Genomic DNA, 139,071 nt, shown 5'->3' with positions numbered 1-139,071 from the left:
CAAAAGCATGTAAACAGGGTTAAGAAAATGATTCATGATTCCTCATTATTACCATTTTATTTATATAATTGTTACCATTTTAGTAGCATGGTACATGTTATGATGATCTAACATTGATCACTAACACCTATAGCGAATTCTCATTGTCATCTAAATAAATGAGCATAAATATTAATAACTAAGAACTAATAGCTAACTCTTATTGTCAATCAAACATGTTTTAAATGAGTATAAATATTAATCTACATTTCTTTGTTTGTAGCATATATCTACCTATTAATTACTTAAAGTCGATTGTACGTTTTTTGTTTGTAATTAATGTATGTTATTCCGTATATTTTAACATGCAGCTGCATACACAACATATGTTTTTATGTGGTACCTTGACTACTCAAATGTGATGACTGATTTATAATTATTGCGAGAATGTTCTATAAGGATACTTAAAAAGCTTGTTTTCGCGCACTTGGACCTACGGTTATGCCAACTAAACACATGAGATTAAGAAATCATTTTTTCAATGACGCAAAAGAAATATAAGATATTGCATGAGTGAGAATTTTCTTTCTGAGATCTGTGACCAATCTTTGGTTCCAGTCAAGATCTTTAGTCTATGACAATATTTCCAAAATTCTGAATCTCAAACCATTTTTTTTCACAGAAACTTATCCTTTTTGGATAAAACAACAAAGCTTAAACTTGGAAAGTACAATGCAAGCCTAATAGCAGCTGGCTACATAAGATCAATGATTAAGTAAGCATCTCCTTTATCCAACAATAAACAAAACTTTTTTTCATTTTTGTTTGTTTTATCAGTTCCTTTATGGATAATAATGGTGTAAGAACCAACAAGGGTAATGCCTTAACGAGCTCAAAGGCATAAAGTAAACTAGCAAGTTATAGCCAACATGCAAATATAGTTTAAATGGAATTGTAACAGTTAGTATGTTCATATAATCAAACTGTTCAAGTCATATAAACTATTTCATCACAAAGCTACAGACAGTAGGAAGTGAATAGACTAAGAGAACATAACTTTTCTTACACGCTATTTGAACGAAAAGGAAAGGATCACATAACAAAAATCTCAAGCCAAGAAGACAATAGAACTGCATTCGTTCGACAAGGTTAGAATCAACAATCAGAATCATGTTTCATTTGTGCAGAAAAGATCAGGCAGTCCGTAAATTAAACTAACCTAGAAAAAGAAATCACCACCTCCGATCAATCGAATCGTGCGCCAAAAAAGAATCACACAATATTGATATCACCAAGTAACTATTACGGTTCGCACGATTGCTGCTCCAAAACCCTAAAAATAATATGCCCAAATCAAGAACGCAACTAAAAACCAAAGCACCAAATCACCGATTTCAAGCGTTGAGATGCGACGAGAGAACAACCCCCCGAAACCGATCACGCAAAAGAATCCACACAAAAGGAAAGAATTAGGAGAGGGGAAGGAATCAAGAGCCGATCTCTCACAAGAAGAAAAGATGGGTCGCAGGTGGTACCTTTGGGCGCGCTGAAGCGATGCTTTCTCTCGCGGAATTGTGGACCTAAAACAAGGAAAAGCGAGTTACAGTACTCCACGATCACATCTTATGTTATTAGGTGACGGGTCTAGAAGAGTTCGTGGTAAGGGTATGGGTTCAAAGATGGAAGAAAAGGGAAGACACGGAGGGGTCGCGTTAGATGAGACTCGAGGAAGAAGTTATTCCATCACTGTGTGTTATGATGCACATCGGAAGTTCTAATCTCGATCATGAAGTCATCGTCGTAAAACATAATTAACTATAAGTATAAGTTATTAGAGAGATCGATTGACAGTCATTGCTGGTATTATGGCCATAATCATCAAAAACGAATCGAACATCAACCCGATTGAGTCTCAATCATCAAATTTTTGGTTGAATTGAAAAGTTAATTGATCAAATCATATGTTTAATATTTTAAAATTAAAAATATGGTGAATTTTTGAAAAAAGATTTTTACTTTTTAAAATTTTTCATAGAGTTTCTTTGGCTTGAAAATTTTCGAAACAACACGTGAGTACGTGAAAAGATTATTTTGCTTCTATCGTCACCTCCACATTTACTAACCTTATCGATCCAATTGTTACATATTTTGCTCGTGACCCTTGCACAAGGTGATGATAGCGAAAGCATATGATCCCCTCCTCCTTCCTCTCACATGGTCGACAACGAGGGCATGTGGTTGCCTCCTTCTCCCTCATGATTCACGACATGAGAAGGACTTGCGGGTGACGATAAAGGCCCCACCCTAACCAACAGCAAGGGCACATGATCGCCTTCTCTTTTTTCTTACTCGTAATCGATGGTACATCCTCTTCCTTCTTCTCTTGTGATTGACAACTAGTAGAGGGGATAGATTTGTAGGTGACGATAACAAAAATTACGACGAGCTATTTAGGACGAAGGGGATGATCGACGAGGACGATAGTGATTGATATGGGTAAAATGATTTTTTTTTAAATATGCTTGAAATAGATATTGATATACTAATAAAAAACTATATATATTAATTTTATGATAGAGATTAGTCTATAATAATAAGAAAATAACTTGAATGGATCGGCATTGTAATTGAACCCAAAAACTTTTGAATGAAAATAACTAAATTACCATATGAGTTACATATATTTTAATAATTTTTATTAGAGAATCAAATTTTTGTTATGACATATTATTGTTGTCAATTAATTCTTGTGCTATTTAATTAAAATAACTAAATTACCATCAATTTCATCTTTCTTGTGATGTTTAATCAATTTGAAGCATCGAAATTTCTTTTTTAGTTGCAAAAACCATATTTCAATTTGGTTCAACTTGCCTAACTTATCTTGCTTTAGACATTTTTGTGATTAGTGTATTATTACACTATTAATATCTCAAGTTCAAGTTTATCGTATGAGTGTTTTGTATTATGATTTACTTTTTTTTAATTATTTTAAAAAAATTCTATAGTGGATTTAAAATCGAGGAAAATAATTTCTAAGTCAATCAAGATTTGCATTATAGTATAGAAGTATATACTGTATAATCTCATGTCATATTATAATATACAAAATAATAATAAGGATGAAGTAACCATTAAACTAGCAATCAAAGTAGTGTTAGAACTCCTTTTTGTCAAAAAGAGATGGACGAGAGACTTAATTCGATTCAAAACTCTTCAAGACTTAATCAAATAACTTTCTGGCTTAGAGCCCATTAAATAACATAGCCAACTAATTATATATATATATATATATATATAGAATATTATAATCTACTCAATATCAATAAGAAGAAATAGGTTACAGAAAATAAACATCAAGAATTATTTTATTTGGTCGTTAAAATGCTAGAAATAATGGAAATGAAGGATACCTCGTCCCGAGTAGCAACTGACTAATAACTCCATTTTGATTCTTCAATCATGGACCAAAATGCTTAAGCGGCGGGAGTTAACGTAGTACACTCAGGCCCATATAAGCCAATCATATATATTATCCACTTTCGATGTGGAATTAATGAGATGTTATAATATCCCCAATGTAAGGATCAAAATGCTTAAGCGGAAGTTAACATAGTACACTCATCAAGCTCATATAACTTAATTATATATATTATCCATTTTCGATGTTGGATTAATAGGATGTTACATACCTACTGTAGAAAAGACTCGTAGTACCGATGGCTAGTAATGAATCAAATAGCGAGTAAGCTATATGTTTAGTAATATTGAATTGGATCAGCAAAAAACTAAGCATAACTTCAAAGTTCGCACTTAATTATGATCTTGTAGCTGTCGGTAACTCGATTCTTCGTCATGACTGCTCCCAATCTTCACTTACAGGAGGAAGCTAAGACTCGAGATCGGGAATTTGGATTCAAATGGCTTGTGATAAGAGACGAAAGAAGGATAGAGAGGAAACGAGAAAGAAAGGGATAGAAAATGCAAGCAAGGACGATTCGATGGCTGGCACGTGTACGGCAATGGCAGGGGGCTACAAGTTGACGACAGAGAGGGCGCCAGTTAGAGTAATGATCCAACAGGGGGAGAATAAATGGTCAAGTACAGAGATGGAGGGCTTTGATTTGCTAATTATCAATACTTATATGAGCGCATGATTCGAAACCCAAAAGAATCCATCTCACTCATCTAGGAAGCAACGGCATGCATGCATCGATCAGGTTTATGTGAACGCCAGTTGAAGATACAGCTCTTTGAGAGGATGGATAACTAAATCTCATCAAATGATTTGCATGGAGGAGTGATGTTATAGATTTCTATACTAGATTGTACCTCTTATAGATCTCGATTCATTCCTATCAAGGACCCCGACAGCAGGCACTGGCGATGGAGTTATTGGTGTCTATTTATGGTGGGATGTGCCGCATCGTAAGAGACGTGGGAAGAAAGGAAAGAATAGAGATGGTGAAGAAGAGGGAGAACGAGGGGAAGAAGAAGAAGAGTGTCATGGCGTGGAAGAGAGGCGCATGGAGTGCTGAGGAGGACCGGAAGCTAGTGGAGTACGTGACTGCCCATGGTGACAAGAAGTGGAGAACCCTAGCGGCCAAAGCTGGTCTGTTCCCGTCACCTTTTCTTCTCACTCCAAGATCACAGCATGCAATGCATGAGCCCGTACCAACTTTACCTCAGGAAAAAGATGGTTTTCTCGAGCATTCAATTTACCGCTGCCGCTGTTGTGGCTTTGAATGGTTCTAAGTTTTTGTGCCCAGGAACACATGACTTCCAGAAAAGAAAGTTCTCTAGCTACAACAAAATCTAATCCTGTCCTCATTCTCCATATCACAGACACCCATCACTTCTCCTCCTTTCCACTCTTTTACTGTTACTTCTTCAACGTAGAAGATCAGGAAACTTGCTCTTGATCTGCTACTGATAAAAACAATGCTACTCATGGGTGTTCTTGTTTCGATTTCGCTGGGAAGAAAAGATCAGAAATCAGATATGCTGTGGCTGTTAAGAGCTTCACCGAGAGAGCTATGTGAAGCTCGAATCATTGTGAACAAAAGAATTTTACAGATTTTATTTTGAAGGCAAAAGACAACTATCACTGCATGCATGACTTATTTCTTTTCTTCGTTATTAGAGGTCAAACTTTTTGGTCGACTAATATTAATTAAACTTATTGTTTTCATGATTACATGTGAATTCTAAACATGAGCATTTAATCAATTTTGGTGACACTAATAAAAAGTGAGTTTAGATATTGGATGACATGTGTTATGATATATTTTCTGATCTGGTTATTAGGGTTAGATAGGTGCGGAAAGAGTTGTAGACTAAGATGGCTGAACTATCTAAGGCCAGGAATCAAGAGAGGCAACATGTCTGAAGAGGAAGAGGACCTCATAATTAGATTGCACAACCTACTCGGCAACAGGTAATATCACTGCATCCACTCCTATTACACGTCTTTCCTATGCTTCATCACTAGATTACTTGCTCCACTGCTATGGCATTATACCCCAAAGACATATTGTTGTTTATTCCTTTTATGTGTTCTGACTTTTCTTTGAGGAAAACGAAAAAGAAGCAGCATTCATATTTATAAATCATTCATGCTAAGTCACTCGACATTCTTGTCCCTTCTCAGGTTGCTAAACACAGTGATAACTTTGATACATAAACAGTGTGGGAGTGTGTGCTTACGTAAAGAATTAGAAATGACAAAGCATAGTAGGAAATGGATTGGAAATCCTAGTAAATGAAATTTTGTCTCCATCTTACTAAAAGCTCCAAAATATATGGATTAAACAGTGAATGTAGTGTTGAGGCTCATAATAGGTAAACTGGAGAGATGAAATGGAAGACAGAAAAATTATCATTGCGACGTCTAAGAAGTTAATTGGGTGCCGCATCTTCCGTGAAACAGCATGACACAATATGGCAGCAGCCATTACTGCATGAGCAAATGAGACCTCCAAGTCTTTTGATGACCTATGGAGGATGTATGTATGATAGTAAGCTGGTGTTTCACTGTTGTACGCAGATGGGCGCTAATTGCTGGGAGACTACCAGGCCGAACAGATAACGAGATAAAGAACCACTGGAATACCCACTTGAGCAAGAGATCCCTCACCATTCAGGATCTTAATGCCAAGATGAACCAGAAACTGGAGAGCTCTTCCGGCGTCGCCAGCCCATCACCGGCGCTTGCATCTGATGCGCTCCCAGTGCTGCACTTGACGGCTGATGGATCGGAGCTCAACGTCGGGCAGCCATTTGACTTCACGTTAAACTGGAATGCGACTGTAAATGAGTTTGAAGCCGAAGGCTATGGCTTTGCTGATCACGAGGAGCTCTTCCGAGGTGGGTCTTCGGTGGATGCACACCGCCACCACCTGCCGCTGGAGTTGGATGAATTGAGTGAGTTCATCGACTGTGAGGAGTACTACTTTGTCAGCTAGAGATGCTATGTCAGCATTCACCTTCTACCGGACTCCACCCAGTAATATTTCATAACCTAATTAGTGTTGTTGAGTCAATCATAACGTTGCAAAATGAGCTGCAATAATTAATGTCTTTGAACATGGTTGATTATTTAGGCTAGTATGATGATCACTATTAAATACATGAATTGGTGGCAATGTTTGATCAAATAAGAGATTCATATTTTCATGATGACCATATTCAATCGATGTATATCTTCCCAATGCTCCTCATGGACATAAAAATTTCTCTCCATTTTCGGCTAAACCTTACTGCTTTATAATTAACTTCTCTGCATAGATACTAAAAGCAAACTACTATAATCTCAGCAGCAATTAATCTACAAAAAATAAATATCTACAAAGAGATTTTTTGTACTTATTATGTATTTACATAAGACTACATTTAATTACCATAAGACAATGTACTTAGGTATTTATTTCACCCATGTGCTCACGAGATATAGAGTGCGGGCGACGTCGACCAGCGTCAGGTTGGCAGAGATGAGGTCGAGGCTGCTGACGTCGGCGATGTCGCTCATCGCGTCCTGCTCCATCGACTGCACGCAGAGGTCGTAGTAGTCGGCGGGGGCAGCGGCCTTGCAGGCGGCGTGGAGGATGGGGGACTCTTGATGGAGGAGGGCGACGAGAAGGGGAAGGAGGGGCTCATCGTACCTCTGACGTCGGTGGGTTTGTCCGCTCCCCCAAGCATTTGGCATCAAGAGGCTCCGTATTGGGCCTTATTTTTGGTTCGGGGCGGATCCTTTGACCTTTCCCTTTGCTTAATTATATGTCCTTTCTTATTTGAATGAGCATAATTGGAATAATACACCGTATTTACTGTTATATTATTATGTTGGGATTGGCATCCATTTTCCGATTTATAGAGTCTGATTGCAAATATGTATGTACATGTTGAAGTTGTTTCTTTATAGTACTGTGAGAACCTTCAGAAATGGCTTCAGTTTCGGTTTGCATGGCCTCTTTTATGCTGCGTGATACAACACCAAATCCGATAGATACTGAGCCATTACATTAAACAGTGGAATCAATCCTATTGTTTCCCTCAAACATAGAATTTAGTGAAACCCCTCCCTTTGAAGACCCGAGTATCGATTCATCATACCGCCACTGTGTCGATTCGATGAGATTTGAGGCAATAGAAGCCTCCATATAATACAAAGTTCTCTTAGCAAGAGAGTGGACTGCAGCACACTACTAAGCTGTCTGCCGATATGAATCCGACCCAACGTATTAACCTCTCTGGTTAACAACGATGTATCTTTACGGAGACTTGTCAAAACCTGAGGAGTTGGATGAGTTGTATCAGTTCAAGAGATTGAAAATTGATGGAAGGCTTGCAGAGCTTCCAAGCATCAACAATAGGAAAAATCCCAAGTGAAACAAGTCAAGGCCGTCAAATTAGCCATTAGGAACCGCACGTATCGTCACTTCGAAGCTTTCACGGCCTCCAACATCCATAGGCTTTTTGCTGTGAGCCTGCCATGGTTCTCAAGCAACTCCATCTCTTTGTAGCTTTCACTCTCACGATGATGCTCCTTCTTTACCTTTCCCTTTTTCTTGCACACCAAAGCCACCCTAGCAATCAAAGTGGTGGTCTCGTGCACATCAAAGCTAAGCTACCTCACGATCCAAATGGTGATGGCCACCCATAAAGGGAATCCATAGTAGTTGTCAAAGGAGATGTACTTACGAGGCGAAAGATAATTTGGACTTCGTGACTCACCAAAGTCACCATTTAAATCCATTTCGCAAGCTGGTGGGATCGTTTTCATGTGCTTGGCCTTCTCATTGCTTGATTCTTCCACCTCTTCCAACCACAATTTCTTTGATTGAGGTAGACTTGTTGAAACGAAGGCACCGATATCCTTGAAGGAGGAGGTCTCTATTCTTCACCACTTAATCTAGAATAATAATCAATAGGGTGTAATTTAACACTTAAACAAGTGGAGAAGCATCAATATTTTTTGTGAAAATTCTAAAAGGGAAAAGCCATGGGACACCATATTAATTTCACTAATAAATGAGACTAAGGGTATAAGAAAATCCATCTAGCTTCTTTAGTAGTGGACATAATGCTTTGCTTCTATGAATTCATTCTTAATCTGGTGATAACAATCAACAACAAGTATATGTTGACACTCCACAATAATATAAATCCATCTTGCTTAAAGTCCTTTTCTTTCCTTTTTTTGGTGGAGGTTCATTTCTTTATAAATATGCCTATTCTTTTTATAATTTTGGTTGCTTGTTTCATCTAAAAATATAAAAGGAGCCTCCTAATGTTCAAATTATTTGAAGTCTAGCACATGGATATTAAATTAAGAATATTTAATTTTTTATTTATAGGATTTACTATAGTCTTCTTATACCTCTGTCTTTTTCTCGTATTAATAATAGTAATAGTTTTATGTCTCGTATTAATAATAGTAATAATTGATTTTTTTTAATATTTTTCCTAATAACTCTAGACAATCATCTCAATATTCTCATTTCAATGATACAAAATTTATATATATTATTTCTTAATTATCTAATGATGAGATCCATAGAAAATTATAAGTCTAACAACATTCCTATAGAATGGTTTTTTTTAATGTGAATGGTATCTATTGATCATGCAAAACTCATGAAATACCTATCCATTTTAATACTTAAAATTTTACTATATGAGTAATATCTCTATCAATTTCTTCACCTTATTACATAACTAATTTAAGATACCTAGAATTTTTATATTCACCTTAACTATATTATTAGGTCTACTCCTAATATTATTCAAATTACATCTCATATTATATTCTACTTCATTTAAAACCTGTAATAATCAAGTTTGATTATACACCTGTAATAATCAAGTTTGATTAGTCTACTCCTAATGATCAAGTTTGATTATACACCTGTAATAATCAAGTTTGATTATATATTTTTCAGAAAAGATAAACATAGAAGTTTATCTTTTCTGAAAAATATATATTATACTCCTTCACAATAGAAAATCTTTTTAATCTCATTTTCTTCCATTTTGAGCTAAACCAAGAATATTGATTTACCGTTTTTCAATTTTGAATCTTTCAAGCACCTATTCGATATGTTTTATGCCCCAATCACATTTGATTTTCACGCTAAAAAATGTTCTTTTGTCGATTCAAAATCTATCATGTCAAACAAGGCATTCAATTCTTTCATCAACTTGTCAAGTCTACTTGCATCTCACAAGCTCGAAGCATATCATCAACATAGAAAAATAGAATCATAATAAGAACGGATTAAACTTCTCATACTATCGTCAAGCGACTTGCTTTGAATCATAAAAATGTCTTTCCGTGTTTGCATGCCATGAGCTATTTTTACATTTGATGATAATAAAAAACTTTGAGGTCGCTTCATGCAAATCTCCTCCTAAAAATCAGTACCAGGCAAAATTATTTTTTTTTTCTCTTTTTGTTCAATTTAGATTGCAAATGTACAGAAAGAAAGATTACGATAATTGAAGGAACTAAAGAGACATCAAAGGTACCTTCTTTTTGCTCTTCAAACTTCAAAGCCTATAGTTGTGCTTTGTGCTCAGCTTAATTTGCACTATCATTTTCTGGCATAAATACTTGAATTCTTGAGGGTTTTTTTTTTCTCTCGTATCAAAACTTATAAATATATTGAGCCTATTTCTAATAGTTTAAGCTTTTGGGATTATTGATCATACAGTCAAAATTTGTCTCATTGAATCAGTGTAGAACATGATGTATTTGTCTCTCTTTTATGTTGTTTAATTAAGAATATTTACATAGTTAGTAGTCGTTCTTCGTCTGGGCTGAGACCATACACTTGAGTTTAATTTACATGTCAAACCTGAACTGGTATAATCTTCTTAAGATGTTGGAATTATTAATTACCCAATCAAAATCTTTATCAGCTTTTCAGGAGAAGGATCTTGTTGGCCTCCAATATCATATTCATCTTGTTCCACATCCCCTTCCACCATGAAACCACCTAAAAAGGAATTGGTCTAAGATCACTAAGATCACATACACTTGTAGTAGATTCCTCCACCCTTTTGAAAAATCCTAATTGGTTTGGCCTTCAAAGAGATACCATCTCACCTTTTGACCAGCTCTATTTCTTCTTTTTCCAAAGCAACAAAAAAAAAGAAGAAGAAAACTTTGCTAACTAGAACTAAGACAGATCCACAAGATCGTTGGTATCCAAGCAAACCAGAAAAATCAAGTTCAGAAGGTCATGCTCCAATCTAAAAATGAAAAGATTTGATGGCACAAGATAAAAAGGCCGACCAATTGTCAACAACATTCCCTTCCTTAAATTCATGAGAAAATTTATTTAGGTAAAAGTATCGACTTCTACATCCCAAGAAGTACATGATCTTGACTTATCATCAAGCTTAATTCTCTAAATTTTTGGCACAAGAACAAAACTTTACACAAAAGAACTCAAGTGCATGTAAGAGGCTTATTTTTCAGTCCTCCACTTCTATAGATAGTGACCTATGAGTTAAATTGTCTCTATATATCAGTCTTCTTGCCATATTCACAAAGCCAAATCTTTAGTTTTTATGTAAGTAGTAAAATACATGTGTGGGAATGCTTGACCTGAAGCACTGCCATCAATCATCCAATCTAAGTCTTCATCTGAAGTGGATGCAGGAGAGGTCAAATCACAAGTTGGATAAGATCATCAGATCCCCACTGAAAGAAACCATGATGCTATGCTGTTCTTATGCTCCTTTAAAACAACACAGTTGAGCCGAGGCTGAGGAAAGTGGTGATTCCAACACAAATAGCATCATCGAATGACCTCTTTTTGTTGCCAAATCTTCCTGAATCTGCTACAGTAGATGACACTGTTAGAAGCAATTATGTGGAATTTATGTACTGGCATTTCAATGTTTCCTTGTCATACCCCATATCAGATCTGCAACACCACTTTCACGGTACCAACTTGTGTGGCTTTGGATGAAAAGCATGTAAAATGAAAGCACCAAATTAGGTACATCAACAGTCCTCAGTGCTCCAGCATTGCATCAAGTAAAAGACAACAAGATAAGTCTTACCATCTCGAAGATTACTCATCTAGCACTTGTTTCAAGCTAGATCAACAGAAGCAACAGCCAAAGTTCTCCCACCAACGTTTCTTATCTGCCAGTTTCCGCATTTAAGATTTCTGCTCCTCCAACTTTAAATTGCAGTTCCTCTAGATTTGTATTATGGATCAAAAAGTGGAGGAAAGAAATGAACTCACGAATTGTCTCTTCCTTTTGCATGGTTAAACTAGCTTATCTTTGTTCCCAAGCTAACTCGATGTTTTGTCCACGTGATTAGATGCCAATCCAAGCACACTCATGAGGAACATCAAGCGTATATTGCTGTTACACTTTGCTTACTTTCAAATTCACAACCAATAAGAGTCTTCGTCACACTCTTTGGTTTTGGTATCAACAACATGTCAGAAAGAAAAGGAGAGTGCTCGGTTTTTTGTTGGGACAAATTAGAGAGAGACTTGGGACGTAGTGGGAGGTTTTTCTATGTAGCACAAAGAAGATACATGTGGGCAGGCATGTTGTGTGATGACGTGGGAAGAGATCAAGTTCACAACCATCCCAATACATACAACCAGGAAGTCTTCGAACTTGACGAGATTCAGATCAAGAAAGAAAGTAAAGGGAAAAAGACAAGAAGTGAGAGTTCCTCATTGTCTAAATCACACCAAGTAGAAGGATGTGGAAAGAGCAACGCCTTTAAATTGTTGACGGTGATTTGGTCTTGAAGATAAGCATTGGCCACATAGTGCATTACACAAGGAACAAAAACCTTAATGAGGTTGGAAGCATCGGTCATGGCATGGCTTTAGGTGTTTGTAAACATTAACAACGTTAGTGTTCATGAGAGTGATGAAAACCTAAATAGGTATTGTCTCGAAGTAAGTCATACTTGCACTAATCCATGCCCGAGCAAATCTCAGCAAGGGCTCCTCGAGCACTAATGTATGTCACCTGGAACTTTGGAAATAGAGTTCATGGATGTTTCAAATACTAATAAAGTCCAAGATATACACACACACACATATATATATATAGGTAAATGTTCAATAGCATACAGGAAATAATTGGGTAGAATACAAGATGGCTGAAGTTAAACCTTCTAATTTAAGCAGCACAAACTCACTCAATCAAGACCAGTGCTTCTACTTCATGCATTCTTCAAAACCTTAAACTTCTGCCACATGGAAACAACATGCCATGTATATATAAAAGAAGAGAGCTGCATGGAATGAGTAGCAGCTTTATGGAGTTTTGCTGGTCTTCTAATTCTACTCTTCTTTTCTCTTTTAATTGCCACCTTCAAACAGGTTATGATTAAACAGCTAAGGCCTTTACGCATGCAGTCATGTCAATTCTCTCTTTACATGCTAGAAATTTCGAAATCTTGTCTAATTAGTGTGTTTTGCAAGGCAAATTAAGTTAAGGCTTATCAGTAGCTATGTATATAATCAAATCTAATCTTTGGGAAGCCTTTTCCTACCCCTAACAGTATCTCTTGGGAGTTGAAAGTAATTCCTTTATCTTCCCTTTGTCGACAAGCTTTAGATGCGTCCACTCTTCAGTACAAGTACTCGAAAAGTACGTTGTTCATGCATTGGCTTCGGCATTGTCAAGGACTATGTCGATATCCCCACATATTATAATGAAATCTGTATAGTACTGAATTGCTCTATAGATGATTCCAGTGCTGCATTGCTAGCTTAGTCGATTAACATGCACTGATACACTTGTGGGCTTAGATATTTCTTTTCTTCTTATTCTCCATTCCCTCCTCATTTATTTTTTCTTGTTTTAAATTTGTTTGCTTCTCCTATTCCATTTTCTTTATTTTTTCTTTGCTCTTGTTGATCTCCTCCTCCTTTCCTTCTACTATTCCTTCTCTTCTTTTGTTGATGGTTACAGCCAAAAGAGCATGGAGCCCCATATCCACAATAGCACAGGAAAGCAGTAAGAACCTACCGATGGGGAAGATGGTAGAGATGTATTTTTTATATTAATAGTGCTCAAATAACCCTTTTATCATTTCAACATAATTTATATATATATAAATATTTTTCATCATTAAAGAACTATGTTTTTCAAGAATGAATGGTAAAAATAGAATTCAATCTCAAAATCTTAATCAGAATCCTCAAATTATCGACAACTCCTGATGAATGATTATACTACACTATCACTAGATCAATATTATCGCAGATCTTGATTTTGTTTTTGAATGTGATTAATCTTTTAATAGGATTAGATAAATCCCAAGCATCGGATCATGCTTTTCCTTATCAGAGATATGTATGTTTTGCACTCGAATCTAAGATTCCGGGTTCTTAGCTGTGGTTCAACCAGCTTAGACAAATGAAGCATGTCCCTTTTCTAGATCAGATTGCCACACAAGCAATCAAAATGAGTTCTTGCAACACATTGAAAGATATTTCACATTTTTAAAAGGTTGAATGACCCTAACAAATATCTTAAGTGGAGAGAGAGAGAGAGAGAGAGAGAGAAAGAGAGGGGTGTTATGGGTTTCTATTCATTGCCTGGCCTCACAACCACATGAACCCTTCACTCCCAACCCACCACTCGCAAAGAAGAAGCCACATGTGATGGGGAGGTTAAACCTCCCCACAGAGCACTTCAAATGTGGGAAAGAAACAAAGCTTCTTGTTGTGATTCCAACGCATCAGACCATACATGAGGAAGCCAAGAGGGGAAGGATTAGATGCTCCCCCTATCGCTCATGCATGGGTCTCACTTTCAGAGGTAATGGTGGCAAAGAGGGTTAGGTGAAGAACAGGAGAAGGTGTCAGTGAGGAATGGGGATGTGTGCAAGATGGTGGGTGAGGAGATCATGATAGCATTAAGAAGGGGGAGGGAGATGACATCCCCAGCTTGAAGCAGCGTGGTGGCAAAGAAAAGGATTCCTGACAACCAACTCCCCTTGGTTGTCTGTACTACTAAGAAGAGATGAAAGACTTTGGGTGCCTCTTAATAATGTTTGGCTTTATGATGGGAGTGCAAGCTTGGAGAAATCTTGTGTGGCATATCATTGACACCACTCAACACAACTTTTTCTACCTTGCTCAGTTCTCTCTCATCTTCTTTTATCGTGAGAAGCATGCTTGAATGCATAACAATATCAACAAAGCTTTGTCAAGGAATAGTGGGTTCCTTCTTTTTACACAAAGAAGGTTTCTGCTATGAAGTGCAGCAATGTCACATGATACTGGTGGCTAAGGTGGGCAGAGCTTTCAGACAATGCAATGGGGTACTGCAGTGGAGGTGAGATGGTGGTGGAGGAAGGAAACGTATTAAAAGCTATCCTCTTCTTTCTTCTTCATGTCCAAAGCCTGTGAGTGGTTGAATCAGGCAGTGGTGCATGTGAGTGCTTTGATTCAAGAGGTGACAGTTGCAACATCAAGAAAGAAAATGGCACTGTAGGAATCCTTTTCCCTCCCCCTCCCTAAACCTTTTTCTTCCAACCATGAACTATGACCATCGGCAGCCATTCCAATAATGTTGAAGAAGTAGCTCCTATTTGAATAGTTAAGCTCCAAACCTTACAATGGTGTTTCTTAAGCTTGATGATCTCTAAGAAAACTTTGGATGGGAGAATGCTCTCACCTTAATTTAGCATCAAATTTATGCTGACTAATCCTGATTATTTCTTTGACCAAGATGACATAATAATAGGCAAGAATGAAGATACCAATTTTGATAAAAGATGACAACAATGGTCACATACAAGTATTATTAGTTCTCCACAAAACATATGTTCCTTCCATCAAAATGCACAGCCATTCAACTAGTCATGATGAGGTTGGCATATGTTTTTATTCTCCAAGGCCCACCATGTTTACCTTTCTCTCAACTACAAGTCTTGGCCAACCCCTTGACATAATGGTGGTGAGATGGGAAATGGTTGCAATGGGGACTCATATTTGAGGTGTGAAATGTGATCACTACTGCCACCAACACATGTTGTTGGGAAGATAAGCCGACAAAGAACAAACCCCACACATTACCTCTATGTCATACCTCTCTGTATTCTTAGCAAGCTTGTCTTTGGCTTTAAGTGGCCATGGAAGCTCCTGCTTTGACTCAATTACCACCATCTAATATATAATTATCAATGAAGAAAGAGGTGGTAATCTTTCAGAGTTTGGTCCCTTTTTTTTCTCGAGTTGATAAGATACATGTTTCCATTTGTAATTTGACCTATTTGTAAAGCTAGTGTTTTGAATCGACATTTTTAATAGTGAGGGAACCGTTTCAATCTCTTATTAGATTTGCATCACCATCATATAATAAATCCAATGAGAGATACCATATCATAAAAAGAAAACAGATGTTTATGTTCATTATACTATTTTGAAGACTTATAAGGTTTGAATAAATAAAGTATAAAAAAAGGAAAAATATTAACTACTTAACACAAAATGATTACAAAGATATAGAACAGCATCGGTCTCAATAAACTATTAAAAACTAATAGAGGACACTAATGATCTCATTCAATTCCTTTTCCCCTTTTACCGAAGGTTTCTTTCATCATTATTATTACTATTGTTGTCACTCCTATATCAAATAGAATGGGAGTTCATAATTATGTGCCTCAAGGGGTACAAGGATCAAAATCTCTCACTTTTTTTTTTTAATATATATTATGACTTATTCTTAATCTTTTGTACCATTAATATGTGTATTCATTTATTGTAATGCATGTGAATTACTTGACCAATAAGTATATTAGGTGGCCATGTACCCTTTTAATTATTGAGAAATATCCAATCACACAAACAAATGCTTGCCATTAAAGACACCCTTAAATCAATATTGGAATACTTCAAAATTTTACTAGTAATCAGCACAACTCAAACATTACCTTCCACTGCAGTATTCTCTTCGCCTGTGTAAATGGAATTCAAAGGTTTTCCATCCATTAATCTCTCTCTCTCTATCTCTCTCTCTCTCTCTCTCTCTCTCTCTCTCTCTCTCTCTCTCTCTCTCTCTCTCTCTCTATATATATATATATATATATATATATATATATATATGAGGAAGATATTCAAAATATAAATTATAACATTTATTTTGTTTGCAGTTTAAGCTTTTAGACATAGTGACATTGAACAAAATCTTGAGATACATATGAATACCATCATAGAATCATATCACTACAAAAAAAAAAAGGTGATTAAATCAAGTTTCGTAATATATTCCTTTGTTTTGAAAGATTAATAAGTCACCAAGGACGACCTCTTCCATCAAACAACAAAAGTAAGATACAAGCAAAGGAGAATTTATTAGAAATTCTTCTTCCATGTAGCTATCAAATCTCCATGAAGCTAAAATTTGAATTCCATGCCCTTTCTTTTCTTATATGCTAAATTATTGAGTTCACAAAAGGAAGCCAAATTGCTGTGTGTGTAGTTTTGGTAGTGACATGTACCAAAAGGGACCGCTCCTCAATGGAGGGATTAGATGCTTAATGGTGAGTAAGAATCTCCATCCTTTGGCCTTCTCTTTCTAGTATCTTTTTCTCCCTTCTCATGCCAATTGTCTATCTTTTCATAATTTAATTCAAAATGATATATTACTCTCTTTTTTTATATATCCTAACATGTCTCCATGTTTATTTCTTGTTTTAGATAAATTTACATCCATTTTACTAGTATTTGATTTTTATATGAATTATACATATGCCTTAATACTTGAAAGATTTGCAATAACAAAGAAAATTGATATGTTAAAAGATATGTTATATTATTATGCACTCATCTTAAACCGTATTACACTAATATATTTCACTAACTATGGACCATCAAACAATTATCAAAAATTTATAAATCGCCCAAGTCATATGGACATATGGATCAAAATCGATTCGAGTTGTTTTACATTTAATGATTGTCTTAATTTTTAAGAGTATTTTATAAATTTCCAAGAAGGGGGTTTATCTAATAAAATCTTAAAATTTGAGATTTTTCCTTATAAATCATCCCAAATATATGTAGCTCAGCATCATCATGTAATTTTGTAAGTTAAATTTTAGAAAAGATTGAATGGTAATATTTAAAGCAAGGTTTGCTTATACAAGGAATTGGCAGAATAAAAAGTGGAAACATATTGCTGGTTTTCTAGATTTTTGGCTGTCAAATTTGACATAGTTTTGCCATTATAAATTCAACCAATGCTTTTATTGACTATGATGAACCATTTCATAAATAAAGTCAAGCATGAGATGTTCCTTCTTCCTTTCTAAAAAAGGGGCAAATGTTCAACAGATGATAGTTTCTGGAGAAAACATTGAATTCAAATAAAGGACCAATTATTAGTATAATTTTGTCTACATAAAATTTTCAGTGGAGACTGTATCTGATATCCCCCCTTCAGCATATACTTTTTATGTGGATGTGAAGCACTGCAGAGTTTTCTTTTCTTGAAATCAATTGCAAATACATAATCTTTTACACACCTTCCTAAACAATAGCAATCCATTTATGCTATAATTTGACTTCTCATAAGGTTTGAACAGGCATTTAATGTCAATGATTTGAAATTCTAAGAAGATCATAAGTAAATCAGGCACCTACTTTTCTTCTATTTATTCTCCAATTGAAACAAAGCATCCTATTTATGAAACTACTTTACTTTACCTACAGCTAATTAAATAGATTTTTTTTTTTATAAAAAGCATCAAATGACTTTTTTCTTCAGAAAACTTTTTTTCTGATTTTTTTTCCGAATTATAGTCATTTCAGACAAATGGAAAAAATATGCATTATTTTCATATGTTTATATGTATATATTCTGATATCTGCCTTAAAAAAAGTATAAATGGGAAAATAATTCTAATATGAGATTTGTATCAAAGCTACATATCTAACCTAATAAAGTATAAATGAGAAAATAATTCTTAGACAATATTTATTCTAGATCCATTTTACCAAAAATGAGAGTTCCAAATCTCACAATAATTCTTTTTTGAAACCTGAAGTGTCAACATTGAATTATGTTTCTGCTACTTATTTTTTGAAAAAAAAAATCCAAAATAAGGGCACCATAAAAATAAATCTGCAAAACATACCATAATTCACAAAGCTTGAGAAATCCTTTCCATTCAATGTAGGAATAGGATAATAATACTACTTGTCTCATCTTTGTCAATTTGGCTATCTGGTAACCATGTCAGTGGTAGAAAAAAAGGACGGGGGGGAAGTATCTGGCAAACCAACCCAGGTTAGGTTGCAGAGGTGAATCCCACCACCAATTTTTATGTTCCAAGATAAGGAAGGAGGAGGACAAGCTAAAGCTGTTGATTTTGTTTGAACCAAGCTTCAAAGCCAAGGAAAAAGATAGAGAGAAAAAGAGAGAGAGAGAACAGATGCAAAAGAAAAGGAAGGTCAGTCACAAAATAAGCAGCACCAAATGATAAAAGACTCCAAGAGGAGGAAGAGAAGGAGGAGGAGGAGGAGGAATCCCCTCCTCCCTTTTCTTTTCCAGTGTCCGAACAATTGACAACCAACAACCACCAAAAGCTATCAACTCAATTCAAGAAAAGAAAAAGGAAGGAAGAGAAATAAAATAAAAAAGAATGGAAGGGATTAGTCACAAATGAATCCAATTAAGGAGAGTGGATTAGTGTTAATTATGGTTAGCAACTCCTCGTTCCAGAGAAGCCCAGCACATCCAGCTCTATTATCTTTCCCCCTCCTCCTCTCCCTCTGTCTATAATATACATGTGTGCGTGAGAAGTGCTTGCGAGAGGGAGAGAGGGGGAGGGGGTGGGGGAGGGGGGGAGCATAAGAAGGCCGTTCTGTCTTTGAGGCACCTCCTGTTTGATGCGGAGAAGCGTTGGAAATGAGATAGGAGAAGTTTTCCTTGGTTCTTGTCGCTGATTCTTCTTTCTCCTCGTTCTACCGAATGGCACTTCAAGCCCAATACCCATCCAACTTTGTGCTCAGGTGCCTTTCCGTTCTCCTCGGATGAATTCTTCGCCCAAGTCCTAATCTTTATGGAATTATGCGGTCGATTGTTACGGATTTGGTGTAAAGTTCTGATTTTTAGGGGGTGATTGATGGCTTGTGGAATTGATGCAGAAGGGAGCAGGAGAGGAAAGAGATGGAGTCTGCTCCGCAGGTCGCGACTGGCTTCCTCGGCCAGTCGGCGGTGCTCGTGACCGACGGAGGTGAGATAAAGGTTCCTCCTTTTTGTCTTTGTTGGATTCGTCGATTTCGATCTGTTCCTTCGATGTCTGAGATGGAGATGGGCTCGTTGGTTGGCAGCGAATGGTAATGCGCAGAAGAGAAGTAGGGAGGCTGCCGGCATTCCATTGGCGCCGCCGCCTCAGCAGCAGAATCACCCTGTTAGCCTCATCTCGCTGCAAGCACAACCCTGCTCTCCAGCACTTGTAAATCTTGCTCCTCAGCACCAAATACACCAGCCTTCCCTGCTTACCACCTGTCTTGGTCTCGCCTCTGAGGACAAGCAACACCACCGGAGCCCGAAGCAATTCAATCTCTTCTCTTCCTCCCCTTCCTCTTCTTCTTCCTGTTCTTCTCTCTTCTCCAGAGAACTCGCCGCACAAATCAACCATCAGAATAACGAAATCGAGCAGTTCCTCCTCGCCAAGGTACCCATTTTTCTTTCTTTCCGCTCTTCCTTTTTCTCCTCCTGAGACACAGGAAAAATTGCCCCTTTATTTACATTTGTAGGGAGAACAACTGCGGCGGGAGTTGGCGGAGCGACGGCAGAGGCACTACCGTGCTCTGCTGAGCGCAGCGGAGAAGTCGGCCGCGCGGCGGTTACGGGAGAAGGAGGCAGAGGTGGAGCGTGAGGCCAGGAGGCGCGCCGAGCTCGAGGATCGCCTCGGCCGCCTGCGCACCGAATCTATGGCGTGGCAGGCCAAGGCCATGGCGGACCAGGCGACCGCCGCAGCCCTGCACGCCCAGCTGCAGCAGGCGGTCGCGGCGCGTCCTCCCCCAGCGGCAGGTGGCGAGTGCGGAGACCCACCGACGGCGGAGGACGCCGAGTCAGCTTACGTGGACCCGAATCGAGTCGAGCACGAGGTGGCATGCCGGACGTGCCGATGGCGCCGAGCGTCAGTGGTGCTCCTTCCCTGCCGCCACCTCTGCCTCTGCGACGCCTGCGAAGCGGCCGCCGAGCTGTGCCCGGTCTGCGCCTGTGCCAGAGCCGGAAGCGTCGGAGTCTTCCTTTCCTGAGATCCCCCAATCTCCACACCTCACCCCCACGATCAACTCCATCATCAGCCGTCCAAATTACAAGACCTTCAAAAAAAAAATCCAAAAAAATAAAAAAAAACCTGAAAGAAGATTAAAAAGAAAGGGGTGACTTTTTGGCTGCGCTCTCATATATTTCCTTACACTTCAATTTTCTTTTATTATTGCGTTTGGGGTCAATCCATATAACATAAATTCTTTTGTTTGGATTACGTGGATAAGCTTAAATTTTGTACAAAGTTGTACCTATTAATTTGCATGAAATGGTTATTCGCGATCGCGTGACTGCGAGCAGGTGTTCCGCGGGTGTCTGGTGTACCTGCAGCACACTGTATGCTTGCTTTAAATAGCTTAGATGTCATCCCTCTTATTTAATCGCGCCACCTCAACACGTGATTTGGTGAGCAGTGATCACATGGCTGTCCACCTCAATAGCGGTATGTAGTGTGTGCCAGATAGTAAGTCTGATGCATATAATTCTGGCCGTCAGTGACATGTAGATGTTTGTGGAGCATGATGATTAGAAATCTAGCTTATATCCTAAGTATTTGACATAATAATTTTGATATAGACGAGATAGATATTAGAGAGAAATGAAGGGAAGAAATTAAATTGAAATTAAGCGGTTCGATCATAAAGAAAAATATGAACCGGCCCAACCAGCTTGCTTTAGTTTTGGTGGTCAGACTGAACCGGATTTAGTTATGAACCAAGGGAATCATATGCATACAGTACTGCAATTGAACCCGGATAAGTTCCGAATCAAACCGGACCGCTACTCTCCGTTTCCTTTTTATGTTTATGAGTGTGAATTTATATATGTATCATATATGAAGGTTAATTAATTACCAGCATTGTCTATCACGTTTTGGTGCTTTTTTCATGTATGTATGTCTGTCTATAGTAGATAAATCATCATGATATTTTTTTTATTTTGGGTGTCTTTAATTTTTTTTTGTAGTTTTGTGATAATCAAATTCTTTCAGCATCTATATTTATGGACAATTAGCAGACTAATGAGACATAATAATAATAATAATTATTATTATTATTATTATCAGCTTTGTTTTTTCCTTTTTCATTTATGAATTGATTCTGGTTTTCGATGTGGCATATTAGTCGGCAATTAAATTAATTAAAATAAAAAAAATAGAATTTGAAGGTTTTGATATTGAAGAAGGAAATTAAGATTTTAATAAATTGTTTATATTGATGATTTTTTATGTCACATGGATAGTATGCAGATTTTGTCAAATTAGTAAAAAAAAAAAAGTTAACTAATCATAAATGATGGAAGGATTTGATTGCTATAGAACTCTAATCGTGGAAGGATCAATTTAGCAATAAATTGTTTGGGGATCAACTTAAAAGAGATTGTAAATGTTGATAGGAATTCTCTGTATGCTTTGAGATGAATCGTTGGACTCTGTATACTATTAGATTCTTCTCTCTCTCTCTCTCTCTCTCTCTCTCAATCCTTTGTTAGAGATGATAGAAAAATATTCCTCTCATATGCATATTTTAGGCCCAAAGTTGATCATAAATTTACTATAATTCATAGTAACAAATAATAACATAGTGTCTTCCACAAAACTATTGTTAGCTACATTGAATCCCAAATGTCTTAAGGATCACATGAGATATCCCAAATATTGGTAAGATAAAACTTGTGATCCTTAAGACACAAGTTTTATCTTACCAATATTTGGCATATCTCATGCCAGATAGCGAGGAAGGGAACCGTGCAGAAACCCGAAGAATTCAGGGCGTTGCCGCCGGCGCTGCCGTGCTGCTGCATTATTAGTCGGCAGATTGATGGCTGGCAGCCGGTTTATATTCCTTATTCTGGCACCAAAAGGCTGCATCATTATGTGCATGGAAACGTCACCTTTCACCTAATTTATAGGTTGATGTCTGTGTCGGGATTGCTCATATGCTCTACATATAAACCCCACTCAAAATGCTGTGTGCCGACGCATATTTAATGTTACTTATCACACTTTTATATCTAATTCTCAGCATTTCTATAACTAATACCAAAGAAAAAGTTCTTTGAACAAAGTAATCTAGTAGTAACGTATTGGACAAAGGTTGGAGGCATTAGAACCGTACGAACATGAGAACAAACTCAAAGTTTGATCCCCCAACCTTTCACGGTTGCAATCTTCTTCTACCAGCGACATTTGCACTCTCCCCTAATTTGATGAGGTGAAGCATTCGTCTTCTGGCAGATTTTACTGGCTGGTTTGCGGCTTCTGAGGGTGTTTGAGAATGCTCTTCCACGTACTCCTTTTCTCCATCCGAGTCCTCGTGTTGCATTGCTTGTTTTAAGCGCTCCACCACCTCGCTCATCTTTGGACGTTCTCTGGCATGCCTGGATAGGCAGGCATCGGCTAGCATGGCGATCTGCCGAGCAGCTCTTAGAGAATACTTGTTTTCAAGTCGGGAGTCCATTATCATGCTGAATCTCTTGCTCTCTGCAGGAAATTGCTTCACCCAATCCAAGAGTTGCTGTTCATTTTTCGGTCGATTCCGCTCTAAAGAATGCCTGCCGGTCAGGATCTCATACAGAACAACACCGAAGCTCCAAACGTCGCTCTTGGCTGTGAGATGGCCAGTCTCTACGTAATCTGGAGCTGCATAACCATATGTCCCCATTACCTGGTACCACAGAAAACAAAAACCTATCATTTGACATAATGACAAGTGACTAGATGCCGAAATTACAGTAGCTAATGATAAGAAGCTAAATGCAATTTGCATATATAAAACAGCAAAACTGAAAGAGCTAAATCACAGTTTTGAGTATAAACGATGGAACAGCAGCTAATTAATGATGGAGTGTTGGGTATGTTCTCTGCGATCTTTTCAGCTCCTTCCTTGGACATCAAGATGATTTAGGCAATGTCATCTTTACCATCCATGAATTCCTACACTACTCCACTGTCATCTTATCGTAAATTATTTTGTATCTCATCGACCAACAACTTGAACTATAAGTTCACAGAGCTTAATAAATTAGAGTGGACAAAATAAGTATGACTTCATGGAAAAGTGAAGTTCAAGGCTAGCAACCATCCTGAAAAATTACACGATTATGGAAACAAAACTTGCTTTATTATACAGTTTAAAGCCGGCATACCGCTGTTGTTACATGAGTGTGACCTGCTAATGGTCCCTCCCTTGCAAATCCGAAGTCTGACAGTTTTGATTTAAACTCTGCATCCAGTAGCACATTAGATGCTTTGAAGTCACGATAAATCACCTGTACAATTAAGGAAAGTTGCGATTAAACATCTGAACAACTTATGCCAAACCACCCGTTAATCTAAGTTTTGTTCCTGAACTTAGAATATTAGTAATTGCTGAAGAAACCAATAATGAAGAAGTTCATATTGAATAAGTGGAAACAACATGAGTAAAAAAAACAGGTATTTAGTATGTAGAATAATACCTGAACTTCTGAACCCTCATGCAGGTATGCCAATCCTTCTGCAGCACCCAAGGCAATCTGTAATCTTTTGTTCCAGGGCAGCACAGGATAAGCTCTGTTAAATAAATGTAACTCTAGAGTCTTATTTGGCATATATTCATAGACCAACAGTCTCTGAGCACCTCTTTCACCATTCGCAGCACAATAACCGATGAGTTTAACAAGATTTGAGTGTTCCAGTACTCCAAGAAACTGAACTTCTGCCAACCATTGTTTATGCCCCTAAAAAGTAGAGGAACACCCAGAAAGAATGAGTGGTGCACATAAGTAAAGCAAGTGGAGTAATTCATACCAATTAAACTAATAGATGCAACTTCAGCACTAGATTTATAATTGGACTTTAGACTCTGATGACAATCTAGTGATTGACCTGGCTGACTCTGCAATTTTTACCACCATTAATTGGACCCTTTGTTAGACTGTTTGGGTTTCCTTTTTAAAAGGTGTTTGGTCATCTTCAACTATAAACTTAGTTAAATTAAGTATCTCCAAGATAGATACTAGATTTTTCCTCTTGCCGGTTCTCTCATTCTAAGACTATAAGAGCTCAAAGTCTCAAAAATAAAATTAAAAATATAACATAAATTCAAGTAGTTGAAACATATCATCATTCTTTTACTAACATCAAAGAAGGCAATGACATCATGGAGCCAATAATTACTTTCAAAATATAAGCCTGTCAACAACAACAACAAAGCCATAAGTCCCAACTATTTGGGATCAGTTACATGGATCTTTTGTCTTCGCTATTGATACGTGTAAAAAGTTATATGTTAAATTTAAAATACTTAAATCCTTATTTATAATACTTTAAGTTTCACAGTTTTGTCAACCATATGAAGGAAGTGATCCTGAATCCCTCGAGTGCCATCATCCTGAGTCGTGATCAATTCTTTCACTAATGTATCAGCCAGTGATTTATTAATAGATTTAAATTTATCTTTTATAGCCCTTAAATATTCTTGTGCACTAGTTACAAGCGATAATGAAGTCTTTATATTATCTGCAATTATCATTCTTATGAACATTAAGTTGAGTACATTAGATTTTTCCTAAGTATTTATTTCATTAATTTGTTCTATAGTGCTTTCATCAATCAATTCTGTATGTCTTTCAACAAATTATATTAAGTTAAGATCTACTACACCCAATGTAAAATGCATATGCTTTAATTATTCTGAATAATTTGAACTAGATAATATAAAGATACTAAAAGCATAAGAGTATATAGAAAAAATTATTACTATAAAATATAAAATAACATTTAATGTTTTGAGTTTCGAAAATATAATGAACTATTGATGTCATTCATATTTTACCTTTGAGTGAAATATTGATATATTCAGTATTCACTGAAAATGATTTATGAACTAATATCATCCCTGTGGAATATACAACCCTAAACTACTATAAAGATATCCAAAATAATATCATAAAGTCTCATCGCATAATTATTCAAAGTAAATTCTCCTTTGAGATTATTTAAATTTCTTAATTATGTATGTAATTATGAATATTATTAGAACTAAGTCCCTATTCATCTCCTAAGAAATCTTATTATAATTCAACTTCCTTTCTGATGACTGATAATCGTAATCAGAATCTAATCAGATCTGTGATATATCTTACACATATGATATATCTTACTCGGTCAAATTAGACCATATAATCTAACATATTGGACAGCCTAGGAGTTGACTTATAACCACGTTGCAAGTGACCAATCAAACGGGGTTTGTGTGACAGTATGGATACATTAAAAGCATCATATAGAATGACTTGTTTGCTTATAATTCAACAAGTTAAAAGTTACCTGCAAGCCGTTCCGATTAAGCGTCTTGATCGCCACTGTGATGTTATCTCCCGTCCCATCCAGAGGCTTGATGGATCCTTTGTACACACTTCCAAACCCACCCTCCCCAATCTTCAGCATCCTGCTGAAGTCATTGGTTGCATTTCTCAGCTCCTTGAACTGGAAAACTCGCAAGTTGCCGGCCCTCTCCTCGTACAAGTCAGGAATGCTTCGATACGAGGCGACTGAGCCCGAGGATTCACTCCTCTGCTTTGAGACCGACTCCTCGGATCCGTTTGACGACGGTGGGCAGACCGTCGCCGAGCTGGCTTTGGGCTCCGATCTCTGCTGCCGTCTGAACCAGTGTTTCTCCATGAAGTAAGATAGGCACCCCATTCTTCCGAACAGTTGGTGTGCTTCAAGTTGCAACAACTCTTAACAATGCTTGTATCATCTACGAGCAATGGAAGATTACAATCTGATTTTAACAAACTAAGTTTGGAAAATAAACAGAGGAGAAAAAAGAAGGAAAAATAAGCAAAGGAAAAGGAAAAAAAAAGTTGGAGCGTTTAGCAACGGAAAGAAGAAGAACAGATTGAAAACCGAGCAAAATTGCATCTTTTAGGAGAAGCGGAGAAGATAAGATTGAACGAAGAAATACCAGAAGAAAGTGGATGAAATAAGACCAAAGAAAACAACTTCTGCAAAAGAAAGAGCCGTAATCCAAGTGACGGAACAGGAAAGAGGACAACCTAGGATACATGGGCAGCGATGGATACAATCGCGAAAGGGACAAGCAAACACAAGCGAAGGAAGAGAAAGGACTGGCGCAGTAGTAAGGGCATCGACAGGAGTGGGAGACTTGAAAACCTCGAAGGTAAACCAAAATGTTCTCTCGCCTGCTCCGATTTGGTCTCCGCCTCGACCACACGCCCGTATGAGACCCTTCTGTCAAAAGCATCACTTTCTTCGCTGCATATACAAAAGTTGAAACCATGTCAAATCCCACTCCTTTGGTCTCTACGAAGACTTCAGTGGCCATCAAAGACCTCCAAAGGAGAGACCTTTCCCGTGACTACCGATCTACCCAAGCATTCAATAAAGGCGGGCTTCTTCGCCTCATTCTCCCATCCCTTTCATCCCCTTTGGTTGAACGGAAAATGGAACGTAACGAAATCTCAAAGATGACTTCTTTCAAGGACGATCGATAAAAATAACAGTTGTTCTGTACAAGTTTGATTCTTGGCGTTAAGGTAAAGGTGAGTTAGGTAGGAAGCCAAGAGAAAGGTGATGGGCTCACCGTGTGACTGCCTCTATATATCGTCCGTAGAGAATGACACAAAGGTCCTCGGGGTTGTCTTCTCGATGCTTTGGAAGTTGACTCTACTTTTTTGAATGCAAAAGTCCAGGAGGAGGACGACACAACCTCCCATCGATAGAGCAAGCAGGGCAGGACGGAGAGGAAAAGAATCTACGACACGGGCGACACCACTAGATAATTGGACGGGATGAGGAAGAGTCGTCCTACACGAGTTGACCTGACCGGCCTTCAATGTTGTCAGAGTTGCATGGATCGTCGCAAAAGCAGACAATGATACCCGGAGGGCGTTGCCACTACAAGATCGAACGAAAGTTGCCATGAGATCCGTGATTGTACAGTGCCATTTGTATCGACGTAGCACCAGCCCAGGCAAGGCACTGCTGTGCTGGGCCACCGAAGCCGCCATTGTTGATGTCCAAGGCTCGGAGATGGCGTGCTTAATCCTCATAACCAGTGTGTCCGTGTGGCTTATATGTTAATAATACTCTTACTCTGCAACTTATTATCATGTTTGTTTAATTATTTTGAAGAAAAGATATATTCATTAAAATCATGCAAACATCCCCGGGGAGATTCTCTGTATCGCTGCTATCTTCATATATCTTGGTATCCAATCGTGTGGCAGAAATGTTGATAAATATTTTTGGTTGATTTATCAACCAAAAAATTTATATAAATGTTCTACTAAAATGATATAACACATAACTGTGTTTAACGTAATAATTGAATGATGCTTCCCTTCAAAAAAAGAAGAGGTGCGAGCTTAGGCCCAATGACTCGTCAGAGATGATGATGATAGAAAAATATTCCTTTCTCATATATATACATAAGCACACATCTTAGGCTCATAGCTTTTTTACCTATGGATTATAATATTCCATAATAACAAAAATAGTATAGTGTCTTCCACAATTCTATTCCTTGTATTATTAACTACGTTGAACCCCCCCAAAGTCTTAAGGATCAGATGTGACATGTCAAATCATGGTAAGATGAAAGCTGGCATGAACTAAAGGTATCTTCTCTTAAGCGTCGGATGTTGTTCTTGTCACTTAAGTCCAACTCATGGAGATCCATGTCTAACCACCTATGATGGAGATCGAGTCCCTGCCATAACTTCGTTGCTGCGTCGGTCATGTTGCACAACCCTCTCTCATCCAAGTGCCGTTCGACAAGCCTCACATATACGAACCCTTCATTCACTCCAAGCAGGAGCGATTCGAGCTCACCATCACGCGCGGAACGAAGAGTGACTGCTAATGCAGTGAGTGTCACCAAAGGCATCACCCAGTTGTAAGAAGGTTTCGCAAGAGTCAAGGGGTGGGCGTGGTTGTCGTCGTCGTAGATATGCACTGCTTGATGTCCAGAAGCCGTGACTTCAAGTTTCCTACCATCGTCAAAATCCAAAACTGCTTGAATTCCACCGTGGAAAGCCGAGAGGTTCAACAACTCAATTAGATGGTTAGGTGGATTACTCTCGCCCTTCGCGACCCATCCCACCCCGCGCTTGAGTCCGCTCTGCTTCATCATATCCACCAGATGCTTTTCGCCTTCCAAATGCAGCACAAAGTCTCTATCCATGAGAGCCGGTGTCGTCTCAGTGGAGTCATTGGTGTGGATACTATTTCCCGAAGCCAGTGAAATCTCGATCGAGTCATTGGTATGGATATTATTTCCCAAAGCCGGTGAAGTCTCGATCAGACCATCGGGACGAATACTCGGATTTTCCCAAGTGGACGTGGCCATAGTCAAGCCATCTGTCCGGTTACTCGGATGTCCCAAAGCCGGCGTAGCCTCAGTGGAGTCACTGACACAGATGCCCGGATGTCCCAAATCCGACGTAGTCTCGTTCGAGTCATCGGTATGATTACTCGGATCTCCCAAAGCAGGCCTACTCCCGACCGAGTCATCGATATCGATACCTGCAGTCACGGGCGACTCATCAGGACGGTTACTCGAAGGCGACGGAGTGTTGGTCGAGCCATTGGTACGGATAACACTCGACGGCCGCGTAGTGTTCTCGGCGGTGACACTGGTACGGATACACGGATGTCCGGAGGCCGGCATAGTCCCGGTCGAGTCCCTCGGTGGCCGCCTCGTGCAAAGTTGGCAGATTCCCGCGTAAGCCAGCACCGGCACCAGCTGTACCACCTTGCAAGCCAGCACTACCACGGTCTGAGCTATGATCAGTGAGTTCAGGCCGGCATTCTTGAGACCGTTTATTATCTTCCTTGTTTGGCGTGACCCGATGTGGAATCGGATCATCAACGAGGGATTTGCTTTCCACTCCGTTAGGCTTTCAGTCCAGTACTTCTCTACTTTGAGCTCATCCATGCAGCTCCGACTTCTCGAGTGGGGAACTTGGAAGCGGGCGGCGTTCCACAATCTCCCAGCCGGGGCGATCGTGCCCACGACCACGGCCACCGTTTGGACGCAGAAGACGACCGTGGTGGACCACTTGTAGTCCGATGTCCCTTTGCCGCAGAAGCTCACGCTGCCAATGAAGGACCTGACCGTGGCCTCTACCAGGATGATGCAGTTAAGGAGGCCCAAGACCCCCGAGGCCGTGCTGGTCGCGAAGCGGCCGAGCGCGTACTGTGGGCTGGAAGTGTGCGCCATCAACCAGAAGCGCGTCACCCACTCGCTCAGCGTGTTGAAGTCGAAACAGTTGCCATCGTCGGGAACTTGGTTGATGTCGAGCTTGTCAGTGAACTGGTTCTCGAGCAGCCGCTTGGTGGTTTGCACGGCGACGGCGGAGGAGCAGAGAATAAGGAGTAGGGCGAGGATGAGAGCGAGGACTATCCAGTGCTCGGGCAGGGAGATCTGGATGGCGACGTTGGAGACGAAAGCGACTAAGAAGATGACAAGGGCGCCGAGGTTAGACACAAATAATAAAAGATAAAAGAACAAATATTGAATAAAGCTTTATTGAATAGTTGAAGATGGGTCGCTGGTCGAAGATACTCACTGCTCTGATACTATGATAGAAATAATAGAAGATAAGAACAAATATTGAATGAAGCTTTATTGAATAGTTGAAGATGCTTCAATTATTCAATACATTAAGAGGAAGGATTTCCCTAACAGAATAAAGGCAGAATAGATAAATTTCCTCGTATAATTTGAGGAACAGGTTGGCAGCGGCAGTTGCGAAAAGGGCGGAGCCGCTGGCGATGGAGAGGAGGGTGATGGTGGTGACACTGAGGGAGAAAAGCGAGGAAGGGAACCAGAGTCTGCGACGGCAGACGGCGGAGATAGCATCGTAGGCCATGGTCAGGGCGCAGGTGCTAGAGGCGGCGACTGCAAAGAGCCCGACCCACGAGAGCGGCCACTGAAGGCCGACACATTCAGGGATAGGTCGTCGCCGCCGACGCAAGCATGCTGCTGCATTGTCGGTGAGAGGGTCGATGGATGGATGGATGGCGTAATCGATAAGCTCGTTTTATATGCTGTGAAGGTATGGAATCTGTCCCTTTATGTAGTTTATAGGAGGATAACGTGGGAGAGGATTTTTTGTGGAGCGGGACCGATATATATTATTCACATGCTGTTCATGTGACGGTCTATACGTTATGGATTCATACAAACACCATGCAAGACGTTGCAAGCCAACACATATATAACATCCATTGTTTTACGCTATGACTGTAGAATCAATCAAGATAATCCAAATGCTCCTTCCTTTTAAGTAGGAAAAGTAATGTGTTTTATATGATTACCAGAACAAGACGGTGCATAATTGTTTAATAACCAAAATAAGTCTTTGTTGTCTAAAATTGTTTTGCATTAGAAACAATACAAATTCTTCAATGTCGTCATATATAAAAACCCTAACAATGGCAAGAATTTTCAGATCTGAGCTTAATTGTGTATAAAAGGCTCTCTCTCTCTCCCTCTCTCTCTCCCGATGACCATCAATCTCTTCCATATAGTACACCGATCCAAGCATTGAACAAAGGCCAGCTTTTCTCACCTCATTCTTCCATCTCTTTCATCCCCTTTGAATGAATGGAAGATGACTGTTTTCCGGCACGATCGTTCAAAATAATAGCATTCTTTTGCTGTACAAGTTTGAATCATGGAATGCAAGCGTTAATTAAGGTAAAGGAAGGTGAGTTCAGTGGGTACTCTTTTTCTCGATAGAAGATAAGATTTTTTTAAAAAATCTTTTTATTCTCTTGAGAAAAATCCTATATTGTATTGAGTAAAATTATTTCTCCTAATCTGTATAAATAGAAGAGGATAATGTACTTTTTTAATAAAACTTTTTAAGTAATTATTCTTATTTTCTATTTTTTTATCAATTCTATCTTCACACCAAAAGTCGAACGTTGTCCGTGCATTGGAAGATGATTCTACATTTCCGCCTGCAAGAATCCAGGAGAACGACGACGACAGAAGACTTCCATGGGTGGGTGGGGTGGGGTGGGGTGGGGAGGACAGATCGGAAAAGAATCTATGACGAGGACGACACTACTGGACAATTGGATGGGATCAGAAAGAGGCATCCTGCCTGGGTTGACTTGACCGGAGTCAACATTTGGCACTCTTCATTGTCAGAGGGGTAGATCGTGTGACGTGCCCCCTCAAAAAGACGCGCTTACTCCTCTGTAGCTTATTTTGACTCTTCTTGCATGCAACTTGTTGTTCGGGGATTCCATCGTGCACGTAATATTCTTTTTCTCAATATTATGGTCTTTGTCGGCACAAGTTCGTAGATTAATTTTTGTTTTTATCTTTTACTGATGCAAGACCTCAGTATTATTTTTCTTTTTCCGTAAAACATTCATACTTCCAACGATTGCTTGGTGTTTTTATCTTTTTCCCACCTCAATATTATTATTATTATTTTGCCATAAAGCATCCATACTTTTTTTAATAACAAATATATCTTAAATTACTCTCTCATCCTTTTTCTTTTCCTCATTCCCTCACTTTGAAAAAATGTTTTTTTTTTCTTTTCTCGAGAGGTCTCCCCAACCACCCCCTCCAAGGAGAGAGAGAAATGGTAAGAAAAAGATAAACAAACGGAAGAGAGAGAGAGAGAGAGAGAGAGAGAGAGAGAGAGAGAGAGCATGAGAAAAATAAAAAAAAAGTAATTAATAAATAACAAAATAAATTTCCTTCTCTCTCTCTCTCTCTCTCTCTCTCTCTCTCTCTCTCTCTCTCTATATATATATATATATATATATATATATATATATATATATATATATATATATATATATATATATATATATACACACGTTAAGTGAGCTCATAATAATTTGAAGACTTGGTTTCAACATCTGCTATTTCATACGACGGACGAGTAGCCACCGTTTCACACATAAAGCTTGTGCTCACGAAAACTCCACACAGGACCACGAAGATAGATCTGATGACACCGTTCTGAGCATAAATACTCATCATATGAAACAAAAAAAAAAAAGGATGAAAAAGAAAAGCAAACCTGCTGATTCCCATCACTTATCCTCCCTCAGGTGACAAGAAGCAGCTCAAAGTAGTAGAATGTAGGATGTCGGGAAAAAAGGGGGAAAAGAAAAAAATAACATGCTGCAAGAATGCTGGAGACTCTCTTGGATGCCCATTTCTTTCTCCATCGTAAACATGCTAACTAGTAACTTTCGGTCATCCTCGTTCACAAGTTGGCTACCCTGCTACCACGAAAGAAAAAGCATCTTAGACGATCGCGATTGGAATATCACCGTTGTTACTAGGAATCTGCTTCTGAACAGCTTTCACTGCAGCAACTCTAGCTGCATTAGCTGCTTTATTTGCTGCTGATACCGATTTGTTCACCCTGTCATCAACCTTTGGTGCATCATAAGCTGTCTCAGCTGCTCTTCGTGCTTCCTGAAGATAAAAAGTGAACTATCATGTTGATCCACATCAAACATCTATCCATAGGATATTACTACTGACAAACACAAAAATTTTGCATCATTTTTAATTGGTGCATCGAATGGAAAAAAGAAAACCATTACCTGAACTGCGTTTAGTACTTTAGAATGGTTAACGGAAATTGGTGATCCAGGATTGGTGCTCTGGGTGCTCAAAGTTTCTAGCAGACCATTTTGCCAGTGACCTGACTGTGTCTCCCCATTTCTGAATGTGTACATTCCCAAACCTTGCCTCTTTCCCTCATGCCATGATCCCTCATATCGATGCCCATTTGCAAAACGATACACCCCAAATCCATGCATCTTGTCTGCAAAGTACTCACCAGCATAGGTGTCTCCATTCCTTCGTACATGGAAGAAAATTCATAATTTGTGAAGACTGTAGCATGCCAAAGATATAACAATAATTCTGATGCACCTTATAAACAATGTCTCATTGCATTTTGCTTACAAATATCATAAAGCACATTCAATGATCAAATCATTGGAAGTTGTTCAATTTAAATTAGTGGCTCTTTTAAGCTTATGGCAACTGAGCAAACTGGTTCAAGCATTGCGAGGGTAGAGAACATCTTACATTCAATGGTGAAAATTATATCAGCTTAATCCATCTAAAACAGTTAGATGTCCAACAAGCGCGAACAAAATACCAAAAGCTGCATGTGGCCATTATTTCAACTGCTTCGACCTAGCCGCATGGATCCTTTTTCACTATTAAGTGCCATTATTTCAACCCTGGATTATATCCTTAAAAGCCCAATCCTAGGGCCAACCATGACTAGTATCCAATATATCTTTCACTAATGTTTTATGCTTGCTTGCAAAATCTCTATCCGATAACACAAGAAAACTCGATTTCTGCCTGATCTCTTCTAAGCAGTCGGCCTCTTGTGCTTGGAAGACATATTTGCATGAAAACCTACTACTTGCTCAAGAGCACACATTCTGTCTTTAGGATACCTAGTAGACATGCCTATATTATGATAAAGACAGATTTCAAAAGAAGCTTACAATCAGGTTTGCTGAACTGCTATTAAATTTGTTTTGTGAAATTTGATTTTTCATATGATCTCAGTGGATCATATATGGCCTAAGTTGGGTGCAATTATATCAGCACTATTGCATCAGAACCCATTATAATTCCAAAATTACATGTGCTTGGGTTAGACAAGTACTAGGATGAGCAATCTCTCTCCTCGCATAGGTAAACTTGTGTATATTAACTCTTTCCAGACCATGCATCAGCAGGAGCCTTGTGCATCGTCAGGATCCTCATGCTTGTCGTGCTAATGGTAGGCTTTCTACCTAATCTAAGGAAGAAGAAGGTTTAAGATAAGGAAATCATGCATTTGCTAATTTATATATCAATCTCTATTTGATGCTTTTAAGCTTAAAGAAAAAAGAAAGCACCACAGCACCTTTTATTTGCTGATGATTGATAACAATTAAAGCTAACAAACACATCTTGTTGAAATGTCATGAAATTTTGGTGTTTATGGCTCTTTAACTAGCCACCTATTAATTACTCTAAGTTTGTTTTACATATTTCTCATGTAATTTACCATGTTCATGCAAGCATGTTTATGGTGAGTGGTGACACTCCAAGAAAAAAAGAGACCAAATTCCCTTTCTTGCAATAAATTATCAACCAGTTATTTGTTAAGGATCAGCATCCCTTGTTAATAAATTCACTATAGGTTGCAAGGTTGGCAACAGGATATCTAATCCGAACAGGGTAGGTTACCCTTATTAATTTGATCGTCATGTCCATTTCTAACCATTCTGCAATGTCCGAGACTCTAATGAAACCTTGGACCAAATCACCAAACAGAGCACATTTCTTTGTTTCAGTTCTAAGGATGATCAAGGTCCCCATAAAGCTACAAGTAGTAAGAAGGAAAATGGCTTGGATATTCAAGACTTGAACTTTGTCATCACTTACATTTTACATATATATATATACCTTTCTAATGACGGATGCTCTCCTTACGCTTACCACTACCAGGTATAGGTTGCTCCATCTGTGGGACCCTTATTCTAGTGTCTACTTTTGTTTTACACAACCCTCCGGGTTTTCAATATACATATGGAGTATAAACAAATTTCCAATAACATGGACTTCAACAATGATGCTTCGGAGGCAGCTCATCTATCGTTCAAGTAACAATTCAAAAAAAGATTTATTTCTTGAATTATTTTATATTAATACTGTGCTCCTTATTTAAATTATTTTTTCGAGGTTGGACCTTGGTACGATGGTAGAGATTTGCTCTTTTGCGACCTGTGAGACTAGAGTTCTAGTTATGGAAGCAGTTGTATATTTAGACCTGGGAGATTAATATATATTGTTGATCTCCTCCTGTTCAGGATCTTGCTTTACTCACATCCTACATACTTATACTGTAAGCCAATTTATCATACAATCTTTGATTGTCTCTGTATATCTACTAAAAGCTCTTCTCTAAAACACCAGATTATATCTTTAAGAACCCCACCATATGCTACTTTAAAACAATACATATTATGTGCAAGGTCTTTCTACTTTTCCTTCCTTTTTAATTGTCTTAATAAACAAATATCTTGTCTGGTTGATATTCCTGGCACAGAGGGTGAATAAATTATAATCATCCCATAAGAGTTTCATAGCATAAGTTCAAAACCTCCAATGATCAAACATCTTCTTAGTTTTGAATTTTGTATTAAATAAACTAGATAGCCAAATCACTTCTTGATCTCCCAAGTACTTAACATAACCTAAAAGAGACTATCAAATCCTATAATTTTGTCAATCTTTATCCTTATATTTCTTGTACATTATTTTATTTGCACAAACATATACAGTATACTACAATCTTCAATTAACTCAAAAGTTTTCAAGAAACTCGTATATTTGCACATATGTTTAGTAACACCCAAATGAATCAACCAAGAAATATCATCCTCAACCATATTTAGTTCGGAAATCATGAAAAATATCTCGTGTTATTCCTGCTCCCTCTTTAGGAGACAAAATTCAGCCTTGTGGTTTCCTAGTCTCCATAGTGGAGACATACATCTTTCTTATTCTTGTTTTTTATGGGCATTTGCGGGTTGATGGAATTCAAGTTCGCTGCTTTGAAGAATTGCCAAGCAAATCTTCCTCCGCCACATTAACTTTGATAAATTGTGTAATTTGCTTGTCTTGATCCTACATATGGAATTCCTCTGCAAAAGAACTCCAGATCAAGGAATTTAATTCCACCCAATTTTGTATGCTGGTATTTACCATTTAATAATTATTGAGTTGAGTAAAAGAAAATTTTGCCTGGTTGCATCTTCCACCATGTATCTTATCTCCAATCTCCAATGACCCCTTTACAGGAAGTACATTTTGGTGGGTATCAAAGGAAAACATCCAACATTTCATTCAAAATACGACCTCTGCATGTGTAGTCATCATTATCTCAGTTCTGTCTTACAAGAGTGTGGGTCCCTATTTCATCCTCATTCTCTTCAGGTTGTAGTGTAAAAAGCAGAAAGAACTTAGAGCACTTGACGAAGAAGTTGCAACTTTCTTTTGCCACACGTGAGAATTGCCTCCATCATCTCACTCCAATTTGACAAAGTCTAACACCAGCTTTGTTTGTGGCGTCAAGATCAATGTTGCAGAAAAAAGTAAAGCCTTAAGACTGTAAATCCAAAATTTGAAACTCATGCTTTCAACATTGCAATCACTTTCCTAAGGTTCTATTCGTCCAACCAAGCAAAGGGGGATATCCAAATAAACCTTCAGAACACAATAAGATCAATTATTTACTGCATTTTGCGCTAGCTAGATGAATCCACTGCACACACAGAGATGCCGATACTACTATCAAACTTGTATCTTAATTTCTGAAACAAATAGTACATAAGGGTGGTTTTGTGACAAAATAGTAAAAGATTGTTCTTTGTGTATAAGATTATATAATAAAACCACATGGCTATATTAATCCACCAACAACAGTCACTCCATTATTAAACTATTTCCACTCCAAAGGAAAGCCTGGAGTTATAAAATAAGCAGGTTATGTGACAAATATGGTCAAGAAATAGGCAGGTTCATGATATTACTTCGACATCAGCAAAAACATTCACTTGATTGCTGGCAACGTTCAAAACCAAATTGACCAACAAGACAATAACATATTACAAAATGACATCATAATCAATTCATGCAGAACCAACAATGATAATAATAACATGAGCAATCAAAGTGCAATAATCAATTGCCAAATGTAACGATTGGCAATCACATAATAACATGAGCAACAAAATAAGATCCACACAAACACACAGAATAAGAAACCCTACTGACTCATAGAAGAAATGATAATAACAACCAAAAAGAGACATAGCAACGTGCAAATAAGTTAATGTTCCAAAAATGTTCCGAACCAGTATATTCAGAAACACCTACTTGGTCTTATGAAGTCAGTATTATTACTGAATAATCCTAGATACAACAAAATTAATAATAATAACACCAAAATTAATCATAATCCTAGAAACACCTAGCATCTAGTAACACCAAAATTAATAATAATACATAATTCATCCCATCTCCATCAGGAATGCTTTTCTCAGTAATAGCAGGAAACATTGATGATAAAGAAAAAGGAATTATAGAAAGAGAATCTGCCTCTGTTACCTGAAATGGTAATGGCCAAACCCATGCTTGACTCCCCATTTAAATTCGCCTACATATCGGCTCCCATCTTCGCAGGTGTGCATTCCACGCCCATGGCTCTGCCCATTGGACCACTCCCCAGCAAAGACATCACCCGTGTAGAACCGATACACCCCAACCCCATGGCGAAGTCCATGCCTATACTGGCCACGGTAGCGGCTGCCCCGAGCCCAGGTTTCCACACCATACCCATCGTACTTATCGTCAACCCAGTCGCCCTCATACCTCCCGCTCATGTAATAGTGGTACACCCCGCTCCCGGCGCACTTGCCCTTGTGGAACTCGCCCTCGTAGACATCCCCATTGCTATAAGCCTGGACGGCATACCCTGAGGTGGGGCCGCGGTTGGCCCCGGGCTTGCCAGCGGAGGAGTCGCCGATGGACCAGAGGACGGGGGGAGGGCGTGGGTGGTGGTGGCGGGGGAGGAGGAGGGCGGAGGAACGGGAGAGGAGGAGGCGAAGGGAGGGGAGGGGGAAGGCGTGGTCGTGGAGTGAGAAGAGGAGGAGCAGGAGGACGGAGGAGAAGGCGAGAGCGGAGAAGAAGTCAAGGAGGAAGGAGCGGCCGCGGGTGATGTCAGAGGAGGAGAAGGAAGAGGAGGAGGCGGAGGAGGAGGAAAAGAGGAGGTAGAGGGAGGGGAAGGAGAGGAGGAGAAAAAGGCGGAGGCGGAGGTGGAAGCGGCGAAGGATCTGGCAGAGAGCGGAACCGGTGGAGGCGGCAGAGAAGCGTGAGCGCCGGGGCCCGACGGTGGCGGATGCGAATGAGGTGGCAGCGGTTGCGACGGTGGGGGAAGGGGAGGGGGACGGGGTCAAGGAGGGGCGTTTGTGGGGGGTGGAGAGGGCAAGGTGGTGGAGGAGGTGGGCATTAGGGCTGGGGTTATCGTCGGAAGGGGGGATTTGGAGGAGCCGGGGAGGGTGGAAGAGGGGGAGAAGAGGAGGGGAAGAAGCGACGGGGATGGAATCGGAGAGAGCAAACAAGCTGCTTTCCTCTCCGTCGTCCTTCTTCTTGTGATGCAGCATTTACCAATGACACCGACAAGGCTGCGGCCGCTCCTGCTGCTACTGCTCTTTCTTCTTCATCATCACAGGCGACTGCCACTCTTTAATCTCTCTCTCTCTCTCCCTCTCCCTCTCCCTCTATACTTCCTTTGTCTTCTCAGCGAGCAAAATCCACAACTATTTCCTTATGCTTCTCTTTCCCTCAATTGATATATAATAATCCCTTTGCTGCTTCCCTCGTTCTTATTATAAGTAGGCTCTCCTTCTCTGTAGGAGGGAGGAAGAGAGGGAATGGTGAGACTTGAGAGGCGGTTGCTTGATTTCTGTTGGTGTGAGAAGGGTGGGGGTGGGGAAGAGAGAGAGAGAGAGAGAGAGAGAGAGAGAGATGGGTGGAGAGTTTTATTTTTAGGGATGGGGGGTTGGGAATAAAAAATTGGGCCATTTTTTTTTCCTTTTAATAAAAAAATTATTATTTTTTCCTTCTTTCAATTATATTCTTCTCATTTTTATATTTCCTAAAAAGAGCTCAAGAAAATCAAAATAAAGTTGTATTTTTTTTACTATTATAATTAATTTTAAAAAATAAAAAAGATATATATTAATTTAACAATTTAATACAACATTCAATAATAATATTTCTCACCTTATAAATATAAAAATTATATATCCATCAAAAATTAGAAAGAAAAAAAAAACTACTTTTATTAAGAATCTGAACCAATATTTCTGCATTTGTTTCCATTACAATATCCTTGAAAAATAAAAATAAAAAATAAAAAAATAGTCCTATTTCTAGAAAATCTTAAGAATCTCTCTTGAAACTGATCTCTATCAACATTAAATAGTCAATGTGAGTTGTTCCATCTATTGTACCTTTCAGATGGAAAAGGACAAGCACACATTTGCCTTTCTATATTATATCTTGTGAGATAACATCAAGTTTAGACATTTGGGAGGTTCTACAAGTTAGATTGGTCATGCTGTTAAATCAAAGCTGTGTCCCTTTGATTGATTTCTGGACTTTCAAAGCATCTAAGGATTGATTAGATAGTGATGGATGGCTTCACTACTTCATGCCTTGTATGTGTGCTTTTCCATAACATCTCTTTTATGAATCTAATCATAGTTTAGATAGGAAGCATCTTTCACTTTGATTAGAGAATATAATTTAGATTAATTCGATTATAATATTTTATATAGGTTCATGATATTTTTGTGTGGACATCGGAAACATTATAGCCTAAATCGTAACTATTATAAAAGTCAAAATTTTCTTACATGTTTTTGTTTCAAATCAATAAGAATACCTATTTGAGACTCATCTTCGATGATAAATTAATTTATATTGTATTTTTAGTTTTTGTTCATTAGTTATGATTTTTTTATAGGTGGTAAAAATACTATATCTGATTTAAAAAATATTATAATCGAAATTAATTTTTTTTTTCATGTTCTTATTCTCAAACCATTAAAAACACGTATTTAGAAGCGCAAATTATTTTTTATTATATGTTGAGTGTTTTTTTCTTGGGTATAATGTTTAATTTAGATAGATAGGAAGCATTTTTCACCTTAAATAAATAAATAAATCTAATTGATCCATCCTTGTTGGTCAGTATATATTAAATTTATGATATATATATATATATATATATATATATATATATATATATATATATATATATATATATATATATATGATATTTGAGTACATGTTGGATTTTATTTTTCTCCATGTTTTACTTGGGGTTTGATATTTATTTAAATAGGTGTTGTATCCAAATAATGATCCATAAGATGTTCTAATTAATTTTGTGACTTCATTTAGGATCTTGACCCTAATCAAAACAAATAAATAGAATTATATGTGTAAATATGATAATAGCAATCCTAACCATGCAAAGATCATATTTGAAACATGCTAATATGCACATCAAAGGAAGGAAAAATAAATAGCTATTACGATATAAAATACAACAAATATTAAAAGATTGTAGCCTTGAGGATGTTTTAACTGAATTAAGGATTTAATTTGTAATGCTAAAACCCTCCCCTACATGTCTAACACTCTTGAAAATGCAAATAATAGGTTGTCATAAAATCCACACCTACTCGAGTTGAAGGTTCATCAAACAACACATCAGTAGTTGTCGGAGAAGATGCATCCTTGCATCATCAACATCCATAGAATGAAACGTAAACGTGAGGGAACATTCAATTATCAACGATCAATCAATGCACAAATAGTTCATAATAGTAGTGCAACTATTAATGTGGCCAACAAGTGATTGACAACCACTCTACCGGAAGTGGGGAAGGATGTGGCCAACAAGTCAGTGATCTTCTAAGATGCTTAAAGTGTAATTTACTAATATAATCGTCAATCCTTCGTAAGTTAGTTTAGATCATTTTTCACTCTTTATTTAAGATTAAATCAAGGTATAATTTAAAATCAAATCTTAAAATATCACACATGATGTCGCGCTAAATAATGATTCCATATACATGTTTTCTAAATAAGTGTTTTATTTTACTCGAGTCCCCTAACCAATCTAATAATAGATTGATTCTAGTATAATTTTATGGTTAATTATATATTATCTTATATAATTAGTAATATTTAGTATATTGATCTTTATATTTCTAAAAATTATATTGGGATCCTTGTACTAAGGTGAAACATTTAATCTTATTTTTCCTCACAGTATCGATTCTATTGATGGAAATACAACAAGGTTTATCACTGTTTACTCTATTTTATTTCGATTTACTACTGAGTACATGTAGTATTTTCATTAGTAGAGTGGACGGTGCGAGGAGAAACGAGATTAAATGTTTCATTTTTATATGTATAGGAATCTCAATGTAACTTTTAAAAGTATAAGAATCGAGATACTAAAAATAACTAATTATAAAAGTAATATATAATTATCTCATAATTTTATCATAATTTAATATGATAAGATAATTATATTATCAAATTATTAAGTATGAAGTATGAATAATTACTCTAATATATTTAATCATAAATTAATTATAATAAAGCCATAAAGATATTATAATTTTTAATATAAACTTATCACCCGATTATGCCTCACATTCATTATATTATTATTATTATTTTGCTCTATATTGATCTCTAAAGAGCATATATCAAACAATCAAATGAGAGAATGTATCTAATAAAAGACATCAATGATGACTTCGGTTGGAGTTGGAGGTGGGATGAAGAGAAGATAGAAATATCGAATCAAAAAGGGAGGATTCATGTTGCCACATTACCATCACTACTTGCTCCAATCCTAAACCTTTGGAAAGTCCAATCCTACAAATTTCGACTGGCCACAAACTTGCACATATAAAGCCTGTGACTCGCATAATTAGACTACTAAAACATTGGGACCCAAAAATTAATGAACATGTAGACAAGAAATTTAGGGAATCTTGTGCCAAAACAGTCCCCTCCTGTCCACAAAGGTTACTCCCTATATATCGTATGTTTCAATTTTGTTATATTTAGTTACTCCCTATTGAGTTCTCTAATTATGATTGATTGTGTCTTCCTTCCAACATTTAGCATTCCAATGTAATTTCAAACACATGCAAGAAAGGCACAAAGTGATTTCAGTACGAGACATCAATGTGTATCTCTTGGGAATCATCATCATATATATCAATACCAATTTATACTTTCAAAAGTTACATTTAGATCTTTATATTTATGAAAGTAAAATATTTAATCTCTTTTTTTTTCGTATCGTTTGAGAAAATACTATAGTATTACGGACTTAGTTAGAATTACCTAAATCGTTACGAGGTGCTTTTACGATATATGCATCCACAAAGGATCAATTTAGTTGCAACCTCGTGCAGCTCTCGAATTGACCTGAAAAATAATAAGTTGATTACTTTAAAAATGAGCGACGAACAAGTCCCCACATCCCACTGAGAGGAAAGCTTTACAAATAATTCAATAAGCACCTTGAGTGCAAGAGATAAAAGAGATAAATGAGGAAACAATGATTTTAGAAGGTTAAACGAATAGTTGTAAGTCCACAAATAACTGGTTACTGAGTGTCAGGCGCGAAGGCAAGTTCTCATCAAGTTAATGTACGAACTTGTAAAAAGTGTTCAACGCTTGATACTATCACGAAACCCCATCCTCCCTAGTGCCACCCGAGGGGTTTCGAGATGTTGAGATGACCGACGTTTTATGTGTAATTGTAGTTTGTAGAAAATATATTGTGGTACGCGAAAACGAAACTATTTTGGGATAGTTTTACCTAGCATAGCGAGCGGTCAACAGTAGAACTGCAACCTATTTGAGCTTACATTTTTATAAGTAAAAACACATAAAACTAAGGGAAAAAAATGCTACCAAACGTATGTACAAATATGCAAAAGCGACAAATGGTTCGTTGACAGAAACTATTGCATGTGCGCGACGACCGTTTATGATAGCAAGGTTTACCATTAAGCATATGCTGATTCTACCTCACTTCGGTTTACTACTAAGCACGTGTAGTATTTCCGTGAAATCAACGAGATGAGGAGAAATAAGATTAAATATTTTAATTTCGAATAGAGATCCCAATGTACTTTTTTTTTAAAGTAGAGGGAATATTAAAAATAGTTAATTATATAGGGTAATATATAATTAATCTTATAAAATTATTTGTAAATAAAAAATATATGAAATAAAATTACTTATAAATAGAAAAACATACAAAATTCAATATATAGCATATATGCACTAAATGTTAACATCCTCCATTTATGTACATGTCATTAATATATATATATATATATATAAATAATTTCTCAGCTTAGAATTTTGAAATCAAATTCCATGGAGGATAAAAAATTTGAAGTATGAAAAAAATTATATCAAGAGAAAAAACAAAAAAATAAAAGCTGATGATTTCATAAATACCTTATATATTTTAATTTTTTATTAAGGATGGCGTAGGAAAAACTCGAGTGTTTATGATGGTTCTTTTTAGTATATATATATATATATATATATATATATATAAGAAAAATTCTTCGGAGCTTATGTTAAAAAATATTTTATGAACTTAATGTAGTTTATAATTTATTCTCTCATGATAAAAAAAAAATTAATTTTTTTTCATTAATATAGATAAGTAATGACAGATTAGATTTATTTTGTATCAATTATTTTTAAATATTTATTTTTCTAAGTTTAGACAACCCACATTATCAATGCTCCTACTACAACATTTCACTCGAGTAAAAAACATCATAGCATCATCAGTCTTGTTCTTCATTAGAGTTGCTTCCAATGTCATTGCCATTTAATTTTTTTGGTGTTCAGCAACTTATTTGGTCAGTGCTTGAGTTAGATCATCTCATTAAGGTGGCTTTGGGCTCCAAAATTTGGAATGATTATACAATCATGGATCCTAAAAGGCATTATTGGAATCAATATGAAGGTTGTCCATTTTATAGGTCAAAACTATACATTTTATAGCTTAATGTGTTGACTCAAGGAGTTCAACATCAGGTCAACGTCATCATGGGTTTGGTTGCCTACGAGTTATTATGTACGTTTGGTCGTATGCAGGTCGTATGAGATCGGACTCTCGCATGTTGCATTCATATCACCCATATGAAATGTCACATCGTGCATTCACTCTCTTTAAATCAATATTTCAGCCATTCGTCACCAGTTTTCTCACAAATCTCGATCAAGTTTAAGGTTTTAGAACAGAAATATATAATAATAATAATAATAATAATAATCATGTAAATTTATTGTTAATTTTATTTATTGATTAACAATACAAATATTTGTGAGACAATGAATGACATAATATTTTGATTGATTGAAGTATTAACTCCTTCCCCTATGTCTTTTATCATGATAAAAAATATGTTTAATGTATGAGATTCTCGTTAAAGTAAAATCCGATTTCATACTAAATTTCTAAAGGATATTTTTTTTATATAGAAAATAGTAAAATAGTAACATTTTGGGTATTTTCAGATAGTGCTCGTAATTTAAAAGAATTCCAAAATACTCTTAAAAAAATTTCACTAAATTTTTTTCACTCTTTTTTTACATGTTCATTACGATTCCATATTTTAGGCTCATAGTTGATTTGATTAAGGCTAAAATTTCATTTGAATCATTTATAATATTTTCGAGTAGATTTTATTATGGTGGTTAAAATACTATAATAAGTTATTTTTTAATTTCTATTTGAGTGATGTTATTATTAAACTATTATAAATATTTATTTGAATCATATATAAAATGATTTTTAATATATTTTTATTTGACTTATATTTAAGTAAGTTTTAAGTGTTTTTTTTATTGTGATAGTCAAAACACTATAATCAATTTTAAGAGATTATTTGAGTTTTTTAATTAAATTAATTTTTAAAAATCAAAATAGATGTATTTTTTATAAAAAAATAAAAATAAAAAATGATTATTTTCTAGAGAGAGAGCATTTTTTTTTATCCTCCTTGTAATTTGCTCAATAATCATTGATCATAAATTTACACATGGTTTTCCATGATTGATCCTCTTTGTGGTGACCAACTCCACAAAATTAGGCAAACTACTCCCCCCAACCCCCACTCTCTCTCTCTCTCTACTTTCTTTACATATCTTTCCGGTCCCACCACTCAGTGCTCGCATGCTCACACTCTGCACTACTCCATAAAATACTCAAAACATAATCTTATAAACTTGAGTGTTTCTTATGTCATCCTTAATAAAATTGAAACATATAAAGTATTTTAAAATGATTAATCTTTAATTTTTAGATTTTTTTCTTGTTATAATTTTATTTCATACTAAATTTTTAGTGGATGATTTCCTTAGAAAATATCCATAATTTCGATATTTTCTAACCATTAGCACCTGTTTTGATTTTTTTTTTGGATAGTGCTCCTAATTTAAAAAATATCTAAAAAATTTCAATTAAATTTTTGCTTATTTTTTACTCATTTTAAACTGTTATAATATTTTATGTAACTAATTTATAGTATTTTTATCTAAGTACTAAAAAAAGTATAAATGTATCTTTTTTTTTATATTATCATTTCTTCTATATTAAGGTTCGTATTTGTATCGTTTTGGATCATTTAAAGTATTTTCGAGTAAGTTTTATAATGTTTTAGTATGGTGATCAAAATATTATAACAAGTTAAAATTTTAATTCTATTTGGGTATATTATTCTTAAACTATTATAAATACCTATTCGAATCATAATATGATATATCAAATAATTTTTAGCATATTTTTATTTGACTTATTTATAAAAAAATTAAGTTGATTTTATAATATTTAATTGTGGTAGGCAAAACTTATAAAATTTTTCGAGGGATAATTTTATTTTTTAATTAAGGATATTATTTAAAAATTCAAAAAAATATAATTCAAAAAAAATATAAAATATGATTATTTTATAAAGAGAACGTTTTTTTTTATTATCTTCCATTAAATTTGCCCAACAATCATCATAAATTTACACATGGTTTCTCGTGATTGATTGATCCTCTTTTGTGGTGAAACAAAGTACACGAAATTAGGCAAACTGCTCCCCCCACCGCCCGGTTTCTCACCCTGTCTCTACTTTCTTTATGTATCTTTCCGGTCCCACCACGGAGTGCTCGCTGCTCACACTCTGCACTCTGCAACTCTGCACTTGCTTCATAAAAGGCACCGCCGCTTCCCACTCCACATCGGGCGATGCTGCTGCTGCCTGCCTCTCAGTACTTAGAGAAGAACAGGCGGCACATCTGGTCGGCTCAGGTCCCCCCCATGGATCTGGCAACCAGTGGAGCAGCCTCTGCGCGCGAGTCATCCAAGGCCGTCGTCGTCGGCCGCAGGACGGGTATCACGGCCTGCTCTCTGCTTCTGCTCTCGCTGCTCATCTACGCCTGCCCGGGGCCACCCGAGCTGTTCTCGTCGACGGCGTTCCCCGTTCTCCAACACCCATTCGATGCGGTACGCTTGCTTAGAGTGATCTCCTTTGCTCCTGCACTCATCTCCTTTGGCTTGTAGTATGTAATGCTGTAGGATTGTGGGAAGCAATACATGAAATTAGCTCAAGAATCCACATGACGGCGAACGATTGAGGAAGGATGAGTCCCTTGATGTCGGCAGCCAAACGAGAGCGCAGTAAAAGTACAGACTTGTGCGAGCAATGTAGATTGACAGGCCCATTTGGTTCTCTTCTTTTCCTTCCCCCAAATTTACCTCTATCGCAAAGAACATTGTTGATGTCATCTTTACAGCCATGGATTGTCCCACCCCCCCCCCCCCCCCAACCTAGTTAGGCATTTGTTGCAACTCTTTCTGTAGGGTGACTCTAAAGTGATAGAAGACAGGGCAGAGCTGGAATTGCACTCTGATGGTGGGGGGGGGGCGAGGTACTTGAGGTGTTGGAACATGAGGTGGGGCTTGTTACAAAAAGAACAGGGAACAGGAGGTGGGTAGGTTGGTAGGTTGGTGGCAAGAGGTGACTTAAGTGATTGTTTTGGGGGAAAGATGGTTCAGTGTTTCTCTACTTTAACTAGCTTCCACTTAGGAGGGAACAGTTGCCATTCTCTTTGGCATTAGTTAGAGCTCTTCAATTAGCTTTATCAAGTGTCTGAGTTGGTCAATTCAACAGTCTTAGTATAAGACACCAATCTAATCCAAATGCTTAATTAAACAAATAAATTATGGACATTTTATACGTCATATATCCTCTTACCATCTTATGTCTCATAAAAGAGAATGATGAATTTTGAGCTTTGATATGCCATTTTGACGAATCCAAACTTTAACTTAACCCATCTAACAAGTTACACATATAGGGTTGTGCTTTGTAAATTGAGAAAACTGGAATATCAAATCACATCAAGAACCCTTGTTTTTCAATTTTCCACTTGTATTTGGGAACAGGTTTGACGTAGAAGGTTGAGAACCATTCCCAATTGATGCCTGATAAAAGATTCTCAGAAAGAAAGGAATAGTTTGTCAGCAAAGTTCCACTTGTAAATTGAGAAAACTGGAATATCGAATCACATCAAGAACCCTTGTTTGTCAATTTTCCACTTGTATTTGGGAACAGGTTTGACTTAGAAGGTTGAGAACCATTCCTAATTGAGGCCTGATAAAAGATTCTCAGAAAGAAAGGGATAGTTTGTCAGCAAAGTTCATCTCACAAGACATAACTTTTATTGGTTTTTCAAAATTCTTACATAATAGTCAATTAATGCATTTGTGCTCGTTTTTCTACATCATAAAATTTTTGTATGGTGGTGTCAAAATACAAAGGTTTGAAATGTTGATTTACCTATGCTAGTGATTGGATTATTGGCATAAAAATTGACACTGCCTGCGGCCTGTTAATAATATCATCGAACTGATTTTAATTGCATTCTGTAAAAACTTCTGTATGACTTAATGACTTAACCACACTGCTAATTGCTGGGTTAAATTTCTTACTTAAAATCTATCACTGTAATTTTCCTTTGTTAGTGATCCACTTCGAACAAAGAATTCAGTGGTGCTATTGACAATTCCAAGGTCTTAAAAAGACTTATCTGATTGCACCATTTATATATAATTTTTGTGATGCATTTCTTTTATGTAAAATTGTATTCTCTTGATTCTCTTAACCATCAAATCTGTACAACACTCACAAATTCACTATCATCACTCTATCTACTGTGCAGATCATGATGTAGAAGCTTACTCTAAAGCAATTTCTTTTGCAGTGTTAATTAGTTTTTATTTCACATAGTCCGCTATATGAGACGGATATTCTACAATATAGTGATTTTATAGCCTCTAAGAATGATGTAATTGCTGTTTATATACTGCATAAGTATCAGTAGTGCTTGTGATTGATAATCGTTCTCTCAATCTGAACCTTTTTAAAGTTCATGCATGCTATGAAACAAAGACACCCTTTCTAGTTTAACGTTTAAAATTTAGTGTAGAAAGAAATTTTCAAATTTTAGCCATTGACAAATTTATATCAGAGGCATGTACATGTTTAATTATGGTGCTTCAATACTCGTTGATGTTTCTTTTTTCAGATCTGCAATCTAAAAATCTGTCATGATTTCGATTTAGGATCCAAATGCCGTAGTGAGATAACCAACTTGGTTTTCTGGTTCTCACATACTAGCTTGACAAATTCATACACATACGAACAGGACCAAAAAAAAAAAGGAATACCTTCATTATTTCATTGGAGATCATGCATTTATGCAATGTTGTGTGTGGACAGAGAAAAAGTGTCGAACGAGATGAATTGGGCATCGCCTTGGAGGGAACTTCGATGAAGAATAAGACACTAATAATTGCCATTTTAAATAAAGCATACATTGGTGAAAATGGCATGTTGGATCTCTTCCTGCTGAGCTTGCACCAAGGGGAAAACACTGAGTTCTTGATCAGTTACCTCCTCCTCGTAGCAGTTGATGAACTGGCCTTCAATCGATGTAAAGCATTACAACTTCACTGCTATCATCTTGATTCTGAGGGTGTTAGTTTCTCCAAGGAGGCCTTTTACATGTCTGGTAACTTTATCAAGATGATGTGGAGAAGAACTCAATTCCTTAGAGAAGTCCTGAGGCGTGGATATAGCTTCATCTTCACGGTAAGACTAGTGGTATTGCAATATATAACTTGTGGTGCCTAAAAGCCAATTGTACTCATACATAATTTAAATGACTGTTGATATGATTTATTTAGATTTCATTCAACATGCCTATGTTGAGCACAAACTAGTAAAGTAGCCACTAAAATTTTCTTCCTGTCATGATAGAAATTAGCATCTCTCATATGAAATTTTGATAATACAAGAAACAAAGACTTTTTAAGTATTACTAGACATGACAGAGAAAATGTCTTCTATCATTTATAACTTCTTTCTTTGTTTGTTTTAGCAATTTCAATAGATACTAGCTAGTAATTATGTTTTAGTTAAAAGTAATTTCAATAGATACTAACAAAGAGATCTAAGTACATAGGTAGCATGAACACTGCAAGAAATAGAAGAAGCACAGATTAGGACAACTCCCATTAAAGCATCTTTGAAGAACTCTGCAGAAGCATAAGACTGACATTTCTGATCCCTTCTTACATTTTTCAATAGGATTATGACTCTTTTGAACTTATTATTCATCTGGTAATTTTAGTCCTTTGTTCAGATCTTCATGCTAGTCCAGGAAAGAAGGACAAAGTGATAATTTATCATATAATGCTGCTTAATTTTGTTATTACCTATGTCTCAGTCATAGTGGACTTCACTTTTCAAACGAAACTGAGTAAAGATTGAACAAGAGTTGGGAAACCTATTTGTTAATTTAATGTACATGCTCTTACCATAAAGAAGAAGATTTCAGCTGAGCCCCTGTATTATGGAAACAAGTGTTAATAATAATGTGTAATTATATAACTTTTCTTGCTTGTTATCATTATCAGGACATGGATATACTCTGGCTAAGGAACCCATTAACAAGATTGAATGGTGGAGAGGACCTGCAGATAAGTTGTGACAATTACAACGGTCAGCCATTCGACGCTACCTCCAACTTAATCAACACTGGATTTTATTTTATTTCATCCAACAGCAGGACTATAGCTTTGTTCAATCGGTGGTATGGTGCGATGAACAGTTCATCAGGCATGAAAGATCAGGATGTATTGCTTAAGATGAACTTTGATGGTGTCTTTGAACAACTGGACATGAAAGTGAGGTACTTAGACACCGATTACTTCAGCGGGTTCTGCCAGAAAAGCAAGGACTTCAGAAAAGTGATCACCGTTCACGCAAACTGTTGCATCGGCTCAAATGCGAAGCTCATCGACCTAAGAGCCTTCTTGGAAGCCTGGAAGATTCACAATGGCACATCAAATGCTTCTTGGCCTAAACACAAGTCATGTTTGCTAGCAAAGAACAGAAAGCTGATCCTTGTATGATGATTACATGCATGAAAGATTGATAATTAGTTGTGAGAAATCTTGAGCACATTTGTCTTGTTAATTTTGTTCCTGGTGATCCTTGTTATTGCCAAATTAGCTTTTCCTGTCCAAGTGCACAGCTTGAGGAGCAGCAGTACACAGAACTACTACAAGCTTATCATGAAATCAAATCTGTGATGCTAATTTTTGAAGAAGAATCAAGTATATATTCATATTAATCCTAATATCTAGTATTGTTCCCATATTGTTCCCAAATCTTTATAATAACAGATTATAGAGGATTTAACCCAAATAATGAAGAGGCCCAAACCTTTCGCATACTCGAGAGCTTCCAAAATTGCTTTGTGTTATGCATGCAATGCGATGTAAATATTTTTGTAAATGTCAATTATCTTAGTTAGTAATGATTTTGATAGTTTATCATAAGGCCTTTAAGTTCAAATCATGTCTTCACCACTTACCCTTTGTAAAAAAAAAAAAATAAATAAATATTTTTAAAGAATAAAAATAGGATAGGATTCGATTAAGATTGCATGAACTTTGAAATCAACTCATAAATAGTCCAAACTCTATTTACTTAACTAATTTGGATATAATTTACCGAGTATGTAAACACTCACTCTGAATCCAAAATTCATGCTTTAGAGTAAGAATCATTTTATCCTGTTTTAGTCAATAGATCTATGTGAATTTCCACGTTATTTTAAACTCAATAAAGGTGATTTAATTGAACGATAAGGTTTGGGTTTGGTTTATAAGACCAATTGGACCCAAATTGAAGTCCAAATGAACCCGCTATTCTCATTGCTTCCATGGAATGACTAAAATACCCTGGTCACGAGAACCGCTCAATAATTTATTGGGCCAATATCTACTCTTTTTATGACGAAAATACCTTTCATCATTCTACGTATTGGCGACCACGAGAGCCACTCAAATCGAGGACAATGTGGTAAAACTACAAGCTTGGTTTGATTTACCGGACTAGTCGGAGCCAAATCCAATACCAACCCGATCCGGAATCCATCATATTCCCGGTATGACTAAAATACTCTTACCTTGTCAGCCGGACTGCAGTCAGAACAGCGGTTCAGCAAGGATAATTTAGTCACAAAAATTGTGTTGTTCGGGTGAACTCCTTATCGTTTGGGCTCCCGAGGGAACCTTGAGTCCCTATAAATTAACAGGAGTCTAGGGTTTGTCTGTCACCGGCGACGTCTTTCGCTAGGGTTTGCGCCCAAGATTGATCGGTTGCTCATCTATTCAGGGATTTTGATCGCGCCATAAGGTATGGGATGCGTGTTCGATTGCTCTTTGATCTTGACGTTAGATTTTGATGGTTGTTCAGGGCTTGATTTCTGGTTGGATTTTCTGATCCCCAGATGCCTCCTCGATCGGCGAAGAAGGCGTCGGGTGGGTCGGCGGGGCTGAGGAAGACGGCGTCCAGGACGGCCAAGGGGACGCCCAAGGCCCAGATCCAGCCCGAGGTGGCGGAAGAGCCCCCTAAGGTGGAAGTGGTCACGGCTCCTGTCGACGACGTGAAGAAGGAAATCAAGGTCGAGGGGGTCGTCGTGGAGAAGGCTGTTGCCGGGAAGCCTGTCGTGTTAGATTCTGGTGAGAAAGGCCTCGAACATGCGGATATTAAATTGATCACATCCCCTTTTTTTGTTGCATGTTCATCATGATCTGGAGTTTAGGTTTGTTTTGGTTATCGTGTCTTATCTACTGCTTAATTTTATACCGAAGACATGTGTTCTATCTCTCATCTCGATTGTTGTCATGGATTTTTAATTTTAGCATAAAAATTGCTTAGTTTTGTTATGTTTGCTTTATTCTAATTTAGTTACTTTGCAATGCTGTGCTTACTTGTACTTGACGCTCTGTAATAACTGACCAATGAATCTTCTGATAGGATGATGACTTCTTTTATGCATGTTAATTTGAACCGTGTCCAAATGTTTAATTGATCTTTAGGCAGTTCTAAGTAATTAGATGGATACCCTTCAGCTATCTCTTTTCCCTATGCAACTTCTTTTTTGGTCAATTGCGCTTTGACCTTCTACACTTAAAATATCGGCATCATTTGTTTTGTTCTTTTCAATCTTGAGTTTTTGTCATTCTAGCTCTTTAGACTTTCACTCTATTATTGTATAGTCACATATCTGTGTTTCTTTGATGGTGGTTGCGTGCACCCTTTCTTCTACAAATATGCGGTTCAATGTCATTTGTCTGATGTCTTCATCAATTGCAAAAATCTTTCTGGTTTGTGATTAATAGAACAGCATGCTTTGCTATCTGGGGAATCAAATTGAGATTTCTGAGTTTGGATGCTGTTCAATAAATCCCCATATTGTACATGATTTTGAAAAAGAAAATTATTTTGGCATCTTAATGTTTGTCATCAAAGTGATAAAAAAATTTATTTTTAGTCATTGAATTATTCTAGAAATTTGAACAGATTTTATGATAATCTTTTCTGTGCTTGCTCATTAAGGATCAAAAATATGTAGCTATTGTGTAAATATAACTGAATAAGATGCAAATTTTTTATGCTTGTCATTGCAGATGAAGATGATGTGAAGGAGGTTTATATGGAAGAAGATAAAGGTGAGAGGTTAGAGTTGGAGGACAATGAGCCAGAGGATGATCCTGAAGATGATACTGCTGTAGATTATGGTGAGAAAGATATGGAGAATGAAGTACAAGAAGATTATGTTGATGAAGGCGAGGAGGGTGAAGAGGATGACATGGCTGAAGAAGAAGAAGAAGCAGACATGGTTGATGAGGAGATTGAAGATGGTGGAGAAGAGTTAGAGGGTGAAGAGGATGATGAAAATGCTGAGGAAGGCCATGAGATTGATGCCGAGGAAGAAGAGCACCATGAGGTAGTTAAGGAGCATAAAAAGCGTAAGGAGTTTGAAATTTTTGTTGGTGGTCTAGATAAAGATGCTACTGAAGATGACCTCAAGAAAGTTTTTACTAAAGTGGGTGTGATTACTGAAATTCGTCTGATGATGAATCCAATTACAAAGAAGAACAAAGGATTTGCATTCTTGCGTTTTGCAACTGTGGAGCAGGCAAGACGTGCTGTTTCAGAGCTCAAAAGCCCTGTGGTTCGTTTTTAACATCTTTTTAATCTTTATTTGAGTTTTCTTTTTGACTCATGAGAATTTTCTTCTCTTATAGGTGCGTGGTAAGCAGTGTGGTGTTGCTCCTAGTCAAGATAGTGACACTCTCTTTGTGGGTAATATTTGCAAGTCATGGACAAAGGAACATGTAATATACTGAATTAACTTGTTCTATTTTCTGGAGTTTTATTATTTATAATGTTTCCTGTTGAATTGGATTTTGTTGGGATCTCTTATGCAGTTCAAGGAGAAACTAAAGAGCTATGGAGTTGAGAACATGGAAGACATGACCTTGATTGAGGATACGAGTAACGCAGGAATGAATCGTGGTTTTGCCTTTCTGGAGTTCTCATCACGTGCCGAAGCAATGGATGCTTACAGGCGCCTGCAGAAGAGAGATGTAGTTTTCGGAGTTGATAGAACTGCCAAGGTTGCATTTGCAGATTCTTTCATTGAGCCAGACGATGAAATCATGGCACAGGTATAATTTTGTTCTGCAGTGTAGCAAGACTGCTGTTTTAGTCTATTTGTTCTTTGCAGCACAACACAAAAAGAAGTGAGCTATTGATCTTCTTTTGTGTGCAGTAAGTTTGTTGTGCATGAAATTTTGGAAATGGCTTTAGGCCTTTTTGCATTCCTGTAATGCAGTGTACTAAATTGGGTTTTGTATGAATTTGCTAATGAATCTCAGGTTAGAACTGTTTTTATTGATGGCTTGCCTGCTGCATGGGATGAGGACCGTGTAAAGGATTATCTTAAGAAATATGGTGTAGTTGAGAAAGTTGAGCTTGCTCGTAATATGCCGGCTGCCAAGAGGAAAGATTTTGGATTTGTTACTTTTGATACCCATGATAATGCTGTTTCATGTGCTGAAGGCATTAACAATGCTGAGCTAGGGGAAGGCGATAACAAGGTCAAAGTTAGGGCTAGATTGTCAAGGCCGCATCAAAGAGGCAGAGTGAAACGTGGGCTTCGTGGAAATTTTATGATTGGCCGCAGACCTGCTTATGGTGGCCGTGTGCCTTATGGTCGTCCTCCACCTCATAGATTTCCAAGTCGTGCCCCTAGACCAGTTGTTCCACGTGGTGTACCAGTTGGTGGTCGTGGTGTGAAGAGACCTCTTGGATATAGAGACAGACATCCTGTAATGGCAGCAGCAGAGAGAGGGCGTTTGCCTCCCCCAGAGAGGTCCTACGAGAGAAGGCCACCTGCACCAAGTACATTTCTTGTCTTTTGCATGGCCATCATGCTTGCATTTACCATCTAGAGCACTGAATTGTTTTGTAATATTTTTGGATAGTTGCTTCATACCCAAAAATCAGTGCTAGGAGGGACTATGGTAGGCGTGATGAGCTGCCTCCTCCTAGAAGCAGAGCTGCTGTTGAATATGGATCTAGAGTTCCTGGAGAGAGACATCCATCTTACAAAGTTGATTACTCCTTCCGAGGGTCTGCTTATTCTGATATTCCTCCACGAAATGCTACTCGCCCTGGTGATAGACGTGCTTACATTGATGATGGTTATGATAGAAAACTTGAACGGCCTGTCCCTTCTTATCGAGAGGGGCGCAGCCGAGATTATGATTCAATTCCTGGACCAAAACGCCCTTACTCAGACTTGGTTGGTGCTTATTGAGTTTCTTTTTTCAAATACATTTGCAAATTTTTCCTTGCTTCTACTATTTCAAATTCTGAATATGTGGCTTGGTTATCTATTTAGGATGATTCTCGTTATGCGGATGTAAATATACGTCAGACAAGGGCTCGCTTGGATTATGTTAGTGGAAGTGGTGCGCAATATGGAGATGCTTATAGTGACAGGTTTGATATGTGATTTCTAGTCATTGGTCTATTACATTCACTACTATTCTGTCAATTATCTAATAAGGTTTTTTCTAAGCAGGTTTAGCCGATCTCATGTGGGATATAGTAGTAGTCGTACTTCCCTTTCTGGTCATGATAGCTTGTATGGGAGCCGTCAGGGAATGTATGGTGGAGGTATGTAATTTTTTTTTTCTACTATTCAATTGAATATTCAAAACTTGGTTATTATGTATTTTCGAAATCTATACTTAGGTTCAGGCAGTGGCAATGATGGTGGTCGGATGTACTCATCAAGCCTTAACAGTAGTTATCTGTCACGTGGATCTGATGTAAGCTCATTCTTTAGTTGTTATTTTGTGGTTATTACCCTGTATCTTTTAATGTACTTTTTTTTTTGCAGGTTGGTGGTGGCTCTTCCTATTCATCCACATCCCTTTATTCTGGTCGTGGTTTGAGTGGCAGTGGATATGTTGGCAGTGGTGGGTCTAGTTCATACTACTAAGGTGCTCAAACTTTTGTATTTAGCATGTTATTCTTTGATCTATATTCTTTTTGATGCCTGATAAGCCGTTGTCTCAGACTGTCACAGTTCTCCTTGATTTTGCTAGCAATGGTATTACTTCCTTTCTTTTATTTCAGTTAGCACGGTTTGGTTATGTTCGGTGTTCACATATAGATTTGTCTTCATGGCACAGATTTAACATCAAAGAAGGCTGGTGTAGGCTGTTGATTATAGGAAGCTTCTCAATGTGATGCCTACACACTTGGAAAGAGGGATTAATGCCAAGCATGCTAAGCTTGTTTTTATGTGAGAGAGCATCTTGAACTTGAGTTAAGAAGCAGAGGGCAGGAAGGTGTGGTCAGAACAGTTGTTTGCATTTGGACCGTTAGCTAATGTTATTCAGTGTATGAGAAATTTTACCTACTGTGGATCAGAATCAGGGACATCAAGAAATTTCATGAAGCTTGTTCTTGTCTGCTGCTATTAAGACATATTATTGGATCAACAGAGGTCTTTGCAGTTAAGTTTTCATTGAGAAACATTTTGTAGATGAGATGTTCTTGGATAGATTAGTTTATCGTGACATCTGGATTTAAGGCTTAAGCTTAAGCAGCTTCAAGTATGTTATGCACATGTATTGTTACAAAGGGAGCCATGTCACTTGAACTACTATCAAGGATTTGATAAAAAACTAAAATGGAAAAAGGTTCTCTTTTGGACTTATGTCGTACTAAACATTCCATTTACGTGCTAATATAACTTGTTGGATACGCTTCTTATCTATGCATTCTTGGATTGGCAAGTTGGCCTTCATCATAAACTTACAAAATTGGTTCCCGAAGAAGGGGAAATCACTGCTTTTCTTCATGCAGAGCATATTGATCTGTGATGATTATGTGGCTGCCTATCTTCTGGAGCTATTTAATTATTAGACAACAAAGCACAGTAAAAGGCCATTGGGACTGCATGTATGTTTTCTTGGTTTCAGAGGTACATTGTTTTCTGGAGCTAACTAATTATTAGACAACAAAGCACAGTTAAAGATTGTGGATAGTATGTTTACTTTTTAGGTTTTTAGTTACATTACTTGTCTCCGATCCACGTGTCTGAGCTACACACAAGTTCATTCTGTGTTGGTTCTTTTCTGCATGTGGTCTCAAGATATCGAGACTAGTAGCACAGAGAGGTTTGATTTTGCTGCCATCATCATGCAACTTCTCCATACTTGATTTGAGAAATAGAGTAAGATTAAGAGCAGGAGAGATGTAAAACCAACTTGGGAGTTCTAATTGCCATCCTAATGATTCAACATTAGCATTTTTAACTGTTAAAGCTATTTAGAATATATATAATTTCTAGAATATGTATCGCTACGCTTATGAGGCACATTGGAACCACAAACAACTGAGTTGGTTGTTGTTTGTTGACTTTTACAGAATTGACCAGATAAGTGCCTGGTGAAATGGAATCTTCAGTATAACTTTGGCATGGTAATGGACAAAATTTTGGTAAACAAGTGGTTATTGATGTGAGTTTTGTAGCAATGACAAATAAAAATTACTACCAGATCTTGAATCTTGAGTGGAAAAGGAATCTCAGAGTATCAGTTATGCAAAGAGAAATTGTGTTTTAGTAATTCTATGTGAGCAAGAACTTGCTTCCTCCCAACTTGATGATTATGTACCATGTGAATTTTCAGTTCTGAGGTCGTAGTTGAAGTTGGTCATTGTTTTTCAAGGAAATAATCTGGTCCTGACTGAACAGGCCTAAATCTTCTAGCTTTTACGTAGGACTGTCCGAGATGTGATAGAAGAAATGATTATGCAATATACCAAGCTAAATCATATAATTGATCAACTACTTCAGATGTTGAACTTAGCAATTGACAAACTTAATACAGATGTACATCAGGATGGTTTGCTACACCATTTTTTAACAATGAAACATCGACTGTATCATTAATGTGACACTGTACAGAATGTTTTCTTATTTTGTTTCATATAATTTTATCCTTCACAAATACATTCTTCTTTAAATGGTGTTCAGGTGCTGTCTCATTTCTTTTCAGCATTGCTCTTTCATTGCAGTCATGTATGGCTTTATACTAACATTCTTGATAATAATATGATGGTTTCCTAGTTGCACTTTTTGTGTCCATAGCATATTCAGGTTCAATTATGTTCAGTTATCAGCTGAAAGGAGTCCATCTTTTATTTACCTCATAATTGAATTATTTGATGTTAAGAATGATGTATTTGTAAAGATGCTTCTGTAAACATGAAATTTAATGGATTCTTTTGTGAATAAACCATTGCACTATTGTTTTGAATTTACTGGAGTTTTGTCATTTTTAGTTCGAAAGCCCAGGTAACTATTTTGATTTTGCACACCCTAAGTTTTCATTTTTACGAATTAATCATTTGAAACACAACCATTTACTTGGTTTCTTTGCAGTAACCAAACTTACTTAGATACATTGAGATTGGATGGGAAGCAAATACAAGCAATTTACCAACCTTTTTGCATCAGCCCAAGGCAAACTACTGTGTATTAAATGTTAAATCAGCATTCTGAAAACTATCTAAGGGATTCAAATTAGTGAGACACTGTTTAGTTTAATCTGATATAGCTTAGTGTAGCTTTACTATGTTTTGGTTTAATATAATTCAGCCTAGATGAATGTAATTAGTTCTTCATGAATTTGCATAAAATGGAGGCCATGTAGCTTTGAAAGTGAGAATTTAATTCTAGTCGACGGGTGGAGCTTTTCAAGAGTTTTTGAGATCAGTTAGAAAAGTAGAGGGCAGAGCAAGCTGCCCCCCTCATTCAATCTTAGTGGCAATCGGCTTATGCTTTCTGTTTTTGATATTGTGGATATATTTTGTCATTTTTTAATAGTTATTTTAGGATTCGTACTGTCATATTCTGAGTCTATTGTTTGAGAGTCCTACCGTGGTTATAATATGGGTTATAGATGAGTTGAGCTTTTCTAGTAACTGATTTAAATTATTTAGTTTTCCTTGGATGACAAATCTTCTAGTGCTTCTATTGCTGTTTAGAAGAGTATATGTAATCTTTATTTCGTGCTTCATGTGAAATGTGTTTTACAAGTATTGTTTTAGATGTAAGACGACATTTGTTTCTAAATGACAAAATTGCACAGTTTGATTTATTTCACAAATACTAGATTACTGTCTTTCTTACGACTTAATAGATTCTTCCAGACAGCATTCTTAGAGAATTTATATTTTAATATTTGACAATAAAAAGGTCTGATCAAACAAGACATGTTTGGATCATGTGCCACAAAAATTTAATGGAGGTCTCATCAATGGAGTAACTCGTTATATTTTGAAGATTAATCAATTTTGGGGATGTTTACTTTGGAAGCATTGAGAAGACAAGACTGGTCTTTTGATGGTGATCAGTTGAAGTATATTTGGGACCGATTTAATTGGTTTTTTCATTTCAGGTCCAACCTTCCATTTAGAGGTCTTATTTCAGTTGACGTGCATTAAATTAGTACTTTGTTTGTTCAGAACTTTCTTTTGGAAAAAGTTTATGCATTGTTGATATCTTTGGCAGAGGTGGTGGAGAGATGTTGGAAATGCTTTGCTCAGTGCTCGGCAACTAGTGTGTTGTTTTATATCTTTCTTTTTAGTTGTACTTTAATCTGCAATTTGCACAACACAGACTTGGGATGGGTGGGTGTAAATGAGTGGTTGGATTTGTTTTTTGTGTTTGTGTTCTCACAAACACAAACGGCAGCTAATTCATGTATAATATCTATACGGTATTTTTTTCACCTTATTGAGGTCCTCAGATTGCAGTTTTTTCTGTCTTGACTGGTGTTTGTGTCTCTTCCTATCGAATATCAAACGATTGATGATATATTTTATGTCGGTCTATTTTGATCACGGAATCAACTTTTGTATCGAGTAATGTTAACTACGTGGATTAGAATCAGTTCATAATATATGATTATTAGTGTCAACAATACCATAATTTGACTATTATTGTCTCTCCATTTACACCCCATTAACTTACACAATGAATATATTTTTTGACTTCTAAAATAAAATTGAATTTTAATATCGTTACTACCCGTTCAATGGTTGACCAAAAAACAAAAAAAGATAAATCACCTTATATGTGTTAACATAAGACCAGATGATCCAATAATAAAAAAAAGTATTTAAGTCGCAATTAAAAATCAACCCAAATGTGTCCTCCCAGCCATTTCACTGACATTCAAAAATAGCTATCGAAACCAGGAAAGAAATATTTCATGATAAAAAATAATTACCATTTGAATAAAAAATTGAGCAACTCATTTTTTTGCCTCTACAAAGAAAGACGTCGCAAAGAATATTAGATCTGTTATAATAAACAAGTAGATGTAAAGGGCTCCCTTTCATATATTTTATTAGTTTACTTCTTTTCTCGAGTAATGTGGACAATCCAAGCAGCCAAAACTAGGGAACGGGTCTTGTTACTAAAACGACCCAGCTCGTCGGCAAACAGCTTCAAGAACCTCCACAAACAAGCCCGAGAACCCGGTGATGGCCTGAAACACCCCGGGCAGGCCCGTCTGGATGTTGTTTAGTGTCATGGATCTTGTGACCTCCACTGCCTTGGCATGCTTCACCATCTCGTCCTCCACCTTTCTTCGGCAAGCGGCGATCTCCAGCTTCTTCTCTGCCAGCGGGTCACGCGCGTCGAACAACACATGCCCGTTGTTCTCATTCCCACCGCCGGGAAGGCCGATACCGACCGTCGAGTAGGATTGGTAGTACTTCTTTTCGATACTTCTCAGCGACGTCGACTTCTTCTCCAACTCTTTGGAGTATGTCTCAGCCCGCTTCTTAATCTTTAGCTCCTCCGCCTGTTTTGTGCAGATGACATGGATGACACTCATGAAACTTTTGATCGCCTCGGAGGCAACCTTATCAGGCAGTCGGTCGAGTGCCTGCTTCCATTCATCACAGAAGGCAGTGAGTGCAATCGAGAGGGGAGAAGAGTGATCTTCCTGGATATCGTCACCGCCGCCGACTCGGAGAAGGGTCAGCTTGAGCCAACCATACAGCGCATTGACGTAGTCTCTTTGGTACTTAATCAGGCGGTCAAAGCTGGAATGCCAAGCTGAAATGGCAGCTTCGAGGTCACGCGTGGCAAGCCTGTGGAGGTCAGATGTGGTCGCACCAGCGAAGGCGCCGTTCACGAGACCACGCACTTGTTGGACGACATGGTTTTGAGCTTCATGAAATCGGTTCATTTGCTTCCACATACTCAGAAGGCTGCATGCAAACTTGCATATCAGATTTGATAAATGTAATGTGCATGCATCAGATTTCTCAACTCACTTGTAGCAGATCTCGAAAAGCTGCGGTGCGAGCTCGTCGTCACGGACTCGTGTGATAGCAGAAGAGGTGGTAGTCACGGCTTGAGATGTGACTACGATTAGCGATTGCAGTTTAGTTATGGAAGTCTTGGTTTTGTCCAGCTTCGAATCATCTTTTCCCCTGCATTCGAGGCTCTGCAAAGTCGATAGCTTCTTCTCATGCTCGATCTTCACACCTTCTCTAGCCTGAAATCATGAGATCATCAAACAATCAACATCAACTCTCCTCGTGAACACACATGAAACACAATCCTACCTTCACCTCCTCAAAGAGCTTCTTCTCCCACGCCAAGAGTTGTTCCAAGGTACAACAGTGGCTCTTCTTTCCTCCACCCGACTCCATGGCTTCCGTATTCAACTGATACCGTATCGCCAGTGGCGGCTTCGATGTCCAACTCGACGATAGCGCTCTCAGTACACCATTTGAATGGTACACCGTCTCTGAGAAAATAATATATATATACATATATGAAATAATTTAATATTTAAAATTCTTAAATTCTAGAAATAAATGACCACCAGTACATGGACGGGACTTAACTCTTTAGATGAGACAAGTTGCGGTCGAACCGGGCGTGGCCGGTCTCGAGGAGATCGGAGACCGCGTCGCCCGCGGCAGCGGCCTTCGCGAAGTACTCGTCGATCGCTGCCACGATCTCCGCCAGGTTGCGGTGGCGAACCACCACCTTGAGCTCCTCCGCTGCAGCGGCGGAGGCGCAGGAGATTATCTGCCGCCCTGCCTTCCACTGCGCTGAAGACGATCCGGCCTCCGACCTTACCCACTGCTGTGGTTTCACCACCGTCGCTGTGAGAGACCCGATCTCCGATGGCGTCAACCGGCTTCGCTCCGAGGCACCGTTGTAGTCGGATCTGGCGTAGATCGCGGTGGATCTCGAGTCCTTATCCGCTTCCGGCTCCTCGTCGTCGGATCTGGTGGAGGAGCTGGTGGAGCTCGAGTGGGGCTCACCCCATTGGCGGCAGTGGACCTCTTCCCTCCCTCCTCCTCCTTCCATCTTCTCTACCTCCATGGCGAGATGATGGTGCTGATCGCGATTTTTCTCCTCGAGCTCGGCTCTCCGACGATCAAAGAACTCGGAACTTGGGGGAGAGGGAGGGTAGAAGTACTCCCAGTCCCAGGTAGACCAGGCGGAGGAGGAATGGGAGGGGCTGGCGGGATACGTAGAGTTCATGGCCGCGAAGCGCCCCGGAGGGGCGGCCACTGAGGGATTGCGAAGGTTGGTGTCGGTGGAACCGGAGACGGGGAGGACGCGAGGGAGCTGAATGCCGGGAGAGGGCGAAGGAGGGGAGGAGCAAGAGGAGAAGTAGAATGGAGGGGGAGGCGGCGGATGTGGCTGGGGCGTGGGCGGCGGGAGCGTGGATGGGCCTGCGGAGGAGCGGAGGAGAACCGGAGGGGCGTGCTCGGAGACGCCGAGGGGCTCGCCGAGGGCGAAGCGGGTGAGGGCGGCGGCGGCATCGCGGAGGGAGCGAAGGTAGTCGGAATGGGCGGAGGCAAAGTGGTGGCGGGAGTGCACGGCCTCCTTGATGAGGCGGTGCCGCTCCCTGCACCGCCGCACCGTGTCCTCGTTCTCCACCCGCGACGCCGTGCACCCCATCCCCCGACCGACTCTGCCGTCCGTCCGTGGCGCCAATTCCACGCACCTACCGAAAACAGACTGACAAGAGGTAAAGACCGAGACTCAAAAAAGAGGAAAGCACCGGCCAAGACAGGCCTCCATTGTTCACAGAAATCAAAGGATCACTGCAGCCTTCGCCTCACCCTTTTAACTCGCGACCCCATCTTTCCTTCCGTCCTCCTTTTTCTTTATCTTTCTCGGCGTTTCATTGGCGGGTCAAAAACACAAACACCTTACATGCGTCACGATAAAGCATCAGGCCGTGGCGGAGGTGAGGAAAAGAGGGCATGTGCCATTGCACGGTTTCTCCGCTGTCCCTGCTTTAATTGTCTCGCTGTTTTGGATCGAGGGAAGACTTGTTATGTCATGGAATCTCCCTTCGCTGCAGCGTTTTAGAAGTAGCTGAGTCAGCCCACTGGCTGTGTTGTCTGCTTGTAGCGGTGGTGTTGGCTCCATATGTTGTTTGAGTCGCCCGCAATGGGTTTTGGGTTCGGCTCGACCGTCATAAAGCGTCAAGGTTGGGCGCGATGGGCATCACCCGTTGCTCTCACGCGACAAACCTTAAAGGGGTCCCAACAAACCTCGAGCCACCATCCCATCGATCTCACGGGAGGGGAGGGGAGGGGATGGACATGGAGCGCAGGCAATCGGAGATCATCGATGACTTCGTGAAGCGAGCGGCGGCGCTTTACGATGCCGCTCCCAACCTCGCCGGCCTCATCCTCGAGGCCACCGCCCATCCCTTCCTCTTCGCCTTCTCCGAGATCCTTTCCGTCCCCAGCCTTGCCAGGGTTCGTGACCTCCTCCATCCCCTTTCCGTTCCTGCTCTGTTGTTGACCATCCAATTCTCGGATTCTTTTCTTTTCCGAGTTTCTAGACTATTTTAATCCGTCATGCAGTTGAAGGGAACGCAGTATTCGTCGTCACTGGATGTGCTTCGCTTGTTCGCCTACGGCACATGGAGCGATTACAAGCGTAAGCGTAACTGATCGTAGTTTTAACTTTGCATCTGCTAGGGTTGATGTTGCATTGTCGTTCTAGGGATGTTTGCAGTTCTTATCTGTTCATAACAGAAATTTGTGTGTATGATTAGCGTCATAATGCCATAAAAATTACGGAGGAGCTTGTTCTCGTGCAACTGGAATAAAAACTGAATTGGAGTGTGTGGGAACGATGGTTTTTTGTTTATAGATGATAGAGATGGTGAATGGTCAGAAAGGTCACTGTGATATATACAGTTAACTCAATGTGATTATCTATCTTTGTCGTGTATAACGTAAATAGATGTTGGAAAGCCTATTTTTTGTGATTCAGTATCCTTACTGGTCATATTTAGGCATATGCAAGAGAATGTGTTTGGAGATGTGTATGTTACTTCATTTACACAGTGTGTTTCCTGATTGATTTCTTGCATCATTTAGTCTTTCTTTTTAATTTCTTTTGCTTTGTAATTGATAGCATAAATAAGTTTTCTGCTTTGGTCGAATTTGCTTACCCAGAGGTGCAATGGTGGGTTATACTGTATTTTTCATAAGTATGGATACTTTTAGGATGTATTTCAGCACATGGCTGCTGTTGAAATCAGCATCACACTAACGACAGATTGTCAACTTCTTAGAGGAGCAAGATATGGATTTTATAGCAGTTGATTTTAGCGAAGCATTAATATGTGAAGAATCAGAAGTTTAGAACTTCTTTAAGTGACCTAATTCTGTATTATAATGGGTTGTTATGTTGATGCTTACAAATTTATTGACATTTTTCTTGAGTCAATAAAAATTTTAAACAAATATAGTCCACTGGAAAACAAAATATTTTTTCTCTTTTGCTTTTCCTTTCTTTTTTCTCTTCTTTCGTTTCTCTTCTTCTATTTTTTTTTCCTTTTCTCATCTCTTTTATTTGTTTGCTTGTCTCCTCTTTTCTCTTTTTTCTTAGTCTCAGAACTTTTTGTAAGAAATTAACAGAACTCATTCTGTTGACTCATGGAAGTTGTGAGTTGCAAGACTCAAGTCACATCTCATTTTCCTCCCACCTCCCACTTCCTCCACCACACACACACACACCCCGCCGCACCCCACCACCACCCACCCACCCCCACCACCCGCCCGATTTTTCTAATGCAAGTGGTGTACAGGCCAGTGCATGGAAGATTGCACTGCAAGTAGGGAGCAGCAACCAGTTATGATCTTCTCCACTTTATCTGAATCCTTTTCTCATCATCCATGGTTTTAGAAGGGCATCAGTTGCTTGTTGCTCTTCTATTTCTCTTAATTTATTTTTGTAAATCAGCCTTTTTTAATGATGCTTAGCACATATGTTTCTGTTCATTCTTGATATGCTGAACCCATTTAAGTTGGTTGACTTGCTGATATCAAATTTATTTTATTAGATACTAGTCAAAACAGATATGGATCTCTGCCTTCCTCATTTTGTTTTTAGGCCAGAGTAAAACTAGAAAGAATGACAGAAATAATATTAGAATGCATTAGAAATGTACTTCATTTTGATGTGATGAAGAAAAGAAAATGTTCAAAACTTATCTTGATAGTGGCCTTGGTAATATTTTGATGCTTAATGCATATCACTTGTTAAAATGCTATACCCAATTATCTGGGATGAAGATCAACTAGATGACAAGTTGAGTGCGGATAACTGAAGAATTTGGTGGTTCAGGGCAGGAAGTGTCCTCATCTTATAGATTGGTGAATCTGTGATGACAAAGATAAAGGAGAGAAGGGTGATGAAAAGAAAGAAGAGTAAAGAAGTTTCATATGCATTATTTTCATCTTTCTGTTTTCTTCTTTTCTTTTCTTTTTTTCTTTTGGGTTGGACGGGGGTGTTATGGTTAATAGAATGTTTTAAGAAGCCTTTAGATGGTCTATTAATTATGTGGATTCAAAGAGAAGTGGACCAGAGAATAAGATCACATTATGAAAGTTACGAAGATTTGCATCAAAAAATTTTCTTTGATTTTATCTCTTTTGAAGCTACATTTATTGACCTAGTGGGTACTGAGTTTAGCTTGTTTTGTCTATATAACACTATTTATTCAATTTTATGGGAAGATAAAAGATCATAACCACTCAAGATCTTTCATTAGTTTAAATGTCAATGTGTTATTATCAAGTGAGCGACATCATGAGATGGATGTAAACATCATCTAGAAAATTTTGATATCATTGTTTTATGATATATGTTTTATTTGATTTTATTTTCAGAAGCTTGTACCTTCTATGGGGAACAGTGGAAGAAGCTGAATTTTTTCTTCTCTGTAGTAATGTGTCAGATTGGGTCGTCAATCCATGTAGCAATGTTGCATTTTCTACAAGTTGGATGACTTTTCAGGACAATTCCCCCAAGTTAAATCCCTTGTGTTGCAAGTATCATCTACGAAGACTAGCATCAGGGTGTTCTCAGTGTGGTTACTCCGATGTTCAAATCAGTAAAGAATCCAAGTTTATAAGTGAAATAAAGGCATCAGATCACTAATCATACCTGGGAAGCTTCTCTTTTAGACTGGTGGGGGGAATATTCATAGAATAAGGAATGCACCGAAGAATATTTATTTTAGGAAATGGGCCAGGTCGACTTGACTCCACAACATTGACTGACAATTAAATCTGACCCTGACAAATTATCTAGGCCACTTGGTGTGTTGCCCTTTCTTTCTTTGGTTTCATTATACGATACTGTGACTGATTAAGAGAGCAAAACTACCATCTGTCTCTTTTTGTGCTGTACAACTTACTGCTATATATGTTACCTAACTAAGAAATGTATTCTCTTAAGACATCCTTTATAGGTTACAAAGTTTTCAATATGTTTATCTTTTTTCTTTTTCCACACGTTTGGCATATCTTCTTTAGGAAGTGTTCTCTTACCAAGAAAATTCTTGTGTTTGGGTTCTCTTACTCTATAATTTTTATTCAAGTGCGTTGTTTTAATCAGGGACATAAAGGGTTCTTTAAACATCACTAGTCAGGATGTATTAATCTGAAATTCACTAGTCAGGATGCATCAATTTATAAATTCTTTTCCAGAAATTTATTGAGGTCACCGTACTGTACCGGTTGGTATATTTGGGTTCTTTAGAATCATCATTAATTTTGGTACCAATATTTGATTCCTTGGTGTCAACACACAATGTTATGTGGATCACTTAATCATCTGGCTATGGTTTTATCTTTTCTCTCTTGAAGAATACCATCTTTCTATAGTTCAAAAATATATTTACTTGCAGTTCCTAGATAATAATTCTTGATATATGTTGGGTGCCTAATATCGTTCACATCTCCTTATTGAAAGGAATGATAGTAATTATAGTTGTAGTTTTGCATAATGAATTTTTTGTGCATTTAAGGATCTGATAAATTGGGAATGTTCACACCTATTATAGGTAATGCTGGTTGTCTTCCAGTGCTATTACCTGATCAAGTCCGCAAGCTGAAGCAACTAAGTGTGTTGACACTGGCTGAGATAGAAAAGGTGCTTATGAATTATTCTTATCATCCAAGTGGGACAATTTTATTCCAAAAAATAGGCCATACTATTTTTTTCATTTCACCTTTTATAGGTTCTTTTTGGGTCAGTTTTTCGTCTTTAATTGACTTTGCAGGCTTTTTTGTTAATATACTACATTGCAAACATGAATTTCTTTCATGTGAGTTTGTTGATCACAATTGGAAATTTATGCTTTTCAGTTTTCTCTGTATTCGTGGGCTTCAAAGTTACAACAATATATTATTCACCTAATATGCATACAGACTCAATTAAGTATACAGTACAAACTCAATAATGCATGCAATTTCAACTTTATTTATGATATATTAAAGACTTTATATGAATGCAACATCCACCTAATACCCTAAAACTAAATGGATTCTTGTGGGAGACTTCTGTGGTAATTCAATCAACCTAAAAGGTTTTTTTTCACGTCAAGGCTTTACCTAGAGAATCTATTTTGCCTAATTTTCTAATTATGCATTCAATTATCTAAAAGAATATTTCAGATATCTCTATTTCTACATCACTATGCTGCAGATGGATGTTGATCAATTCTCATTGTTGCGGATCAATCTGGAACATGAGTGAGAGGAGGTGCGGCAAGGGGGATGAGAAGGGTTAAGGTTCATGTGAGTGTACAAAATGGGTTGTGGAAGGGATGGAAGGATTATGTTTTTTTAGTAGAGAGAGTAGGTGGAAATAACTTAACAGACCATGCTTTGTGGTACAATCAAAATAGTTCCTAGTATATAACTGGTATGAAATAGTCATTACTCATTAGGTGGTATAGGTAGTAATGTACTGCCTGATGGAGGGTCTCCTGTGATTCAGGCTTAACCAGGAATTCAGTCATTTGTGTTTCGGTTGATATTTTAATAAACCGCTGCTATGTAGAACACACATTTCACATTTTCTTCTGTGTGACTTATTGATTTGTGTTGTTTGTCCATTGGTAGTTTTAACTTTTAAAATAAGTAAACAGAAAAAAAAAGAAGGCAAACCTTTATGATGAGAGATGATTTTCTGTCAGTGTTATGTTTTGACAACCTTCCCGCTACTTTGCTCCATTAGATCTTCTTTAAGGTTAACAATAATATGGAAAAACTATTCTTGGCCGAAAGCAATGAGATTTGTGAAAGTAATTGTTGAAAATGGTGACATTACACATAAAATTCCTGAATAGGATTTAACTGGATGATTTATATCGGTTATGATACCACCATATATCTTTTTTTCACTTGGAAATACATAAGAAAATCCAGTAAAAGTCTGTAGAGGGAGTGGGGCCAATCACCTGCTCTGGGACCAGAACATCATTCAAGGTTTTCATTGCCAAAACTGAATGATTTATTCATTAGTGTTGTATATATCAATCTAATACTTTTATGTGGTATTACCTATTTTTATGAACAGGTCATTTGATTCTATAAATATTATATATGATCATAGGTTGTGTAAGTTGTACATAGTATACAATTAGTATATATATGCAGATGTACATGTATTGATTGGTCTGTTGTGTCCTACTTTATAAGATTTGCTACATCAATGTGTTCATATAGTGTCAGATGTCATTGAGATTAGATGAGACAATAGATCAGTTATTGGGTGATTGTGACTTTTTGGGCTGCTTGATGAACCATCTTATCCTCAATATCTTTAACCAATTGCAGTTATATTGTGGTGATATCCAATTATTTCGCTGGTTGTTAGGTATTGTCTTATGATCATCTCATGGAAGAGCTGGATGTTTCAAATGTTAGGGAACTTGAAGATTTCCTTATCAATGAGTGCATGTATGTGGTAAGTATTTGCGGAATATGTTTACTGAATGAAATTGTATAATTGATGAAGGCACTGATTTTTCCTATCGATGAATGATATACTCTTATTCACTTTCTCTGTTTCTATTACATGGTCGTCCATGTTATTCCACAAGTTTCTATCTGCATCGTTGAACATTTTATCATGTAACTGCAAGTCCTTTTCTTCTGTATAGTCGTGCAATGTACCATTGCGGCTACCAAATTTTGGCATTTTCATGGATTCTACTGGGTACTTTGGAGTACTTATTTCAGATATAAAGACATTTATTTAGAGCATATTAACTTCCATCAGTTATTGATGAAGTTTTAGATGTTGATATTGAGCAATACGCTTATGCTATTATTGTGGTCCTTAAAGGGTATTGTAAGAGGAAAACTGGATCAATCACGCAGGTGCTTCGAGGTTGGTAAATGTGCTGCCCTGTCAATCTTTGTATACTTTTTTTTCTTCACTAAAAACAGATCTGTACCGTAATGCTTCATGCAATCCTGTTTATTTCCCCTTCTATTTTGGCTTGTGGTACAGGTTCAGTTTGCAGCTGGAAGGGACCTTAGACCTGAACAACTAGACAACATGATTCAGACACTAAATAACTGGTATATATTTTTTCCATGGTTGTATGTATGCCATGGGAGTCTTCTCACTTTGTTGTATCTTTGTTTTCTTATATGAGGATCTTGATAATGTTTGATTATGGAAAAGTGATTTAATAGTGCATTCATTGGACTAATTTGTATGAATATACAGTCACTTATTCAGTTTAGTACTTATGAAAGTTGTAAAATGGCTTACCAATGATATTAAGTGAACATCCACAGGTAGCACTGAAATTTCTGTTTACGGGTATTTTTCCTGAAGTAGTTTGAGAAGAAATTCTTGATTTAGAACATATTTTATTTACACCTGCAAGGTCTTTATTACTATTTAAATTCAGTTTGATTAGGATTCTCAAATTTGGCTTCAGTTTGACTAGGATTTTTCGGCTATATGTTACTGTGTGGGTTCTTTGTATTTGCTCAGTTATAGTTTTAGCAGGGTATGTAGTAATCTTTTTTTATGGCTGTTTATACTTTCTACCTTAAGATTTAGCAGCTGCCTGTTAATGTTTTTCTTCAGTAACAAGCATTGATTTCAGTATCTATGTAGATCATACTAATTAAGAATTCATTTTAATGATATAGTATGTCTCAAGGTATGACTTACTGGTCCGAGCTGGTGTGCCTTACCGGTCAACGGCATGGCACGTGCCGCTTCATACTGGTGTATCGACACACGATACGCTGGTACATATTGATGTTTCAACGAGGAAGAAAATGAGGTTGAAGAGGAAGGTCTGGTGGAGGAACAGAGAAGGAAGAAGGAAGAAGAAGAAGAAGAAGAAGAAGAAGAAGAAAGAAAAGGAGGAGAAGTGTAGCAATACCTAGGAAGCAATGGCAGCAGCAACAGTGTCGAAACGAAGCAGTAGCATCACAGCGGTGAAGAGGCAATGCTGTTGTAGCATTGCAGCGGCGAAGAGGCAGTGCCACTGCAACATTGCAGCGGCGAAGTGACGAAGAGGCAGTGTCGCTGCAGCATCCAGTGGAGAATCAGAGAAGAGGTAGCATTGCTGCAGCGATGAAGTGACAAAGAGGCAGCACCACTGTAGGATCGCAGCGGTGAAGTGACGAAGAAAGGTTCGCTGCAGCATTGCAGTGGCGAATCAACAAAGAGGTAGCGTCGCTGCAGCGGTGAAGAAGCATTGTCACTGCAGCATCGCACCGACGAAGAGGTAGTGTCGCAGCTTCGAACGCGAGAAGAGCCCTAATATGCTTTTTTTTTAACGCTGAAATGGATAGGGGCCCACCACTTTTTTGATTTTTTATTATTTTAATATAGATCGCCTGAAACGGGGTGGTCTATGTCAAAGTTTGTAATTTCGGTCCATACCGGTGTACCGAGCCTTGCTCGGTATTGTACGTACAAAGGCATACTGATGGTACGCCCAAAATGAGCTGAAAAATCTTCAAAAATACCTGAAAAATAGAAAAAAAAAGTTAGAATAGGGTTTTTAAGCTATAAATAAATATAATTTTAGTATAATTTTAGCAAAAAATGTAATTTAGGAAAAAATAGTGCCATATATCTTTTTGGGCTTTGAGGAGTAGCCTTGTGGTATGTTCCAGATCATCCTTCCATTAATATTGAATTATCTACAAAAATATATATTTGAATTGTTAGATTATTTTTTATGCAATTTAAACTTTAAGATTCAAATGAACGAATTAATTAATCGATGGATATACCTGGTTCTACCATAAAATAGAATGACGAGACTCTATGAGTGATGGATCGAGATCCTCGATCCTATATATCTGTATATTAATATGATATGTTTGTCGGACCCAATCCTTAAATTGATCCCATGGCATAGTGTACTGATACACCGTATGCGATTGGTGCATCGATGTGGTGATGGTCGTAGGCTGATCGTCGTGAACCACATGTGTCCGAGGTAGCTTCTGAGGCAATGACGAATATGGCATATATTAGTGCGAAACATAGTGAATTGTAGAACTTCTACTTTCGCTATTGATCTGCTGCTCCGTATCATAAGGTCAATCATCGTACTGTTGCTCAGAGAATGACTAACTATCATCATGCTGCTGTTGGCCGTAAGTTTCTCCATAATACGACGATTGTGAATACGATGAGTTTCGTTCTATGTATATTGGCTTCCCCTTTTCCTTTTGTGCATAAACATGACTAGTACCTCGTCGAGCTCCATGATCTGAATCTTGGGTGGCATGTGTAAAATACTGCTCCTCGATCTATGCACCACCCTCAAATTATATGGATGGGACTATCAATTCCTCGACGTCATCACTATCATCGGTTGAGGTAGTATTGTCTACGTCATTGTCATGTCTTAATACCGAGCTAATTGTTGAATGCGATTGCAAAGGTGTCTCGTCACCCGACTCGATTCTTTCCAATGGTGCAGCTGATGCTACTGCCTTCCCCTTTGCCTTTGCCTTTGTACGTTGGGCAGACGACTGTGACGATTGGGTGTCTCTAGTTCCTAGAGCAGTTTGACTCGATCTTGTTTGGCTCCTTCCGCCACGCTCTGATCGAGGGGAATTTTCCTCCTGCTGGGGATATGCTTCCTCTTCTTTTATTCCCTCGGTGATAAAACACGAAGGACGTTGAGGATCTCCAGCCTCATCAAGTAGAGGATCCTCTTGGTTCTTCGCCACTTTGACCCACTCTAACATCGGCTCTGAATCTTCATTTTAGAATTGGAGGTCGATGGGATCAATCTCTGTTTCCTTCGGTTCCTTGTCCAGTTCGACACACCACAACCTTAGCCGCATGTTATAGTGGGCATATACCAGTTTCTCCAATCGTTTATACGATAGTCTGTTGCATACCTTCGTGTGAATTAATGCAAACATTAACTAATTACTTTCGCAACCACTAGATGTCGTCTATGAAAGTACACAGACAACAACCTTCCTTAAATACGGTGTGCCCCCTCCAAATTGTAGCCGCCACTCAATTGCAAAAAAGTATAAATAAGACTTTATTAGCATAACAAATAATTAATATCAAATATAGTTTATAATCAATATGTGTGTAACTTTTCTTCACCAGGATCCATATTGTAATGACACGATATAGCTATAATGTTAGAGAATGAACCAATTGTTTCTCGGAATAATTGATCCTTCATAATAGCATCGGCTGCATCAGTAGTGCTTGACAAGATTCGATATATAATATTTCTTAGTGTCGAAAATAAATCTGATCGTGTTCCAAGACTATATTGAAATTGAATTGTCAGATTTAGATAATACGCTGCAAAACATAATTTAGTTAGTAAAAATTTTTTATACATTAAAAAATTATGAATTAAATTACACTGAATATGAATTTAACTATATTATGGATATCTTGATCCATATGAACTTTAGTCTTGCGATTGATGATCTATAAGTATTGGTCGGCCTTAAAATCATCTTTGAATGCTTTCTTGATCTCCTCGCTTGTTGTAATCAACATATGTCTAAGATAAGGCATTTGTGAATGCTTGTTCATATCGACCTTATAGAGGACAACGTAAAGTGGTTCCACACCTTTTATGATTTCATTCACGGTCTCCCAAAATCTAGAAGAAAGAATGGTCTTTTCCATCTTTTTTTTTCATCGTTCAATCTCGAATACCTGGATTCGGACCATTCCTGTGTGGTGACCATTGCCTTGAGGCACTGCCGCTTTTGCTATATTGACTTTAAGGCAATGAAATTTGTAGCAAACCGAGTGACTTCAGGTTTAAATATCTCACCATTTATATACTTTTGTATTAAAGAGCGGACCCAATAATGATTATATATAAACTTTGTGATCAATTGTGCTTGAGTTACACACTTGTTGACTGATGGTAGTTCGCCAATATCCTTCCGCATTAGATCTATGCAATGAGTTGCATATGGAGTTCAAAATATTGTTTTCCTTTTTTCCATCAATTGTAAATCGACCTTCTTAAAATTGGCTTCATTGTCAATGATTATCTGGATAATGTATCGTGGTTCAATCTCTACTACGATGTCCATTAAGTTTTCAATGTAGTTTGCATCTTAAATCTTGTCGAAAGCATTAATTGGCTTATGAAACACCACCCATCTATTGCAATAAACAAGAAAATTGATGATACTCATTTTTATTGGTCATGTCCAACCGTCACACATTAGTGTCACCTCATATTCGTCCTATTGCTTCTTGAAGGATTTGATCCAATCCTTTAGTTCTGTCACCTCCTCATCTAAATACACGTCGTGGATCTCCCTCGATGTTTGAGGTTGGATCCTCGTGCTAGATTTTTGAATAAAGGAGACCATGCTCTGATAATATGGACCTTGAGTTGTGTTTGCTAGAATCCTGTGGAAGTTAAACCATTTTGCAATTACATTCCCAATATCCCGCTTCTTTTCTTTTGTATATGTATCGTCAATCCGTGTCTGTTTCGTTGTTTGTAGAGGATAGGCTTATGGATCAATATCAATAATATATGGTGCGAACCTCCTGCCAAGTCCTCTCATAAAACCATAAATTCCACCCTATCTCATGCTACTAGTTTGGCTTAATTGAGGAGGGGTAGTTGGTTGCCTCATGTTGGCTAACCTCTGGATTCTTTGTGGCACAGATCCACTGCCACCGCCATGCTTCTATTGTGAGTCAGGTCGTTGATGTCTCATTGCTTCCTCGTACATATATAGATGCTCCAATGATGCACGAATACCAGCTTTGAGATCCAGATCAATTTCATCGTCGCAACCCTCATAATCGTCATAAACTGGTTCTTACGTAACCCTATAGTGTTCTTTCGCAACTCTTGCTTTTTTTTATATTGTATCTTCTCTTGTTTGTTGTAACTTGTTTTGAAATGATTTACGGACCTCCGTCGGAACCTTCTTGCATTTTGTAACATTGGGATACCCATTGACCAAATGCATTTTCACCCGGGTGATTTCTCCACCCTTGCCGACGTAGTCACAATAAATGCATTGTCAATTATGATAGTTGCCGTCTATCTTTCGAGCATGATCCCAAGCATCATGTGCTTGTTCCTTTGGTGTCATGTTCCTACCAAATTTAAATCAAATAAGCAAGTTGTGATTATCCCTAGTTTAAAATAACAAGGTGTGATTATACGTGTCATAATGAGCCATAATAAGGTGCATTAAATACGTAGAATTGACTCAATATCATTAAATCATCATTAAAATCATTAATCACACTACTACCAGTTAATTAATTAGTCCATTTTCACCACTATAAACATGTCAAACACCCTAATAGGTATTAAAGACATTGAGTTGACTCAATATCAATCAAATTTTGATAAAATCATCATTAAAATCACTAATCACAGTATTAAAGAACTTAATTAACGCCTAATTAGATTTATTTTATCACCATAAATATGTTAAATACTTGAAAGAAGCATTAAATATATAATTTTGATCAAATATAGGTATGAAATTATCATTAGATATATTAATCACACCATTAATATGGTTAATTACCTATTAATTATTTCTTATTCAACATTATAATCATGCCAAACACTCTAATAGGCATTAAAGATATTTAATTGACTCAATATGGGTCAAATTTGGATATCATTGTAATTAAATACACTAATCGTAGTATTAACATAGTTAATTAATTTGTAATTAGTCCTCTTTCATCGCTATAAACATGTTAAATATCCTTAATATGTATTAAAGACATTGAATTGACCTAATATCGATCAAATTTTGATTAAATTATCATTAAAATCACTAATTACAGCATTAAAAAAATTAATTAAAATCTAATTAAACCTATTATACCATCACAAACGTATGATTCAATCCTTAATATGCATGAAATATAAAGATTTGACCTATTAAGTATCTAATTTTGAAAAAAAATCAATATTAAACACACTAATCACAAATTTAAAGACCTTAATTACTCTCTAATTAACACTATTATATCATCAAAAACATATCAAAGAACATATTAGACATTAAGTCATACACCACATAGAATAGGCTTAATCATCTCATAACCAAACAAAAATTTAGAAAGAGAATACATACCTCTTGATCAAAGTGTTCTCCCTCTTAATCCTCTCAAATTAGCCTTCTAAATTTGATCCAATCCATAAATCATAGCTTTGTTGAGTTTAGGAGAATGAAAATGTGATAATAAGAGAAAGATGTGAGTGAAAAAGAGTTTAAGGAAACTTAAAAGATTGAGAGAGTCAAATGAGTTAAAATAGGGGGAAGGAAAGGGTTTAAAAACTCTTCTATAAGTCTCAAACAGTTAAATTGACTGTTTGAAATAATAGGGCAATCTCAGCCCTTGATCGGTAATGATTGAAATCTGATTGTTACCGACCGGTACATGTCGGTAATGGTTGGATTTCGATCGTTACCGCCCAGTACAGATCAATAACGATCGAAACCGATCGTTATCGCCTAATATAGATCTTGTATTGCCGGATACGAGGTTAAGACATTGGTACCGCCCGGTAGAGGGCGGTTCGCGTATCGTTATCCTTTGGGATTGGTATGTACCACCCGTACTGGGCAGTACACATCAGTAATACAAACTTTGGTCCGCGTATCGGTCCACACCCGGACCGATACGTACCGCCCAAACTGTACCGTTTTGGGTGGGTACAGTAATCCCTAGTATGTCTTAGGTCACACGTGTAGGGGGTAATTGTCTTTTTTCTGAATGGAGAAACAAGTAACTCTTTTTTCCTATGATAATAATAAGGAGCATTTCTCCCATCTATTTCACCTAGTTAAAATTCAACATTTTTTACGCTTTGACATGATTTTACATTGGACATTAACTATCTAATGCAACTCTTGTTTCAATTTCACTTGTGACATCTAGAAAGGGAAGAAATATGGCACACAAACTGTTATAATGAGTTCTTAAATATTGTATACTCCTAACTATCAGCTTTGTTTATGTACTTTTCTTGGTGCTTCAGGAATACAGTACACTTTTGCCATACAATAGGGGTAGTGAGGCACCTCCAATATCCATTTGGAAATGTTTTCTGAATCAATAAATTAATTGATTGTAACACTAAAATATGAATGCTTTGTTTTTATGTTATAGGGAGTCCTTGGCCAGTGAAGTAACTTTTTTTCCTTAGCTTTTGACTTTGCTTATTTGCTCCACATTAAGAATATTTTTCCTACTCTTTATCAAGGATCAATATCATGAACACTTGAACATGGTAATGTGATTCGCTGTCAACCATCCTCAGTGCTATAGAGATTATGTCCATAGGAATAAGTTGTTCTTATATAAGCCATTTTGTTGATTGTTCACATAGGACAGTATTGAAGTTCATATCTCTGTAAGAAAATTATTTACTATCCATTGGATTCAACACATCATTTCTTGCTGTGCAAAACTATATAGAATTAGAATACTATTCATTTTAATAAACTGATTGGTATTTATTCTGAGAGATTGTGGAACATTTACTTGTTGTGAATTCAACTTTCTTGTATCCCATGTGCTTGTGATCCAAAAAAGCACATGGATCTTTATTTGTTATTTAGGATAGACATGCAGATGATTATAAGTTTACCCAAGAACAGAATACACTATTCAGTTTTATAATTTTAATTTCCGAGGAATATGATATTCTATGAAAAAGTTCAAAGAGTAAGTTTGCGTCCTTCATAAGCTGGGTTTTCTTTTTTCTGATCTTTCTAGTTTCTCCTGTGAGCCACTGGAGGAATGTATAACCTGCTTTGACAGAACATCTTTCATGCATTCTATTCACTTATATTTTAGAAGACACCTCGTACAGGTCAGGAACTTCGGATAATTTGCTTCATATGATCCAAGAGAAAATCAAGTGGGCTGATACTATGAGTGAGGCCAACAAGATGCATAGGAAGGAAATTGTGGACAAGGTGGAAGAAGTGAAGAAATCTCTCAAGGTCAGCTTAATTGTTTGAGAATAACTTTAAAAATGGTTGACAAATATAATCCACATTTAGTTCAAATGCTTGAATAAAAAGCGAAGTTTGTTTATGTTTATGCATCAACACCTCTTTTAACTATTGGCCTTTTTTTCTTTGTAAATCATCTATGACTATATACAAGCATGTGAATAACTAAATTATGTATTAAAAATCGCAATGTTAGTCGATGTGTCTTACTCATTTGGTGGCAGAAGTTAAACACTTTAAGCAGGCCGACTTGCACTTACAAGGCCACGGAGAGATCTTTTCTGAACCTGGAGGAATGATGGATTATGAAGAAGACCGTTCCCGACCTAAGAGGTAATCACTTTGTGCAACTTGTTTATTCATAGCAGTACACTCATTCAAGTATGTTGGTACCAGCATTATGTACGTAAATCTGAATCATGTTGCAGGAATAGATGTCTAATTCTTGTCTGTATTAGAAATGTGGTTTCCTAATCATGAGAATCCAACATGATGCTACCATGTTAGAAATGAATGATTATAGGGCCCCCTTATAATTTCAACTTCTATGTGATCATGCATTGTAAATGGCAATTACATACGCGGTCCCGTTGTGCAAATCTAATATGATTATAAGCTTGGGCAGATAAATCTTGTTTGCTCCTAGTTTTCATCTTACTGCAGCAGCTAAAATGGTGCACATGTATCTATTTTACAATAATCTCCACGAGCAGATCATGGGATCAATAACTGTGCATGGCTCGTCATCAACCCTCCAGCAATCGGGCTTAATGACTTGCTCGTTCTCAGTTGTTTATGAAGTTACCATGGCTTCTAACAGCTCTACATTTTGCAAATCTCCATTGCAGGAGGCGACAACCAATGGCTTGAGACAAGAGGGTGGACGGATGAATAGCCAGCCAGTTCTACGTTTTGCTGACACTGTTTCAAACAACTCTTCAACCGATTGCCTTATGGTTCATCCATAATCGCTGTCCGTACTTACAGCCTCTCTACCTGTTTTCCTGTAGAATCATCAAGTTCAAACTCAATTTCGTCTTGCAATCATGTCACGCATTCGTTAACACGATGGATCCTGGGGAATCGAGTGGTATTGATATCTTTTTCCCTGGTGAAATAGGCATTGATATTTGTGATTCCTTAATATATCAGGTACAATCTGAAGCACCTCAGTTTCTTCCGGTCTTATGGCTTGGTCCTGATCTGATCTTTACAGTTGGACTTTTGATGTACGCGTATGTTTTGTGATACTGGATATAATGAACTGCACCTAAACAAAATCTATAACCCTATACTGGAACACACCCCACAATCACTGCTGACCACATAGGATTCTCGCCAAACAATTTTGATATCAGTATGACTGCTGTTCAAATTCAAGCCCAAGCAGCTGATGCTGATTCTTGGTCACTTGGAAGGGGGCTAATTATAGATTACTCATGTAATTAGTTATCATTAGTATCTTATTTTTTATATTTTCAAATGTTATATTAAGAACGAAATTAAAATATTTAATTTTATTTTTTATTCTGTCATAAAAATATCACATGTGTTCAATGGTAAATCAAAGTAAGATAGCACATATTTAGTGATAAGTCCTATGATATTTTCGGTAGTAGAGTCGACGACATGAGGAACGAAGTTAAATATTTTTAGTTTCATAAGTATATGAATTCTAATATAATTTTTAAAAGTATAGTAACAACCTAATTAGCAATGTAATGAGTCTTTATGTTCAAGGTTATATTACTATTATGTTCAAATCTAACATCCTTTGACTTGAAAACGTTATTAATTTGTGAAATACTAGTGTATTCCTTAGGAATGCATACATAACTTGAAAACGTTATTAATTTTGAAATACTGGTGTATTCCTTTGGAATGCATACATAACTTGAAAACGTTATTAATTTATGAAATACTGCTGTATTCCTTAGGAATGCATACATAACTTGAAAACGTTATTAATTTATGAAATACTAGTGTATTCCTTAGGAATTCATACGTAACTTGAAAACGTTATTAATTTATGAAATACTAGTGTATTCCTTATGAATGCATACATAACTTGAAAACGTTATTAATTTATGAAATACTAGTGTATTCCTTAGGAATGCATACATAACTTGAAAACGTTATTAATTTATGAAATACTGCTGTATTCCTTAGGAATGCATACATAACTTGAAAACGTTATTAATTTATGAAATACTAGTGTATTCCTTAGGAATGCATACATAACTTGAAAACATTATTAATTTATGAAATACTAGTGTATTCCTTAGGAATGCATACATAACTTGAAAACGTTATTAATTTATGAAATACTAGTGTATTCCTTAGGAATGCATACATAACTTGAAAACATTATTAATTTATGAAATACTGGTGTATTCCTTAGGAATGCATACATAACTTGAAAACGTAGGATGTGGAAGAAACTGTCAGTTTTGTTCGATGAATTAGTGCTATTAATTACCTTTTGCCTTCTTTAATTTATTTTAAGGCTCGTATCTAAGTGACCAGCAAATATCATGGCATATATTTGGTGCAGACGAATACGAGACTATGCAATTCCAATCATAATTTTTAAATAATATGCTCTTTAGTACAAACAAAAAAAAGTATGAAATCAAATCCAAATAGATAATACGCAAAAATCTATGTTATGACAACATCAAGAAAATTATTGAACGAGTGACGCTCATCTAAAACTTATTATCAAGTGATAAGAAACAAAAGTCTTGAGTTACCAATGACACGTAATCATCAAGTACTATAAACTATATTTAGTAGAAAACGGCCACTTTTTAGCACTGACATTTTCATTGCAAACCAGCAATTATCCAAATGCAGAAAAGCATTTTGGAATAGGCATCCCACAGGTGATGTCCACACACAATTAGATGTCCTGGCTGAACAGAAGAATTTTACTAGAAGCATCCACAAATTAAGAAAATCCACGATGTTCAGAGAGTTAAAATTTTGATACCAAATGCATAAGTTGGCCTTCATCGAGTATGTGTTACATCAAAAAAACTTTAAACCGGAGAAGAAAACAAATTAGCACCAGAACACCTAAGTCAGATAACACAAGTCTATGTACTACTATATCTACAAAGAGTCAGAATCAAGAGAAGTCACTGATATGATTTTAACATCATGATCTTCAGATTGCTTGTAATCTGCTATTGCCCCTTTATGTTGGATGACAGTCTTGTTGTAGCTTTTTCTCCTTCAAGCATAAACCAATAGAAATAGCAAAATTAGGACTCTTCGAATGGTTCCCGGTAAAAATCACAAAACAACAGGTTAATAAAAACAACTGGTTTATACGTTGCTACCTGATTGCGTATGTGCAATTGGAAAGTTCCAAGCTGATCCATTTTACCTTCATAATACTTCTTCCTCTTCAGGCACTCTATTGCCGCTGTCAGAGGAAAAGAAAAAAGACAAATTGAGGTGAAAAAGACCTAAAATATTGGTGGTGTACTAGATCCACTTATTAAGGAAATCTAGAAAAAGAAAGGACTATGCTTGAAGAAAATTACATATTTTATGGATTAATAGGAATCTTAAGAGCCAAGTTTTGCAGTAATCATTTTAGATAAATATTCTTTTCCATCTAAAAAAGCAGACATAGCTACTTGGCAGCTAAGTAATCCCGCAAGTAGTCCTGCAAGGTGGCTTTTTTTTTCTTGGTCTAGAACTTCATTAAACTAATGTGGCGATGACATGCAATCTTTAAAAATTGAATGAATTTGACGTACATATATATACTGATGAGCACTTTTGGGTTGCATAAAAGAGCAAGCTTAATCATAACAAGAGATAACATGCCTTCCAATATGTGCCATATCAAATTATCTTTTCGAAAATCATAGCTAGACTAAAATTGCAGTCAACCTGATTTTGGTTCAGCATGAATCTTAGAAGTGTTGTAAGACACCTTGGCATGCTGATGTACCATGTTTTTAGCTGTGTTTGTAACATGATGATTTGCATCAGAAATTATTGCACGCATATATCTTGTTTCTATCACACTTGAGTTTCAAAATTCATAGACGTTCAAATATGTAAATTCCTTCCAACCTTGTTTATTATTTGCCCTTGTGAATCCCTTTGCTCTGTCAACCTCTTGAGAAATCTTCTTTTGCAAGACAACTTCCTTCTCCTCAAGTATTTTTAGAGTCTATAGCAGAAGAAAAAAAACATCTTTTATCGGACAACATACCACAACATTTATTGAATGTAAATTAGTTGATTCAGCATAAATCTAAAGAGTCACATTCATTGGAAATTTGAAGACTCAAGTATATGCCCACAGTCTAGAAGATTGGTTTACTACGATACTTTACTCAGAGAAAGAAAGCCAAGAAGTGTGTCATACTAAAAGCTAAATGGCTGATTAAAAATTATGCCAAACTGTCTGACAAAAAAAAATGTATGTGTATGTGTGTGTGTGTGTGTATAAAGGAAACGACACATATATTTAGCAAATGTATCAGTTTTTTAGAAGAAAACCTATACTTTGATGATAATATCTGTAGCTGATACCAACAAAAGAGCTTCAAACAGGTTCCAGCATGTGCCTTCCTGTTGCATCTCTACTAAAGCAGACTTCCTGTCATAGAACATCTCTCGAAGACAACCATGCAGGGTAGAATGGATGAACCAAAACAGCTTCCTCAACCTAGATTAGAACTGATTGATAGCATTCAATTTGAGCAATAACTTAAGGGTGCAAAGAAAAAGCCATGCGAACAATCATGCAACAGTAAAGGCAATGAGCTCAATGTAGAAGTCATTTAGAATTGGATAAAGGAGAATGAGAACTAACGGAAGCTCCATAATCACACAGCTTGAGCAATAACACTAGGGTGCAAAGGAAATATCATTTGAGCCACTACATAACATTTCAAATGATTGAGCTCAACATAGATACTACCAGAATTCCGTGTGAGATAAACCAACCGTAGTTTCACATAAGAAGAGCTCATAAGCAAAAATCCACCGTATTCACATGGGCGGCAAAGGCCGAGCAAATATGGAAGCCAAGCAGACAAGTGTGAAGGCTGCAAACAAGCAGGATCAAACGCTTGACATGCCATAGATTGAGACATTGATATCCTCAAGAAAAAAAAAATCAGAGAGGATAGATAATAAATTAATGGAGTGTTTTCTCTTCTATTATGCATACAGACGAATCATGGCGACAGTAGTTAATCGGAGGGTCACAATTTCTCTGATCTCATAGTTGCCTTGTAAAGGTTGATATGTATTTCAAGGAGACTCAGATTGCTTGGAGGACAAGGAATTCAATTGCAGAATGGTAAGAAAAATCTCAGAAATTCATATTTGGTTATTGTATAAATATCTCTTGTATCTTAAGCCTTTGATAGGGTGATTTCAGAGTTCATATGAGAGAGTGTACAAGGGACTTGAGGTTTAGGTTTGGATTAACCCAAGAGAATGTAATATTCTTAGTATTTTATTTTGCTCAAATAGGTGAAGGATTTGAGTTTTTTTCCTCCGTGGATGTAGGGAAGTAGTGATGGACTACGTAAATTTTATGTTTGTTATTCTCCGGGTTTGTATTTTATTGTTGTTTCTTTGGATTGTTCTTTTGACATTAAGGACTTGTTCTGCCCACATACCTTTCATACACACATCATTTGCATTCCTCCATAATTCTTCTTTATATTTTCTTCACTTGTTTTGAAACCTAGAGTTTTTTTTTTATGTATTTTTGCGTCCGACAGAACCCTTGTTCGAGCTCATACCATCAGGAGAGAAAAGAATCCCCCTATTTCTAGTTACCTATGAACCAGTAGCAAGAAAAAATTATCCCTTGCCCGGTTATTTCACGAATGGTTCTCAAGAACCGCAAACGATGGCAATTCTTCACATGAGAAGAACAAAACGGGCACAATCGAATCGCCCGTCTTATAAGCAGTTAAAGAAAATCCAATCAATCGAATAGCAATGGAACAACTATCGCAACGATAGGGTTTCAAGCGAACCCTAACAAAAGAAACAAGTGCAATGCCCTAATTTACAGATAGTTAGAGAGAGAGAGAGAGAGAGAGGGAACACCTGCTTCAGCTTCTCGGAGGAAGAACTGTGGGAGTCGTCCCTGCACACGCGGAAGAGCTTGGAGAACATGGCAGCGGGCGGGCGGGCGGACGACAGAAGGGGGGGTGGGTCAGCGAGCGAGGGAGGATGGGATGAGGGAGCAAAAGACAAAACCAGAAGGAGAGAAGAGAAGCGGGAGTCAGGTCGGCCGGCCTTCTGTTAGATGCGACCCCCTTTCACAGATCGTGTGTACGTTTGTAACGTAATTAACAATAGTATTATTATATCCGGATTATTTAATATTTCGATCTTTATTTTTTTTAAAAAAAATTATAATAATATTTTTATATTTACAAAAATAAATATTTAATCTCGTTTCGTCTCACACTAATAATTCTATTAATGAAAATAACGTATTCAGTAGTAAATCTTAAAATATGAATCATATTCCCATTAACAAATATAGAGATCCTAATATAATTTTTAAAAATATAAGAATCATGATGTTAAAGATAATTAACTATAAAAATAATTTATAATTAATTAAAATATTATAAGATTAATAATTGATGCTTTTATTATTTGATTTATCGTTAGTAAATGATGGGTGTCAACAGGAAGAGAAAAAAAAAATAATGTATATATATATATATATAGTCTCATGTGTTATCTTAAACTATATGGTGTATATATATAGGAAGATGATTTTTTTCTCATTTTCATACAAGTATTTTTTTTAGGCGAAGAGATGGTAATTTCTAGTAACTCGTTCATCAGCTACTACATTTCTACAAGAAAATTAAGGTTATTTTCTCTCAGTCCCACAGCCAAGTCAAAGCTTGAGACTAAATGAAGATGTACACCATGCATCCATGGTCGACTCATCAAGTCATTATAGATGTACCTTTGTCTCCGAATAGAAGATATCCACATATTTCTGTGCCTACAACTTAAAAACGAGGAAAGAACACTGCACATTACAACAAAGAATTGGGTGGAAAGACGAAGAAGCACATCAGCTCAATCAAACTATGCCTACAACGACATGTGGATAAGTTTTCTGCATCAGATCGCATTTGGATTAGGTTGGACGTCGAAACTTGATGGAATGATCTGTATCAATTATTATTATTATTATTACTATTTGGAATAGAAAATGATATCCTACCCCCATTTGTATGGCAAGCACAGTTCCACACAAATGCAGTGTTGTTATTGTTCTATGATAAGCCCACTTCACCGGAGGACAACTCCAAATTGCTTGTTGGTGAGGAGACCACCAACTTCTATCATATATTATTACAGCATGTCGATTCGTCCTCTTCGTATGCTTTTCTTTTCTTTAATGATTATAGTACAAATCATTTCATGAATGCGCCATTAAATTTACAACACAAGTAAGCTCGCTACAGTTTCTGTCACAGCTGCATGCCATCTTTGCGTTCAAACACTTGAAAATGATGATGATGAATTATTTGAAGCTTAAATGGTTAGTATGACTTAAGATTTATAGCTGACTTAAAGAACTCGAACTATATTAAATTCCAAAATTCGGAATCCGGTTTATATGTAAAACTGATCCAAAAAATAGTATAGAGGGGTGAATACGGTTTTTTATTGCTCTAATAGTATGATTAGGATTATGATTGGATGATCATAGATCTTAAAAATCTTAGATGGTTAGTAAAGGACTCAAAATCATTATTAAAAAATAATATAGATTTACTGAAAAATATTAAAATCGATGTCGATTAACACTTGACCCATTTGCTATAATGCTTCTAAAAATATTAAAATCAATGTGGATTACCACTCAATCCATTTGGCTAAATAATCAATTTAGCGATCAAGTTTAGTTGTTAGTTATCGACGGTGACAATTCAATCATTTTGACAAAAGCTGGGCTCTTCACATACAACCAAAAAGAGAGTATCTCATCCAAGAAAACCCAATAATTTAACTTCTTAAATCCTATAATGCTTTTCTAACCATCTAAGATTTTTAAGATTTATGATCATCCAATCATAATCCTAATCATACTATTAGAGCATACAAAAACTGTATTCACCCCTATATATATATATATATATAGTACCGGTTGGAGGCATGTGGAAGCGTGATGCATGTGTACTTGTCGCTGGATCCGACGTGGACGACATACCAGAAAACAAAAGACACGCGGACCCAATCGATAGGCGCCAAAACGATCAAAAGATCTCAGATCCCCTCCTCCTCACTCTCAGCCTCATCCACTAATTCCACCTCTCCTACCAACCTACCTAAACATCACGTGCTCCGCTCCCATGCCGTCCGTCCCTGCAATCTCCATCGACACATACACACCAAGCAACGTCAGGTCGCAACAACGGCATATGCTTTACATCCTCTCCCAACCCATCTTAGAAACCATCAATGGGCGATTTCTATATTGCTTGTTGCCTTGCGAGTCCCTGTCACACACCACTCACCACACAACACCCACCACTGCCTTCTCGTTCTATCCTAGAGAAATATGTATGTATATACAAACATGTGTTGCTTAGCTAAGATGTACTCTGCTCGATTCAAGCTGAAGCTAATTTGTTGTACCTCTGTCCTGGATCCTGAGACCTTTGGGTGATCGGAATCGAGTCCTAAGTCGTTGTAGGTTGTCTTCTTTTATTCAGGTTTGATGTCTGCATTATTTATGGTTCTTATGATGTCATTTGTGCAGGAGATTTTTTTCTCTTTGGCCTCTTCAAGTATTGCATATAAGCAGTGTGAGATTTGGAGGGGTTGTGTTGGGTGATGGACAAGGTATTGATGGATTTGAGGCCGGAGGTGGTGGTGTTCTTGGGAAGGGCGTACACCAAACCGGTTATGAATCGCATCTGTGGCTTAAGGTTCCCGCGGCAGTCGTGCAGCCATGGAGAGAGAGGTAGCTTCTCCCATCTGTGAATGCTTATTGTGTTTGGTTTCTGGGCTCCTTTACTTCTGGATTCCATGGTTTTGTAGCCCTTTTTCGCTTCTTAGCAATGGTGAATGAATCTCATGTAATGCGCATATAGCTTTAGGTTATGACCCTTTTTCTTTTGATGTAATGTTTCACCTCTTTGATTCTTTGAGATGACGAAAAATTGAGATTATAAGTTCCAACCATTTACTTGGTTTATGTTCCATATGACATGACATTATTTCAATTTGCTGTGTTCCACTCGGTAAGCAACTTGTAGCTTGTCTTTCATTTCTCCAAACCCTTTAATTTGATTGTTCTTTGTCTGCTCCTGCTCTTCTATTTTAGGATTTCTGGAGGTGAAGAGCTCCAACTCTATCGCGACGACATCAAGCGAAGGCATAGATTCAGTGGCCCCCAGAATGTTGTTGGGAAATGCCTCTTCTAATACAAATGGATCGAGTAGTACGGCCCGTTTCTGGACATCTCCCGAAGAGCACTGCGTGCTCGAGTCTTGTGAAGATGAGTATGGGGGAATCATTGTTATCCCAGAAAAATTACCTTGGAACACGAATGCATTTGCTTATGTTCTCCAAGAATCTCTTTCTAGCTGGAAGATGAAGGTATTGACAATACACACGGCATCAATTTCGATAAATTAAGTTTTTTCAGCTCCTATTACTTGTATAATCTCGTTTCAAGGTTGCTTAGGTTAGCTGTTCCTGATCAAGTGATCCTCGAAATTTCATCAACCCATCATAGGGGTCTTCAGATGAGAAGTGATATCCATAAATATTCATACCACAAAGTGACTGATTTTGCTGCAAAAATCATGGGTTCTCACATGTTACCATCATCTTTATGCTTGGAATGTGCTCAGATAATTACTGCAATTACAATTTACCCTGCTTTTTACCTGATTGATTATATTCTGATCTTGTATTCATTCTTTGATCGGAAATCTATTTACCAAATGCCATCTTATGTGCAGGGAAAGAAAGGGATCTGGCTTAAGGTACCTCTGGGTCGCTCTGAGCTTGTTCCTATTGCTGTTAAGGTAGAGTGCATCACGATTGATCTAGTTCACAGAATCTTAAAATGTTTATCTTCATCGATATAGTCTGTATCCGATGATGGTTCCAACATAAGTCTGAGAGCCTCAACTTGTCTTTTCATTGAAATTAGTGTCTGTTCAGACTTTGAGTTCACTCTGTTGTTGAGGTCGGGTCAGGTGCAACTTTATATTCTTAAAGTTGAATCCCTTGTTTCAGTTGAATCGAGTATTGAAGTAAAGTATCAGTATCAGTAGGTGATTGGCCAAAGTCTACAGACCTCATAATCAAATTATTCTTGTGCATTGCTGTAGTGCTTAGTAGCAGTGGCCATCTCTTCTGTACAACTGTTGACAAAATGGTATATAGAGGGTGTTGGGGCATTTTCTTTTTCCCATTTGGATGCTTCAATTCTACTTAGTTCCTACTTCTAAGAAAACTACAGCAGTTTTATTGTGTTACCGAGATTGAACTTTGGAACAAATGCTATGCAGGCAGGCTTCAAGTATCATCATGCAGAACAAGCATATGTGATGCTAACTTACTGGATTCCCGAAGGGCCTTGTCTGCTTCCTGCCAATGCATCACACCAAGTTGGTGTGGGGGGTTTTGTGATAAATGAAAACAATGAGGTATGCTTTACTGAAGTGTGGTGCCAAACATATAAATGAATAGGTCCAAGCTCATCTATCAACTTAAACCTTTTGATGAATTGGTGATGATCAAAAAATTAATATGGTATTGGAGCTGGAGATCCTAAGTTTGGATCTCCATATATTTTAATGTTCCCTGCCCATTTGATTCAAGTTCTCAGCATTTTGAAGTTAAGGATTTTGCATATATTGGCAGTGTCATCTACAAACATCATCTAAAGTGCTTTCTTTTACTTCAATCCAGTTACTGGTACTTTAATTCCTAGTAACGTATATCAACATATCATAAATTTGCCTATGGATTTGTACATGTAATCCATTCTTCAATATTTCAATCATCAAAGCTTCTAGAACTTCACACTAAATACCTATTGGAGATAGAATGTCTAATGTGGGATCAGCATGTGGAGCTGTGGCCTTGTAGGTTCTTTGGTAGCAGTGGCATTAAGATCCAATTTTTGGATTTTTTTTTCTAGTTCGGTTGTTTGTTTATTTCGTTTCATTTTTATTGTATTAGATGAAATTGTTGATACCATAAAAAAAAACTTCAGATGTTGTCCTACCGTGCCATATGTGCTTTAGAGATGATACTAATTTGCCAAGATGGTATCTGAGTTGACAAAACTATCAACGAAACTTTAGATATGGATATCTTAACTAGCCTATACATTTGTGTAATGTACTGGCCAATCTTGATGTGGATAATAGGAAAGGTGAAATCATTAGGCAAAACCATGTTTCTTGGATGAATACTAACAATTATGTGCACCGAATAAAATCCTTTTTGACATATGTCTACAGATCAACTCCATTGACTTTTTCCTCAAAAACATGACACATGGGCTGATTCACTATTATGAATTGAGCTGTTAGTATAATGTGTCCTTACTTTCTCCTAAGAACTTATGTCATTGATGCATAACATGTACTCTCCCTTTGGTTCTGACAAATTGCAGGTGCTTGTGGTGCAAGAGAAGTATTGTTCTTCAACATCTGTGGGTGCCTGGAAATTACCTACAGGGTTCATTCATGAGGTGCTTATTTTAATAATTATGTACTTTCAAGTAAATCATATATGACAAGCAACTCTATTTTTTCCTGTTCTTTGTTTCACCAAAAGAAGGTTCATGTTTCTGTCAGTCTGAGGAGATCTTTTCTGGAGCTGTGAGAGAAGTCAAGGAGGAAACTGGTGTAAGAAAAAACGCAGCACTTTCAGTTTTTTTCTCTGTTTGATGAGTAATAAAATATCCACTGAATGTACTGCTTACTGTTGTGCAGATTGATACAGAGTTCGTGGAAGTCATATCTTTTAGGTAATAGGCCTTCTTAATCTTCCGAATTCTGAAAGTTATGAATACATTGGTTTAAAAAAAATTGACTAATAATCAAACAGTTTCAGGACAAGAGAAACAAAATGCATCTCAAGATTAAAAAATATGATACAACCATAATACCTCAATCGGGCAAAGTAGATAGCTGTGAAACGATTTTTTATATTTCTGCAAATTACCAGAGTTAGGTGCTGAGTAATGATTGCTCTGGATAACATGTGTGTAGCTGAGGCAGTTCAATCTGAAAATACTGATTCCTGCAGCTTAAATTGAGTTTTTCTGATATGTTGTTGAAATAGAAATTTTAGGACTGAAAATAATACATGAAGCATTAGCATTTAGTTTGAATTTCTGGATAACATCATGCAGATGTAAGCTTGTAAACCTTGCAGTTTCAGTAACTTGCTAAAGGAAGCAATGTGAAAATTTTCTAGTGCAAGCTAATCTTTTCATGTTCTTATCTTAGGCATGCACATCACTTGGCATTTGGAAAATCCGACTTGTTCTTCATCTGCATGCTGAGACCATTATCAAATGAGATAAAGATAGATGAGCAGGAAATAGAGGCAGCCAAGGTAACCGTTGCTGAACCTAAAAGAGAGTGTTTTTTCTTCTGTTACTACATAAAAAAGGGCGTTCATTTGTCTCTTGCTTTCGTCTTTACCAAATTAAGAATTGACATGGTTTGGAATCATAAACTGCTATTTTTCTCTATTACCTATTGAAGTCTAATTTGAGCAATATCATAAAGTGTAGATTGATGTTTAAACATTATGTTTCCTATAACAAGCATCTAAATGTTCAGCAAAATTTCTTACATTTGAATATTTGGATGTCACCCTGTTACTACCTTACTTTCTTGAGTTTCGCATGAAATCCATTGAGCATGGAATATATTATTTAGTTACAGTAAGCTTACATATTTCTGGAAGTTCTTTGAGAAACAGGGATCTGCTAAATTTCAAATTCTTCATTATATCTTTTCTGACTCAGAATCTTGTGAAACTAGACAATGAAGAAACTCAGAAGGGCTACATTCTTTAAATGAATTTGGTAGAAATTTGTGAACATGTCTTTAGCTGTCCCAAAGACAATGGGGTCATCTTGTGTTGACTTGCTCAAAGTGTAATGAGCAGATTGACGTTTTGTTCTACGATCATTCCAATTCATGATCACATATCCATTCTACGGAGAAACTTGATAATCTTGATGTCTTTAGAGGCCATTCAACTGCAGATTATATTGTTTTTTTTTTTCTTAGCAAATGTCTTAGGATTTCGTAGTTAGCATGTAATTGGGCTTGGATTTGGGCCAACCCAATTAGGGGCTAGTTAGGCCCATGTAAGAACTATGTTGGGCTCAATAAGAAGCCCAAACAATATCCCAAAAAGTCTCACCGTCGTGACACAGTCTTCGAGATTGTATTAAGCGATGGTACCACCAGTCTGGGTGGTTGTACTGCCCCTGACAGGATGCCAGGCAGTGGTACCGCCCAACAGGCCCCCAGGCGATGGTACCACCAGACCTGGGATTGGTGCCACATTTTGCTTTCTCGGATTAACATCATTTTCCTATCAGGCTGAATTAATTTTTTAACTTAAAAAAAATACAATATTTTTCATGTAAGAACAAAACAGGTGTACATCTTATCATGGTGCTTCCTTAATTATCTCATAAATTGAATTTTTGGGTTGCTGCCTCTATCTATCTATCTATCTTATGTGCGTGTGTGTTGCATCAAACATGAACTATGTATTGGAGAGCAGCTTCATCTTTACTCTGTGACCAACCAGAATTAAGGGGTAGGGAAGAAACAAGTGCCAGCATTTTAAGCTGCGGCTTTCCATGTGAAGGAAGTCTCTGATACCAGTGACATCTTTTGTCATGCTTGCAGTGGATGCCTCTGAACGAGTTCATGGAGCAACCCTTGATTCAGGACGACAACATGTTCCGAAAGATCATCGACATCTGCATCGCCCGGCTCGGGAAACGCTACTGTGGGCTGGCAGCTCACCAGGTGATCTCCAAGTTTGATGGGAGGTCGTCTTCCTTGTACTACAATGTGGTGGAGCCTCAGGACTTCAACTGCCAAGGAGTCTGAGGCTGCTACAATGAGGATTCTGCTGGCAACACAGAACACAGAGAAGGGTGTAAGCTTCGTGGGTTAAGATGAGAGGGTTTGGAGTCGAGGCATTGATCTGCTCGACCATTAACATCCACTTCTTTGTTGTACATACGTATATGGTGCTGTAAGATACTCCGTGTGCTGACTTGTGCACTCCCATTAAACACAGTAAGTTTCTAATGGATGACGAGGAATCTCCAGATGCATTAATTAGCACCAATAGAATGGATTCCTTCTTGATCTTGTGTTAGGAAAGAGTGTCACAATCTCCTCAAGCTGGTTGGTTGGAGGGAGCTTTTACATGCAAAACTGAAGGCAAGTGTATGGTGTAAATCCAAATAAAAAATAAATATTATATAAACATTAAACTTAAACCCTCCATTAATAGAGGAGTCAGATTTGAACTTCAAAGGTGCTTTGATATCATGATAAGTATTATGATGGAATAGACACAGGTCTCAAAGAATCTTAGTGTATGATGCAAACCAATTAAGAAATCGAAATATGCTCGATGCATAAGCCAAATTTAAATAAATATTTTTTTATCCTCCAAAATAGCAAATCTTTTATCGAACTTTTCTCTCCATATTAAGTGATGTTATATCTACATAAATCTTAATTATGCGAGACACTTTTTAGTAAACCTTGTTAGATTGAGATCGTCATGTCATGTCGGACCTAAGAAACTGAATTCCTAAGTGATTTTTGCATAAACTCTAATCCATTTTTTATTATCTAATAATAAAATAAAATAATTTTATTGAAAAAAAAAAAGTCTAGATTAAAGTATATTGGGACTACAATAGTACACAAAACTATTGGGCCATTAGCACACTTAGTTAAGTGGTTGCCTTCCAATCAATCAAAATTTACTGTAACAAGAATATATATATATATATATATCATAAAAATAATAAAATAATGTAGGATGTACGATCAAAATTAAATAGAAGATAGATTTGTTGCTTATAGAGACACATGCTAAATATCAAATTTAGAAGAGTATCTATCAAGAGGTTGTAGTAACACTAAGATTAAACATTTGAGTCTAGAGGAGCCATCACCACTCCTAGGTGACATGTAGCTCTGCCCTTGGTCGACAAAGCATCCACGCCCACATGAGCTGCATTCCATGGTTTGTATTCCATCCTTGACTTATATTGCATTGTTTATAGACCAATCAATGCAAGGGGCCGTTTCTGAATCCGATGGTAAAACCCATCATCTAAACTAAATTAATTAGAAGAGAGAGAAAGAGGAAATAATGGTTGGAAATGATGGCACTACGTGTGACTCGCTATAATGTTATTCTACGAAACACTAATAACTCGTTCTTCCTACTTTAATACCCCCCTACTCGTCTTAGGAAATCCATGTAGCTTTGCATGATTTTTTGCCACATCACCACATATTTTGACTCTCCCATAGTCTATGCTATGTCGTATTTCTCTTTTAGACGAAAAGGAATCCATCTCAGTTAGTATTCCCACATATGGACTAACATAAATCTAACCCGATTTATTAGCACTGCTCGTGGAATTGAATTGAAACCACGGTGCAATTTTATCGTTTGTTAACGGTGATCTTATGGTAAATGGACGAGCCGTCGTTTTCCTCCCGTTATCCGTACGGTCCGACAGCGGGACGAGGACTCGCACGTGCGGGTCGCAACCCCAGGCGTCTCCGACCGACGGTTGCGATCCGCTTGATCGCTCATCGGACGGCTGGATGTTTGCGTGGGGAGACCCACAAGTGCGGGCCCATGAGGTTTGACCGCACGTGCAGGGATGGGGATTTGGCCGTACGTGCGCCGACGCGCTCGTTGGCGGGACATCCCACGTGTGCGGCACATGCGTGCATGTGCGTCCACGCGATCGCCCTCGTGAGATGGGCGGGAGCGAGAGCGAACACCGTAGCTGTGGGAGAGAAGGGACACGTGGTCGGCCGGCGGGCGGTCGTGGGAGGCATGATGCGGCAGGATCCGAGGAGAAGCAGAGAAGAGAATAGCAGATGGGGTGTTCGATGATAGATAGAATGATGTGATGATGGTGGGGAGGGTACAAGTTGAGGTGATGAATTGACATTGCGAACGGTGTTGCAATTTTGACTCTCGACAGCCTTCAAAGTCATGACAAGGTCATATTTGGGTCAGAGAAAACTCTTTATCTTGTATGTATTTTGAGGGCAGTTTCATGTACTTAAGAGTGTCTAGTTTGTACACGTCTGAAGCATGCATGTAGTGGGTACGCGGTGGAGCCCACGTCGCGTTTGAGCATGAAACGGAATGAAAAAGGAAGAAACATGGAAACCAACGGCAGAAAAGTCAATGGTCAAAGTAGCAGAGGCCGCCGGTTAAGGGTTTGGCAGACCGAGCCACGGGTTTCTCGCGGAGGAGAGAGAGAGAGAGATTGGTAGTAATTATAACGAGACACAAACTATTCAATGCCCTCCTCCCCGAAGAGTTCCTCCGTTTCCCAACTCCCCTGCTTCCGTTCTTTTGGCGTCCATCTTTGTTCGGACTGCTCTGTGAATCTTTACAGCCTGCTAAGAAGGTGAGAGAGAGTAGGAAAGCCAGTGAAAGAAAGGAAGGAAGTAAGAGGGGGAGTGGTCTAAGATGATGATGATGGGAAAGGATGATTTAGGGCTGAGCCTCAGCTTGACCTCCTCCAACCTGAATCTTCAGCTCAACCTTATGCCTCCTTCGTCGTCTCCTGCTTCCGGTCCCAGCACATCACCGTCTTTTTATTGCCATCAGAAGGGCCGATGGAGTGATCTCGTTGTCCACTCAGGTATCGAGTTAGATCTACTTAAGATTCGATCCAAAGCTTCTTCTTTCAGTACAAATCTTAAGAAAAATGATTGCAAAAGCATGTGTTTCTTATCGAATATGTTGTGTACGTACGTTTGGGTAGCAGAGAACGGACCAGTCTTGGACGTGGGCGGGGCAGCAGCGGAGTCACGACCGGGGCCCCTGCTCCGAGGAGTCGACGTGAATTGGACGCCGCCGGGCGGCGAGGAGAGGAACAGTGGGGAGGACGCGGGGGCGTCGTCCCCTAACAGCACGCTCTCCAGCGTGAGCGGCAAGCGGGCGGAGCAGGACCTTCAAGGACCAGCAAGCTCGCGCGGGGTCAGCGACGAGGAAGACGCCGAGGGCTCCCGCAAGAAGCTCCGCCTCTCCAAGGACCAGTCCGCCATTCTCGAAGAGAGCTTCAAAGCACACAACACCCTCAACCCCGTAAGCCTCTAGTTGTACGACGTTAGTCGGACATTAGCGGAGCCCGTGTTGGTGTGACAACAGTTCATGAAGTGTCCTTGTTTCTTTGTGACAGAAGCAAAAGCTGGCGTTGGCCAAGCAGCTAAACCTGAGGCCGAGACAAGTGGAGGTGTGGTTCCAAAACCGAAGAGCAAGGTATCATTATGCCTCATTCGTGCCATTGTTTTGGTGACACGATGCTCATGTTGTTACCACTTGGTTGGTTCCAGAACAAAGCTGAAGCAAACAGAAACGGACCGCGAGCTCCTCAAAAGGTGCTGCGACACCCTCACAGAAGAGAACAGAAGGCTGCAGAAGGAGGTGCAAGAGCTGAGAGATCTGAAGCTCTCAGGACCTCAGTGCTACATGCACACGACTCCCCCCACCACCCTCAGCTTGTGCCCTTCCTGCGAGCGCATTTCCAACTCCGCCACCACCACCGCAGTCTTCCACCGCTCCCGCCCTTTCTCGATGCCCATCCGCCGCGTTCTTAGCTCAGCCCACGCCAACCGGAGCTCAAGTTAATCAGCAATAGAACCATACCACCACGATCATGGTACCGAGATTTTAGCAAGATACGGTGGGGGAGTAAGTAGATAGTGTGAGGTACTGCTGTTGTCAGCGCATGAAGGTGATGGCTGTGGGGAAATCCTGTCAGCTTTTCTTTATGACGGGCATTAAACTCAACTCAACTCAGACTAAATTAGTGTTTTCTTCAAGTGTTTCAGTGATAAAGACCAAAGCCTTCTTTATATAAGTACGGCTGTAATGGTGTTCTTTCTTTCCTTCCTTCAACATAAGTTGCTTTCCCTCTTCATAAATCCTAGTCAAGGAGGCCGTATGACAGTGAATTGTTGCTGCTGGCTCTGTGAGTATATTACGGTGTAATCTCCACTTCATGTGACCATGGTTGATTGATGCACGCTTTACTGGCTCTTCTCGCATCTGATGTCAACCAAACAAAGGTAGGCCAGCAGGCATCAAGTCTTCATCGCCATTATCACCAATACCCACATCGTACCACCCAACACAACGTGTAATCTCCACTTCATGTAACCATGGTCGAAGCATGCTTTGCTGGCTCTTCTCGCATCTTATGTCAGCCAAACATAGGTCGGCAGCAGGCATCAAGTCTTCGTCACGTTTATCACCAATAACCACATCGTACCACCCAACACAACGTGGGGAGCAAAAGCTGGAAATCGCACAGGAATGGCTGATGTATATTAATCAACATATCACTGCTGCTCTCGTGTTTTCCTTTTTAAGATAAACTATATATCATTAAAACTTGAAGTACAAAATTGAACAGCCTGCGGATCATCGGCGGCGAACAAAAGTTGATAGTTTAGAGATCTGCCTAAAGCCGCCAGTGGCTTGCACAGTTGAGAGCTCCAGGTAAAAACGAGTAAGACTATCAAGAAGGTGCAAAATATCACAAAACATCGATCTCAAGAATCAAGAAGTAGTGGTCGATCCCTTGACAAAATTAACAAGTTGTATTAAATCGGATTTGATCCATAAACAGATAAGCAATAGAGATGCGAAGTGCAGATGCCTCAGCCATTAGGGGATTAGCAGCTTTGCAGGGGCCGCTTGCCAACCAAAGAGATGAGCCAGATGAGTCCGTGATACGGGAGCCTGTACCTACAGGAAGATCCAAAGAAATAAGTGAGTCATCCAACTCAATGCAGTAAAGAAGCCCTAGCCGAGAATCCTCTAGACTAACATCCGTCTCTTCAACAGCTCTTCACAAGAGAGTAGAAACCTTGGCTGGATGGTTGCGTTACTTAGCATTATTCCGATTGTTCCATAAGAACTAGAAACATGTAGTAATGATGGAAAGAAGCTTATTGCGAGAATACTTTTTTCAATGTAGAAGCTTCAAAGATACAATCATCTTGAATCCAAGGGGGCAGGAGCTGGAAGCGAAGGTTAAGGTTCCATTAAAGTGCTTCCCAAAAGGTATAGTAACATTCAAGTAGGATATGAGAAGAGAAGTCTGAGAACATGTAACTTATGTTGGAGATAAAACTTAGAGATAAGAAACGGTTCTAGGAAAGCTTCCACAGGAAGTTCTTTTATCTTCGGGGCAATCTTTTAGCCGCCAAATCACCTTTCAATCCTGTCAATAGTCCTCTTAGTGTAGCATCCGAATCATTAACGATTGTATTATCTATTACGGTGCAGGAATCATCCTCGGGACGATGAAAAAGATAAATAGATAGGATTTTTCTCACAAGCAAGGGACGAAAGAAAGATTCTAGGTTAATTAAGTTCCAACATGACTATAAGATTGTGGTTAGAGATGATAGTAAGGTTTCTAAAATTACACGCCTCAACAAAGGTTGGTCATTTATTAATGAGGGTATTGTTAAGCCATGGGTTGTCTCAAATATTAATATTGTAGCAACTATTAATAATTTTTCTGAAACCGTCCTTGATATTGGCAGTGAGCTTAAGGATAGACTTTGTATATGATAGTTTTAAAGAACATTGATTTAAGAGGGATTATATTAGGATTAAGCTAAATGAGGATAAGTAGGATTAGATTTAATTGAGGCACCCAAATCTAAATCAATTATAAGGTTTGGATTGGAGTCTAATAAGGATGGAGCCACATCCATATGATTAGGGCCTAAGAGTTAGGTGCAAATTGGGCTGAGGGGGAAAATATACGACGTTACCTGATTGATCGTTTCTATACTTTGACTTATAGCTCATAGGTTTGGTCATCTTCAACCTTTAGTTGGAGGTTGGCTACCCTAGGTATAGAGATGGAAGCTCCGAGAATAGTCTTGGAATTTTTCTGATAAGAGGTTAGGAATAGAGGAGTAGTGATTGATTCAGTTACCCACTCTATCGCATTTGAAGCAAATGTTCGATAGGTTTTTAAAAGTTATTGATTGAAAGAATTGTGTAGCATATTCTTTGATCCAAAGACATTAGAGAAGAGGGTCAGATAGGTTAAGGAGAATGAAGACCCCAACAAACTTATCACAAGTGCAAGAGAGTGTAATTTCATTAATTTTTAAAAACTAATTGATTTTGAAGGTGATATAGCAGAAGATGTTAGGCTATAACATTTCAAAGGGAAGTTTTAGGAATTGACTTCAGATAAAAGTTTTTTTTCATTTTTTCAAGGAATGATTGGAAATTTGGTTTCCAAAGGATTAGAGAGAGAGCTTGTCTCATTATAAACCAGGGGTTACTAAGGATGATATGAAGTATTATCATTTTAGAGTTGAAAAGAGAGGAAGGTTCCGAGAAAAGAGAAGGAGTTTTGCTAAAAAACCTATAATACAAGACATTTCTTGGTCCTTTCGGGCAAGGGAGAGATTACCAGGGTCGAGCTCAATGCTTAGAGATGACTTTGCATAGATCATGTATAACTTTACCTCCAGAGAGGAGTCTGAACACCAAGCTCCAACACCATGAGTCCCTCGGAATAGTTCAACCCATGAAACAATAGTAGAGATTTTCACCGAGGGAGAAGGCATGGGCCTAGAAACCTGAGAAGCATAGATTTTCAGTGAATCAAAGGATGGGCTAGGGGGCATAACTATCAATAAGAGAGTATTACATTTTTTTATCATGGGAGGGGAGTATGTCATTAGTTGTTCAAGGGTTAAAATTCGTTGGTTATGAAATAAGGGGGGAAAGGGCTCCAAGAATAGAGGGGATCAAAAAAGGGCTGCCACATAAGGAGGAAGAGGGAGAAATAAGATTCTAGAGGCTTAGATTCGGCTCTATATTATTATACTATTGTTATCATATTGCTTACTCTATTTTGTTTTTAGTTTTACCTTCCTTAAAATGGTATGTGTTTAATAATCATAAAATAGAATTAGAGTCACACTTCTGAAATATATAGAATATTAAAGAGAAAATATTTGATTAAAAAATATTCAACATCAATTTAAAGTTATTTTTTAAAATAAAAATTTTACTTGAATTGTATGATTAATTTTTATTCGAATAAATTAAGTTTAAGATGAGACGTTGAGAAAATTAAACTTTACTTAACATTATCTTATAAGGAAACACCATGAAAAGGTGCCTTATAAGGTCACTTGTATATACCTCAGACTATTTCCTACAAATAGATAGAGATTCATATTAGCTGTAATTAATAATTATGTAAGAAGTTATTTTTAAATATTATTTTGTAGAATTTATGTGTCATTGAATATATTTGATTTAAAACAAAGAATAAATAAACTTGGATTTCCAGCAATTTTCGTTGATGGCAGCCATCGACAGGGATAGAGAAAGATGGCCCTTTTATTCGACATGCATACTCTGCTTGCTTGGATATGAGGAAATTAAGAGTGGGTAACATTACAACTTTGCTATTAATAAGAAAGCCATAAGCACATGCAGCTGCATAACCCATCAAATCATATTTAAACATTCGTATTTTATTTTATTGTTGAGACATTGAAGTGATTAATGCATTGTTACACAAACAAAGAATGGATCTCAAATTATGGATGCAAAGTATTTTTGCCATTTTCGACATACTAGCGAAGTAAATTGGGTTCAGCAGTCTCTACTTGGAGGATGCAAAGAGCAGCTGAAGCTGATGTGCTGCTGCACTGATGGATGGATAGAGAATCCATTACTAAACATCTTATGTTGAGATCTTGTTTTCGGTTCCTTCCACATCCACGTCAGGATGATCTAATGAGGCAATCCAAATCTATTATCTACCGCAAGTAGAGAAAACGGAGCGTTGCCGTAGATTCGCTAGAACTGAGGGCAGCCGTCGACTTGAACTCCCTTAGCAGTGGGACACGACGCCAGCGGGCAATGCTCCCCTTCAGCTCCCCACCAGGTGATGCTCTTGTTCTCCATGCTCAGCGCAAAGTAGAGCAGCACCCCCATGAACGCAACGCCTGCGTCCAGCGCAGCCGACAGGATGTAGTTGTACCTCTCCCACCACTTCTTCCGGTACCGGAAGACGAAGAAGTTGAACGCCGTCCCCACCGCAATCCAAGCACTGAAGTTGAGCGGGGTGGCCGGAGGCATCATCCCGGTGGCCCCCAGCAGGACCGGCAGGTTTATGAGGGGGATCCATGACTGCCTCGGGAAGGCCTTGTGGAACAGCCACACGATGATCGGGCCCAGAGCTCCGACCAGGAAGAACCAGTTGAGCGATCCGTAGTTGCCTTTGGGCCCGAAGATGCGCCTCGGTCCGACCAAACCCCAGATCACCGACGCGTCGAAGAAGACGCGATCCGACGGGCATGTCCAGGGGCTGTTCGGAGGTAGAAGACCGGGATGGCATATGTTCTCGATGGATCCCAGCAGCCACCATGCTACACCGAGGTTGATCGTTCCCGCGATGATGGTGCCGATGAACTGTTCGACATTATTCCCACAAAAGGCGTCACATCATGTCTTACGCGGTAGTAAAGCGGTAAGATCGAAGTACCTGAACGAGGAACATAGATTTGGGCGGGATCTTCATGTAATGTCCGAGCTTGAAGTCAGCGAGGAAGGACACCGCTTGGGCCATGCTCATATAGCCGTATACCTTGAAGCAGACATTGGAGATGGGCTTCCCAGGTTGTATCAAACCCATGATGTACTCTGTTATGATGTTTAGGCCTGGAGTCTTCGTCGTCCAAGAAATAGAGAAGACCGTAAGCGATTGTAGCATAACACTACCTGTGATCTTGCAGGAAGGGTCATGCACGTACCTGGTTTGTTGTCGCGGTGATGATGCTTATTGGGAGGGTGAAGACGAAGGCCATCCCACAGGCGAAGATGAGCCCCCACCATGGGAGGTGAACTTGGTCATTCAACACGATGCAGAGGATGAGGGAGACCGTAAACGTCACTGCAAGGAGTAGGTAAAACCACCATTCCGGTATATTCTCGTACTTCTTCATCAGCCTCGTGTGGATGTCAGGCTTTCCTTTATATGACGCACGAAACCTCTCGTAGATCTCCCTGCATCGACAGTGGAAACGCTGGACACCAATCGAGATGGAGGAATCGTACAGAGCGAGAGAGGGTTACCTTCCGTAGAAAAAGCAAACGTGCGTGAGCGTGGCAGTGATTGCAGAGAAGCCAAAGCCATAACTGAGGGCGAAGAACATGCTGAGATTGATCCTCCCCTGCTGCTCATACGCCGCCATATTGATCTCGAACTGATTGTTGACGATAGCGGTGATGTTGTAAGGCTGGCCGGCAGCCGTGAACAGATCGGAGGAGAAGATGGGGAAGGTCTTGGCGTTGTACAAGTTGAAGCCCCAGTAAGCGAGCGGGATGGCGACGTACATGAGCAGAGCGTAGCCGATGAGGACGTTGACGATGGCGAAGAAGGGACAGATGAGGGGGCTGAAGAGGAAGGAGGCGACGGCAGCCCAGTCGAGGGTGAAGGCGCCGACGCCGAGTCCCTGGAGCCCGGACCCGATCTGCTGAGCGGTGACGGACTTGGAGAACACCCAGCAGACCCAGGAGATGTTGGTGATGGTTGGGAAGAAGTAGCCGGGGACTGTGTACCATGTGAAGCTGCAGATGAGTGCGATGACGAAGAACTTGGCTCTCGACATCCGACGATCTTCCTTCTCATGCAACGCCCTGAAGCATTCAGACTTATAATTATGATTTCTACCTCAGAATATGAATTAGAGAAGACAAAGCTTTGACAGTCTTAACTACACAATACACTATATTGTCAGTGTATTCGTTTGACTGCAGCTGTTACGATCAAACAGTTGAACGGCTTCATGCAGATTCAATACTGGAAACATATAGTGACGAACTTATTATGAATGCAGTAATTTTTTTCATATATTTATATAGATTTTGTGGAAGAAATTTTCAATAAAACATTTAAATTATGTAATCAAATTATTTAAATCTGTGATTGATTCTAAAATTATAGATTGATTAAGGATGTAAGGATTATAGAGTTATCATTTCATATTAATCTCTATCATGATCTTCTATTATGCATATTATGCATCTGTAAGATTAAATTTTTTTAAGAATATCAATCTTGGATCGAAGTAATTGAAATATGTAAGAAGCTATGTGAGAGAGTTTGTTCGTTGGTCAAAAGTATAGACGTGAGAAACATATAGTCGATATCTAACAATTTAGTCTCTAACAATATAAAAGTTGAAGACAATGTATTTCATGCGTAAGTGGAATACCGAATTAACGTATATGTTGATGATTCCAATATCATCACATTATATTATAGGAGTGGATTGGACGGTGATGTCAAGTTGGTATAGTAGATTAGTGACCAAGTTGAGTTCTACAACATGGTGGTAATGACTCGATATTCAGCCTCAATGGTCGATCTTATTATTGTATTATGTTTCTTAGAACTCTAACTAATTAGATTTGCTTCAAGGAAGATAAAATAGATTAACATAAATGTTCTATTAACAATGTTGCTTGCCCAATTAGCATTGGTGAAGACATATAGATGAAGTGATAAATATTTATGAATCATAGTTCTTTTAAGATATCACATGACACATTTTAGTGCAAACCAATATCTAAGTCGATCCATGAATTATGATAATTTATTGACCACAAATGAGATGCTTAGAGGTATGAGATACATATTATAATAAACCAAGTACTTGTCGATACCGTGTGAGATATGTAGCAAAGCTACCATCATATAATTTGAGTAATTTAACCATGGAAAATAGGGTGACAACTTCTTTGGCATTCTATATATTTGTATTTGATAATAAATATTAAATGTACTTCTTTTAAGATAGGAAGGTCCAGAATGTTGCTATCACTCCCAAAAAAATAGCTTAGAGTTCCTAAATCAAAAATTGATCTATTAATTGTTTAATAAATTGCTTGATCTCTATGGGACTATTGCTTATAATAATAATATCATCTACATAAAGAAGTAGATATATGGTACTTCTTTTTTGTTATCATAGAAACAAAAATGTGTTAGACTTAGAGTCGACAAAGTCGACTAATATAAAAAATGAGTCAAGTTTGGTATACGAGACTCTTGGAGCTTAGCAAAGTCTATAAATATTTTTTCATTGTTTATAAACATAGCTTGGATATTGAGGATGGATGAAACTAAGAGATTGCTACATAAAGACATATTCGGTTAAGGTCCCTTATAAGCATGCATTATTAATATACAATTAACATATATATATCATCTGATAGTCAAACTCAGGCTAAGTCGGATTGTCATCGATTTAACAACTGGATTGAATGTTTCCAAGAAATCAATACATATATTATATCTAGCAATAGATCAATATGAGTTCTACTTAATTTGAAAGATCCATTTACATCCGATAATATTTTATATGGTGGGATAGTACAAGGGTACATGTAGCATTATGGAGTACGACATTATATTTTCACATATGACTTTGTGCCAATGTGAAGAATTTTAGGCTTGGATGATGATTATGGATTTAGTATGCTCAAGTAGGGAGCTTGTGGTATCATGAAGGTCAAGGATTTGATGTGGTTTGAAGATATTATTTTAGATAATGTTTTCATATAATTTTAAAGCTTGATGGTATTGTTGGTTTGTATTGGAGGTATGAGAGTCAGTGGAAAATCATTGACATGTACTTGGTCGATGCACTTCGATGTCACTTAGCTAAGGAGAAGATAAAGATATCATTTGTGGTATCGCTTCATCAGGCATTACAAAGTGAGATGGAGAAGTAGGGGGTGAGATGCTATTAAGCTGAAGCAATGAGAGAGTATAGGTTTAGAAGAGAACTATAGGTTGATACGATGAGAGGTGCAATTGAGGAGGTTTAAGGTATACTATGAACCTAGTGACATAATCCAGAAGCATCTTATTCGATTCTTTATCGAAGTCCTTGTTGCTTTGATTATTTTTCCTTTAGATTTTTAACTAAACTGAGATGTGATAGTTGGTCTCATCATCATCTCTTCTTGGTTTAGCTATGTTTCATGATCAATCAACTTGTCATACAATTCTTCAAATTATATTGGTGAGTCATGTACCCAAATTATTATTGTTATTTCCTTATTTTTTTTCTTAAGCCATTCAGAATATGAATAATGACTTGTTTATCATTTAGGGGATAACCTATTAAAGTTAAGTTATCTATAATAATTTTTAGATTTTATATATAGTCAGTAATAGTATTTCACTTTAATATTATTTTCATTAAAGTTAATAAAAAACTTAGTATACGAGTGCGAGAGCAATTAGTGAGAGTAGTTTATAATTTTAAACATACTTCTATGATAGTAATATACGAAGAGATTAGTGGTAGGAACTAACGATTAAGACTCGAATTACTTATAAAATAAGATGATCTTATCATAATCATAACTTATGATCAAAATTTAGCATTGGGACATTCTCCTAGCATTTTGATTGTTTCTAATGAGCAACAAAATGTAATCTAATAGATCATGTCCAAAGAGTAGATTAATGAATTATGCTCGCTAAGATGCATAATTATCATCTTTCGATAGTTTTAAATAGATTAAAATTAATTATTGATGAATATAAATCTTATTGATTAAGATAAATTATTGTATTATGAGGTCAACAATAATTGAAACGTTAATATAGATGAGGAGGAAGACATGATGTCGATTGGTTCGAGAAGATGTCGATTGGTTCGAGAAGAGGACATGATGTCGATTGGTTCGAGAAGAGGACATGATGTCGATTGACATGAAAAGAATAAGAGGACTTGTTCCAGTTCTAGATTGCCTATTAAGTGTAGCTGAAAAATGAGTTTGGAATAATAGCTAGAGGAGTCGACGACTTTGATTGTAGACGTGCATTACGAGCAGGTCGACTGCTGTAAGGAGAGGCGTTGGCAATGCCACCGAGAAGCCTAACGGAGGAGAGCCCACGTGCCAGTGGCGGAGGCAGCGATGCAGCCATGTTCGATAAGCAACAGCACTGGGAAGATTTGATCGCCGATCAAAGGAACTAAGGGAGGACTCGAACTAAAGAAGCAGAGGCCTTCGTCGGTGATGACAGAGCCTCTGCCACGCGCCTGTTTGATAGAGCCCCATGGTGGATGTTAGAGGAGGAGATGCAGGAGGCGTTGGTGAGGAGGAGAGTATGTAGTTGCTACAGAGACGTGAAAGAGGTGTTATTGATGCTATAGATCAGTGAGGAAGCAACGTTGCTGTTGCCACAGCGTTGACAATAAATCAGTGATATGTCCTAGTGCAGATCGACGATGAGAACCAATAGGGAAGGGGTCGGGGATGCACCAGTTAAGAAGAGGTATTAGTGATGAGGAGACGGTGAAGTTGCTATAGCAACGAGGAAGACGTGTTGCTGCAGCGGCGAAAGCAGATCAGGGAGAACTGTTCTGGTACAGATCGACGATAAGAAGTTAAAGAGGGATTTGCCGAAGCCAAATCTGCAAGTTAGACACCACGATCGTCGGAGCGAATAGGGGAGGATGGTTGCTATCTGCCTTTGATTGCAGATCAGCGAGGTCTCACCATCTGCGATATGTGAGTGATGTGAGGAGGGGATGCCAATAATAGCTCACTGTAGATGTGAAGACTCTGTCCCAAGCACATCAGAGAATAGGTAGAGGAGGAGAAGTCTGTGTCAAGACGAGAGGAGCTACGATAGCATGAAGAATTAGAAAATTTATTATGAAAAGTAATGATTTCATTCGAGAGAATTTTTTTTCAATCATGGATTTAAATTATTCGCTTAAATTTATGATTTCGCTTCACAAATTTGAATGCACGTAAGGAATATAAAAATTACCGGAACAAAGAGACCTGGACGAGCGTGCTGGGCCACCACATGTGCGCCGGCTCCACCACGTACCTCCTCATCAGCCCCGCCCACCCATACCCGAGCACCTGCGTTATCCCTCCCATCAATGGTTGGCCCATCAACATCATCTTCCTCCTTGGAACTTGCTAACAGACGATTTACCTGGGTGGTGATGATCAACAGCCAGCTAGCGATGAAGCTGATGCTCCTCCCGTAGAAGGCCTTGATGATGTTAACGATGCCGATGGCGTAGGCGGAGCCGTTCCCGAAGGCGGCGCCGGCGTTGGCGAAGATGGAGATGAGGACGTGCTCCTTCATGTTGAAGGGCCCCGGGTTGAGCGACACGGCGCCGAGGCCCGGGAGGCGGAACCGCGTCGTCGGCAGCACCCGCGCCAGGAAGTGGCCCAGCGGCAGCGACGCCACCTGGACGGTGATCTGCGTGATGATCAGCGGCTGGCTCCGGTAGCCGAAGAACTGGTTGAGGAAGGAGAGGAGGCAGCAGGACAAGAGTCCCAGCGACCACATCCGGAACGTCCACACCGGCAGCGATGGGTCGTCGCTGTTCATCACCGTCAGGCGCACCTGCTCGATCGGCGACAGCTCGTCCTCTTCCATCTCCCTCTCCACGTCCATCGCCGACGCCGCTGCACCAACACCTCCTCCCATATCCCTAAGAGAGAGGGGCTCTGGCTCTTAGAAGGGTTCATGGAATATATGGAATTACCAGCACTCGGGTGGAAGTCGTCAGGCTGCTGACTTATCTTCTCGATTTAAACAGCAAAGACAGCTGGCGAATCGTATATAAGATTCTGTTTATTTGTGTGCAGGAGGGATTCGGCCGAATCTAACGGGCAAAGCAGAATAATTACTCCCAACTTTTCTCATGATAAAGGAAAAATCCGATACAGTCAAATACAAGTGTTGTTTAAGTCAGACATCAATGGAGGAAAAGAGCGGCAACGCCGTGAAATCTCTAGGTTGGCGTCACCAAATCTACAGCTCCATTGACTTCAATCAATCTATCGTCATCAGACGACTCCGTCAGATAAATTCTGCATGCCTGTAAAAAGATCAAAAAAATGAACTTAAAATATTAGACAAATAAATAAATAGAATTTTTATTAATTACAACTCCCAATGTAAGTCAACAGCAGCGGTTGAGTAGATACAAAGCCCATATCGATTCTTTTACTAATTACATTAATACTTCCTATTATTGAAATAAATAAATAAATAAACTAAATTATCCAAAAGGTTAAGAAGCAAAGTTAGTCCAAACCCATTCACATCCATTTATCTGGGTTTGATGAGTCAGGTTTGGACATGACACATATTTGATCTGTTTTATGATATATTAGATAATTATGAAATTATCCATTTACCCTTGTTATGATAACCAAAGTTTGGCTATAAATAAACCACTCCTTAATATGATATTAGTATATATAAAATAAAATTTTATCAAAAATCTAAGAAAAATAGAAACTGAGAGGAAGAAAGAAAATATAAAAATTTTCTCATTTTTACTGATTTTCTTGGTTCCATTTATTTCTCTTTGTTGAATATTGTCATATTTTTCACGATTGTATTCAAAGAAAAATCATTCTGGTTGTATTTTGGGCGACTCCTTGACGATATTTGCACAAGGCCGAGGAATATGATTAGGGCGTTGCTTGTATGCCTCCGAATTTCTCTTCTAAAATTTTTATTTTAATTTTTACATATTTAATTTATTTTTTTGTGTAATCGAAGATATCGCTTCTTATCTTGATTTGGTTTTTCAGATTTATATTATTGATCATATGTTCATCGGTGTGACTTCTAATTTCATATACAACTACTATTAGAATAAAAGTTAAATAAAAAATAAAAAGTAAAAAAAGTTATATTTAGACTTACATATAAATATAAAAATAAAAAAAATAAATGAAAATTTAAAATAATATGAAAAGCAACTCTATATAACTTTTTGTCGAGCTCTTATGAAGAGGATCCAAATAACATGAAAACTCATCCCAGTGTTGTTTTTGTCAAGCATTTATTTCCGTAATAAATGCTTGAAACGTGATTAATACTGTTCTTATTGACTTGGAGTCTCTCAGAATAAAGTTTTGGATCCTCGGACCCCAACTATTATGAAATCCTCGTCTTCACACATTGATTACAGTGAGAGGAGAAGAGGAAATTAGAAAATATTTAGGACATTTTAGAAAATTCAAAAAAAAATGTTTTTCCTTTTCTCAAACATATTAAAGGTAGAGAAAAATTATTTACCATGAAAATGATTATTTTTATTCTATACTAAATACTAATCTCGATGGAGGAAAATATCAACAGAGAAGAGAAGAAAGAGAAATAAAATCATATGACTTTATTACAGATCTATAAAAGAAAGGATCGGTCATAAATTATAAGCTTCCGAAATAATTTATAGGAATCAATGGGAGAAGGAGCATTAAGTCAAAGTTCCATGAAACACGATGGAGGCTGAAGTGTGAAGCCAACCATTAAAATTAGAAGAGATCAACGGAGGAAAAGAGCGGCAACGCCGTGTCTTCTCTAGGTTGGCGTCACCAAATCTACAGCTCCATTGACTTCAATCTATCGTCATCATACGACTCCGTCAGATAAATTCTGCATGCCTGTAAAAAAATCAAAAAAATGAATTTAAAATATTAGACAAATAAATAAATAGAATTTTTATTAATTACAACACCCAATGTAAGTCAACAGCAGCGGTTGGGTAGATACAACGCCCATATCGATTCTTTTATTAATTACATTAATACTTCCTATTATTGAAATAATAATAATAATAATAATAACTAAATTATCCAAAATTTGAAGAAGCAAAATTAGTCCAAACCCATTCACATGCATTATTTATCTGGGTTTGATGAGCCATGTTTGGACATGACACATATTTGATCCATATATTAGATAATTATGAAATTATCCATTTACCCTTGTTATGATAACTGGAGTTTGGCTATAAATAAATCACTTCTTAATACGATATTTGTATAAAAAAATAATTTTTTTTATCAAAAATCTAAGAAAAATAGAAACTGAGAGGAAGAAAGAAAATATAAAAATTTTCTAACTTTTACTGAGTTTCTTGGTTCCATTTATTTCTCTTTGTTAAATTTTTTCATATTTTTCATGATTGTATTCAAAGAAGAATCATCCTAGTTCTATTTTGGGCGGCTCATCGATGATATTTGCACAAGGATGAGGAATATGCTTAGGACATTGCTTGCATGCCTCCGAATTCCTCTTCTAAACTTTTTATTTTAATTTATATATATTTAATTTATTTTTTTTATGTAATCGAAGACATCGCTTCTTATCTTGATTTGGTTTTTTAGATTTATATTATTGATCATATGTTCATCGGTGTGACGTCTAATTTCACATACAACTACTATTAGAATAAAAGTTAAATAAATAATAAAAAGTAAAAAAGGGTTAAATTTAGACTTATATATAAAAATAAAAATAAAAAAATAAATGAAAAATTAAAATAATATGAAAGCAACTCTGTATTACTTTTTGTCAAGCTTTTATGAAGAGGATCCAAATAATATGAAAGCAACTCATCCTCCATCCTAGTATTGTTTTTGTCAAGCATTTATTTCCGTAATAAATGCTTGAAACATGATTAATACTGTTCTTATTGACTTGAAGATAAATTTTCTTACCAAAGATTTAAATATAAATCACCATATTTTGATTAATATGAGAGGTCTTAGTTTAGTATTACTATTTGTTAATATTGACAGGAACTTGGAAGTCTCTCAGAATAAAGTTTTGAATCCTCTTCATAAATTATTTCAAATTTAATCTAACTAAAGATTTATGAATCTAACTATTAGAATAGAAGTTAAATAAATAATAAAAAGTAAAAAAATGTTAAATTTAGACTTATATATAAATATAAATATAAAAAATAAATGAAAAATTAAAAGAATATGAAAGCAACTCTATATGACTTTTTGTCAAGCTTTTATGAAGAGGATCCAAATACTATGAAAGCAACTCATCCCCCATCCTAGTATTGTTTTTGTCAAGCTTTTATTTCAGTAATAAATGCTTGAAACATGATTAATACTGTTCTTATTGACTTGAAGATAATTTTTATTACCAAAATTTAAATATAAATCATCATATTTTGATTAATATGAGAGGTCTTCGTTTAGTATTATTATTTGTTAATATTGACAGGAACTTGGAAGTCTCTCATAATAAAGTTTTGAACCCTCTTCATAAATTATTTCAAATTTAATCTAACTAAAGATTTATGAATCTAACTATTAGAATAGAAGTTAAATAAATAATAAAAAGTAAAAAAAATGTTAAATTTAGACTTATATATAAATATAAATATAAATATAAAAAATAAATGAAAAATTAAAAGAATATGAAAGCAACTCTATATGACTTTTTGTCAAACTTTTATGAAGAGGATCCAAATACTATGAAAGCAACTCATCCCCCATCCCAGTGTTGTTTTTGTCAAGCTTTTATTTCCGTAATAAATGCTTGAAACATGATTAATACTGTTCTTGTTGACTTGGAGTCTCTCAGAATAAAGTTTTGGATCCTCTTCATAATTATTTCAAATTTAATCTAACTAAAGATTGCTGGACCCCAACTTTTATGAAATCCTCGTCTTCACACATTGATTACAGTCTTGCATTATCAGTGAGAGGAGAAGAGGAAAGAAGAAAAGATTTAGGATATTTTAGAAAATTCAAAAAAAAAATGTTTTTCCTTTTCTCAAACATATTAAAGATAGAGAAAAATTAGTTACCATGAAAATGATTTTTTTTATTCTATACTAAATACTAATCTCGATGGTATGCGTTCATATCCTTTGGCTTTCTCAATGTGACTATGGTTTTTTATTAGTTGTAGTAAATTAATTTATATTTTTCGATCATATGACTTTATTACAGATCTATAAAAGAAAGGGTCGGTTTTAATTATAAGCTTCCGAAATAATTTATAGGAATCAATGGGAGGAGGGGCATTAAGTCAAAGTTCCATGAAAACACGATGGAGGCTGAAGTGTGAAGCCAACCATTAAAATTAGAAGTTTTCCGAAATAATTTATAGGAGTCAATGGGGGAAAGGACCATTAAGTCAAAGTTCCATGAAACCCGATGGAGACTGCAGCATGAAGCCAACCATTGACTAAATCGTCCACGAAACGCACATTTTTCCCATCATGGACTACGTTGTCTTATCCACTTGCATGCACTTAATATTCATGGGTAAGTCTGCGGATTCAAAGCGTATTTTTTTATTATTTTTTTTTTGTAAAGAGGAGGTACTTTGTTACATGTCTCGATAATTAGATTATAAATTAGATAATGATAAGGATATTTAGTTTCACATTAGAAGTAGGGGAATCAATTACTTGTAAACCTGTTGGGTTATCTTTATCCTTCGAGATATTCTTTTGAAGTTCTCGAGTATGAGCTTACAGGAATACACGCTATAAAAAGAACTTATCAATAAAAGGAATTAGAAGGAGGATCATAAGTCGTTAGCTCCCCTAAGAGAAGAGCAATGACAAAAATATTGATACTATAAAAAGGATTTGAACTATTAACTTATTATAATATTTCTTGACTGCCGCTTATTTAATATTCAACATTTCAAGTTGAATCAATTGTCACCTACACGTGAGTATGAGTTTAAAGATGTAAATTATTTTATATATCATCTCATGTTCAATAAACTACCGACTCAATGACCAGAAGAATCAACCATTTCATTGTCGAAGACCCTGTTATTTTTGTTTTTGCACAACACACAGTGATCTGAACTGTGGATGGCAGTGTAATGAAAACGAGATCGCTGTGCCTCCTCGCTCAACCTTAGGCTCCTGCGAGAGGGGCAAAGCCAACATGTCGACTCCGCGTGATGGAGGCAGCGGAGGACGAAGACGACTCTTATGAGGGCACCAATAATTGAAATCCTTTGTGGCTGTTAACGTCCAACGATCGTGCGTTCATGTGCGACTTCCTTCCTGCGGTCCCCATCCCTTGTAGATCTCTCATCATAAAATTTCTATTCAATTGAATCGAACCGAATCAAAATCTCGATTCAATTGGAAGGAAACAAATAAATCATAAAACGATAAGATTTATGAAATTTGATGCACGTCATGTGTTCAAATCATACTAATAAATGAAAATATGATGAAATTATTTGATCCCGTACGAGACCCGAAGGGATGCCAATTGTGACTTATGTGGTATTTATTATAGCCTATGATCATCCATAAAATCACATCACCGAGTACAGTGAACTTTTGCAGGAGTAGATTGACATTGATCCAAAAGCTCACCACAAGATTAATTATTATTGCCGGCTTGACATGGAAAGATCAATGCAATTTGCTAATAGCCATTTCAACATCGGTTATTCGAACACTTCAAATGCAGAAGCATCAAACTGCAATGCCTCAACAGGAATTTGCATCAGAGGGCCGTTAGATATCAAATGGACGGTCGGTGATTTAGGGATTCTTTTTCTTGTACACCAGCGACTTGATTGGCTTATCCAACAAGTCAGTCACACTGCTCCAAGACACCCTTACTACTGCTGCTCGGTACCTGCCTTGCTATTGAAGGTAAACTTATCAGCCTGTGGATAAGGAAACCCTATATCTGATCATTCAATTTGGGCTGTTCTTGAAGGTAAACTTATCAGCCACCCTTTCAAAGGGCTGTTCTTGAAGGTAAACTTATCAGCCATGCTATGTCTATCAAAGCATCCACTTGATTAATAAAGCTCATAACTATACTACTCGTAACATCCAAGATTCCAATCCACCTTCCAAGGATCCTACAATTGTCAAATGTTACATCGCTACAAGAGATCGGGATGCATTCTACTCAATCTTATGAATCCTCCAAACTCATTTCCTGACCTCTGTATTATAGGGTTTTTGTTGAGCATGCACTCGATATAATTTTGTAAGAAAACATCAATGCTTGCACATCGGACAATCAAAATATACTTTTAACATCTCTATATAAAAACATAGACATATTTCATCTACAAGGTTATCTGATCAATGTTTTTGATGATATGACATGGGTCAAAATTTTTAAGAAAATTTGTATGGAAAGTAGTGAAAATATGATGATAATAAGCTTTGCCTAATAAGAACAGATAACGAATCATGGATCATGCATCTAGTGTTCTATTCGCATTTCAAGCTTGAGATATTACCAGATAGGAGCAAGTTACATAAGGCTTGATCCAGACTACTCGTCGTGCCACACACAACTGGAGCTCAGATCACGAACATGTCCTACACAAGAAATAGTAGTTTATATTCATTCAAGATTAAAACTAGGTAGTTTTCTAAGAACAGTAGCAACAAAATAAACTAGGGGAAAAAAAGGCATGCATTTCATCACAGAAAAATGAAACAGGAATCATGCAGCCAAGCACAAAATATGCAATGTTACTGTCAGGTTGTATTCATTTGCTATTTTCTTCAGCAGAATTCCAGTTGAAATCATCAACAGTAGTCCTGCATTTTGATCAAAATTAGGTCAAAGGAACTCGTGACAATGCAACTTATGTATCTAGCATAAATCATTTACATGCATACACAGTTATCATAACTGGTAATATAGGATATTCGTACTGGGACACTCGGAAACATCAAAGATATACTTCCAGTTTGTTTCTGGAGCAGCATCAGATGACACATATTGTTAGATGAGAAATTGGAATGTGATGCGTGTACAAATCTAAGCAGAACTAGGTATTCACTTCAACTGACTGAAATTGACATGAACTGATGCAAACCAAAGCCAATAAAGCCTGAGCCAATGCGCCGAGTTAAAGCAATGAGAACCAAATTAAGTTGGGACCATTCAATGAAAATTAAAAAAAAAATCATCAATTTTGAATTGTCATTTCATGTTTGGTATTTTTTACAAATCATTGCAGCCCTTTTCCAGCATGTTCCCTGGGAAAGTTATTTATAAGGTTCTTCATGGCATAAATCTACTACTTCATTTTCGACAAGCCTAAACTGATCCACCCTACGGTAAAAATCAAATTATTTGTGGATCTCATATTAAGCTACTCGAGCAAGGAGTTGGAAACAATAGAATTATGTCAAATTAATCATGAGGCATGTGAACAAAAAAAAAAAAAAAGGCAAACTAAGCTTGCTTCCTAATTAGACCACAATGCCATCCACCATCTTCTTCTAACTAGATTGTGTTTGAGGCAGCACACAGGTTTTAATTAAGAAAATTACACATTGACATTGATGCAAAGTGCGAATTTCCATATAGAGGATATAAATCTGCATCATAAAGATAGATCTGATCCATTTTGGAGGCAACCATGCCAAGTATAGGAGGTGCATACCTTGTGAATTTTTGCCTCCAAGGATAGGTGTTATGAAATATGATGTAGAATCAATGATAAGTAAGCGTATCCTGTTGCCACCATTTTTTACCTGAACCATTGATAGAATTGCTCGATGCATTTGAAGACAAGTTAACATAACACCATTCACAGTATTCATGGGACAAAAACGAACCTGATGTTTCAGTTTGCATTCAAGTTGAGGTAGAACAACTCAAAGATGTCAAATACTAAGTGGCATAGAATGCTGCTCAAAATCCTTTTGATCCCACCTTCTTCACCCTACAAATGGAAAATTAGCAATAAAGAGTAATCAATAAAAACATGTAATTTGCAATTTGCACAACAATATGTATGTGCTTATTCATCATTTACATTATCAATGCTCATTTTGAGGCAGCAGATTTCAGCAACAAATAAGAGCAAAAAAAAAGAAAAAAATAAAGGATTTCACCTCTGCAATCAAAGTTTCAGCCCGCTGATTAACTATGTGCGCAATACCGTGTGGAGGAAAAGGAGTTACAAGTATCAAAGAACAGAACGACACCAAATGTAAATCTGCAGCACGCAATGCAAAGCGCAGACAAACCTGCACAACATACTTGGTGTATCGGACGACTTAAAACCTATGATTTGCATCATTCAATCAAAATCATTCAAATAAGTAGCATCATTCAATCAATTTTTTGCATGAACATACATACCAATGGACCACCGGAAGAAAATTTCCTTCAGATTACTACTACTGCCACAGACATGGGTAAAGGGATTTAGCCGGAGGATCGGAGAGCTAGGGTTTCGGGATGGGGGCAACGAAGCTCAGAAGGTTTAGTCCCACATCGGCAGATGAGAGATGTGCGAACGACAACGTGTCGTTTGAGGGGAAGCGCGGGGTAGCATTAGTGCTCCACCAGTACCGGCTAAAATCCCCGTCTCTCGATTTGGGTCTAAAGCCCGAACGATTAGTCCCACATCGGCAGATGAGCCATAAGCAAGGAGCGTCAGGTCATTAAAAGGAGACGCGCAGGTACGATACTAACTCGCCTTAAACTAATGAGTAAGGAAAACAAAGCGGGCGGTGAGAGCTGTCCGCCGCGCTGTTACACCTAGTTTGCGCACGAATATTTGGATGGGTGATAGGCTGGCCGAACGCTGACGCTGCTTACTTCGCAGAACTCGCTCGTGCCGGCCTCCCAAACCCGACAACGCAGGTTGAGAAACTTCGAAATATCTAATACTCAAAGGTCTAATATATATATCATATAGACAACAAATTCATGTCGACACCATAAAACGCATACTTACTAGCCTTTTACGGCTCTCGATTGATGAATGAAGATTATGTTTCAGAAGTTGTGTCTTAAGGCTGGGACTGTCACACAAATAAAATTTAAAGACTGACGGATAGTAAATATTTTTTTTGGTAAAAAGAATAATTCAATTACTTGATCGAGAAATTATAAATCTTAAACTCTTTGGCTTTTTGAAAACCACATCCCATGCCGAGCATTCAAGCTTGTAAGGGGGGTTAGAAGCTTGATGAGTGTTGAATCAGCAACCTGTGGCTGTAAGAAAAAGAGATGCTATTGGCTCAAGAAAAGGATAAGAAGAGTCTTCAACATTCGAGTTATATTGGAATCATCCAAGAGAGAGAGAGAGAGAGAGAGAGAGAACCTTCATCCACAAGGTTGGGAATGATGGTTTTTCAACTTGAGGTCATTTCAATTTTTCCAATGCAACTAAAGGGCAATGTCAATTGAGGAATAAAAAAATTTATTTTTCATAGGATCATGCTTTTTAAGCCTAAGTTGACCACATGGTGAGGCGAGACATGACGAGACGAGAAGAGATGAGAGATTCAACTAATTTGCTAAGCAGATACTAAGCATAAAAGCACAACCTTCCAACCCTCCCAATACCTTTCTTAGTAGTTCTATCTTCCCTCAAGTGTCAATAGACACTTTTAGAAGTAGTCAACTCCATAGGGTGAAGCTTCAAACTCATTTATCATCATTGGGTTCAAGTGAAGGTTAAATATAATTTAATTATGTTAATTAGGCTTGAATGAAATAAGCTATTTAGCACAAGATTGTTCCAAGCTTCGTCTAAGATAAAGATCGAAGACTAGGTTGCATTGAGAATTAATGTTACAGGTGAAGAAGGTATGTCATTTGTTTAATTAGATGCTCGACAACCCTGGCTCTTCGCAAACGAGGATGCTTTGTCTGGATCCAACAAGTTTTCTAAGACCAATCCTGACATTGAGAATAGTTTGACTAATACCTTTCCAAGTATAAGAGGATTGATTTCTTAATAACAAAGTTCCAAGGTTCAAAATAATCATATTTCTTATTAAGAATATGAGACTAGAGGCAGTTTGAGTTATTTGAAAAAAATGGGTAAAATACAATGAGAGTATTTGATCAATGAGATGTCTCTAATACTTAAACCTCCTAATAGTTTGGGGATGTGACTTTGTTCTAATATACCAATCTTAATTTCCTACGAGTTTAAGAATCACCCCCATACAAATGCTTCATTGAATTTAGTTATACTATCAACAAATGAGTTGTAGGTCTATCTCCTTAATAAGGAGTGAAGAGAGATAATTAAATACCGAATTGATAAGAATGATGCTTCCTCGATTGGAAGATATAAATATTTTATCATCTTTTAATTTATTAATAATTTTATCAATAACGATAGATCGTATAGAAGATGATAATCTTTTATATGTGAAAGAAATATGTCTAAATAGTTAATACGCTTAAATCTTTCTAAAATATTAGTATATCATATTGATAAGGATTATTTTAACATTAGTCGTAGTTTCCCAATTGACAGTCATCATAAAATTGACATGGAAGACAACTCGACATATGTCTGACATGGAAAATGGTCGAGATGGTGGGTGATGTTTTCTTAGTTGTCCCTTGCTAGCTTCACGTCGCACGAGACTACACGAATCAATCCTGTGCTACAGGAGCTTGAACAAGCTGACCCATGCCATGCCACATGGGATGTACAAGTTGGTCACCCACACGATTGTGCCGTAGAGAGGTACAGTCGATCCTCACCAACTATAGCCCCCTCTTTGTTAGCTTCGCAAGTATAAAGGTCGATCTCCAATCCCAAAAGGACGGGATTCTTCATTCATCTACTAACTAAATCATCGAAGGGGTCAAATTGAGAATCCCTCCCAACACCAGCTTGTTGTATAGGATCCCGACGAAGATCAAACCTACTTCGGTTTCACCTTGGGATGACTCAAAGGACTCGACAATAATCTATCAACCATTCTCTCCGGCCCTTACCTAGCTCTCATCACTTTGTCTCTCTCTTGAGAAACCACCTGGATGACATATCTTCGGAACATGACTAAACAGTATCGACTCTTGATCTACGACATAAACTTGCATAGGTGTGGGGCTTGATTTAGGAAAGAAAATAACATATATAATTTTTATTAATATCCAGACAAGTGAGTTGAGAGAAAATTTTGAAAAAAAAAAGATTAATTCTCAATAGAGAAACCTAAAATAACACACATGCGGGGAAAAGAATATTTAAAAAATTCAATTTTACGTCGCCCGTCCGTACTCGAACCAGAGACGTTCAGCAAGTTGGACCGACGTGATACCCAACTACGCCACGACACACCTGTACCCAACTGCTCTTAGAAAGGACGTGCGCTTCCACATCGACGCCAATGGCATACCGAACGTGTCGCCGGGCAGAGGAACAAGATCACCGTCCCCACCGACAAGCGGTGGCGGAGCAGGAAACAGAGAAGCGAGGAGGACAAGGTAACTTCAACATTCCAGAGAGAGAAGTCATGGATTCCTGACGGATCTTTTTATTCCTCCTTGCCCTTCGGCCAAAATAATAACTTTGGTTTTGACCGATGGAACTGCAACATAATTAGAGAAAAAGAAGTCAAATCTAACTCCGACTCGCGACACTGAATCCAAGACTCATCAACCTTAGCCATCCGTCACCTTCCTACCGAGTCCCATCCACATCAGTGCAGGTCGGTAAGCAAGCGGCAAGGCTTACTCTGATGCGCTTCGATTTGACAGATTTCACTGGTTCAGGTTGACAAAAGTGCATTAGCGCCGACTTCACCGGTGATGAGGACGAAGAATGCACACACGGACTTCATGTTCTTCTGGTCCCATTCGGTGTTTCGGAACCATGATCTCAAGCAATGCACCACTCTCGTCGTAGTATGCTTCCAGATTCGCATCTTCCGGGATTCGCATCGGTAGTGTTATTTCCCTTACAAACTCCCCCGGAGGGCAATGCTCCGGAGAAGGATCGGTCAGCTTGAAGGTCCTGTCATGCCGCTTTATGTATGGCGTCCGAGCAGTGCTGATACAAATTATCTTCAGTATCCCATGCATCACACTGTTCCTCCAAGAAACTTTCACCCTCTGTTGATCGGCAAATGGCAAGCTGATCATTATCAAGTACCCGTCGTCGTCTTCGTAGATCGTCTTTGCTGCGGTCACGGGCCCATATGCATGCCTCATCACGCCAGTAAATTCATTCAGCCATGAGGGCTCAACATGATCCCGATCCTCATCCATGGCAGGGAGGAAGAAATCCTTCCTGCGTTTGCTGCAGACAGAAGAACGGTCCATTCCATCACCATTACAATGATTTGACTGTGAAGAAGACAAGTTTTCAGGATGGGTATGTGAAGTGCCCTTTGGAGGAGGAGGACGAGGCCGCCTCTCGAGCTCAATTTCAGTGCTGGGTTGATTCCTCCATGACTCGAAATCACTTGCTTCAGGTGGGATCGAGAAATTAAGACCCCTGCCTGTGAGCTCCACCCACTTCTGGCGATCCACCTCACGAACAAGCTTCGGATCGGGTGATCTGACGACCTCGATTCCATGGACGCACTGCGGATTCGACAGTCCCCGATACTGCTTCCGCTGCATCTTATGAGATCGAACGAACCCCCTGTCGACACTGAATGGGAACTGAGGTTCGCCGGGACGGCAGTGCCCGTTCATATAGCTCCGCAGTTGCATCTTTCCGAGCGCGTTCTCCGGTCGTTCTTTGAAGACCCACATGTACATGTTCTCCATGTCATGCTGCACCATGAACACATCGTGTCGGATGACCTTTCCTTTGGATTTCTCCATCAGCATAGGCTTGAAGTAGCAGCTAAAGAAGAACCACGCTCCCCATATGCTATCCCCTCGCTTGGAGCACTTGCGGGCAGCGGTGGCCTTTGGGATGTGGCGGGTTGTCTCTGCATCATAGATCTGTGGACCAAGACCAACATCCAAGATGTCACCAGTGTCCGAATTCCATGATTGCTGGGAAGGGGAACGCGCAACAGAGAGAGGGAGGTTGATGTCTGGCGCAACGGAAAGGACAACCTGCTGATGCTGGATGAAGAGTTCGCGGTCCGAATCCTCATGGGACGAAGAGGACACCGTGCCACCTGAAGGATCCATCGTGAGGAGGGTGGAGGGATGGCGGTTCTCAATGGATAAGGTGGTGAGAAGATCTTCTCCCATCCCTCTTTTATCTTTGTTTTCCGCTCTGTAATCACCTCCTCCTCCTCTTCCTCCTCCTCCTGCAGCTACTAGCTGATTGGTGGATTTCGAATTCCGCCGGAATCAATGAACGCATCCCACAGAAGAAGACACTCACAGATCCATTCCATGTATTCCACCACCCGAGTCTATGATTCCAAGAGAATGAAAAGGACCCAAACAAAGCAAAACTTCACCTGAAGAATCAAAGAAGGAAAAAAAGTTTCATTTCACATGGAATCAAACACTAACAAGCTCGGATACCAAGAACAACCACCGTGTATGTATATGAAAAAGAAGAGATTTTTCTGATCGTTTTTGATCTACAGGTACCGATTCCTCCCAATCCAACCAAACATCGCCAGCAGAAGTATGAAAAGGTCCTCCTCAAACCAAACTGCAGGAAACTTGAACGGAAGAAGAGGTACATGACAACAAGATGAGATTTTTCTCGATCCACAGCGATGGAATCCATAAAACCCGGAGAACGAGAGGGGGAAACCGCACACAAGTCATCAAGAAACACATCGAGATTCTACTTCGACACACCAGAAAGGAACCACGCCTGAGAAACCCGGAGCGAATGGATTGGGATATCGCTTCAAGACTACCTTTTGGATCCCAGAGGACGTCGCTATGGTTCTAATTCGAAGAAGATGAAGCCCCTTGTGAGCCTCAAATCCACCATCGCTCCCGATTCTGCGCCACCGTTGGAGTCGTCGCCGGACTAAGGCGGAGCTAACCGGTACCACGCTCCGTTTAAAGAGCCGCGCTCAAGAAACGCCCTCCACCGGAGGCGACCTGCCTCCGCCGTTAACTAACGATGACGGCGTTGGTTGTTACCCTCGCTTAGCGATATTTCTACCTAAACATTTCATGTTTATAAAATAAGCCCTTCACGTTTGCCTTCTACGAGTCACACACAGATGAGAAGAATCCCACCGTATATCAGCTTCAGCACGGATTCTAAAGCTATAATCATGCCTCCACGTGCATCACCGGATCTGATGGATGCTGATAGAGGTAAGATAAGAGGATCAAATTCTTTTCCTCTAATTTTTTTAATGATAATTCATGTTCTTATAAATAAAAAATTATGAAATATATCTTATTTGTTGGTAGAAAAGCCCCATCAAATTCCTACAAAAATCACAAATGAGAAAACCACCAATTAGATATGACTAATGGAGAACATAAAAAAGATGAGTTCTATTTTGGGTTGCTCAAAGGGCTGAGGCTCCATTTTAGCAAATTAATTTATTTTTTACTAAAAATATAATAATAATAATAATAATAATAATAATTTCAATCATGAATAATTATATAATAACTCTGATAAAATATAAAATAAAAGAATTGGTTAGTACATTATATGAATATATTCTAAAAAAAATTATGAATATTACTATTGAATGATACAAAACAATTGATATGGACAGTACAAGAAGATACAGATGAAAACCTAAGATCTCGCTTGAACATAGCTATAAGAATAGATGTATGTAATTAATGCTAGTTAATTGGGATATTATAATTTTGTTTATTGTTTTAATAAAACAGATCCAACAAATATATTTTTGACTTGTGTCGAAAGCCCATCTCTCTCTCTCTCTCTCTCTCTCTCTCTCTCTCTCTCTCTCTCTCACACACACACACACACACAAGGGATCGTGATAAGGGTTAGGTTTAGATAATGAGAGCAGCCTATCACTGTGAGGTTGGTGGTGGTGGGCCTTCAACAGGGAACAAAACACAGTCTTCTTCTTCTCTCCACCCTCACCTGGATTTGCTCACCAAGTGAAGGGAAAACCTGCACCAGTAAGCTTCAACAATGCTGATTCAATTCAGCATGGAGAAGATTCGAGTCTTCCGTGCTGTCTGCTGGTGTAGTTATCATCATATCAATAAGTTTAGTCTCATCCTTATCATCTCCTGGGAATCTGCTCCCAATCCAGATCTCCTGGTCGAGATCATGGAGGAAAAAGTCAAAGGAAGGAACTGGTCAAACTTCTCATAAAGAAACCAAAAGGTATCCCTATATTTCCTCCTCACATGTCTGCAGATCAGTGAGAGTAGTGTTGTTAGAGCTTAGTAACTCACTTACCCAACTAAACAAAATCTTTTGAACTCTACTAAGCATCATAGGATCTCGACACGAGGATTCATAGGGGTTATATTCGAATCACCCTTGATGTGATGATTCATTGCCCATAATCAACTAGCAATGTTATTGTGAAAAGCCCATCTTATTTCTTACTTTCCGTATAAAAGAAAACAATTATAGATACGTTAACAATGCATGGCAGGATTAGTGGAACCGTCATATCATCACATTAGCCACTGCAGTTGGCAGAGGTGTTAATGGCTTGAGTTTTCATCCATAAAATAAGGCTATGATTGCATATATTTTATGCTTGTAGGGACTGACTGCCTATCCCTCAAAGTCTTTAAGGTAGAAAGTGCATTATTTACATGGACAATGAATAATGAATGGCTTGAATTATTCGGTGGAGGAGGAGGAAGAGCAGCAAAGTGCTTCGTTTGCCAAAGCTTCGCCTCGTTTTCTCGAGTACAGGATGAAGGCGATACTGTGGCATGTAATGGGGACGTGATGATGCGTACGTCCGGATGTGACCTGAGATGAGTGTGCCATCGATAAGGGGAATATTTTACATCAATTGTATAATGACACATGGATCGCAAATCATTCATATTACTTGTCTTAGATATCTTTGTCTAGTCAGCCTACATCAAAGAGATCGTTTAGCTCTGAGTTGATGTTGATTCCAATTTCGTAGACCACCCCATTTGCATTTTTTTTATCATATAAAATATATTATAAAAATTTATTCGATAATATATATATATATATATATATATATATATATATATATATATATTCATAGAGAAAATTAAAATTTTCATCATGTAAAATCAATTACAAGACCATCAAATTATTTGATAATTTAGCTCTGAGTTGATGTCGATTCAAATTTCGTAGATGACCCGATTTATATTTTTTTTATCATATAAAATATATTATAAAAATTTATTCGATAATTTTCATATATATATTCATAGAGAAAATTTAAATTTTCATCATGTAAAATCAATTATAAGACCATCAAATTACCCTCACTCAAGTATAATTCCATTATACACTCTCTCACATAAATATCTTTAAAAATTTACATATTTTCTTTCACATCTCTAAAAGCTCTAATATTAATCTATAAATATTTAAAGAGAAACAAAAAAGTACACGAAGTATTCCTTACATGTTGATCGATTTCCATCAAAATATGAAGGTACATGGAATATTTATAAATATTTATCCTCACTCCAAAAAATCACACATTTTTTTCGTCATCTTTAGAAACCCTAGTATTAATCTATAAATATCTTAAAGAGAAACAAAATGCACTCGATTGATTTCCACTCAGATTTGAAGATACACAAAATATTTATAGAATAACCAAACTCTTATTGTCAATATAGTTTTTCCTCAAAAACTTCTTCTCATATTAGGATCCTTATCCTCTTACGATACTGGCTATAAAAATTCTAAAATATTTAATTATTTTTATTTTCTTATTCTTTACAATTCAAACTCTACCATTATCTTAATCGTAGTATGACATATTAAAATATTTTCAGTTTTTTAAATTTTATTTCACTCATTTATAGTATTTTTGTTTTGATGATCAAAATATTATACCAAGCCAAAATAGTATATGGACGAAAAAAATTAAGGAATAATTTAAATAATTTTTAAATTAGAGATATTATTTGAAATAAAATAAAATAAAATAAGAAATATCGAATGCAAAAAATAAGAATACTTTTTTGTAGAAAAATCACCCTTAAAATTATCATCCGCTCAACTATAAAGATTGAGGCTCACACCAATATCGAAGAAATACATAACTGGAAAACCATACGAGTTCACGTCGACACCAACTTTTTGTCGGATAAGAGACTTCCCTAAGCAACGTGTGCGTGGAACAACACCAATCCCAGGAGACTTCTCAGTGCTCGCACAAATATATGCTAATTGTTTCGAAGAAGGTGATGTTGGATTCATGGAAATACATCACTCCCCAAGTCCACAGAAGAATAATAAGCATAAAGTTAGAGCAGAACGACAAGGATACTACTGCAAATGAATGCTCCAAGCATATATCCCTTACAGTGCGCTACCCGCGTTTTCCGAGGTGGACAACGCGGTTTTCCGCCTGCTTGCGTTTGATCAGGTCAAAAATGAGTGTATATAATATCTTCACACACAAAGAACCGTCATAGAGAAATTGGCTAATATTTTCATAGTAGACTAACTTTCCACGACTTCCGTGGATGACAAGACATCGTGGTTTCGTTGACCATCGCCTTCGACTTGAAGCATAGGAGTATTAGTTTATGTTTGCTGATCTGAAGTCTTTGCAAGTTTCGTGGATGTTTGACTAGCTAATCAGTGTCTTCGTAGCGAAGCATACGAGTCTTACGTGTTTTAGAAGTTTGCTGTTCCATAGCGCTTGTCTCTCGCTATATATACAGCGGCAAAGGAAGTGAGAAAGAGCCCATCGACAGGTATAGCAAGTGAAGCTCCAAAGGTACGCTGCTCAATCTTCATCTATCTACCTGTACTATGGCTTGTTATTCCCAGCTTCATTTGCATGGTGTTCTTATGTACGTGTCCTGTTGTCTCTGCTTTGATAGGTGAAGAATCGCAAGAAGCAATCAGCGCGTCAGTAAAGAGAAGAGATATCGTTCATTCAATCATGGGTTGCCACAACTACCACGAGCACGAGCTGAAGCCAGACAACATGAGACGTCCTTACCGCTGCGATGGATGTGAAGAGATGGGGTTCGGTCCTCGATATGCTTGCGCCGAGCATTGTGGCTACCTTCTGCACGAGCACTGCGCAAACACTAGGGACACCCTCGCCCATCCCTTCTTCCCAGGTTGCGTCTTCCACTTCCTCCGCTCGGGCGATCCCAATCGCCGCTGTGACGCGTGCGGCGGAGACATCAATGGTTTTGTCTACCATTGCTTCGACCAAGGGTGGGACTTGCACCCGTGCTGTGCGAACCTGGAGACGATGATACATGTGCAAGCGGAGGAAGAGAACAACATGACACTGTTTCTACACGAGAAAGAGACTTCCAAGTGTTGCAGGTGCGGCAAGAAGAAGCTGAACAAACGTGCAAGAAGCTGGATGTACGTTTCAGGGTGCAAGGAGTACCACTTCCATGTGTCCTGTGTCAAGAAGGACATGATCGAACATCTGGAGAATTCCTTCCTTGGTGGCAAAGGAGCTGCAGCAATTGGCGAGGTCAACGAAAGCCGAGATCTGGAGATCAAGAGCCTGCCCGGGCTTCAGCTTGCTCGCAGAAGAGAGAGCGGAAAGAAGGGAAGGTTTGCCAAGTTCAAGAAGATCGTGCAGATCGCTATCAGCTTCATCATGGCGGCGTTCGTCGGGGATCCGTCTGCATTTGTTGCAAGTCTCATCGTAAACTTTATTACTAATTTATAGGCTGAAGTATTGTTTGTTTCCTCGAACTCCTTTTTTACGTCGAAGGATTTTTCTGTAAAGAAAATTAGCCAAAGCAAAAGATCTGTTAGGTCATTTCCATTGTATTTGTTTCGATTTTGTATCTAAGTTGTAGATATTTTTATATGAAACGTTAATCATCTCTCGTGATGAATGAATAAACGATTTTGAAGTGACCTGTCGGGTTCATGAGTCAGGTGGTACTCGAGTCGAGTCGAAATTGAGCAATGAACCAAACCGAGCCGAAGGCAATCAGAAGAGATTGCCTCCGGTTCAAGATTGAGCTCTGAACCGAACCGCAGACAAACACATAAAAGAAGTCGCATCACAAGCAACGCTACATACTTCTACTACTACTACTACCACAATGTAAGACCAATTCGGACACGTGAGCAGCTGCGGGCCACAAGACTCACTTCAGGTCTGCAGCCACTTCAGCGCCATTGCCTTCGAAGACTACCAAAACACGCAGTCAAAGTCTCTGACGCACACACAGACAGCCACCTCCATGTCACTAAAAGGAAGGAGAGTGGAGCAGCATTCGAGTTGCAGTGTTAGACGCGGAAGTTCTTGCCCTCGAAGGTCTGGCCGAACTGCCAAGTGGAAGGGACGATGTTCCAGGAAGTGGAGGTGCGGCGGTCGCTGCCGGTGACGCGGAAGGAGAGGGATTGGCCGACGAGGACGGCGTTGGACTGCCAGTTCTGGCCCCAGTTGCGGGACATAGGCATCCAACCGGTGCGCGACCCCTTCACGCTGGCCCGGACGATGTCGCCGGCGCCCGCCACGTTGGTGATCAGCACCAGGTTGAAGTACTTGAAGCCGTGGATTGTGAACCGGATCCCCCCGGATTTCCTGCACGGCACCCTGCCATGGGTTGCACGGATCCCGATGATCAATCGACGATGATCCGAGCGTGATGAGCTCTACCCATGGAACAAAACAGAGGAGGGTGAGGAGGAATACCTTCGGAAGGAGACGGGGACGATCCCGGCCCGGTACTCGGCGATCTTGAGGAACGCAGGCATGGCGAGGTCGAAGTGGGGGCGGGGCGGGTTGCACCACCCGCCGTCGTCGGAGGGGAGCGCATAGTTGGGCGGGCAGAAGTTGGTGGCGGTGATGAAGATGGAGGGGCTCCCGCGGTGGCACCACTGCGGGTCCTCCGCGCACTTGATCTCGAAGCACGCCCCGCAGCTCTGCCCCTCGTTGAACAGCGCCGTGCTCAACGCTGCCGTCTCGACCCCGTACCCCTGGCTGTAGAGGTTCCCGTACCCACACGCCCCTCCTGTGTACCCATCAACCACACACAAATCCCGTCAGCTCTGGCTTCGTTCGTGGCGACCACGAGAGGAATGTGGCTTACCCATGGTGCCGGACGCGTCGCTCCCGCCGTAGAAGGTGGCGTGGGCGCTCTGCCACTGGCCGCCGGTGTAGACGCCGGGAATGCGCCCCGCCGCAGGCGCCAAGAGGGCAAGGAGGGAGACGACAGGGACGAAGGAGGCCATCGCCATTGTTCGCTCGCTTCGCGCTTTAGGGTTTGGGGAGGAAGGGAGGGCAGCGGGGGGGGTGTATTTATGGACTCGAGAATGAGACCAAATAATGGCAACGGCTGAGGAATGCGAATGATAAGTAGTGATTGAGGGGGGGAAGGGGGACCAGCACTGCACCAACTTGGCATCGTACATCTGTCTGCGATGTAGCCCGTCCGATGTTTAATCAACGGCTGTCATTAAGCCTTGCGTAGCGAAATTGCGCAGCGGAGAACTGGGAGACGGAAGGGGTTTTGTATCATTTGCGGCAAAAGAAAGGGGAAGATCGATCTACGACAGCCGTCGCTCCTGGCTTTGCTTGCATTGCAAGTCGTGCCGCCACCGACGGCTCTGATTCGACGGCCTTTTCTCCGCGCCTTGGCTCCTTCCCCAACCATTCCTTGCCTCTTTCTTCTACCTCCATGGTTTGCATGGACCGGCTACTTTAATGGCCTGCAAACAAAAGTATCATAGCCAAGTGTTGGGTATTAGACAAAATATTGTGCACTTTCTAAGATATTATATATATATATATATATATATGTATATATATTAGGTGGACAAACATCATTTTGTCATGTACTAAACAGAAGCTTTAGCATCCTTTGATATCCAAAGAAATAAGAGGTACCAGTGCATGATTTTGCTTGGCTTTAGACGCTTGGAATGATTGTATGCAGCAAGATTACATGCAATCCCTCATGTTGAAGAAGTTTCATCCCTAAAATTTTGTCAGACAGTAGGCCTTGGGAAGCAAAGCCTAAGTTTGGTAGCCTGTTCTGAAGTCAACAAAGCAAGTGTCTGAGTCCAGGGATGAACCGAGCATAGACCAAGAAGCAGGAACAGTGCATGCTGGCATGTAGCGTTGGGCACTAGCAAAAGGCAGGAGGAGGTGCCGTTCTTGGATTCCTCCTACATCTTTCACACTCTGGTGTCTGATGTGAAGAACTTGACTTGCTTTCTCAACCTTGACAAGCTCAACTCCCTGGAGAAAAATGAGGCTTGATATCACCAGCTTGCCGTAATATATTACTGCAATTTAAGAAATGATAATTATTCCTTTTTTTCTATTAAGTCAGTGTGTATATCACAATGTATTTGCCAAAATGGATAGACTGTCAAAAGCTTTCATTGGAGAGAAGACAGGAATAGACTGTCAAAAGCTTTGATTGGGTTTTCATCTATGCTTTTGCTTTAAATGTAACTAAATTATGTTATCATGTCTTCTTGAAGACTTGCAATTCTGTAGTTATTTTAATTCTTGATTTAACGTAAGAGTTCAAATACAGTATGTATTCGATCATTGTAAACTAGCTAAACAAAGTGATCATCCAAAGAGGGGACTCCAAAACAGTTTTGGGTCCATGTTGCTATCATCAGAGTAGGAAAAGGTGCAGGGATGTGGTGAATGTGTTGGGCTGATTTGTCTATGCAACACGAGACAACATCAAAGCTTGGCTTCCTGGTTGGTACTGGCTTTGGGGAACATAAAATGATTGATGAAGCTGATTTCTATACCAATGCAGACTTTATACAGAACAGATGCACTTCCTTCTTTCTGAGGAACATCTGGTCTTGAGTTGCTACTTGCTACTGATTGCAGATATCTTTGGTCATGTTCGAGAATTCTGCTTTGTGAATTAGCAGGATTCTTATTTATGATTTGAGTACAATAAGGACCTAAAGAATCTTAGAACGAATGCCTATTACTTACATCAATAATAATCTATATATAACAATGACTTTTAGCATACAAAAACTTGTCGTTGTAGTATAGTGGTGAGTATTCCCGCCTGTCACGCGGGTGACCCGGGTTCGATCCCCGGCAACGGCGTTCATTAGGTTTTTGTCATTTTCTAAGAAAAAACATAATTTTATGATCTTAATTGTTTTATTGTTTAGTATTCCCGCCTGTCACGCGGGTGACCCGGGTTCGATCCCCGGCAACGGCGTTCATTAGGTTTTTGTCATTTTCTAAGAAAAAACATAATTTTATGATCTTAATTGTTTTATTGTTTTTATTTTTCTAATTCAAATAAGCTAATATTAGCTACGGTGGAAATGATTAACATAAGATTTCTTAATGAATATTAGTACAAGTATATACATAGATGATCTTATCATTTAGCTATGCAGAAACGTCTTTGGTTTTCTTGCTCACTTAAACTGCACAATGATTTGCCGGGAGATAACTCCTGAACCGTTGGATCACCCCTTGTCGAGAGGAATCGATCCGCACAAAGATTTCCGATCCATGTCCGCAGCTCTCAGCCAATCAGGTGCGTCCACCTCACACTCCTTCTCTCCGCCGCTCGGGTGCGTTCCACGTGTTCGCCCGACCTGGTCCGCGTTTACGACGGGCGTCAAACAGCTCGTGAGCCCGCCATTACTGACCGGGGGGGTGAAGGGAAGGAATCCAATGCCGTCCCCCATCATGGCCACCCCCAACTCCACCCACACGTGGCCACCGACCGGGCGTGACTCTCGTACGTGGCGGGCGACCCCCACCACGGGATTCGACAGCGACGCCTTTATCTCTTCTCCGCCGTACAAGTGGCTCCGCTCCCCACCGCAAACTCCTCGCCCGCACCGAATCATAAAGTTCGGAAGAGCCACTCTCGGTTCGACACGTGTACGATAAGGAAGATAGGAGTGGGACCCAGAGCCCCCGCGATGGATTGACGAGGGTATGACGATGGGTACGCCAAGAGAAAGATTAGGAAACTGTGTTTTTGTTTGCTTATTTCCCGCTTTGAGGGCGACCCCATTCCCGCCCGTTTTGACGACCATTCGAACCGGGGGAAACGCGGTTCCAGATAAGGAAGCAACAGCCGGCCCCACTGCCTTACCTGGCTTCCACTGCGGGCAACCCTTCCTCGTAGCTTCCGGAGAACGCCACACACAACCCGTCATCCACCGCCTCTGCTTCTGCCTCTACTCCCTCTTTCTATAAGTTCTCCCGACCCTACCCCCAGTCGCTCGTTCGATCTCGGTCGTAGCACGAGAATGGGAGAGGGAACGTTGGAGATAAAGAAGTTGAGGACGGAGTGGCGTTGCGAGGAGGAGGAGGAGAAGGTGGGGGCCACGGGCGGGTGGGAGACGCCGAAGAGGGCGGAATGCCGGATCCCGGCCCCGGTCCGCTGCCCCGCGCCTCCCAAGAAGAAGTCCCCCGCCGTGGCGTTCGGCAAGCGGAGGGATCCGCCCAAGAACGGCTACTTCAACCCGCCCGACCTCGAGGCCCTCTTCGCGCTGGCGCCGAGGAGAGAGGCCTGCGCGTGAACTGCACCCACACGGAGGCCTCTTGTAGATAAACAGATGCTACACCTCACTGTTGTAATCTACTGTCGATTCACTTAGGATTAGGATTCCCTTTTCCTCTGTATCTATCTACTCCTTCAAACTTCTTTTCCCGTAATAATATTAGTTATTTTTACTTGTTTCTCTATATCGGGACGTGCGTTATGATGTTGATATTGATGATCTCTTATCTTTTGCTTCGATTTGCATTGTAGTGTTGCCGTGATGGATGACAACATGTTTGTTTGGTATTTGTTTACCCAATGCTATGATGTCATTGATGTCAGTCAATGCTGTGGTCCTCCCCCAATTTGGTCACCTAATAAGAGTATTCCAATGTTTGACATTGGTAATATACTTAGTCAAAAGGATTTGAAGGGAAGAAGAAACATTCAAAATATGTTTTTGCCAAGTTGCAGGTTTCATTGGGAGGCACAAAATCCAGTTGCCTTTTTGGTTTTATCTTGTGGTTCATTTCATGATTACGGTGCTTTAATGATTGTGAGATTGGGTCAAACACCTTCTTGAATGTATGTATGTATGTAAAGGAAACGTTCACACACAAATAATCTCTCAAGGGTTTTGTTGCTTTTGTTATTGTTATACTAAAAAAATATTTTTATTTTTTTCGTTTTCTTTCCAAAAGATATTTTCTATTTTTATTTTTAAATGATTTTTTTAAATTTCAAATAATGTCTAAAATAAATTCCATCAGTTTTAATAATTTTTTTTTCATCAATTACTTATTTTTTTTGGGGTCAATTAGAGTATTTTTTATATTTTTTTAAAAAAAATTAATTTATTAATTCAAGGGCCAAATATAATCAATGCTTTTAGCATTAGCACTAAAAAAAGAGAACGTGAATAAGATAAATAATTTTATCGATCGGTATGAAAAATATGAAAAATTAGAAAATAAGATGAACAGATCACAAATATATCGAGTTATGTTAATAAATTTTCACGAAGGTTTCTTAGTTTTCTAGAAAATATCAATAATAATTTTATCGTCCATCTCTTGTTATAACGTAAAATTTACTACTAAAGCCTATTTTAGCTACATCGAGTTATGTTAATAAATTTTCATGAAGGTTTCTTGGTTTTCTGGAGAAAATTAACAATAATTTTATCGCCCATCTCATCTCGATATGAACTAAACATTTGTGATATTAGAACGTAAAATCTACTACTAAATTCTATGTTTGATCGTAACTTAAAAATATGAATATTCCTTCTCTGTAAGTGGTTTTCGTCTACACATAAACAAACAGCAATGTCAGTTCTCATCGTAAAATCAATTCTCCCAAATTTCCTTCTGATGATAAAAACCCTAATGATAATTTTCTCGCAAACCATCAGCTATAATCTTAAAAAAAAAAAGGAATAAAGATAGCATCATTTCTAACAATTCCAAACCATCCAAAACGCATACATGACAATAGCTCCAAGAGTCCTCGCTCCTCTTGCTTATCCAGATTTTGACCTTCGAGGAGTCATTTATCATCGACCCAAGTACTTTGAAATTGGAAAAGAAATATCAAGATTGTTCCTCAACAAGGAGAAAATGCACCAAGTAATAGAATATATGTGTTCGAGGCTGTCTGTAAGTTGGCCATCAGATCCAACTTGAAAAGAGTGGATGAGATTTTGACATTGTCTAGAAGTAATAAGATTATAATAATAACAAATATTATGATCACCATCATTAATCCATTTAATCTGGGCTAAAGCCCACCAATTTAAACTAATTTATCTTAGGATAGCAAATGTCCAAATAGGATAGTTGGGACCTTTCATTCGCATCCAAGCCTACTGTAGCATCAATTTTGTCTTGAAATAGAAACTTAACATCATCAACCAGCCTATTGACCAAGATGACCAAACTACTGTTGGTTCCAACTAGAAAGGGAACCACAAAGTTTAACACTCACTTAAGCACAACAATAAACAATAATGATGAAAATATTTTTTTGGACTTAGGTCTATCATAATTTTAGCATCGAAGAGGTTTTTTTTAAGATCAACTCGTCGATAAACACTGGTTATCTTCTCAGTCATCTTTGAACTCCTACGCATATAACCTAGAATCGAGTCGATTCAATGACCTTAGTCTATATTCTTTGATGACAACATCGACTCACGTGCTACCGACGAATATCCTATTGAATCTTGCCCAACAAGTCAAGACACTACCGGAGGAATGATATAGTCGATCATTCCCTTGTTTTCGTAGCTGACTCAATCGATGCCTATTAGACCGTTGGCACTACTACTTCTACCTACAACAACAACAACAACAAGAACAAGATGTTGAAGTGGGACTCAGAAGAGTCTTAATTGTTGTTGATGATGATGGCTTGTCATCCATGATATAAAGGTGTGGCATTTCACAGCCAAACATTCCGATATCTCCTTTATTTTAAGTACCTACCGTTTGCTGATCTTATGTTGTATCAGTTTTATCTCTATGTGGAAGAGGTCTGTGATTATAACATTAGGTAAATAATTCTATATAGATGATACTTGGATTAGTCTAAGTTGATTCAAATATATACGTGTAAAAGATTTTTAGATTTTGCTAAGAAAGTCTCATATATCTAACTTAGTGTCGATCTATACGATCGAGATTAACATGATCCTTCTAATACTCAGATACGGAGATTTAAAGTAAACGGTAACTAACCTTGATTATTATGATTTAATAGATCTTTTATGATTAATCTAGCTGAAAGAAATATTTTAAAATATTTTATATTGAATTGATGTGCATATGATTGGGGTCCCAGCGATCATTGTCATGTGTCAAATGTGATTGGGTGAATATTTTCTTGTTGGACCCACATGACAATTACAGTAATAAAGAAATCAGTGACATAATCTATCCATTCTGCATCAGTCCACTCTGCTAATTAGTTTGTGAGATCATTGCTGACTCAATCATGAGCTCAAACTTCATAAATTTGATGTACTACATCCTTCTTGGATCACCAAATTAATGTTCAGTTGCTTGTAGCAATAACTTTTAATATTGGTAGCAATTAGTTTAACCAGCAGAACAACAGGAAAATCATCAACAGAGCTTTTCAAGTTTAAGAAGAGTCAACAGAGCTTTTGGCAAATCATTAACTCAATTAGTGGTTTGCTCCCATGAGTGTTACTTTGCAAAATTCATTGATCTTAATTTGCCCCATTATAATGCCTATCTGACCCAATAAGTAAATGTTGTAACAGTTACATCATTACATGTTGTAGACAGATTAATGATACTGTCACACACAATTGGTTGCCTGTGAAAAATTGGATGCAGGTTGACTGCTTGAGCTTTTAAACAGCAGTGATTACTTTGTTTGCTGTAATTTAGAACAAGGCAAAGAGTCCTTTCTCAGATGATCCCAAGTCCAAGCTGAAGTGACTTTTGGTGGAAGAACTCATTGATGGTGCCTAAACATACTGTAATAACCAAACAAGCAGTCATTTCATGTCCCTGCAATTGCAAGCCAGTAACTCCATCTTACCTCTTGTCCTTCTTCCTTTGTCTCACAATCAACATAGGTGATGCTTAAGAAGTCAATAATCTGAACTGATTTTATTATCTTTCATTGGTGACTAATGCCAAAATATCACTGTCTAAGCCAAAGGAGTGCTCCTGTTTGATTTGGCCTTTTACCTACTAAATTGAAAGCAAGCCTGAGGATATAATTAAAGACCATGGAATGGTGCTGTAAAAAAGGCAACAATCATGCTGAAGATAGAAGAATTCAAAAGACCTGTAATTATTGTCTCTTTATTCATGATAACACAAAGGATCGAACATGAAGATAATGTATTCAAACAACAAACAGAAATGATCAGCTATGTACAGGGCTCATAAACAGCAATTTGGGATTCATGCTTTTACAGGAACCATGCCTGTCATCTCCTTCTTCCTTCGAGGTTGGAATAGTGAACACAGCCTGAACCAGCAGCCCTTTCGCCCGGCCGCCCCAGCCCGCTCGACACTCCTCGTCCTCGCTGAAACCAAATCGGCCATGTACTGAACAACAGCCTGCGGCACGAAACAGATTTGTCGAGGCAAGTGGTATCAGTATCAAAGAATCATTTGAACAATGTACAGAAGTTTGAATCCATGATTTAGGTGTACCTGAGCTCCCAACTTTAGCACATGCCTTGGTGGCACTTCCAGAGGAGTTTCATCTGCATTGAACACCCTAAGCTTTGTCAAGAGCTGGAAAGAATCTGGCAGTACTCTTATCTGGTTGCTGCTGATGTCCAGCTCTTCTAGCATCTCTAGATTCCCAATTGATCTTGGTAATGCTGTCAAATCCGCAAAGTTCCTTCCCACATTTAACTTCACTAGACTAGTGGCAAAGCAAAGGCTCTCGGGGATCGCCTCAAGCTCGTTGAAGCTAACATCGAGTTCTTTCAGTTTAGAAAGCGAAGCCATAGTAGTAGGCAATGATTTGACTCTGTTGTAGTGCAATGTAATGACTTCCAAGCATTCAAGCTTTCCGACTGCCTCAGGCAGTGCCTTCAGGTGATTGAAGTCCAACCTGAGCTCAACGAGCGCAGTACACGATCCAATAGTGTAAGGAAGTTCCTCGAGCTCATTCGTCTCAACATTCAATCTTCTCAAGTTTGTCAGATTCCCTAATGTGTCTGGAAGCGCGGACAGCTGGTTCGAACTCAAATCAAGGTTAACTAGACTCGTAAGGTTCCCGAAAGATGGGGGCAGAGACTTGAGTCGGTTCGCATGCAAATCGAGATCAACTAAATTGCAGAGTTCTCCAAATGAGTCGGGTAGGTTAATAAGCTGATTTGAGTGGACATGAAGCTTTGTCAAGGACCTCAGGCCCCCGACAGAGGGTGGAAGTGCCATGATTCGATTCTCCGATAAATTCAGCTCAGTGATGTCTTGCAGTTTTCCCAGTGATACCGGAAGCCACTCGATCTGGTCCATCAACTTCCCCTGGAGGTCAAGAACTCCAAATTCATTCTTTGCTGAAGTCTCGATTAGGCTTGCGACTTGAATGAGGCTTAATTTTTCTGTGTCACCACCAACAACAGATGAGCCATAGGATAGGGAAAAGAATAAGGCTATGAGGATTCTACCAGCTCAAGAATGACAAGGTGAGAGTGCAACAAAAGACAACATATACTAATAACACTTTCTTAGGTATGGATCTCCCCAGACTCTACCTCCCCATACGGAGTCGTTATCGATCTTATGTATGACATTGCAAAATAGTAGAAATTTTCCATGTGAGGAAAAGTATCTTTGAAAGATACTTTAGAAAGTAGTAAGAGTCGAGGCCTGCCCAAAAAATATGCCCAAGAACATTTGAAAATGTTTCTGAGATATGCACATCATTATAAGAAAACAAACTCTACAAGTATTTGTTTTCTTCAATTAGATTACAATAAAATCTAATGTTCTGAGGGAAATAAGAACTCAGGCAAGTAGTTGACATGTTCTTATCATACTGTTTTGGATGTTCAACCATGACAGTCAAATAGATGTGATCTACCAATATGAATACTTGACAGCATAACAAATTAGTAAGCAAAGAAGAACAGAAGACTTGGTAATTCATGGTCCATTAGCCTTATGCAAAATCTCAGCTGAACCTTCAAATTCTCTAAGCCTAATTCAAATTGGGGCTCTAAGAGAACTCACAAAGAGCTCCTCAGCAATTATCAAGTGATCAACAAACATATGAGAGCATAAAGGGAACAAAGGATTCAAGAAACAAGCCTCTGTAGAACAGCAATAAAGAAAGAAAGAAAGACTAATCTGACCTGAAGGGACCTCAGACTTCAAGGAGGAAAACACTTGCCCATTGGAAACATCCATCTCCCCCTTCTTCTCATCCTTCTCCTCTATGACCGAACTCAAACTTCTACCAGTTCTACGCACCATCACATCATACCTAGCCTTGAATTCCTCCTCCTCCTCCTCACCACCCCCTTCACCTTCCTCCGAGGACACCAGCTTGGAGGCCCTCTGCACCAGCTCATCAAAAACCTGGAACCTCTTGTCCAATTCCACCACATACATGGCCTCCCTCCTCTGCTCCTGGGCCTGCACCAGGACCAGGTTCTTCCTCACCTCCTGCAACACATAGAAGAGCTCATCTGGCACGTCTGGAGGCTTCTGCATCTTGCCAATCTCCTCGATCCTCATCTCCTCCTCGTTGTCTGCTGACCTGATGACAGCCATGGCTGCCTCCACTTCTTCTATGGAAGGCCTAGGTGGCAGAGACCTGTAGACCCTCATGATCTCCTCCACAGCCTCCAACACACCTGGGGGTTTTGGCTTGGATGGTTTCCCCATGGCCTCTCAACTCTGATCTCTCACAGCCTTCAGGGACAGAGAGAGAGAGAGAGAAGAGAGAGAGAGAGAGAGAGAGTCCTTGTATCACTTTGCTTTGGCTCAATGATGAAGTGATCAAGTATTACATGTGGGTTTGATTTCCTCTTCTTTGTGTGTGCCAGTCAACTTTACAATGTTTTATAATGTTGGTCGTGCATCTAATATGTCCAATCGCAAGTCATCTTCTGGAGGATTACACTGCTTATCCTCTCTGCTCCGATATTGGTGAATCATATGCACAGCGCCGTGTGAACCTCTCCTGTAAACCCTTTCCTCTCGTGGAAAAAAAGTAATAGCCTCCGAAGAAGTAGAAAAATCTTCACCTCTTTCTACTGATGTAAAATTTCCCCATTACTTTGAAGAAATGCTTCCTCAAACATCAGAAATCTTACAATTTGTATATTGTATCTGTTTGTTCCAATAGAACATGGTTGGTTCAATGGTATCAAACTAAAATATCTTGTTCAAAATACAAAATTGAGCAGCAAAAATGAATGAAAGAAAGAACAAAGGATTGACACAGTTTGACTTTCTTTCATACAAGTATCCAAAATTTCCACCTTGCTGTAATTGTAGACTTTTGTTTTTGGAATTGAGATGGTGTGGGATTAAGACCTTACTGGGCATCTCATTCCTGTAGCCATGAGGAAGTAGAACAGAGTTGGATAGGGACAAAGACCTGGCACAAATCCTAGAAACAATTAATGGAGATACTTGTGCTGGTTTTGGTATGCCAATTGGTCTCTTAGCCACAAGAAAAGCTCAAGCATTGCACAAAAGGTCTGCAATCATCAACTGGTGTGGGACATGAAACCAATGGCAGTGCAGTGGGTCCTGGATTTGCCACCGGCACCAGCCTTCCAAGAACTCCTCTTTCCTAAAACCCATCATCACTAGAATCAGTGACAAGAGAGAGGGTCTCTCTCCTCCCATCCAGAGAATACCAGTCTCAGTTTTGCTTCTCTTCCTTTGAAGACAAAGAAAAGTAAAGACTAATGTCCTTCAAAAGTCACAAGGTGGGTGTCTTGACCTGCATCAACCATACTAAATTAGTACAATCAAAATCATGTTTATGATACATCTTAGTTCAAGAAAAGAGTGAGTTTGACATGGCTTGCTCACTGACTTATATTATCTTTTACACAATCCCTCATATGGAGCCTATTTTCTGATACACACAGCATAGGCATGACTGGGCACAAATAACACATTTCTGCCAAAAAGGAATTTACAACATAGTAAAAATTACTAAGAGCAATTCCAAAATATTGCATTGTGTCTGAACCCTGAGAACAGCTAATTCCAAATGGGAACCATCTTCCTGAAGAAGAGAAAAAGGTTATGGAGGAAACTTCATTGTGCCTTCTGCCAAGTAGACTCCCCATCTTCCCTCAGCCAAAATGTCAACCAATTGATCAGTTCTAGTATGCCTTGTATTTTCCTGGTGATTTCATATCATACCTTTAAGAGATATTAGTGTAGCATCATCCTAATATTTTCTATCACAATTTACCTTATTTGAGTAATTGAATCATAATTTATTTTGATATGAAACTAATGAATTATCGAGTCGATTCAATTTTGGTTTCAGCTCGACTTATCTTTAATTGGACGATGATTCGAAAGATCAAATTTACATACTTATTTGTGTTTACTGTAAGTCAATCAAATAGTAATTTAATTATATTTAGAATTTTAACTCATTTATATCAAAATTTATTAACCCAAAGTCATGAAAAATGGAATGACACTAACTGCAATTAAAAACTTAAGCTTGTAAATTTAAAGACAAACATAGCATATGTAATTTAACATCTTGAATCCTTAATAGTTAAGCTTCTAAATTTAAAGGCAAAACCTAGTAAATGTATTTTAACATCTTCAATCCTTAGGAGACTCTCTCTC

The 139,071-nt window shown here is 38.3% G+C and overlaps 17 protein-coding genes, 1 long non-coding RNA gene and 2 other non-coding genes across 42 annotated transcripts in view; 10 read left to right on the top strand and 10 right to left on the bottom strand.

The window, feature by feature from the left end:
* The window catches only part of LOC135634778 (histone acetyltransferase MCC1-like), a 7,284-nt gene extending 5,575 nt beyond the window's left edge, over positions 1–1,709 (bottom strand). For 4 of the 8 annotated variants that reach the window (XM_065145361.1, XM_065145360.1, XM_065145362.1 and 1 more), the window contains exon 1: positions 1,515–1,709. The gene's annotated coding sequence lies outside the window, so the exon portion shown is untranslated. The other 4 variants (XM_065145357.1, XM_065145363.1, XM_065145359.1 and 1 more) reach the window with 4 other exon arrangements.
* A 2,656-nt stretch (positions 1,710–4,365) lies between these two features.
* Positions 4,366–6,443, top strand: LOC103983488 (transcription factor MYB4-like). The gene is made up of 3 exons (XM_009400702.2): positions 4,366–4,591; positions 5,287–5,416; positions 6,026–6,443. Exons 1-3 carry the CDS (start codon positions 4,366–4,368, stop codon positions 6,441–6,443), a joined length of 774 nt encoding a protein of 257 aa, XP_009398977.2.
* A 12,774-nt stretch (positions 6,444–19,217) lies between these two features.
* Positions 19,218–21,062, top strand: LOC135635740 (BOI-related E3 ubiquitin-protein ligase 1-like). Its single transcript, XM_065147035.1, has 4 exons — positions 19,218–19,496; positions 19,632–19,720; positions 19,818–20,164; positions 20,247–21,062. The coding sequence occupies exons 1-4, from the start codon at positions 19,456–19,458 to the stop codon at positions 20,751–20,753; spliced, it is 984 nt and encodes a 327-aa protein (XP_065003107.1). The 5' UTR covers positions 19,218–19,455; the 3' UTR covers positions 20,754–21,062.
* A 1,709-nt stretch (positions 21,063–22,771) lies between these two features.
* LOC103983060 (probable serine/threonine-protein kinase PBL19) lies at positions 22,772–27,319 on the bottom strand. Of its 3 annotated transcripts, none has more exons than XM_009400206.3 (6): positions 27,121–27,319; positions 26,809–27,028; positions 26,078–26,510; positions 24,226–24,486; positions 23,914–24,036; positions 22,772–23,432 (listed from the first exon to the last, which is right to left on the bottom strand). In XM_009400206.3, exons 3-6 carry the CDS (start codon positions 26,450–26,452, stop codon positions 22,923–22,925), a joined length of 1,269 nt encoding a protein of 422 aa, XP_009398481.3. In that variant the 5' UTR covers positions 26,453–26,510; positions 26,809–27,028; positions 27,121–27,319; the 3' UTR covers positions 22,772–22,922. The 3 variants fall into 3 exon arrangements, with proteins under 3 accessions (XP_009398481.3, XP_065003739.1, XP_065003740.1); XM_065147667.1 differs by having other exon boundaries at positions 26,927–27,028; XM_065147668.1 differs by lacking the exon at positions 27,121–27,319 and having other exon boundaries at positions 26,927–27,103.
* A 5,321-nt stretch (positions 27,320–32,640) lies between these two features.
* On the bottom strand, positions 32,641–39,336 carry LOC135637318 (uncharacterized). Its single transcript, XM_065149992.1, has 3 exons — positions 37,950–39,336; positions 33,365–33,623; positions 32,641–33,233 (listed from the first exon to the last, which is right to left on the bottom strand). The coding sequence occupies exons 1-3, from the start codon at positions 39,002–39,004 to the stop codon at positions 33,060–33,062; spliced, it is 1,488 nt and encodes a 495-aa protein (XP_065006064.1). The 5' UTR covers positions 39,005–39,336; the 3' UTR covers positions 32,641–33,059.
* A 7,319-nt stretch (positions 39,337–46,655) lies between these two features.
* On the top strand, positions 46,656–50,992 carry LOC103983062 (uncharacterized protein At1g28695). The gene is made up of 3 exons (XM_009400209.3): positions 46,656–46,968; positions 49,247–49,618; positions 50,446–50,992. The coding sequence occupies exons 1-3, from the start codon at positions 46,711–46,713 to the stop codon at positions 50,941–50,943; spliced, it is 1,128 nt and encodes a 375-aa protein (XP_009398484.3). The 5' UTR covers positions 46,656–46,710; the 3' UTR covers positions 50,944–50,992.
* A 1,113-nt stretch (positions 50,993–52,105) lies between these two features.
* LOC103983063 (uncharacterized) lies at positions 52,106–57,180 on the top strand. Of its 3 annotated transcripts, XM_009400211.3 has the most exons (13): positions 52,106–52,234; positions 52,329–52,560; positions 53,512–54,059; positions 54,133–54,222; positions 54,316–54,555; positions 54,766–55,291; positions 55,375–55,694; positions 55,794–55,894; positions 55,977–56,071; positions 56,150–56,226; positions 56,298–56,400; positions 56,477–56,510; positions 56,593–57,180. In XM_009400211.3, the coding sequence occupies exons 2-11, from the start codon at positions 52,329–52,331 to the stop codon at positions 56,397–56,399; spliced, it is 2,331 nt and encodes a 776-aa protein (XP_009398486.2). In that variant the 5' UTR covers positions 52,106–52,234; the 3' UTR covers position 56,400; positions 56,477–56,510; positions 56,593–57,180. The 3 variants fall into 3 exon arrangements, with proteins under 3 accessions (XP_009398486.2, XP_009398487.2, XP_009398485.2); XM_009400212.3 differs by lacking the exon at positions 56,477–56,510 and having other exon boundaries at positions 56,156–56,226; XM_009400210.3 differs by lacking the exon at positions 56,477–56,510.
* A 3,613-nt stretch (positions 57,181–60,793) lies between these two features.
* LOC103983064 (protein ROLLING AND ERECT LEAF 2) lies at positions 60,794–63,743 on the bottom strand. Of its 3 annotated transcripts, none has more exons than XM_065148583.1 (5): positions 63,578–63,743; positions 62,342–63,473; positions 62,057–62,241; positions 61,763–61,986; positions 60,794–61,696 (listed from the first exon to the last, which is right to left on the bottom strand). In XM_065148583.1, the coding sequence occupies exons 1-5, from the start codon at positions 63,596–63,598 to the stop codon at positions 60,895–60,897; spliced, it is 2,364 nt and encodes a 787-aa protein (XP_065004655.1). In that variant the 5' UTR covers positions 63,599–63,743; the 3' UTR covers positions 60,794–60,894. The 3 variants fall into 3 exon arrangements, with proteins under 3 accessions (XP_065004655.1, XP_065004656.1, XP_009398489.2); XM_065148584.1 differs by having other exon boundaries at positions 62,063–62,241; XM_009400214.3 differs by having other exon boundaries at positions 62,342–63,459; positions 63,578–63,707.
* Positions 63,744–63,763: 20 nt separating this feature from the next.
* On the top strand, positions 63,764–79,457 carry LOC135636686 (COP9 signalosome complex subunit 7-like). 4 transcript variants are annotated; one of them, XM_065148586.1, is made up of 9 exons: positions 63,764–64,225; positions 64,334–64,409; positions 67,831–67,919; positions 69,651–69,740; positions 70,122–70,166; positions 70,290–70,360; positions 78,133–78,265; positions 78,522–78,610; positions 79,126–79,457. In XM_065148586.1, the coding sequence occupies exons 1-9, from the start codon at positions 63,962–63,964 to the stop codon at positions 79,145–79,147; spliced, it is 879 nt and encodes a 292-aa protein (XP_065004658.1). In that variant the 5' UTR covers positions 63,764–63,961; the 3' UTR covers positions 79,148–79,457. The 4 variants fall into 4 exon arrangements, with proteins under 4 accessions (XP_065004658.1, XP_065004657.1, XP_065004660.1 ...); XM_065148585.1 differs by having other exon boundaries at positions 78,519–78,610; XM_065148588.1 differs by having other exon boundaries at positions 78,505–78,610.
* Positions 79,458–81,245: 1,788 nt separating this feature from the next.
* Positions 81,246–84,586, bottom strand: LOC135635987 (uncharacterized). 2 transcript variants are annotated; one of them, XM_065147475.1, is made up of 6 exons: positions 84,374–84,586; positions 83,252–83,352; positions 82,808–82,970; positions 82,370–82,469; positions 81,622–81,707; positions 81,246–81,512 (listed from the first exon to the last, which is right to left on the bottom strand). In XM_065147475.1, exons 1-6 carry the CDS (start codon positions 84,440–84,442, stop codon positions 81,477–81,479), a joined length of 555 nt encoding a protein of 184 aa, XP_065003547.1. In that variant the 5' UTR covers positions 84,443–84,586; the 3' UTR covers positions 81,246–81,476. The 2 variants fall into 2 exon arrangements, 1 of the variants encoding a protein (XP_065003547.1); XR_010495775.1 differs by lacking the exon at positions 83,252–83,352 and having other exon boundaries at positions 82,802–82,981.
* Positions 84,587–86,746: 2,160 nt separating this feature from the next.
* Positions 86,747–92,655, top strand: LOC135634713 (nudix hydrolase 8-like). 4 transcript variants are annotated; one of them, XM_065145253.1, is made up of 10 exons: positions 86,747–86,866; positions 87,066–87,269; positions 87,633–87,907; positions 88,276–88,341; positions 88,831–88,968; positions 89,946–90,023; positions 90,130–90,180; positions 90,268–90,302; positions 90,787–90,895; positions 92,215–92,655. In XM_065145253.1, the coding sequence occupies exons 2-10, from the start codon at positions 87,140–87,142 to the stop codon at positions 92,419–92,421; spliced, it is 1,089 nt and encodes a 362-aa protein (XP_065001325.1). In that variant the 5' UTR covers positions 86,747–86,866; positions 87,066–87,139; the 3' UTR covers positions 92,422–92,655. The 4 variants fall into 4 exon arrangements, with proteins under 4 accessions (XP_065001325.1, XP_065001324.1, XP_065001322.1 ...); XM_065145252.1 differs by having other exon boundaries at positions 86,752–86,968; XM_065145250.1 differs by having other exon boundaries at positions 86,753–86,995.
* Positions 92,656–94,881: 2,226 nt separating this feature from the next.
* LOC135637237 (homeobox-leucine zipper protein HAT4-like) lies at positions 94,882–96,463 on the top strand. Its single transcript, XM_065149814.1, has 4 exons — positions 94,882–95,234; positions 95,358–95,680; positions 95,775–95,854; positions 95,929–96,463. The coding sequence occupies exons 1-4, from the start codon at positions 95,060–95,062 to the stop codon at positions 96,221–96,223; spliced, it is 873 nt and encodes a 290-aa protein (XP_065005886.1). The 5' UTR covers positions 94,882–95,059; the 3' UTR covers positions 96,224–96,463.
* A 3,711-nt stretch (positions 96,464–100,174) lies between these two features.
* LOC135637236 (oligopeptide transporter 4-like) lies at positions 100,175–107,180 on the bottom strand. Its single transcript, XM_065149813.1, has 6 exons — positions 106,623–107,180; positions 106,449–106,546; positions 101,726–102,289; positions 101,404–101,656; positions 101,136–101,318; positions 100,175–101,062 (listed from the first exon to the last, which is right to left on the bottom strand). Exons 1-6 carry the CDS (start codon positions 107,124–107,126, stop codon positions 100,448–100,450), a joined length of 2,217 nt encoding a protein of 738 aa, XP_065005885.1. The 5' UTR covers positions 107,127–107,180; the 3' UTR covers positions 100,175–100,447.
* A 5,038-nt stretch (positions 107,181–112,218) lies between these two features.
* LOC103983071 (uncharacterized) lies at positions 112,219–116,524 on the bottom strand. Of its 3 annotated transcripts, none has more exons than XR_010495834.1 (6): positions 115,574–116,524; positions 115,324–115,495; positions 115,045–115,151; positions 114,870–114,960; positions 113,709–114,015; positions 112,219–112,538 (listed from the first exon to the last, which is right to left on the bottom strand). It is a non-coding gene; the product is annotated as an uncharacterized LOC103983071 (long non-coding RNA). The 3 variants fall into 3 exon arrangements; XR_010495832.1 differs by having other exon boundaries at positions 115,324–115,458; positions 115,574–116,099; XR_010495833.1 differs by having other exon boundaries at positions 113,709–113,790; positions 115,324–115,458; positions 115,574–116,091.
* LOC135637416 (U12 minor spliceosomal RNA) lies at positions 115,910–116,065 on the top strand. The gene has a single exon (XR_010496267.1). It is a non-coding gene; the product is annotated as a U12 minor spliceosomal RNA (small nuclear RNA).
* A 2,181-nt stretch (positions 116,525–118,705) lies between the features above and the next one.
* LOC135634797 (uncharacterized) lies at positions 118,706–121,184 on the bottom strand. The gene is made up of 2 exons (XM_065145398.1): positions 121,033–121,184; positions 118,706–120,618 (listed from the first exon to the last, which is right to left on the bottom strand). Exon 2 carries the CDS (start codon positions 120,401–120,403, stop codon positions 118,991–118,993), a length of 1,413 nt encoding a protein of 470 aa, XP_065001470.1. The 5' UTR covers positions 120,404–120,618; positions 121,033–121,184; the 3' UTR covers positions 118,706–118,990.
* Positions 121,185–124,996: 3,812 nt separating this feature from the next.
* Positions 124,997–126,144, top strand: LOC135635960 (protein VACUOLELESS GAMETOPHYTES-like). Its single transcript, XM_065147445.1, has 2 exons — positions 124,997–125,031; positions 125,138–126,144. Exon 2 carries the CDS (start codon positions 125,200–125,202, stop codon positions 125,953–125,955), a length of 756 nt encoding a protein of 251 aa, XP_065003517.1. The 5' UTR covers positions 124,997–125,031; positions 125,138–125,199; the 3' UTR covers positions 125,956–126,144.
* Positions 126,145–126,293: 149 nt separating this feature from the next.
* On the bottom strand, positions 126,294–127,545 carry LOC135635959 (expansin-A7-like). The gene is made up of 3 exons (XM_065147443.1): positions 127,334–127,545; positions 126,937–127,255; positions 126,294–126,837 (listed from the first exon to the last, which is right to left on the bottom strand). The coding sequence occupies exons 1-3, from the start codon at positions 127,479–127,481 to the stop codon at positions 126,528–126,530; spliced, it is 777 nt and encodes a 258-aa protein (XP_065003515.1). The 5' UTR covers positions 127,482–127,545; the 3' UTR covers positions 126,294–126,527.
* Positions 127,546–129,261: 1,716 nt separating this feature from the next.
* Positions 129,262–129,333, top strand: TRNAD-GUC (transfer RNA aspartic acid (anticodon GUC)). Its single transcript has one exon. It is a non-coding gene; the product is annotated as a tRNA-Asp (tRNA).
* A 5,220-nt stretch (positions 129,334–134,553) lies between these two features.
* LOC135634724 (plant intracellular Ras-group-related LRR protein 5-like) lies at positions 134,554–137,270 on the bottom strand. The gene is made up of 3 exons (XM_065145266.1): positions 136,593–137,270; positions 134,938–135,839; positions 134,554–134,841 (listed from the first exon to the last, which is right to left on the bottom strand). Exons 1-3 carry the CDS (start codon positions 137,125–137,127, stop codon positions 134,683–134,685), a joined length of 1,596 nt encoding a protein of 531 aa, XP_065001338.1. The 5' UTR covers positions 137,128–137,270; the 3' UTR covers positions 134,554–134,682.
* Positions 137,271–139,071: the final 1,801 nt, after the last annotated feature.

The sequence above is a fragment of the Musa acuminata genome, chromosome BXJ3-4 (assembly GCF_036884655.1).
Source record: "Musa acuminata AAA Group cultivar baxijiao chromosome BXJ3-4, Cavendish_Baxijiao_AAA, whole genome shotgun sequence".
In the NCBI taxonomy this organism is placed as follows: Eukaryota; Viridiplantae; Streptophyta; class Magnoliopsida; order Zingiberales; family Musaceae; genus Musa; species Musa acuminata.
The sequence above is the reverse complement of the archived record's forward strand: the minus strand, read 5'-3'. Positions and strand labels throughout refer to the sequence as shown.

Excerpts from the sequence above, each read along its gene's own strand:
- LOC103983488 (XM_009400702.2), top strand. The coding sequence starts at position 4,366 with ATGGAGTTATTGGTGTCTATTTATGGTGGGATGTGCCGCATCGTAAGA. Across the intron at positions 4,592-5,286 it reads AACCCTAGCGGCCAAAGCTG|GGTTAGATAGGTGCGGAAAG; the intron begins GTCTGTTCCCGT and ends TCTGGTTATTAG. Across the intron at positions 5,417-6,025 it reads CACAACCTACTCGGCAACAG|ATGGGCGCTAATTGCTGGGA; the intron begins GTAATATCACTG and ends TGTTGTACGCAG.
- LOC135635740 (XM_065147035.1), top strand. The coding sequence starts at position 19,456 with ATGGCACTTCAAGCCCAATACCCATCCAACTTTGTGCTCAG. Across the intron at positions 19,497-19,631 it reads CCATCCAACTTTGTGCTCAG|AAGGGAGCAGGAGAGGAAAG; the intron begins GTGCCTTTCCGT and ends GAATTGATGCAG. Across the intron at positions 19,721-19,817 it reads GGTGCTCGTGACCGACGGAG|CGAATGGTAATGCGCAGAAG; the intron begins GTGAGATAAAGG and ends GTTGGTTGGCAG.
- LOC103983060 (XM_009400206.3), bottom strand. The coding sequence starts at position 26,452 with ATGGGGTGCCTATCTTACTTCATGGAGAAACACTGGTTCAGACGGCAG. Across the intron at positions 24,487-26,077 it reads TTAATCGGAACGGCTTGCAG|GGGCATAAACAATGGTTGGC; the intron begins GTAACTTTTAAC and ends TCTACTTTTTAG. Across the intron at positions 24,037-24,225 it reads ATGAGGGTTCAGAAGTTCAG|GTGATTTATCGTGACTTCAA; the intron begins GTATTATTCTAC and ends TTAATTGTACAG.
- LOC135637318 (XM_065149992.1), bottom strand. The coding sequence starts at position 39,004 with ATGCTGCATCACAAGAAGAAGGACGACGGAGAGGAAAGCAGCTTGTTT. Across the intron at positions 33,624-37,949 it reads TTTGGCCATTACCATTTCAG|GAATGGAGACACCTATGCTG; the intron begins GTAACAGAGGCA and ends CCATGTACGAAG. Across the intron at positions 33,234-33,364 it reads AAGTACTAAACGCAGTTCAG|GAAGCACGAAGAGCAGCTGA; the intron begins GTAATGGTTTTC and ends TTTTATCTTCAG.
- LOC103983062 (XM_009400209.3), top strand. The coding sequence starts at position 46,711 with ATGCTGCTGCTGCCTGCCTCTCAGTACTTAGAGAAGAACAGGCGGCAC. Across the intron at positions 46,969-49,246 it reads TCCAACACCCATTCGATGCG|AGAAAAAGTGTCGAACGAGA; the intron begins GTACGCTTGCTT and ends GTGTGTGGACAG. Across the intron at positions 49,619-50,445 it reads GATATAGCTTCATCTTCACG|GACATGGATATACTCTGGCT; the intron begins GTAAGACTAGTG and ends TATCATTATCAG.
- LOC103983063 (XM_009400210.3), top strand. The coding sequence starts at position 52,329 with ATGCCTCCTCGATCGGCGAAGAAGGCGTCGGGTGGGTCGGCGGGGCTG. Across the intron at positions 55,895-55,976 it reads GGAGATGCTTATAGTGACAG|GTTTAGCCGATCTCATGTGG; the intron begins GTTTGATATGTG and ends TTTTCTAAGCAG. Across the intron at positions 56,072-56,149 it reads TCAGGGAATGTATGGTGGAG|GTTCAGGCAGTGGCAATGAT; the intron begins GTATGTAATTTT and ends ATCTATACTTAG.
- LOC103983064 (XM_065148583.1), bottom strand. The coding sequence starts at position 63,598 with ATGGGGTCGCGAGTTAAAAGG. Across the intron at positions 63,474-63,577 it reads TGGGGTCGCGAGTTAAAAGG|TCTGTTTTCGGTAGGTGCGT; the intron begins GTGAGGCGAAGG and ends ACCTCTTGTCAG. Across the intron at positions 61,987-62,056 it reads AGCTCTTTGAGGAGGTGAAG|GCTAGAGAAGGTGTGAAGAT; the intron begins GTAGGATTGTGT and ends TCATGATTTCAG.
- LOC135636686 (XM_065148585.1), top strand. The coding sequence starts at position 63,962 with ATGGGCATCACCCGTTGCTCTCACGCGACAAACCTTAAAGGGGTCCCA. Across the intron at positions 70,167-70,289 it reads AATCACGCAGGTGCTTCGAG|GTTCAGTTTGCAGCTGGAAG; the intron begins GTTGGTAAATGT and ends CTTGTGGTACAG. Across the intron at positions 78,611-79,125 it reads GACCGTTCCCGACCTAAGAG|GAGGCGACAACCAATGGCTT; the intron begins GTAATCACTTTG and ends TCTCCATTGCAG.
- LOC135635987 (XM_065147475.1), bottom strand. The coding sequence starts at position 84,442 with ATGTTCTCCAAGCTCTTCCGCGTGTGCAGGGACGACTCCCACAGTTCT. Across the intron at positions 83,353-84,373 it reads CCTCCGAGAAGCTGAAGCAG|CCTTCACACTTGTCTGCTTG; the intron begins GTGTTCCCTCTC and ends GCTTGTTTGCAG. Across the intron at positions 82,971-83,251 it reads TCTTCTTATGTGAAACTACG|GTTGAGGAAGCTGTTTTGGT; the intron begins GTTGGTTTATCT and ends GTTCTAATCTAG.
- LOC135634713 (XM_065145253.1), top strand. The coding sequence starts at position 87,140 with ATGGACAAGGTATTGATGGATTTGAGGCCGGAGGTGGTGGTGTTCTTG. Across the intron at positions 87,270-87,632 it reads GTGCAGCCATGGAGAGAGAG|GATTTCTGGAGGTGAAGAGC; the intron begins GTAGCTTCTCCC and ends CTTCTATTTTAG. Across the intron at positions 88,969-89,945 it reads TGATAAATGAAAACAATGAG|GTGCTTGTGGTGCAAGAGAA; the intron begins GTATGCTTTACT and ends GACAAATTGCAG.
- LOC135637237 (XM_065149814.1), top strand. The coding sequence starts at position 95,060 with ATGATGATGATGGGAAAGGATGATTTAGGGCTGAGCCTCAGCTTGACC. Across the intron at positions 95,235-95,357 it reads TGATCTCGTTGTCCACTCAG|CAGAGAACGGACCAGTCTTG; the intron begins GTATCGAGTTAG and ends ACGTTTGGGTAG. Across the intron at positions 95,681-95,774 it reads CACACAACACCCTCAACCCC|AAGCAAAAGCTGGCGTTGGC; the intron begins GTAAGCCTCTAG and ends TCTTTGTGACAG.
- LOC135637236 (XM_065149813.1), bottom strand. The coding sequence starts at position 107,126 with ATGGGAGGAGGTGTTGGTGCAGCGGCGTCGGCGATGGACGTGGAGAGG. Across the intron at positions 101,657-101,725 it reads GTTTGCTTTTTCTACGGAAG|GGAGATCTACGAGAGGTTTC; the intron begins GTAACCCTCTCT and ends CTGTCGATGCAG. Across the intron at positions 101,319-101,403 it reads TCACCGCGACAACAAACCAG|ACTCCAGGCCTAAACATCAT; the intron begins GTACGTGCATGA and ends TGGACGACGAAG.
- LOC135634797 (XM_065145398.1), bottom strand. The coding sequence starts at position 120,403 with ATGGGAGAAGATCTTCTCACCACCTTATCCATTGAGAACCGCCATCCC.
- LOC135635960 (XM_065147445.1), top strand. The coding sequence starts at position 125,200 with ATGGGTTGCCACAACTACCACGAGCACGAGCTGAAGCCAGACAACATG.
- LOC135635959 (XM_065147443.1), bottom strand. The coding sequence starts at position 127,481 with ATGGCGATGGCCTCCTTCGTCCCTGTCGTCTCCCTCCTTGCCCTCTTG. Across the intron at positions 127,256-127,333 it reads CGACGCGTCCGGCACCATGG|GAGGGGCGTGTGGGTACGGG; the intron begins GTAAGCCACATT and ends ATGGGTACACAG. Across the intron at positions 126,838-126,936 it reads GTCCCCGTCTCCTTCCGAAG|GGTGCCGTGCAGGAAATCCG; the intron begins GTATTCCTCCTC and ends AACCCATGGCAG.
- LOC135634724 (XM_065145266.1), bottom strand. The coding sequence starts at position 137,127 with ATGGGGAAACCATCCAAGCCAAAACCCCCAGGTGTGTTGGAGGCTGTG. Across the intron at positions 135,840-136,592 it reads GAAGTCTGAGGTCCCTTCAG|AAAAATTAAGCCTCATTCAA; the intron begins GTCAGATTAGTC and ends GTGGTGACACAG. Across the intron at positions 134,842-134,937 it reads TGCTAAAGTTGGGAGCTCAG|GCTGTTGTTCAGTACATGGC; the intron begins GTACACCTAAAT and ends TTCGTGCCGCAG.